The sequence below is a fragment of the Nelumbo nucifera genome, chromosome 1, assembly GCF_055504915.1.
Source record: "Nelumbo nucifera cultivar China Antique chromosome 1, China Antique-T2T, whole genome shotgun sequence".
Lineage (NCBI taxonomy): Eukaryota > Viridiplantae > Streptophyta > Magnoliopsida > Proteales > Nelumbonaceae > Nelumbo > Nelumbo nucifera.
In genome coordinates, this window is record NC_142649.1 from 138643376 (window position 1) to 138787554 (window position 144179).

Here is a 144179-nt window from a genome sequence, read left to right on the forward strand (position 1 = left end):
ACCAACACGTATATTTCATCACCTTTACAGATGATTTTTCATGATATGGTTACGTGTACCTAATGAGACATAAGTCTGAATCCTTTGAAAAGTTCAAAGAGTTCAGACAGGAAGTCGAGAAACAGTTAGGGAGAGAAATTAAGGTCCTTCGATCAGATCGAGGTGGCGAGTATCTCTCTGACGAATTCAGGGACTACTTAAGGGACAATGGGATAGTGTCACAACTAGCTCCTCCTACTACACCTCAACTCAACGGTGTTTCAGAGAGGAGGAATAGGACCTTGTTGGACATGGTCCGGTCGCTTCTCGTATGCTCACAATTACCCACATCCTTTTGGGGATATGCATCAGAGACTGCTATCTACGTGCTGAATCGGGTTCCAACCAAATCAGTTCCGAAAACTCCATATGAACTTTGGACCGGAAGGAAGCCAAGTGTAAGACACTTGAAGATTTGGGGTTCTCCTGCACACGTTAAAAGTACAAGTGCGGACAAGTTGGAATCTAAAACCAGCCGTTGCCTGTTTATAGGCTACCCAAAGGATTCGGTGGGTTATCTATTCTATGACCCAAGTGAGCAGAAAGTGTTCTGCAGTCGAAATGCCCAATTCTTAGAATCCGATTACATCCTGGACACCCATCGTCAGGAAATAGTTCTTGATGAGGAGAGCTCAGGAGCAGTGGGAGATGTCCCACAAGTTCTAGGTAATAACCAACCTAGAAGGTCCACCCGGGTATCCAGACCACTAGTCCGATATGGTTATGACCAGGATAGTTACCTGGTGGAAGCCTTGACTAGTGAAGAGGATCCCGTGACTTACGCGGAAGCTATGTTAGACATAGACTCCCAGAAGTGGGTGGAGGCCATGAGAGCTGAAATGGACTCAATGGAGACTAATGGGGTCTGGACTCTAGTGGATCCGGCCTCCGGGGTAAAAGCAATTGGTTGCAAATGGATCTACAAGAGGAAGAAGGGCCCCAATGGCAGGATTGAGACCTACAAAGCTCATTTGGTGGCAAAAGGGTATACTCAGAAAGAAGGCATCGACTATGAGGAAACCTTTTCGCCCGTAGCCATGCTTAAATCCATTAGGATCCTGCTAGCTGTAGCAGCGTACCATGACTACGAGATTTGGCAAATGGATGTCAAAACCGCGTTCCTGAATGGGGATCTTAGTGAAGATATCCACATGCAGCAGCCGCAAGGCTTCATTGCTGCTGGTCAGGAACACATGGTATGTAAACTCAATAGATCCATATATGGACTTAAGCAGGCTTCTAGGAGTTGGAACATCCGTTTTGATTGTGCAGTCAAAATGTTTGACTTTGAGCAGAATCCGGATGAGCCCTGTGTTTACAGGAAATCCAGTGGGGATAAGATCACCTTTTTGGTGTTGTACGTGGACGATATCCTAGTCATTGGGAATGATGTAGGAATGTTGACTTCGGTCAAGGTATGGCTATCACAGCAGTTCTCCATGAAAGATCTTGGAGAAGCTTCATACATTCTGGGTCTTCGACTCTATAGAGATAGATCGAAGCGGATAATTGGATTATCCCAGGCTGCTTATATTGACAAAATTGTCAAAAGATACAGCATGGAGAACTCCAATAAAGGAAACGTTCCTTTCAGGCACGAAGTCACTCTCTCTAAGAAGATGTCTCCCAAGACTTCTGAGGAGATTGAGAGCATGAGAGACGTTCCCTATGCCTCAGCCGTAGGGAGCATCATGTATGCCATGCTGTGCACTTGCCCAGACATTGCTTAGACGGTGAGTGTGGTAAGCAGATTCAACCAAACCAAGGACAGGAGCATTGGACTGCTATGAAGAACATACTCAAATACCTTCGAAGGACAAAAGAGTTTTGTCTGGTATTCGATGGTAGTTCACTGCAAGTTCTAGGGTATACCGATGCCGATTTCCAGTCGGATCCAGATGATAGAAAGTCTACATCTGGGTATGTTTTCATGATAGGATCGTGTACTGTTTGCTGGAAAAGCAGCAAACAGGGGTCCACTGCAGACTCCACAACCGAGGCCAAGTACATTGCCACAAGTGAAGCTGCCAAGGAAGCCGTGTGGATGAAGAAGTTCATACACGAATTGGGAGCGATTCCATCCAGCACATCACCCATCCCGTTGTTGTGTGACAACAATAGAGCGATCGCCCAGGCTAAAGAGCCTCGGGCTCACTCGAAGTCAAAGCAAATCGAGAGAAAGTACCATGTACTGCGGGAGATCGTTGGTTGAGGGGATGTCCTAATTCAGAAGGTAGCATGAGCGGATAATGCGGTAGACCCATTGACTAAGCCACTGACACATAAGGTATTTGAGAAACACGTGGAAAGTATGGGACTCCGGCTTATACCAGATTGGACCTAAGTGCAAGTGGGAGCTGTTAGACAGTTTTGTATGCCCTTAGCTTCAATCCGATTTGATGTACTTTTGTTATTTAGTGGAAATAAATAAAGTGCATGTTTGATTCATGTTATTTGGTTTAATTCTGTGCAAAACCCTAAAACTGGACTTTTATAGAGATTCGTGCTAGTTTTAAATGTTCACAACCGTTGGATAAGTCTGGGAGATTAATCCTGCCAAGGCTGATACTGGTGTGCCACCAAGTGTTGGGATGGCCTATCTCAACCACCAGGGTAAGACCCGAGGCACATGTAGTATGGGATTACTTGAATCCTTGAACTGGACCAGATTTCCAGTGTTGCCCTGGACCTTGGAGACAGATGGGCAAAACTGGAAAGTTACACCTGACCCCTAGACTCGATTATGACACTTCACTAGGTGTCGGATTAGGCTGTCTTTGATATGCCAAACAGTGAGATCCTTAGATGGGGATCAAAACCTGGGTATGTTGGGGCAGTTTGAGAATTCATCTGAGTGGGTGATCATAGTGATAGAATCAGCCACTTTGTCGGACAAAGGGTAACGATCGGGAATGCACTCTCTCTGATGGAAACCAAACTGCCGGCAGTTGATTTCAATCGTTGGAATTTTGTTTTGCAAAATTAATATATATATATATATATATATATATATATACGGTTTCAAATTGTTTGCAAATGGTTTTAATTCCCGGGATCCATATGAGAGGAGAGTGCGGCACTGTTCCTTGTAGCCGAGGGAGAGGTCCTCTCTTGTCGGGCAGTGCTTGGTCATGAAGGGCTGAAAGGTTAAGTGTAAGACCATTTAGGATAATACCTGATGGGCTAATGTTGCACCTGCCCACAGTCCCTAGGTTTTTATAAGATGGCTTGGCCCAGGGACCACTTAATGTAAGTGTTGGGCCCATAGGGTCCATGTGATGGACTCAATGGGTTCATTGAGTTTTTCAGTGAATTCGGCTGGGCCTTGTATTAAAGGCTGGGCTGAACCCATTTGGCTGGTGTGTAGATCAATGCTTGGGTCCCACGCCATACAAAGAAGCCCAACTGGGCAGTAGATTGGAAAGTATTTAGACACTGAACACTTAATGGGCCGAAAGCCCATTTCGAGGTGGGCTGATATGATCACCCATCCATGGGGCGAATCTGAGATTAATGTTAGTAAAAGGATTGGGCCTTTAGCCTTATCTACTCTTGGAGACCAAATTCAAATTAGATTTGAATCTGGTAACCTCCTGATAAGATCAGGAGTAAGCTAACTTTATCTGCAGATAGGATTATGATAATCCCCTATCCAAATACTGATTTGGATTGGGATAACTCCACATTAGGAGGTTTCTTAATCAAGAAGAAAGGAGGAGAAACCCTAAGAGAGAGAAATCATCAGATTTCGAACCACCTTTTTGAAGAGATATAGGATATCTCCTGCGATTTGAGATAGGATCTCATTCATACTCCAAAAAAGGAAGAAGAAATAGTTCAGCCCTTTTTCGCTCTTGGAGTTCTCCTCCTGCCGCCGCCATCTACCCTTCCAAGATTTGATCTTTGCAAAAAAATAAAGTCAAGAAATCTGTTCTTGACATTAGTCTTGCAACAAAGACTAAAAGGATTCAGTGTTTAGTGTTTCCAGAGGATTCTTGTGAAGGATCCAGTGTGTAGGACACACCCTGCTGGTTCTGTTCCATCCACAGCTATGTCATCTTTAGTATGAACGGTTCTTGGTGCATTCTTTGGGCATGAACACCAACTTTGGGAGATACTGCTTCTCCGGATCAGGTATATTCCTCCCATTTGTCTTTTGGTACAGATCTGGTTTGATTATGGTTCAAGTAAGATCTTCGAATATTGTATTCTAAAGTTAGGGAATGTGATTCCTAGTTGGGAGAAGGTAGGAAAAGTTTTGAGATTCGCCCACCCATTCCGCAACCTTTGTGGCATCCATTAGATGGATCCTACCATTCTTTCAGCTGCTGCATGTAGATATCTTCACCAAGATCTCCATTCAGGAACGCGGTTTTGACATCCATCTGCAAAATCTCATAGTCATGGTACGCTGCTACAGCTAGCAGGATCTTAATGGATTTAAGCATGGCCATGGGCGAAAAGGTTTCCTCATAATCGATGCCTTCTTTCTGAGTGTACCCTTTCGCCACCAATCGAGCTTTGTAGGTCTCAATCCTGCCATCGGGGCCCTTCTTCCTCTTCTAGTTCCATTTGCAAGCAGTTGCTTTTACCCTGGAGGGTGGATCTACCAGAGTCCAGACTCCATTGGTCTCCGTCGAGTCCATCTCAGCTATCATGGCCTCCACCCACTTCTGGGAATCTATGTCTAACATAGCTTCCGCATAAGTTACAGGATCCTCCTCACTAGTCAAGGCTTCCACCAGGTAACTATCCTGGTCATAACCATATCGGACTAGTGGTCTGGATACCCGAGTAGATCTTCTAGGTTGGTCACTACCTGGAACTTGTAGGACATCTCCCACTGCTCCTGATCTCTCCTCATCAAGAACTATTTCCTGACGATGGGTGTCCAGGATGTATTCGATTTCTAAGAATTGGGCGTTTCGACTGTAGAACACTTTCTGCTCACTTGGGTCATAGAATAGATAACCCACTGAATCTTTTGAGTAGCCTATAAATAGGCAACGACTGGTTTTGGACTCCAACTTGTTCGCACTTGTTCTTTTAACATGTGCAGGACAACCCCAAATCTTCAAATGTCTTACACTTTGCTTCCTTCCGGTCCATAGTTCATATGGAGCTTTCGGAACCGATTTGGTTGGAACCCGATTCAGCACGTAGATAGTAGTTTCTAATGCATATCCCCAAAAGGATGTGGGTAATTCTAAGCGTACGAGAAGTGACCGGACCATGTCCAACAAGGTCCTATTCCTCCTCTCTGAAACACCATTGAGTTGATGTGTAGCAGGAGGAGCTAGTTGTGACACTATCCCACTGACCTTTAAGTAGTCCCTGAATTCGTCAGAGAGATACTCGCCACCTCGATCCGATCGAAGGGCCTTAATTTCTCTCCCTAACTATTTCTCGACTTCCTGTCTGAACTCTTTGAACTTTTCAAAGAATTCAGACTTGTGTCTCATTAGGTACACGTAACCATATCGTGAAAAATCATCTGTAAAGGTGATGAAATACACGTGTTGATTCCATGTCCTAACACTCAGGGGACCACATACATCAGTATGTATTAGGTCAAGTGTGCCTGCAGATCTTTTAGGCTTACCGTCAAATGGCCGCTTAGTCATCGTACCTTAAAGGCAAGGCTCACAAGTGGAAAGATTTTCTACGGTTAGAAAATCCAAAGAAGCATCCTTAAACAGCCTTGTGATTCGGTCAACACCGATATGGCCAAGTCGGTAATGCCAGAAGCACGTGGGATTTACTGTATCACGATTCCTTTTCTTGGGATTTTCGACCGACATAGTTTCAATTAAGTTAGTTTCCAGAGAAGGATGTAGAACATAGAGACCGTTCTCCAGTTCCCCACATGCGATGAATTTGTTATTCCGTTTAACAGTAATCATATTACTAAAATAAATAGTATATCCATCAGCACACAGTTTAGAAATAGAAATTAAATTTCTTCTCAAGTTCTGTACATAAAGACAATCTTTAAGTACAAGCACTCCTTCTCTAAATACTAATTCTACGGTTTCTATTGCCGCAGCTGCAACACTTGCAGTCGTTCCCAAGAATAGTGTCACTTCGCCTTCACTCAATCTTCTACTAACTTTGAACCCCTATAGTGAGCTACACGCATGAGTTGAAGCCTCAGAGTCAACACACCCGGACACAGAAGTAACTAACATATTAGTTTCTATGACACAAGTTTCAATGTTACCTTTCTTAGATTCCAAGTAGGCAGGACAGTTCCTCTTCCAATGGTCGGTTTGCTTGCAGAAGTGACAAACATCAGATGCCTTGTTCTTCTTCTGCTTCTTGGGCTTGGCAGCTTTCTTCTGGGGCTTCTTTGCCTTTCTCTTTTTCTTGCCCGATTTGTTAGCTTCAGCAAGCATATCCACAGGCTCATCCTTTTTGAGTAGATCCTCGGCCCTCTATAACATATTGCTGAGTTCTTGGACGCTGACATTCAGCTTGTTCATGTTGTAGTTCATTGTGAACGCATTGAAGGAAGAGGGCAAAGAATTGAGGATGGCATCCACTTGCGTACCAAGATCTAGACCGGATCCAAGAGCTTCGAGTTCATTAATGTAGCCCATCATCCGAAGACAATGGTCATGAACTTTCTGCCCTTTGGACATCTGCGCGGTCATGAACAGTTTCAGGACCTTCGGTCGAGTAGAACGGTTCTACTCTTCATACATTGTCTTTAGACTGTCCAATATGTTCTTGGCTAGTTCAATCTGATTGAACTGCCTCTGTATTGAGTTGTCTAGTGAGGCAATGACAAAGCAACGGGCTAGGGAGTTCTTATCCTCCCAATCTTGGTAGTCCCTCCTACGGGCGTCAAAAGCCCTATCACCCAAACGCTCCGGGGAAGGATTTTTCACCACCTTATCTAACTTTTCCAAAGTTAGGACCAGCATAAGATTTCTGTACCAGTAGGCATAGTTTGGGCCCTTAAGCTTGTTATCGTCTAGAAGCTTTGCAAATTGACAGTTGCCATTTTCTGATAAAACAGCAAAGACGTTATTCCAGAACCTTAGTTTGATTCATGTTTCCTATATAGATATGGTTTTTAATCTATGTTCCATTCCCTTTGTTCATCTCTGAGATTTCCCTCGAATCTCAGTGACGGAAACGACGAAATGTCTCTGGAAATGTGGGAAATCACATAGGGTGTGTGAAGCCAACTGTTTCAGCTGCATAACCCCACCACCTTTCTGTGATGGATCATTTCCACTCATCCTATGAGTTTCCCTTTGGCCTCTGTTAGACAAGATTCAAAGCCATTTTCAGGTAAACCTTTCTGTCTAGTGAGTGCACACCCATCATATTCAGGTTACGCCAAGGTACCGTGAGAGAGTTTCCATTTTCTGGTGAAGCCCCTCCCACATCGGTCTATGACGCCCCTATCATCTTGTGAAACACTCTAACAGATCCAACAGCAAATGGATAGCCTAATTTTATGGTGCGTTTCCTCATTACTGAAAGACCCATCATTGTGCTAATGACGGAAGGCCTTTAGAGATTCCATCATATGGATCTCCTTATCACATTCACTCATTATTGCTGGAGGGAACAAAATTACGCCCTAGTTCTAATTTAGGTCAAACCAGAGTGGCTCCCACTGACTTTTATAAAGTCAGATTTCTGGTGGGCCTTAATCGGCAAGGGTTTCTGTGCGCATCCCTTTTCAGGGTTGTGGGGCCCACCAAGTAAAGAGGGGTCATCCAATGACCTCAAGGGACACCATGGCAATGATGTGCATTCAGCCATGGTGTGCGCAAGAGCCACTAACGAGTCATCATGGGCAAAGTGCTTATGGCCCATGGTCGCAGCACATCAAACTTCCAAACATCACATGTAAAGGAAGAATTGATCCAATCAATTAACTACTGTAAAGCCCATTGAATAGCCCATTTAAAAACATAGCATTAACATTTAATGTCTACTAGGTGTATGGAATGAATCGCAGATAGCAATTCGGCCCATACAGCTTTTCTCACAAGAGTGGGCTTTTGCAGTTTTAACCTTTTAAAATTGGGCTTTACAAGTGGGCCGAATTAATCCCTGTAATTGAACATCAGATTTGGAACTTCAAGAGGGAGAAAAATGGACTGAAAACAGTCCTTTTTGAACCCCAGATTCGGTCCAAACAGTTTTGGTCCAATCTAGTCCGAAACTATCCGAAACTGATTTTCAATCAAGAGTTAATTCATGAAAGATCTGAAATTAATAATTTCGATTTTAAACAATCACAAATCAAATATGGACTGTTCGCACCACCGGAAAAACAGAGGTTAATCACTAGGGTTGCAGTTTCACAAACTACAAATCGCAAAAAGTGATTTCTCCATTTGCAAATCTCCAGCGTCGCCTTCTTCGGACACACATGTTAATCACTTTGCGGTACACCATAGAGATGCCTCATACGTTAAAGGACAGCTCGGGCATGTAGCTCTAAAAGCTCGAGTGATGAGATCGCTTTAGCAAAAATAAAGGGAGCACACCATACTTAGAAGAGAAAGGAAGGAATTTCATTACCATTTCAAAAATAAAATGAGCAAAACAGCTTGAGAAAGTTTAGTAGAAAGTAAAAAGGGCACAACCGCCCAACAAGATCTTTTCAAGACCGGGTTTATGGCACCCGGGAGCCACCATAAATCAGAGCAGAAAACCAACGCCGCCAGCCTTAGGGGTCCACCTCGTCCTCATCCTCCGGGGAGTCAGGCTCTTCCTCCTCCGCCTAGTCCGCCGTCTCGGGAGACAGACCCTTCATGGTGATGCCATCAAGGTTGAGCCCGAAAAATTTCTTTCGGACCAACCAGCGGCAGTGCTTGAATCCGGAGCGGTACAAGCTTGAGCCATACTCCACCTAGAGGTCATGATACTCCTGGGAGTCCTTGAAGTCCCAAACCGCTCTCTCCCGCTCTGCCTCCACCATGTTGTCGAAGTTCCGAGTTCGGTCCAGAAGAGTAGACTCCAAGTCCTAAACCTATTGGCGAAGGAGCTCCCTCTCCGCTGCCACCCTCGACAACTCCTCCCTGTAGCACGTGCTCTCTTCAGAAAGCCTGGCAATCTGCGCCTCCTGGTCTCAGACGAGCAGCTCCTACGACTCGCTCCCCTTGCGAGTGTGAAGGAGCTCGCCCCGAGTCCGGTCGAGCTCGCCCTAGAGCTTCTGAACGATGACCTTCTGGTTGTGAGTGTCACCGGAATGGACGTGCATCTAGAGGACCATAGCGTGGATGGCCATGTTCACTTGCCAAGAAGAGACTGGAGTCAAAAGACAGCAAAAGGAAGCGAAAGACGAGAAGAAGAGAAGGACCACTTACCACCATACAGTAAGAGGCGGCGAGCGCGGCAAGATCTCTAGGCTCCATCGCCCCCCACTTAGCGACCTCCTCATTGTAGATCGCCCTTCAGCTCCTCTGTCAAGCCACAACGAAATCATTCACACCCTCCCAGTTCCCCACTGGGAACCGCGGGTAGGGAAACGACTAATAAGGACCAGGAGGTACCACCCCTTGCTGCGGGAGCTCGCCCTCCTCAAGGCTGGCCCCGCCAGCACCTCCTTCAGATGGAGGCGACAGAACTTCAGGCGGCAGAGAGGTGAAGTCTGGCTCAACAGACCTGAACTCGGTACCCCTAGAGGTGGAGGTCCGGTCGGGGCGTGACCTCTTCACTTTGCGCTTCTAGTTGCTCAAGAGGAGGCGGCGTGAATCAACACCAGACATGGCTGCCAAAAAAGAAACTGCAAGATATCAGTTCGGTAAAGAACAGAGTACATGTATATACACAATATTACTACAAGGTACTACGCGACCTAAAAAGACAACCTACCCGGACTCAGGCCGGCCTGCACGAGCTTCTCCTCGGTCAGGTAGTCCGAACAGAGGAAATCTACTGATGCCCAGGACAGCATTGTTTTCCAAGTTTCGGGGTCCTAGATGGCGCCCCTCCAAGAAGTTGGGAAGGGCCACCCCTCGGGGTTATGGACCACAAAATAATCTCGCTTCCAGGCGGGAATCTTATTTGGTAGCTCATACAAGAGCTTATAGCCGTGGCAGGGAGAGAGGTAGTAAAAGCGCCTCTCTGGCGGAACCCCGAGAGTGGCATTTTTTATATAGAGAATAGAGGCAAAAATGTCAAGGATCAAGGGAAGACAGTACTCATAACACAAAGATATAGTCTCAATCATGTTTCGAATAGCGTTGGAATGAAGCCGATCGATGGTGACGTTAAAATGGTTTAGCACCTCCACTATTAAGGGGTGTAGAGGAAGACGCAGGCCAGCCTCGAGCTGTTCCTGGAAGATAACTATATCGTTGGGACCATGCTTCCAAGGAAAGTTGGCAGTGGGGAGCCTGTACACCAGGTCCCCAGGGAGGTGAAAATAGCGGATTAGAGACCTGAGTCTCTCCGCCATCATGGAGGAAGGGCCGAAAGTGTTAGGCTCCCTCCCTTGGGAAGTAGATGCTACATCACTAGAGGTCTCCCAAGCCTTCGAGACCTCCTCCCAATCTCCCCCCGAGCTCGAGGGAGCATCATCGTCTTGGTTACCGCCCCGGTGGTAGGTATGGTATGGGTACCCAGACATGATTGACGGTGATTGGGACTCACCGGAAAAGACGAAACGAAGTAAACTGAGGAACTCGGGTAGACTAGATGGATGCGCGACTTCAAAATCCGGAGGCAGCAAGATGGCATGAAAGGAAATGAGGCCCAGAGGGTCCTCCTATTTATAGCCACTGTGCCCCCAAATCAACGGCCCAGATCGAGCCAGATTTGACGATTCGCAGTCAAGCTGACCGTACGCCTTCTGAAACCGAAATGTTACTGGTTGCATGTATCCCATGATTGAGGTAATGACAGCTCCACGACATTCGGAGTTAAGAGCCGCTTCAGCACGTTTTCGATATTCAAAAAGTTAGAAAATCCCTTGATTCCCGCGTAGACATTTAATATGGGCAGTCAATCAAGTTTGAATTTTGGTCAAATCAATCTGTCACACTTCATGAACTCCTTGCGCTAAGGAAATGCTCTTAGCTCGAGGAGTGGGGGGCAATTGATGGAGGATGATTTGACTCGACCTGCTAAGATGATGACATGTGGACCTGACTCGGCGCGAGCAACAACTCAGCAGCATGGCTTGACCGCGACCAAGTAACGAGTCTGTAGAACAGCTTGCTATGTCATAGCTCTCTATAGGGGGAGCTCACTACAACGTGAGCTTCAAGTCCCCCGAGCTACTAAGAAGGGAATACTCCAAGATTATTTCAGCTCGCGAGCTAAGGAAACCAGCTCGCTCCAGCACTTGGGCAGAAAAACTGCCCCGAAGACCAACCTTGATAAGGGTCACCCCGAAGTACTCCTAAGAGCTTACTACAACGTAGCTCGCGGCTAAGCAATGCTACGCCCTTAGGAAACTTCTATCTGACGACCGTACCCATCAGACTGCGCCACGTCTCTCGACTGACGGCGCAGTCCCTGCCCGTTTGATAGTCTGCTCCACGTCTCTCGGTAGATGGTGGCGTGCCTGTCCCTTCGAAGACGTGTCACTCTGCCAAGCGGGTAGTACATTGTAACGATCACCTGCGCAGCCCTGGCAGGTAACGGCTGCGACAGGAGCCCAGTGGCGGTTATGCTTGATTTGACAAGAACGCCCCTATAAAAGCTCTTTAAGCGGAGAGAAGGACTCTCTCTCGAATTAGATTTGAACTTGCTCACGAGCTAATCTCGAGATATAGTGATCTAGCGCGATCTACACTCTTAGCCTTTTATACTCTCTCTTCTTTCTCCCCAGCATTCTAACTTAAGCTTTGGAGTATTCCCGTCGAACAAATCCCCGGGAATCCTTCTTCTTCATCTTCTCAGGTGCCGCTCGATACCAACAAGGAGCCAATTAGCAGCCAGCTAAGAGTGCCCAGATCGTGCCGCATCACCTATAATTACTCTAAAATATAGTCATCTTTTAACACAGGCCCTTACATTACAAGGGGGCTCTTCTAATAAATAAGTAAATGTATGAAAAATGAGAGAAAGATGTCAATGCAAGAATTGAAGTGAGGGGATACTTGCCCCCCCCCCCCCCCCCCCCCCCCCCCCCCCCCCCTCTTTCCTTTATTTAATATTGATATAGATGGTAAGTGATAACATGAAGGGAATTACTACATTTCGATTTCTAAATAATTGAACTCCTTTTACATTTTCATGGGAAAAATGATGACATCTAATCAAGTACAATCTTTTATTAAAAGAAATATGATTGCATTGAAGCCTTTTACATCAACTTCATATCCCACCTTGGACTGAATACTTCTTCAAGCAATTCTAGCCATTCATATTTTCAAACTTTTGATTAAGATAAGGATACCTACAAGTGTTTGTAGTGTAGACATGGCAGTCCCTTTTCGGCTACAACACAACTCGATAAACAAAGGAATAGATGAAGGCCCATAGATGGGTTCCTTGACATTGATCATTTTTTTGTCTTAAAATTTCCTTTTATCTCTTAAATCATTTCATCTGTCTTTGTAGAATTATAAAACAAGTGAAACAGATCCTCATTCACTATTTCATGTAAGCATTCTTTATATCCTTTGACTAAAGAAAACGAAAAGGATTATTTGGTAAAATATAGGGACCTGCCCTTATTTTTCAAGAGTACAATATTTAGCCCCCATATTATTTTAATTTATATTTTCATATAATTATCAGACTACCCATGTGGCTTATTTGGAGAGCCTTATTATTAGACAAGCCTAAGCATACTCAGATTACATGCTATACAAAATTGAATTTGATTGGGATGGGATCAACCTCTAAATTGTATGAAGAAACTCGAGATTAATATACCATCAAAATAAACGTTGAAGGAGCTATAGGGAGGGAGCTTTGAATGGTGTTGACATCATCCTCCATGATCATCATGGCTATCATCTCTTCCCCAAAGTTGTCCTAATACCTACATGAGCATTCTAGAATGTTTTTGTTTTCATTTGCTTTTGAAATTGCCACATTACTTGGATAAGTTACACCACACAAGAATGCTTGAATCAAACTTGGGAAATTTTTTCCTAGAAAGCACTTGCCCGAATAAACTCACTTACCCAAATAAGTTAAAACAAGTGGGGGCCTAAGAGAGATAATTTTGACCATGATCTTTTTAACCATGTATCTAGACCATTAATATGACATCCCCAAAATCAAATGATTTTTAAAATCCAAATAGTATGTAAATGTTTTAGCTAATTAATATAGATCATGGAAGTGAAATAGCTAGTTGATAAGCTATCAAGTATCTCTTGCCTTCAAGTAGGAGTGCCAATTGGATCGGATTGGGTCCAATTTGATTCAACTCAACATGAGTCCATTTACAAATTAACAGGACCCAATTTAATCTAAATCCATACAAATTAATCCAAATGGGTTCAATTGAAGTGAAAAAAAATTGATCCATTGGCACCCTTATCTTGAGTATCACACCAATAATTTAAAAAAAAAAAAAAAATCTAGTTCCAGTTTATATAAAGTAATGTACCAAATAAAACTCAAGACTTAAACGATAAAAATGACATCCTAAGATTAATTGATTGGTCTTAGCCATCCAAATGATGTATCGATATTTCATCTAATGTAGTATGTTCAACTGGTGCACAAAATCTTTTTTCTTTTTTTTTTTATTTGTAAGAAGACATTCCATTAACACAACTGATATAGTGCAATCCGGCTGCTCCCTGCAGGAGATGATCTGGCTACCAGCAACAACGGGCTCGATGAACCTACAAGAGATGAACAAGAGAACTCGGGGTTGTTTACCCAGCGGGGTCGCTCTGATGCTTATGTTAGCACTTGGTTGCGAGCTGAAAATGATATTAGATTGTGAGAGAGCTAGAGAGCAGAGATTACGCCTCCTCTTCACCCCTAGGGGGTGAAGCCTTTATATACTGGAGTCCTTGCGGGTTTGGTGGAGTAATTCCGTAATTCTCGCTGCGATAGGATCCGTTTCCGTATTAGTTGGGGATAACGCTACCAACCGGTAAGGCTGACCATTTCTGCCTGAATCGGAGAGTGGGGAGATGATATTTATCCATTACAAGGTATGATCCCGTAAGACGCAGAGTATGGTGATGAGATCTCCAGGGTTGCCATGCGGTGGTCGGTCAGCATTGCCTGAGCTTGTGCTCTTTAGATCCGACCTGATATGAATGCCGAAGTGCCTTGGGACAGAAGTGGTCCTGATGTGACCTTGCGCCGAGGTATACTCGTCCCGAGGTGGTCTAGTTATCCGAGCCCAATCCGTTGCGGACTTGGCGTGTCAGGCTGAGTTGTTGTCCTGCTAGTTAGGTCGTTAGTTCGGCATAAGGGCTGGTCGCCAGGTCGGCGTCAGTGCTAGGTCGCCAGGTCGGCGCCTGTACCAGGTCACCAGTTCGGGACACCATCAACTTGGCAAGTTGTTGCCTGAGTAGTTCCGGGTGTCACCTAGTGTTCTGAGATGCCATGTGTCACAATATCATTGGAGGGCCAAATCCGCCCTCATCATTTTCCCCCCACTCCCAAGCTGAAAGTAACTCGGCGAAGGGAGTAGATTTCTCCTTTTGGCCCAGAATGAATAATTCAATGAGCTCGTAAGCGTCAACTCAATTCCTTAGGCTCTGGGAGCGACTCGTAATCCACTCTCCTTACCCTTGATTTTGCCCATGCCGAAGAGGTGACTGGGTCTTATGTGGTGAGGAGGTCTTTGCTAGTCGGTATTTTGGCCCTAAGGCTCTAGGAGCGACTCGCAGTTCACTCTCCTTGATCTTGCCCATGCCGAAGAGGCGACTGGGTCTTATGTGGTACTGAGGTCTTCGCCAGTTCGATACTTTAGTGCTATGTCTGCACTGCATCAGCCTCGTGACGCCGGTCACCCACTCCTACAAGAAGCAACTAGGAGCCCGACCTATGGGGGCAGCACTACTAAATTTAGGTTGTCAGCTCGCACAGGAGCCTTGGAAGGCTCGACCAGCAAGGGCGTCCATGCAGTCTGTTGGCCACCAACTCCTATATATGCCACGAAGAGCTCATCTTTGTAGAGGGGACCTCACGAAGAGGACTGATGAGGCTTTATCCGAATTGAAAAAAAATTGGTAGAGCTACTTAATCTGTTAGCTATCAACTTCCTACATAGTCTTTGAGTTCATAAAAAATGGAAACTATAAAACGAGAGCTTTAGTTTCTAAAAGTGAGGACTTAGCCTTCTGGAAGAAGAGGATTTAGCCTTTTAGAGGATGAGAACTTAGCTTTTTGTAGCGTTTCCCACAGACGGCACCAAATGATGTAGCGCAATCCAACTGCTCCCTATAGGAGATGATCTGGCTACCAGCAATGACGGGCTCGATGAACCTGCAAGAGATGAACAAGAGAACCCGGCGGAGTCGCTCCGATGCTTAAGTTAGCACTTGGTTGCGAGCTAAAAATGATATTAGATTGTGAGAGAGCTAGAGAGCAGAGATTACGCCTACTCTTCACCCCTAGGGGGTGAAGCCTTTATATACTGGAGTCCTTGCGGGTTCGGTGGAGTAGTTCCAGAATTCTCGCTGCGACAGGATCCGTTTCCATGTTAGTTGGGGATAACGCTACCAACCGATAAGGCCGACCATTTCCGCTTGAATCAGGGAGGGGGGAGATGATATTTATCCATTACAAGGTATGATCCCGTAAGACATGGAGTATGGTGACGAGATCTCCGGGGTTGCCAGGCGGTGGTCGGTCAGCATTGCCTGAGCTCATGCTCATTAGATCTGACCTGATATGAATGCTGAAATGCCTTAGGACCGATGTGGTCTGGATGTGACCTTGCCCCGAGGTATACTCGTCCTGAGGTAGACTTGTCCCGACGAGGTCTTGTCCCGAGATGGTCTGGTTATCCGAGCTCGATCCGTTGCGGACTTGGTGTGTCAGGCTGAGCTGTTGTCCTGCTAGTTGGGTCGTTAGTTCAGCATAAAGGCTGGTCGCCAAGTCGCTAGGTCAGCGCCTGTACCAGGTCACCAGTTTGGGACACCATCAACTTGGCAAGTGTTAGACAGTTTTGTATGCCCTTAGCTTCAATCAGAATGATGTACTTTATGAGTTTATTGTAAATGAATAAAAGTGCATATTTGATTCATGTTCCCTTGGTATGTTTCTGTGTAATACCCTTAAACTGGACACTTAATGAGACTCGTGTTAGTTTAGAATGTTCACAGCCAATGGGTCGGTCTGGGGAGACCTATCCTGATAAGGCTGACACTGTGGTGCCACCAAGTCGGTTGGGGTGGACTGTCTCAGCTGCCAGGGTGAGACCCTAGGCACATACAGTGTAGGATTAATTGAATCTATGAACTGGACCAGATTTCCAGTATTGCCCGGGACCTTGGAGATAGATGGGCAAAACTGGAAAGTTACACCCGACCCCTTGACTCGATTATGATACTGCACTAGGTGTCGGATTGGGCTGTCTTTGATGTACCAATCAGTGAGATCCTTAGCGGGGGTCAAAACCTGGGTATGTTGGGACAGTCTGAGAATTCATCTGAGTGGGTGATCATAGTGACAGGATTAGCCCCTTTGTCAGACAAAGGTAATGATCGGGGATGCACTCTCACTGATGGAAACCAAGACTCTCGGTAGCCGATTTCAATCATTGAGATTTGTTTTGCAAAGTATATTTTATATGAGATATAAAAGTATATATATTATGGTTTCTAAAATGTTTGCAAGAAGGTTTTAATTCCCAAGATCCATATAGGTAGAGAGTGCAACACTGTTCCTTGCAGCCGAGGGAGAGGTCCTCTCTTGTCGGGCAGTGTATGATCATTATGGGCTGAGAGGTTATGTGTAAGACCATTGAGAGTAATACCTGATGAGCTAATCTTGCATTTGCCCACAGTTCCTGGGTGTTACAAGGTGGCTTAGCCCAAGGACCATTTAGGGTAAGTGTTGGGCCCATAGAGCCCATTTGATGGGTTTCAGGGGGTGCACTGTCCATAACAGTGTATTCGGCCAGGCCTTGTAACAAAGGCTGGGCCGAACCCATGTGGCTGATGTGTAGATCAATGCTTAGGTCCCACGCCATACAAGGAAGCCCAATTGGGCAGCAGTTAGGAAGGTTAAGTGAGCACATAAGCTTAATGGGTCTAAAGCCCATTTCGAACTGGGCTATTTAATTAGTTAATTATGGGGTGAATTCTGAGATGGATTAGCAGATAGGATAGGGTCTTGACCCTATCCACTCAGAGAGTCCAGATCTGAATGTGATTCAGATCTAGAAACCTCCTAATGAGATTAGGAGAAAGCTAATCTAATCTGCGGATAAGATAAGGGTTTATCCTTATCACCTAAAGAGAGGGCTGATCCAAATATGATTTGGATAAACAGCTCCTAATTGGATTAGGAACTGATCTTTTAGGTTAACAAAAGAAGGAGGGGGCGGCAGCCTTTAGAAGAATCAGATAATCAGATCCTCTTTAGAGCAAAAAATCACAGAAGAAAGATTTCTGCAATCCCTGCAAAGATCTTTCTTGCCGCCTCTTTCCTGTAGCCGTCAGACATCCAGTTCGATCTCCAGTTGTGGGAGAAGTCAAGATTCGATCTTGACATCAGTTCTTTGAGAAAGAATTGATAGGAAGCTGTGCTCACGTGCCATTATGCTGTTTCTTGCGAAGGACAGAATTCTTGGAGAAGAATACTACTGATTCTACTCCATCCTACACTGCGCCATCTTCAGTGGGAGCAGTCTTTGGATCCTTCCTTGGGCATGAACACATTCATTGGAAGATATTATTTCTCCGTATCAGGTATAATCCTCTCCTACTCTTTTTGGGTAGAGTAGCGAGCTGTTCTATAGACTCATTTCTTGGTCGCGGTCAAGCTAGGCTGCTGAGTTGTTCTCGTGCTGAGTCAGGTCCACGTGTCATCATCTCAGTAGGTCGGGTCAAATCATCCTTCATCAATTGCCCCCCACTCCTCGGGCTAAGAGTGTTTCCTTAGCGTGAGGAGTTCATGGAGTGTGACGGATTGATTTGACCAAAATTCAAACTTGATTGACTGCTCATATTAAATGCCTGCGCGGGAATCAGGGGATTTTCTAACTTTTTGAATACCGAAAACGTGCTGAAGCGGCTCTTAACTTTGGATGTCGTGCAGCCATCATTATCCCAATCATGGGATACGTGCAACCAGTCACATTTCGATTTCAGAAGGCCTGTGGTCAGCTTGACTGCGAACCGTCATATCTGCTTTGATCTGGGCCGTTGATTCGGGGGCACAGTGACTATAAATAGGAGGACCCTCTGGGCCTCATTTCCTTTCATGCCATCTTGCTTCCTTCAGATTCTGAGGTCGTGCATTCATTTAGTCTACCCGAGTTCCTCAGTTTACTTCATTTCATCTTTTCCAGTGAGTCCCAATCACTGTCAACCATGTCTGGGTAACCATTCCACACCTACCACCGGGGTGATAACCAGGACGATGATGCTCCCTCGAGCTCTTGGGGAGCTTGGGAGCAGGTCCCGGAGGCTCGGGAGACCTTCGGTGATGTAGCATCTACTTCCCGGGGGAGGGAGCCTGACACTTTCGGCCCTTCTTCCATGACGGTGGAGAGAGTCAGGTCTCTAATCTGTTATTTTCACCTCCCTGGGGACCTGGTCTACAGCCTCCCCACTGCCAACTTCCCTTGGGAGCATGGTCCCAACGATATAGTTATCTTCCAGGAACAGCTCGAGGCTGGCCTGCGTCTTCCTCTGCACCCTTTAATAGTGGAGGTGCTAAACCATTTTAACATCACCATCGATCAGCTTCATTCCAACGCTATTCGAAACATGATTGGGACTATATCTTTGTGTTATGAGTATTGTCTTCCCATGAACCTTGACATTTTTGCCTCTATTCTTTGTATAAAAAATGCCACTCTCGGGGTTCCGCCAGAGAGGCGCTTTTACTACCTCTCTCCCTGTCGCGGCTATAAGCTCTTGTATGAGCTACCGAATAAGATTCCCACCTGGAAGCGGGATTATTTTGTGGTCCATAACCCCAAGGGGTGGCCCTTCCCCACTTCTTGGAGGGGCACCATCCAGGACCCCGGGGCCGAGCTGGACCCCGAAACTCGGAGAACGATGCTGTCCTGGGCATCGGTAGGCTTCCTCTGTTCGGACTACTTGACTGAAGAGAAGCTCATGCAGGCCGACCTGAGTCCGGGTAGGTTGTCTTTTTAGGTAGCATAGTGTCTTGTAGTAATATTGTGTATATACATGTACTTTGTTCTTTACCGAACTGATATCTTGTGGTTTCTTTTTTGGCAGCCATCATGTCTGGTGTGGATTCGCGTCGCCTTCTTTCGAGCAACTAGAAGCGCAAAGTGAAGAGGTCGCACCCCAACCGGACTCCCACCTCTGGGGGTACCGAGTTCGGGTCTACTGAGCCAGACTTCACCTCTCCGCTGCCTGAAGTTCCGCCGCCTCCATCTGAAGGAGGTGCTGGTGGGGTCAATCTCGAGGAGGGCGAGCTCCCGCAGCAAGGGGTGGTCCCTCCAGGTCCTTCTCAGCCATTTCTCTACCCGCGGTTCCAAGTGGGGAACTGGGAGGGTATGAATGACTTCGTTGTGGCTCGTCGGTGGAGCCGAAGGGCGATCTGCAATGAAGAGGTCGCTAAGTGGGGGGCGATGGAGCCTAGGGATCTTGTCACGCTCGCCGCCTCTCACTGTATGGTGGTAAGCTGTCCTTCTCTTCTTTTCATCTTTCGCTTCCTTTTGTTGTCTTTTGACTCTAGTCTCTTGTTGACAGGTGAACACTACCATCCACGCCAAGGCCCTCCAGACGCACGTCCACTCCGGCGACGTTCGTAACCAGAAAGTCATCATTCAGAAGCTCCAGGGCGAGCTTGACTGAACTCGAGGCGAGCTCCTTCACACTCGCAAGGGGAGCGAGTCGCAGTTGCTGCTCGTCCGATACCAGGAGGCGCAAATTGCCAGGCTTTCTGAAGAGAGTGCGCGCTACAAGGAGGAGTCGTCAAGGGTGGGAGCGGAGAGGGAGCTCCTTCGCCTATAGGTTCGGGACTTGGAGTCCACTCTTCTGGACCAAACTCGGAACTTCGACAACATGGTGGAGGCCGAGCGGGAGAGAGCGGTCTGGGACTTCAAGGACTCCTAGGAGTATCACAACCTCTAGGTGGAGTATGGCTCAAGCTCGTACCGCACCGGATTCAAGCTTTGCCGCTGGTTGGTCCAAAAGAAATTTTCCGGGCTCAACCTTGACGGCATCACTATAAAGGGATTGTCTCCCGAGACGGCGGACCAGGCGGAGGAGGAAGAATCTGACTCCCCGGAGGAAGAGGACGAGGTGGTGGAGGTGGACCCCTAAGGCTGGCGGCGTCGATTTTCTACTCTAATTTCCGGTGGCTCCCGGGTGCCATAAACCCGGTCTTGAAAAGATCATGTTGGGTGGTTGTGCCCTTTTTACCTTCTACTGAACTTGCTCGAGCTGTTCTGCTCGGTGTGTTTCTTCTTTTTTTTTTTTTGAAATGGTAATGAAACTCCTTTCTTTTTCTTCTAAGCATGGTGTGCTCCCTTTATTTTTGCTAAAGCGATTTCATCACTTGAGCTACATGCCCGAGCTGTCATTTAATGTTTGAGGCATCTCTATGGTGTACCGCGAAGTGATTACCATGTGTGCCCGAACTATGCATTTGTTAGTTATTCCTTAGTTCAACCAACGTACTGAGACGAGCTATGCTTCGTGGGTTTAGACCCGAGCTGCTTATGCCTCTGATACTTCATACTTTGCCTTCACCGCTGAAGTGGTTGTCTTTCTTGATATCGAGGTCTCAGTTAGCTCGGTATTTTGGCACTTAGGTTGAGGGGGTGACTTGTAGTCTACCCTTGAAGTTTGCCCATGCCATGTAGGCGACTGGGTCTTGTTGCGCCGAGGTCATATTAACTCGGCATTTTAGCCCTTAGGCTCTGGGAGTGACTCATGGTCTACTCAGTAGTTATAGGTAATATTGCCTTAAGTTGACAATATTCCATGCCCGAGGTACTTGTTTACCTTCAAGGGTTTCGAGCTCGTATGTTCCTTCCCCGAGAACTCGTTTCACTCGGTAAGGTTCTTCCCAATTCGGTCTGAGCTTACCAATGCCGGGCTCAGGTACCATAGCTTTTCGAAGGACCAGGTCGCCAACACGGAGATTCTGCTTCTTGACCCTGGCGTTATAGTACCGAGCTACTCTTTGTTGATAAGTTGTGGTCCTGATATATGCAAGGTCCCTTACTTCATCGAGTAGGTCGAGGTTGGTACGTAGCTCGTCTTCATTTGCCTTGTCGTCATATGCTTCCAGTCGTAGTGAGGGAACCTCAATCTCAGCTGGAATGACTGCTTTGGTGCCATAGGTGAGGTTGAAGGGGGTTTCTCCTGTGGCGGTCTTCTCTGTGGTTTGGTAAGCCCATAGAACGCTGGGTAGCTCGTCTGCCCACAGTCCTTTAGCTCGGTCTAGGCGCACTTTGAGTCCACGAAGAATAGCTCTGTTCGTAACCTCTGCTTGACCGTTTGCTTGAGGATGTGCGACCGAAGTGAAGTTCTGTTGGATTCCCATGTCTTGGCACCAGTTCTGAAATTTAATGTCCTCGAACTGCTTACCATTATCAGAAATCAATACCCGAGGTAACCCGAAGTGGCACACTATGTTCTTCCAAAAGAAGTTCAGAACGTTTCAGGCTGTGATTGTTACAAGGGGTTTGGCTTTTACCCACTTGGTGAAATAATCCACTGCGACCAGTAGGAACTTCCTCTAGACTGTTTCTAGTGGAAACGGTCCAAGTATATCGATGCCCCACTGCGCAAAAGGCCACGGGCTAGTGAGATACTCGAGATCGGCAGCGGGCTGATGGTGAATGTTGGCATGCCTCTGGCACTTGTCACACTTTCTGATGAGCTCAATGGCATCTGCGTTCATTGTCGGCCAGTAGTATCCCTGTCATAGTGGTTTTTGGGCGAGGGCCCTACCCCCCAAGTGTCCGCCGCATAGACCATCATGAGTGTCGCGTAGTACGAGCTCGACTTCGATAGGTCGCAAGTAACGCAGGTAGGGGAGCATGTAGGATCTTCGGTATAGCCGTTCGTCTATTATGACATATTTGGCAACCGAACGCTCTACCCTTCTAGCGGTGTTGCGATCTATAGGGAGGGTCCCATGTAGCAGGAAGCTCGCAAGCAAGTCAATCTAGCTCGACTCTGCTTGAACAACAAGGGCGACCTCCTCTGCCCCCCCCCCTCCCCGAGAATGCTAGGCCGAGGCAAATTCTCTATGTACACGGTTCTCATGGTATTATCATTGGTAAAGGCTAACCGGGACAGGGCGTCGGCCCCAGCGTTCTCTGACCTTGGGATTTGCCTGATGAAGTATGACTGGAAGTTGAGCAGGGCCTCCTGCACTTTGGCTAAGTATGCAATCATATTTGGTTCGCGAGCTTCGTACTCTCCTATGACCTGATTGACCACGAGCTGGGAGTCGCTGCAGATGATGATGTGCTTGGCTTTCATTTCTTTGGCTAGAGCTAGCCTGGCTATCAACGCTTCGTACTCCGCTTCATTGTTGGATGTCGTGAACTCGAAGCACAGTGCGTACTCCAACTTTGTGCCACTTAGGTCGTGCAGGACTATTCCGGCTTTGCTGCCCTGCTGGTTTGAGGAGCCATCTACGTGAAGGATCCAGGGCTCCTCATCCCAGTTCACACTTGGCCTAACTAGGAGAGATGCCGCACTGGCTGCAACCTCATGGTGCTCAGACTCAACTGGCCTGGAAGCTTTGAGCTCGCCCGAACTGGGGGCCTCGTGCTCAACCAGCCTGGGGACTTTGGAGCTGAAAGTGCATTCTGCAATGAAATTTGCTAAGGCTTGGGCTTTAATAGCAGTCAGCGGCTTATATTGGAGATCGTACTTGCTGAGCTCAACAGACCACTTCGTCAGTCGACCGGAGACCTCGGGCTTGAGTAAGACTTGCCTCAGAGGTTTGTCGGTGATGATGATAACAATGTGAGCTTGGAAGTACGGGTGGAGATTTCGAGCTGCGATAACCAGTGCGTAGGCCAGTTTTTCTATCTCTAGGTATCTTGTCTCTTCTCCCTACAGCACTTTGCTAACATAGTAGAGAGGTTGTTGGACCCGATCTACTTTTTTTATTAGTACCGAGCTGACCACTTCGTCACTTGCTGAGAGGTACAGCTCTAAAACATCACCCTCTTCGGGCCGGGTTAAGACCGGTATACTAGCGAGGTACATTTTGAGCTCGTCAAACGCGAGCTGACAATCTTGGGTCTATTCGAACCCTTTGCTTTTAATTGCCTTAAATAAAGGCAGGCAACGATCTGCCGACTTGGACATGAAGCGGCTCAAGGCGGCTATTCGGCCATTCAACCTCTGAACCTCCTTCATTTTCCGGGGTGGTTGCATGACTAAGATGGCCTTTATTTTGCCCAGATTGGCCTCAATACCGCACCAGTTCACAATGTACCCCAAGAATTTACCCGAGGTGACTCCAAAGGCACACTTATTCAGGTTCAACTTCATATTGAATTTGCGCAGAATTTCAAAAACTAAGTTCAAGTCTTGTATTAAGTTGCAAGAAAGCTGGGTTTTGACAACCATGTCGTCTACATAACATTCCACCTTTTGGCCAATCAATGGCTCAAACAGTTTATTTACAAGTCTTTGGAAGGTTGCCCCGGCATTTTTTAATCTGAAGGGCATGACCTTGTAACAGTACAGGCCGAGCTCAGTTATGAAGGCAGTTTTCTCTTCATCGGCTGGGTCCATCCTGATCTGATTGTAGCCCGAGTAGGCGTCTTGAAAGCTCAGCAACTCATGCCCCGAGGTCGCGTCCACTAGGCAGTCAATTCTAGGGAGTGGGAAGCTGTCCTTTGGGCAAGCTCGGTTCAAGTTGGTGTAGTCGACGCACATGCGCCATTTACCGTTAGCCTTTTTCACCAGAACAGGGTTGGCCACCGAGCTCGGGTAATGAACTTCCTTGATAAAATTGGCTACAAGGAGCTTCCCGACCTCCTCATCGACTACCCTCCACCACTCTGGGGCTAAGTTGCGATTCTTCTATCAAACGAGCCTAACTACAAGATCAATATTAGCTTATGAGTTATGATACTGGGGTCTATGCCGGGCATTTCGGCCACGGACCAAGAAAAAACATCTAAATTCTTAAGTAGAAAGTGTACCAGTTCGGACCGCTAAGGCTCCTCGATGAAAGCACCAATCTGAAGTGTTCGGGCAGGGTCCTCTGCCAAGGTTGGGATAGAGATGGTCTCTTCCGTAGGCACAACTCGCTCCTCACTCTGCTCCGTAGGTCGCTCCAGCTCGAGGTTGTTGGCCACCTTGGCTTTTCCCTTGAGGGCGGCGACATAGCATTTGCGAGACTCAAGCTGGTCACCTCGCGCTACCCCGATGCCAAAGTCTGTGGGTAACTTCATGGCCAAGTAGTAGGTGGACACCACAGTCCGTAAAGCATGGGTAATCAGCCGACCTACTATGGCATTGTATGGGGAGAGGGTTGCGACCACCAAGAAGTCGTGGTTGAGCCTCACAATGCTAGGCCAGGTGCCAACTTCCACAGGTATTGTCACCCTTCCTAGGGGCCGAACTTCCTCTCCGTTGAAGCCCAACAGGGGAGTGTTCGTGGGCTTTAAGTCGCTCTCCTAAAGCTGAAGTTTGTCGAAGGCCACTTTGAAGAGGATGTCTGCCGAGCTACCTGAATCGACGAGGACTCTCTTGACTTCGAAGTCATTGATCTTCACCTTTATGACGAGCGCATCGTCATGGGGTAGTGGACCCCACGTGCATCGTCCTCTATGAAGAAGATGGGGTCTTCTGTCCTTGGTCGCTTCGGGGATTCTGCCCCTCCTTGTCGGTCTCGCGAGCTGACGTGCGAGCTCCTACTGAGGTGCAGCCCGCCACGATTGAGCCTCCGACTATAACATGGATGATCCCCCAAACTGGTCTCTCCTCGGGGGGCTGCTTCTGCGGTTGCTCTACTTGCATGCTGGACTCGGGAGCGCCTCTACTTTGCTCCCCTTGTCGACCTGCTTTATTATTATTATTATTATCATTTTGCACAAAATTTCGTAAATATCCACGACGGATGAGCTCTTCTATCTCATCACGGAGGTTTTTACAACTTTCGGTACAATGACCGTGATCTTTATGAAAACTACAATACAAATTTTTATTTCGGGTGCTAGGGTCGGCCTTCAGCCGAGGTGGCCACTTCACATATGAAGCGTCCTTGATCGCCATGAGGATCTCAGCTCGTTTTGTGTTGAGGGGCATGTAGTCCCTTTCTGCTGCTGGAGCTCGGGAGGGCTGAACTGGCCTCGCCCCCCGAGTTATGTCCTTCTTCTTCCTGCCGTCGCCCTGAGACGGGGGTTCTGGCTCCTCTTTCTTTTTTCTGGGGCCTGCTCACCCTTCTGGTTCATCTCCACCTCAGTCCCAATAAACCAATCCGCGAGCTTAAGGAACTCGGTTACGGTTTTGGGTTGGTTGACAACTACGTGCCACTTGAACTCCTTATGAGTGATACCACGCTTGGCTATTGAGAGGCGAACTACGGGATCCAGGTCGGGTATCTGCAAACAAGTGTCATTGAGCTGCTTGATGTAGCTCTGGATGGACTCCCCTTCCTTTTGCACTATGCCGAGGAGTCTCTCTTGAGTTTGCAGGCACCTCTTGCTGGTGACGAAGTGGGAGGTGAAAACCTGCATGAACTGCGCCCAACTTCTTATCCAGTTGGGCACGAGGTTTTGGTACCAGGTGCAGGCCACTCCTTTGAAGGTAGTGGAAAAGGCCACGCACATGCAGGACTCGCTGGCTTGTGCCAGGTGCATCTGGGACTGGAAGGCGTCCACATGGTCATTTGGATCGAAAGACCCATCATACTTGTCTAGAGGAGGGAGCTTGAAATCCTTTGCCATGGGGATAGCAAGGAGTTCTGGAGATAGCGGGGAAAAAACCGAGAGGAGGGGGGTAGCTTTCACTTCTGCTGAGCATACCTCCTATTTTCCTTTGAGCTCGGGAGAGGCTCTAGAAGTAGTTCGGCAAGCTCGTCGGCGTCTTCGCTGCTGCTTTGCTGGCTCAGCGTTGGTGCTCGATGCTTCGGTGTTGCCGAGCTCGATAGGCTCGGACCACTGGTGACGACTCTGGACCGAAGGGCCCTATCTGTGGCCCAGTGCCAGGACCTCGAACGAGTTGTCCGCTAACGGGAGCTCGAACTACAAAGGCTGTGGTGACACGGGCTTCGATGGGTGAGAGGCCCCTGACCTGCCCATAGGCTACGAGGCGGGTGCTGAGGGGGTAGCCGGCCTCTCCTTCTTGCTACAGGAAGAGGCGTGGCACTTTGCTGGATCCTGGACCTGGGAAGCTTCTCCCTGACGAGGCCGCTCACTCCGGCAGGTTGGCTTGGCCTGCTTCGTGGCCGGGTGCCGAGGGGGAAGCGACAGTTGGGCCTGAGGCAGAGAGGGAAACTGCTGTTGGTACTGGTACTGGGAAACCTGGTGCAGCACTTGTTGTTGGTAGAGTTGAAATTGTTGGAACTGTTGCATTTGAGCCTGCATGGCCCGCATGCATTGCACCAAGTCTTCCAGTTGGTTCGGGTTGGCCGTCGGGGGCACAACCGAGGGTTCAGCAAAGGATGCACCTACTATAGAAGGGAGCGGAGCAACGACGGGTGCCACTGTAAGAGGCACATTCAAACTGGGGACTCCGTCCACAAAGAGGGGGATGGTAAACAGTCCGATGCAGACAGTAGGAAGCTGGGGTTGCTCCCCAGAAGCATTCTAGCTATTGCCACGTCCGGCATTGCTGGAAGAAGCCATGAAGAATGCTATGTTTTTGGAAGAAGGTGTTGTAAAAGTTTGGAGGAAGGCTTTTAAAAGCGTTTCCCACAGACGACGCCAAATGATGCTGGACGATCTGAGCACTCCTAGCTGGCTGCTGACTGGCTCCTTGTTGGCAACGAACGACACCTGAGAAGATGAAGAAGGATTCCCGGGGATTTGCCCAGCGGGAATACTCCGAAGCTTAAGTTAGAACGCTAGGGAGGAAGAAGAGAGAGTATAAAAGGCTAAGAGTGTAGATCGCACTGGATCACTATGTCTCAAGATTAGCTCGTGAGCAAGTAAGAGTGCAAGTTCAGATCTAATTCGAGAGAGTGTTTGTCTCTCTGCTTAAAGGGCTTTTATAGGGGCGTTCTTGTCAAATCAGGCATAACCGCCACTGGGCTCTTGTCATAGCCGTTACCTGCCAGGGCTGTGCAGGTGATTGTTACAATGTACTACCCGCATGGCTGAGTGACACGTCTTCGAAGGGACAGGCACGCCACCATCTGTCAAGAGACGTGGGGCAGACTGTCAATCGGGCAGGGACTGCGCCGTCAGTCGTGAGACGTGGCGCAGTCTGACGAGTATGGTCTTGTCAGATGGAAGCTTCCTGAGAGCGTCGCATCACAGTCGCAAGTTACTTCATAGCAAGCTATCCTTGTTGCGAGCTACTTTGTAGCAAGCTCTTAGGGGTACTTCGAGGTGACCCTCATCAAGGTTGGTTTTTGGGGCAGTTCTTCTGCCCAAGTGCTGGAGCGAGCTAGTTTCCCTAGCTCGGGAGCTGAAATAATCTTGGAGTATTCCCTTCTCAGTAGCTCGGGGGACCTGGTTGTAACAAGCTCCCCCTATAGAGAGCTATGACGTAGCGAGCTGTTCTACAGACTCGTTTCTTGGTCACGGTCAAGCCAGGCTGCTGAGCTATTGCTCGTGCTGAGTCAGGTCCACGTGTCATCATCTCAGTAGGTCAGGTCAAATTATCCTTCATCAGTAACAGAGTCCAAAACTTCTTTGATCTCAACAGAACAACAAAGAGGAACAACAACAAACCACCAGAGATTTTTCTTCAAACCAAATTTAGCTACCATATGGGCAACCTTGTTAGCTTCCTTACGACACCATAGCATAGGCCCCAATTGTTCTTCGCATGCTTACGCACTGACGTGTTCAAGCTGTTGCTTATTGTCCTATAGTTTTCTTCGCAGTTTTAGGATATAGAATAGATTTGGGGGGTGCTCATTTTCTTGATAATCAATGATCCATTTAGTCATTAAACTCAAATCAACATAGTTGATTTGATGACTGCCCCTTCTTTGACTACATTCTCAATCTGTTGGATTAGGTCCAATTTTGATTCTTCAATTATCGCTCCTATTGGGTAAAGTACTCAAAATATCTTCCATGATATCCGGAGTACTGCCCCTATTTTGGGCTATCTCCAATAGTAGCCTCGGCAGCCCAAAGTCACGCCAAGGCGGCTTGGGATTGGCCCCCAGCGGGAAGTGGGTGAGTGGTATGAGCCGCCCTGGCTGGAGCCGGTTCCTGTGCCGCCAGGGGTAACCATTACTACATCCCAACATCTTCTAGACTGATCCATAAGATCAACAACTTTAAGATTTAGATAAGAGGCTAGACTCAGACCATGAGGTTTGAAATCTTCAACTCTAGGAATCCAAGGATCATTCTTCACACTAATTCTAGTTCCCTTATTTACTTTCCAAAGGATTCCTTTACTAAGAACCCTTTTTCTCTCCATTACACTCCTTCAACCCCAAGAATCTCTACCATTTGGATTTGCTTTTAGAAAGTGATGATGGAAACCAAGACTGCTGGCAGCCGATTTCAACCGTTGAGATTTGTTTTGCAAAGTATATTTTATATGAGATATAAAAGTATATATATTATGGTTTCTAAAATGTTTTCAAGAATGTTTTAATTCCCGGGATCCATATAAGTGGAGAGTGCAACACTGTTCCTTGCAGCCGAGGGAAAGGTCCTCTCTTGTCGGGCAATGTGTGATCATTATGGGCTGAGAGGTTAAGTGTAAGACCATTGAGGATAATACCTAATGGGCTAATCTTGCATCTGCCCACAGTCCCTGGGTGTTACAAGGTGGCTTGGCCCAGGGACCACTTAGGGTAAGTGTTGGGCCCATAGAGCCCATTCGATGGGTTTCAGGGGGTGCACTGTCCATAACAGTGTATTCGGCTAGGCCTTGTAATAAAGGCTGGGCTGAACCCATGTGGCTGATGTGTAGATCAATGATTGGGTCCCACGCCATACAAGGAAGCCCAACTGGGCAGCAGTTGGGAAGGTTAAGTGAGTACATAAGCTTAATGGGCCTAAAGCCCATTTCGAACTGGGCTATTTATTTAGTTAATAATGGGGCGAATTCTGAGATGGATTAGCAGATAGGATAGGGTCTTGACCCTATCCACTCAGAGAGTCCAGATCTGAATGTGATTCAGATCTAGAAACCTCCTAATGAGATTAGGAGAAAACTAATCTAATCTACAGATAAGATAAGGGTTTATCCTTATCACCTGAAGAGAAGGCTGATCCAAATATGATTTGGATAAGCAGCTCCTAATGAGATTAGGAGCTGATCTTTTTAGGTTAACAAAAGAAGAAGGGGGCGGCAGCCTTTAGGAGACACACATCAGATTTTCTTTAGTGCTGAAATCAAGAAGAGAGAATTCTGCACCCTGCGAATACTCTCTTGCCACCTCCCTGTTCTTGCCGCCCTGTTTGCTAGTTCGATCTCCAGTTGTGGGAGAAGTCAAGATTGGATCTTGACATCAGTTCTTTGAGAAATGATTGAAAGGAAGCTATGCTCACGAACCATCCTGTTGATTCTTGCGAAGGACAGAGTTCTTGGACAAGAACACTATTGATTCTGCTCCATCCTGCACTGCGCCATCTTCAGTGGGAGCAGTTTTCGGATCCTTCCTTGGGCGTGAACACCTTCGTTGGGAGATACTTTTCTCCGGATCATGTACAATCCTCTCCTACTCCTTTTGGTTCAGATCTGGTTCAGTTTAAGGTTCAAGAATGATCCTTGAAAATATGATTTTCTAAATAGGGAATGTGATTCCCAGTTGAAGGGAGAGAAAAATTTTTGAAATTCGCCCCTTATTCCGCAATTTTTGGGCGTCCATGGGATGGATCTCTCATCCCTTCAGCAAATACATACAAAATACAAGGTTTTGCACTCTATACATTTGCATTTGTACTCCTTCCAATCTGAGTCCGATTGTGCTCCAAGCAAGTTTTGCCAACAAAGCAAGATTAAAAGCATGAGGGTCTCTGAATCCTAGCACTCTATACACTTTCTTTGTCCCCCACCAAAAGGATTTTTGTGACTGACATGGAACCACAAATTTTTTTAGGGGATTAGGAAACAAGACATAGAATAAGCTAGAATGGTTTTGATTACTGATTTTAGGAGGACTTCTTTGCCTACTTGATATAATAGAGATCCTCTTTCTCTCTCAGCTAAATACTCAAAATTTTGAGTTTTCTTCCTAATCCAAATAATGTATCAATTCAACAAAAAATCTAGGCTATTTGATTGATTAGTAGTTAATTTCACATCCAAGTGATATACCATGGATTTCAACTAATTAATTTAATGGATTGATGTAATACATTATATCAAATCAATGATTTAGCCCGTTAAAGAAGTGTCAAATCTTTTCTAGAAGAAGAGACCTGACATCAAATTTCACTACCATCAGGGTTGGAGGTTTAAGGGGATGAGCTATCCCATGAAGTAGAGAAAAAGAAAATAGTAGATAAAGGAAATAGGTGTCAAATCAATGGGATCTTATGCCAAATGATGAAGTATAGCTTCATGTGATAGACTTTACAAATTCTTTCAATTCATTGAACAAACCAAACATCACCACTACTTTCAAATTTTCTATGTGGAATATCATTTTCACCATTTGGTAGTATGCTTCATCTTTTCCTTTAAATTTTAGCCATCAAAATATTCTCCTGAGACCAATTAATTACTATTAGCCATCTAGATGATCTATTAATTAATATTAGATAGGAACTCCAAATCATTTGTTTATTTTGCTAACCCTTCCTATCTTATTAATCTCTTATCTTGTTGTAAGTGGGGTGTGATTGTGTATCTTTGATGTTTCTTTAATGGTTCTTTTAAAAATAATCAACCACCACCACCACCATATTTCTTATTGCTATTGTTTCCCATGCTAATTCTACACACGCCTCCCACTATGGGGTGGATTTGCTACAAGAAAGATGTATATAATGGGATGTATCAAAGATTCTAAAAATGTTATTTACCTGGGTGATCAAACTGTTTAACCCAAAAATTGGCCCAATTACTTGACCAGTCTAAATGACTAATTGTCAAACCACTCAACTTGGACAACGATTCGTGGTTGATATAAAACAAAAATAACAAATATTTTAAAAAGACATTTATGTCCTAAGTTACCTATTCAACATTCCAACCTAAGGTTTCATTTTTTTCTTTTGTGTTTCCCTCTTTTTCTCTTACAGTTTGCAACACTTCTCTAACTTCTTTTTCTTTCCAATCTTCATTTACTCTGTCTTTGAGATGGAAAGAATATAACCTTGGACGACAGTGAACAAAACTGGTGACTAGTGGCAATTTGTTGCAAAAGCATCAACATTCTTGCATAGTGAATGAAACCGACAAGGCAGCAACCAAAGTCACAAAAAGAAAAAAAAAATCAGGTATTTCTCACTATTTTTTTCGTGCCTTTTTTTTCTGCCATTTGAAACTGCGAATGTTTTGTTTTGTTTTGGGTAAAATATAAAAACCTCCCTTGTAGTTTTGAAAAATCCGGAAGTTACCTCCCTTCCATCATTGTCCCAGCTAGAAAATGTTGGCCCAATGCATTAATTTTTTAAAATACCCAGTTTACCCTTATGTCTATCAATTTAGATGGAGATTACTAAAATACTGCAAAAATCTTTTAATTTTGAACTAAAAAAAATTCCCTAGGTCAAATTAAAGAGTAAAATAATTCAATTTTGAAAACTCGTTATGATTGAGTGAAGTCTAAAAGGGAAAATCTGGCATTTTGATTATATTAAAAGATTTCCTAATAAATATTAAGCATAATTTTGTAACTTCAATGTCTTTATTATGGAGACAATAATATTTTTTTTCTTGATAATGAATTGAGACAATGATGAAAGGGAGGTAACTGTAGAATTTTTCAAAACTACAAGGGAGGTTTTTGTTAAAATAAAACTTTAGGGGAGGTCTTTATATTTTACCGTTTTATGTTAAGAAACTTCTGGGAATAAAAGTGCCTCTTGCATCCCACCACAAATTTATTCGATTTAATATATTCTTTTGCCAAGGCTACCAATTAAAATTAAAACCTCCCTTTATATAAGTTAAGAATCAAGCCTACACATGACCCAGGCCAATACCCAAATTGATGTCATAACTCAAATTTGTCAATCCAAACCTAATCAAATTTCTATTTAATCTATGCATTGCACTAGCTATACAAATAAGTAGTGTATTCACTATTCACTTTTGATTACGTTATATAGCCTTTTGTACATGTTTTATTTTGTTGCCAAGCTAGAATGCTCTACTATTGCTCATATAATACTTATTTAATCTTCCCCTTTATAACTAACTCTACCCCATTATTATTATCATCACCTTCTCCACAATAATCAAAGTACTTAGTTCTACCTACCTCCACTTATATTGTCTATATTCTTTTTTCTCTAGATTAGATAACTATTATTGTTTTTACATCATTTTCATTAATTCATTTGTCTTACTACCTCTTTTAATTATACCCATCAAAATAAGCTCTTGCGATCGATCAATCAATCTCAACCATCAAAATGATATATTCAGATTTCAACCACAAAAGGTTCAAAATATCTGATACACCCAATACATGCACTTTGTATGTATATGCGCTTTGGGTGACTGACACACTTTTTTGGGTCTATAACTATGGTGCCTGATGCTGCACAATCTGGGCACTCCTAGCAGGCTAAAAGTTGGTTCCTAGTTGTGATGGACGGCACCTGAGAAGAAGAAGAAGGTGAAGGGTTTTCGGGGAGCTCTCCCGGAGGGAACACTTCGATGGCTAAGTTAGAACTCTGGGGAAAACTCAAAGAAGATGCAAAGAGTTAAGAGTGCTGAAAGTGCTAGCTTCAATACCTTTGCCTCATGAGGGTTGGGGTTCTTTTATACCAGATCTCGGCCATATCTGGCATAACCGCCACTACCCCAGCCATTATTGCCAGGGCAGGTGTGGCAGGTGCAGGTTGCTACCACAGGCTGTTGTTGCCAGGTACGGACTCGACAGGCGCGCCATGCTTTTCAGAGATGGCAAACAGAACACCGCCTAGCAAGCAGAACGCCGCCTGGTAAGGGATCCGAGCCCTACCACCAGATCCAGTAGGTACGGATGTCAGGCAGGCACAGATGTCAGGCAGATCTCCCTGCAGCCTGCTGAGCTATTGTACGCCGAGGTGCCCGCACTGGAGGCGGGCCTTTACCAAGTTTGAATAGGAGTCTCGATGGTGCTGCCCCGAGGTATTTCTCCCTCGGGACACTTAGCCAAAAATCGGGGTGCTCCCTTCTTAGGAAGGGAGAGCTTGGGGCCCCTTAGAAGGAGCTTGGGTCTCAAGGGGAGCTCGGGCCCTTTGAGGAGTTCAGGATCTCCCACACTTGGTGGGAATCAAGGTCGGTCGGGCACTAGTCCCCGGCGAGTCGCTTAACCCGCCGAGTGACCAATGTTGGACTCGACGGGTCCCACTCGTCGAGTTACGGTTGTGCTGTTAGGCTGAGTTGTTCGTCGAGCCAGGTCATGCACACGTGTCCCTGTGCTACGAGGTCGGGCCAAATCACCCTCCATCAATTGCCCCCCACTACCCGTGCTGGGGGTGCTGACCCAACGTGGGGAGTTCACGATGAGCCGGGTGGATTTGGCTCGGGACTTATGCCACCCTGTCAGGTAACCCGTTGGCCAGGCCGGTCTAGTGCTCGGTTCAATCGGAAGGAAAAAACTCGGGTCGCGTACAACTCACGCGCGGATGTTACGCAATCTGGACTTTGCGAATGCCAAAAAATGCGCTAAACTAATTTCACCTCGAGAGCCTCGCAGCCGGTTTTTTCGAGAACCGTTAGATTGCTTTGATCTTGATCATTGGCGCCCGGGCCTAGCGGCTATAAATAGTGGGGGACCCTGGTTTTTCTTCTGCCACTAAGTATCCTTCATCTAGCTTGAACTCACGTCTGGAGTCTTCAACTCGGGTCTTCTAACACGTCCAATTCTAGTTCTGTTGCGTTTTTCCTTGGTGAGTCCCCGAGCCTCCCTTTCTCTCTTTTCAGTTCATTTCATTCAATGTCTAGCGGGGGTAGTCTCTTAGACGAGCCCGAGGTGGGTACCTCGGGTCAGGGTGACCCCACTGTTGCCCAGTCTTCCCACGAGGCACGGGTGACCTCGGGCAGGCTGGCATCCACCTCCCGTCGAGGTCGGGTGCCAGATCAGTTCGGTCCATCCACTATAATGCTGGATAGACTTCAGCACCTCATCTAGCACTTCAACCTACCTCAGGAATACACATATAGTCTTCCAACTAGCAACTTCCCTTGGGAGCATGGTCTGGATGAGATCGTGGTCTTTAGGGAGCAACTCGTCAACGGGCTTTGTTTCCCTCTTCACCCCCTTATCCTCGAGGTGTTGAGACGCTTTAACGTCATGCTGGACCAGCTCCACCCAAACTCTATCCGAAACGTGGTTGGGACTATCTCCCTTTGTTTCGAATACAACCTTCCCCTAGATATAGATATCTTTTGCTCCATTTTGTCAATAAAGAAGAGCGCCTCGGGCATTCTCCCCGATCACAAGTGGACTTACTATCTATCCCCTCACCTGAGCTTCAAATTCTTACATAAACTCCCAAGCAAGGTCCTGACCTAGAAGCAGGACTACTTTGTAGTCCGGAGCAGCACGGGGTGGCCCTTCCTTACTAGCTGGAGGGTGGCTACCCAAGACCCCGGCATTATTCTCAATCGAAAGATGAGGGAAACACTCCACTCATGGGCTCAGGTTGGGTTCGATCACAAAGAGTACATTGCTGAAGAGAAGCTCATTCAGGCCGGTTTGAGCCTAGGTAGGTCTATTTTTACCTTGGCGTCTCGCTTAATCAGCTAAGTGTTTTCAAGTTTACTGACATCGAGCTCTATTGTAGGTCCAATGGAGGAAGAGAGGATTACCGGTCAGAGGCTCCTTCGCCAAATGAAGAAGAGGAAGAAGTGAGCCGCCAATAAGGCGCGCATAGAGCCCCCAAGTACCCCCACCCCGGAACCTGACCTCCCACAAGGTTCTTCTTCGGGGCCCAAGCTCCCACAGGCTCCCGTCTCGAAGCCCGAGCTCCCACAGGCCCCATCTCAAAACCTGAGCTCCCTAATTCCCCTCCAGTGATAGATTTGGAGGGGGACTTGCCATCTCAAGAGCCTAAGGTGGCGGCAGAGCCGGTCACTGAGCCAGTTGGGGCTGCTGCCGAGGCTTTCGAAGAATCGACTCATCGTGCTGCTGAGACGACGGTGTCCAGCTCGGGGAGCCAGGAGGAGGAGGAGAGCATCCTGATCCCCCAGTGTAGCCTTGAAAAAAGTAAAGGGGCTGTCTACCCTGCAGAGGTTACAGACTGGGCCAATCTCACCCCTGGTCAGCTCGGGGCCCGTGCTGCAACCCACACTATGGTGGTGAGTTCATACTCTAAGAATCATCATTTTCCCATTCTTTCATTCTTCTCTTTGGTATTGACCGACCTCCTTTTGTTAGGTGAACACTGTCGTGCACTCATTGACCTTTCAGTCTAACAGACATTTGCAACGGGCTTTGGCTGCTGAGGAGTCATCTCACGCAGCTCATACTGATCTGAGGGTAGATTGGTGTAAGATCCATCAGTTGAAAGCTGACGTTGTAGCTCAGAAGAGCTTCATTGAAGCTCTGCTGTCAAAGAAAGAGAAGCTAGCCCATGAGAGGGACAGGCTGAAGGCTGAGGTGAACGGGCTCAGAGCAGGCCAGGAGGCCTTAAAGCTCGAGGTGGAGAGCCTCAAGGCGGGTCAGAAGGATTCGCAGCTCGAGGTGCAGGAGCTTAAGGAAGCCAAGGGGGCCCTAGAAAATGAGGTAGAGTACCTCAAAGCTGATATTAAGGAGAAGACCGAGATCTTCGATCAAGCTCTCGGAGAGACGAAGGTCCAGGCCGTCATCGACTACGTCAAATCATCTAGGTTTGACGATGTGATGTCGCAGGTCTACCGTAGGGGTTTTAAGCTCAGCAGGTGGTTGATAAGGCATACATACCCTGACCTCGACACAAGTGCCATCACCACTTGGAGGATCACAGACGACATGGCCCGCCAGGCCATGGACGACCCAGACTTCAAAGAGGAGGGCGGTGATGAGGAGGCTGGTGCTACCGACCTGGCTGACACCCCTGAAGAGGTTCTGAGCGAAGTCAACAAGCTTTCAAAGTAGTTGTGTGATCCTTGTACCCTGGGCCTACGAGCTCAATTTTACTTTCTCCTTTTCTTGATCCTTTGTACTGAGGTTTTTGTAATGGAAGCACATATTATGTAATGAAAGTACATATTCTATTAAGTGTTTGTGTGATTCTCTTCTGCCGAAGTGTTTGTCTTACCCCGAGCTGTCGAGCTAGCGAGTTTAGTTCTTGAGGTGGGTGTCCCTTTACCACTATCATCCCGAACCATTTCCCTGTACTTGGTAGGAGTGACCGTAAGATTTTACTACATACGTCGAGGGGGACATAGTAGGGCGTGTGCCCGACCTGTCTACTTGGCTACTTAGGTTGGTGTTTACCCCTATCAGCGTATATCAAGGTAAGCTAAGCATTAGGGAGTTCGTACCCGAGATGCCTTTGTCCTTGGCATACTAAGCCTATGCTGGCAAGATGGTTAAGTCATGCATAGCGCCGAGGTCTTAAGTTAGCTCGACGTGTTGGCCTTTAGGCTCTAGGAGCGACTCATTGTCTACTCAATTCGATGATTTATGGGTAATATTGTCATAGTAAGGCACAGTAAGGCAAGGAAAGGCATAGTAAGGCATATGCCCGAACTGTCTTCTGGTTGTATGCCGAGGTGAGCTAAGCGTTGCAGAATCTGCCGGTCTGCTTGCGCCCTCGATACGTCATGTACTGTGGTGGCCCCTTAAAATTTTTTCGCGTCATAAAGGTGGCTAGGTTATTATGCCGGAGTCTGTTAGTTCGACATTTTGACCCTTGAGCCCTAAGAGACTCGTGGCCTGCTCTCGGAGTTTTATTGTGTTGAGGTCTTTGTTAGCTCGACATTTTGGCCCTTAAGCCCTGAGAGTGACTCGTGGTCTACTCAGTTATTTATAGGTAATACAACCTTAGGTTGACAATATTCCATGCCCGAGGTACTTGTTCCCCTTCCAGGGTTTCGAGCTCGTGCGTTCATTCCCTGAGTACTCACTTTACTCGGTAGGGTCCTTCCCAGTTCGGACTAAGCTTGCCAACACCAAGCTCAGGCACCATAACCTTACGGAGAACCAGGTCGCCAACGCGGAGAGTCCGCTTTTTGACCCTAGCGTTATAGTACCGAGCTACCCTTTGCTGGTAGGTCACGGTCCTGATGTATGCGAGGTCCCATACTTCTTCAAACAAGTCGAGGTTGGTTCGTAGCCCGTCTTCATTCGCCCTGTCATCATGCGCTTCTACTCTCAGCAAGGGAACTTCGATCTCAGCTAGAATGACTACTTCGATGCCGTAGGTGAGGTTAAAGGGGGTTTCTCCTGTGGCAGTCTTTTCTATGGTACGATAGGCCCATAATATACTGGGCAGCTCGTTTGTCCATATTCCCTTAGCTCGGTCTAGTCGTGCCTTTAGTCCGTGGAGAATAGCTCTGTTCATGACTTCCGTCTGACCATTTGCTTGAGGGTGCGCCACCGATGTGGAGTTCTGCTGAATCCCCATGTCTCGGCACCAGTTTTGGAATCTAATGTCTTGGAACTGCTTACCATTGTCTGAGATCAGTACCCGAGATAATCCGAAATGACACACTATGTTCTTCCAAAAGAAGTTCTACACATTCCGAGCTGTGATTGTTGTGAGGGGTTCAGCTTCGACCCACTTTGTGAAATAGTCAACTGCCACCACTAGGAACCTCCTTTGTCCTGTAGCCGGTGGGAATGGTCCGAGTAAGTCAATCCCCCATTGTGCAAATGGCCACGGGCTAGTGAGGTACTTTAGGTCGGCGGCAGGTCGGTGGTGGATGTTGGCGTGCTTCTGACACTTGTCGCATTTTTTGACGAGCTCGGTCGCATATGCCGTCTGACACTAGACGCTGACATTCAGCTTATTCAGGTTGTAGTTCATTGTGAACGCATTGAAGGAAGAGGGCAAAGAATTTAGGATGGCATCCACTTGCGTGCCAAGATCTAGCCTGAATCCAAGGGCTTCGAGTTCGTTAATGTAGCCCATCATCCGAAGACAATGGTCATGAACTTTCTGCCCTTTGGACATCAGCGCGGTCATGAACAGTTTCAGGACCTTCTGTCGAGTAGGATGGTTATGCTCTTCATACATTATCTTTAGACTGTCCAATATGTCCTTGGCAAGTTCGATCTGATCGAACTGCCTCTGTATTGAGTTGTCCAATGAGGCAATGACAAAGCAGCGGACTAGGGAGTTCTTATCCTCCCAATCTTGGTAATCCCTCCTACGGGCCTCAGAAGCCCTATCACCCAGACGCTCCGGAGCAGGATTTTTCACTACCTTATCTAACTTTTCGGAAGTTAGGACCAGCATAAGATTTTTGTACCAGTCGGCATAGTTTGGGCCCTTAAGCTTGTTATCGTCTAGAAGCTTTGCGAATTGACCGTTTGCCATTTTCTGATAAAACAGCAAAATCGTTAGTCCACAACCTTAGTTTGATTCATGTTACCTACATAGATATGGTTTTTAATCTATGTTCCATTCCCATTTGTTCATCTCTGAGATTTCCCTCCTTTTGCAGTGACGGAGATGACGAAATGTCTCTGGAAATGTGGAAAATCACATGGGGTGCGTGAAGCCAACTGTTTCAGCTGCATAACCCCACCACCATTCTGTGACGGATCATATCCACTCATCGAATGAGTTTCCCTTTGGCCTCTATTAGACAAGGTTCAGAGCCGTTTTTAGGTAAACCTTTCTGTCCAGTGAGTGCTCACCCATCATATTCAGGTTACGCCAAGGTACCATGAGAGAGTTCCCATTTTCTGGTGAAGCCCCTCCCACATCAGTCTATGACGCCCCTATCATCTTATGAAACACTCTAACAGATCCAACAGCAAATGGATAGCCCAATTTTATGGTGCGTTTTCTCATTACTGAAGGACCCATCATTGTGCTAATGACGGAAGGCCTTTAGAGAGTCCATCATATGGATCTCCCTATCACATGCACTCATATTTGCTGGAGGGAACTAAATTACGCCCTAGTTCTAATTTTAGGTCAAACCAAAGTGGCTCCCACTAACTTTCATAAAGTCATATTTCTAGTGGGCCTTAATCGGCTAGGGGTTCCGTACGTATCCCTTTTCAAGGTTGTGGGGCCCACCAAGTAAGGAGGGGTCATCCAATGACCTTAAGGGACACCATGGCAATGATGTGCATTCAGCCATGGTGCGCACAAGAGCCACTAACGAGTCTTCATGGGCTAAGTGCTTATGGCCCATGGTCGCAACACATTAAACTTCCAAACATCACATGTAAAGGAAGAATTGATCCAATCAATTAACTGCTGTAAATCCCATTAAACAGCCCATTTGAAATCCATAACATTAATAATTAATGTCTACTAGGTGTATGGGCTGAATCGCAGTTAGCAGTTCGGCCCATACAGCTTTTCTCACAAGAGTGGGCTTTTGCAGTTTTAACCTTTTAAAACTGGGCTTTACAGGTGGGCCGAATTAACCCTTGTAATTGAACATCAGATTTGAAATAGCAAGTGTGAGAATAATGGACTGAAAAATAGTCGCCTTCGAACCCTAGATTTGGTCCAATCTGGTCCGAAATGGTCCGAAACCGATTTTCAATTCAAGAATTAATTCATGAAAGATCTGAAATTAATAATTTTGATTTTAAGCAATCACAAATCAACTATGGACTATTCGCACCACCTGCAAAACAGAGGTTAATCACTAGGGTTGCAGTTTCACAAACTGCAAATCGCAGAAAGCGATTTCTCCATCTGCACATCTCCAGCGCCGCCTTCTTCTTCCTTCATCTTCAATCAAGAAAAAATAAAAAACGGAAATCCTATTTCTATTAATTTATTACATTTCGATCAAATCCTATACAATCAGTCTAGAAAAATAAAAAAAAAAATATTTACAGACCGAATTGAATAAAATAAATGAATAAAAGGGAAAAAAGGGTGCGCAGACCATCTGCGCCCAATCTGCACTGCGATCTCCAGGTTCGAACAGTCCATTAAATCAAAATAAATGAAGTTCTAAATAAATTTTGGATTTAACAAAAATTAATTTCAGATCAATCGCCCTTAACAAGAAACAGTTTCTTGAAATAAAGAAAACAATCTATGCAAATCTTGGCAGAACATCTTCTGTCCATCTGCGCAAGTTTAGATCTGATTTTCTTTTGGTTCAAGATTCGAACCTGTGGCTCTGATACCACTGAAAGAATGGTAGGATCCATCTAATGGATGCCATAAAGGTTGCGAAATGGGTGGGCGAATTTCAAAAATTTTCCTACCTTCTCCCAATTGGGAATCGCATTCCCTAAATTTAGAATACAATATTCAAGGATTCTATTTGAACCATAATCGAACCAGATCTGAACCAAAAAGAAAAAGGGAGGATTATACCTGATCCGGAGAAACAGTATCTCCCAAAGTTGGTGTTTACGCCCAAAGAAGACACCAAGAACCGATCCTGCTGAAGATGACACAGCTGTGGGTGGAACGGAGCCAGCAGGGTGCGTCCTACACATTGGATCCTTCGCAAGAACCCTCTAGAAACTCTGAACAGCAAATCTTTTTCAATCTTTCTTGCAAGACTGATGTCAAGAACGGATTTCTTGACTTCCTATTGCTGTAAAGATCAAATCTTGCAAGAGGGAATGGCGGCGACTGCTTCTCTTCTCTCTGGAGTCTGTATGAGATCTAATCTCAATTTGCAGGGAGTTTTCTTGCCTGCTCACGCCCTAGGTTCAAAATCTGATATATTTCTCTTAGGGTTTCTCCTCTTTCTTCTTGATTAAGAAACCTCCTAATTATGAGTTATCCAATCCAAATCAGTATTTGGATAGGGGATTATCTTAATCCTATCTGCAGATTAAGTTAGCTTACTCTTGATCTTATCAGGAGGTTACCAGATTCAAATCTAATTTGAATTTGGTCTCTTGGAGTGGATAAGGTTAAAGGCCTAATCCTTTTACTAGCATTAATCTCAGATTCGCCCCATAGATGGGTGATCATATCAGCCCAGCTCGAAATGGGCTTTTGGCCCATTAAGTGTTCAGTGTTTAACTAGTCTCCAATCTGCTGCCCAGTTGGGCTTCTTTGTATGGCGTGGGACCCAAGCATTGATCTACACACCAGCCACATGGGTTCGGCCCAGTCGAATTCACTGAAAAGCTCAGTGAACCCCTGAGCCCATCACATGGACCCTATGGGCCCAACACTTACATTAAGTGGTCCCTAGGCCAAGCCATCTTATAAAAACCCAGGAACTGTGGGCAGGTGAAAGATTAGCCCCTCAGGTACTATCCTAAATGGTCTTACACTTAACCTCTCAGCCCTTAATGATCAAGCACTGCCCGACAAGAGAGGACCTCTCCCTCGGCTGCAAGGAACAGTGCCGCACTCTCCACTCACATGGCTCCAAGGAATTAAAACCATTTGCAAACATTTTGAAACCGTACAAATATATATATATATATATATATATATATATATATATATATATATATATTAATTTTGCAAAACAAAATTCCAACAATTGAAATCAACTGCCGGCAGTTTGGTTTCCATCAGAGAGAGTGCATTCCCGATCATTACCTTTGTCCGACAAAGGGGTTGATCCTGTCACTATGATCACCCACTCAGATGAATTCTCAGACTGTCCCAACATACCCAGGTTTTGATCCCCACCAAGGATCTCACTGATTGACATATCAAAGACAATCAGATCTGACACCTAGTGAAGTATCATAATCGAGTCTAGGGGTCAGGTGTAACTTTCCAGTTTTGCCCATCTGTCTCCAAGGTCCAGGGCAATACTGGAAATATGGTCCGGTTCAAGGATTCGAGTAATCCCATACTACATGTGCCTTGGGTCTTACCCTGGTGGCCGAGACAGGCCATCCCAACACTTGGTGGCACACCAGTATCAGCCTTGGCAGGATAAATCTCCCCAGACTTATTCAATGGCTGTGAACATTTAAAACTAACACGAGTCTCTATAAGTGTCCAGTTTTAGGGTCTTACACAAAATTAAACCAAACAACATGAATCAAACATACACTTTATTTATTTACACTAAATGTCAAAAGTACATCAAATCGGATTGAAGCTAAGGGCATACAAGACTATCTAACACGTTGGACCCGATCTACTTCTCTTATTAGTACCGAGCTGACCACCTCGTCACTTGCCGAGAGGTATAGCTCTAGAACATCACCCACTTCGGGTCGGGTTAAGACTAGAATGTTGGCGAGGGGTCTCTTGAGCTTGTCGAACGCGAGCTGGCACTCTTTGGTCCATTCAAAGCCTTTGCCTTTTATGGCCTTAAAGAAAGGCAGGCAGCGATCTGTTGACTTGGACAGAAAGCGACTCAAGGCGGCTAACTGACCGTTTAGCTTCTGAACCTCCTTTAACTTCCGGGGTGGTCTCATTTGTAGGATGGCCTTGATTTTGTCCGGGTTGGCCTCAATGCCTCGCCGGTTAACGATGTATCCTAGGAATTTACCCGAGGTGACACCGAAGACACACTTGTCTGGATTTAACTTCATATTAAATTTACGCAGAATTTTAAAAACTGAATGTAAATCTTGTATTAAATCGTGTGAAAACTGGATCTTGACGACCATGTCGCCTACATAACACTCTACTTTTTTTTCAATTATTGGCTCAAACAGTTTGTTTACAAGTCTTTGAAAAGTGGCCCCATCGTTTTTCAACCCGAAGGGCATGACCTTGTAACAGTACAGGCTGAACTCGGTTATGAAAGCAGTTTTCTCTTCATCAGCTGGGTCCATCCTGATCTGATTATAGCTCGAATAGGCGTCCAGAAAGCTCAGCAACTCGTTCCCCGAGGTCGCGTCCACCAGACAGTCGATTCTAGGAAGTGGGAAGTAGTCCTTTGGGCAAGTTCGGTTCAGGTCGGTGTAGTCGACGCACATGCACCATTTACCGTTGGCCTTTTTCACCAGAACGGGGTTGGCCACCCAGCTCGGGTAATGAACCTCCCTGATAAAATTGGCTGCAAGGAGCTTCTCGACCTCCTCGTCGACTACTCTCCATCGCTCTGGGGCTAAGTTACGTTTTTTCTGTCTAACGGGCCTAACTACAGGATCAGTGTTGAGTCTATGAGTTATAATGCTAGGGTCTATGCCGGGCATTTCTGTCGCTGACCATGCAAAAACATCTAAACTTTCGAGTAAGAAACTTACCAGTTGAGACTGCATGGGGCTCCTCAATAGAAGTGCCGATCTAAAGTACCTGAGTTGGATCCTCTGCCAAAGCCGGGACAAGAATGGTCTGTTCGGTAGGTGTGGCTCACTCCGCGAACTGCTCCACATGTCGTTCTAGCTCAAGGCCTCTGCTACCTTGGCCTTTTCTTTGAGGGCGGCTACGTAGCACTTGCGGGACTCGAGTTGATCACCTCGCATCACTCCAACTCCGAAGTCTGTAGGGAACTTCATCGCCAAATGGTAGGTGGAGACTACTGCTCATAGGGCGTGGGTGATGGGCCGACCTACTATTGTGTTGTACGGGGAGGGGGTCGCGACCACTAGGAACTCGTGGTTGAGCCTTACCATGTTGGGCCAGGTGCCGACCTCCACAGGTACAGTGGCTCTCCCTAAAGGCCTGACCTCCTCACCGCTGAATCCCACGAGTGAAGTGTTTGCAGGCTTCAGGTCGCTTTCTTCTAGCTGAAGCTGATCGAAGGCTGCCTTGAAGAGGATATCTGCCGAGCTGCCCGAATCGACTAGGACGCGCCTGACTTCGAAGTCATTGATCTTGATCTTTATGACGAGTGTGTCATCATGGGGGTAATGGACCCCTCGTGCATTGTCCTCAGTGAAGAAGATCAGTTCCTACATCCTTGGCCACTTTGGGGGGTTAAGCTCTTCCCTGGCGGCCTCGCGGGCTGATGACCGAGCTGCTGCCGAAGTGCAGCCCGCGACAATTGATCCCCCGACAATGACTTGGATGGTCCCCCGAACTGGTCTCTTGTCGGGAGGTTGCCTCTATGGCTGTTCTTCTTGTTTGCTGGACTCGAGAGCTTCTTTACCCTGCTCCCTGTGCCTACTTGTATTATTATTATTATTATTATTATGTTGTACAAAATTTCTTAGATACCCGCGACGGATAAGTTCTTCTATCTCGTCGCGAAGGTTCTTACAGTTTTCGATACTATGACCGTGATCTCTATGGAAACTACAATATAAGTTTTTATTTCTATCATTGGGATCGACCTTAAGCCGAGGTGGCCACTTCACGTATGGGGCGCCCTTGATTGCCATGAGGATCTCGGCCCGCCTTGTGTTGAGGGGCGTATAATCCCTTTCTGTTGCCAGAGCTCGAAAAGGCTGGATTGGCTTTGCCCCCCGAGCTAGGTCCTTCTTCTTCTTGCTGTCACTTGGAGTTGGGGGCTCCGATTCCCTTTTTCTTTTTTCAAGGGCCTACTCGCCCTTCTGGTTGATCTCCTCCTCTGTCCCTATGAACCGATCTGTCAGTTTGAGGAACTCGGTCATGGTCTTGGGTTGGTTGACCACCACGTGCCATCTGAACTCCTTGTGGGTAATGCCTCGCTTGGCCGCAGTGAGCCGAACTACAGGGTCTAGGTCGGGTATCTACAGGCAAGCATCATTAAACTACTTAATGTAGTTCCGAATGGACTCTCCTTCTCTTTGGACTATGCCGAGGAGGCTTTCTTGGGTCCTCGGGCACCTCTTATTGGTGACGAAGTGGGAGGTGAAGACCTGCACGAACTGCACCCAACTCCTTATTGAGCCCCGCGCGAGGTTTCAATACCAGGTGCGGGCTACTCCCTTGAAAGTAGTGGAGAAGGCCACGCACATGCAAGACTCACTCGCCCTGGCCAAATGCATCTGGGACTGGAAGGCATCGACGTGGTCATTGGGGTCAAAGGACCCATCGTACTTGTCCAGTGGGGGGAGCTTAAAGTCCCTTGGCTTGGGGACAGCAAGGAGCTCCCGGGACAGAGGGGAGGGAACTGAAAGAAGTGGTGTAGCTTTTACCTCTTCCAAACTTATTTCTACTTTGCCTCTGAGCTCGGGGCAGGCTGTGGGTGGTGGCAGTTCGGCGAGCTCGGTGATGTCTCAGCTACGTCTTGGCTGGCTTAGCGTTGGTGCTGCTGGCCTCGGTGTTACTGAGCTTGATGGGCCTAGAGAGAGGCAGGAACGACTATCGTTAGCTGCGAACAGAGGGACCTTGTTCCAGGTCGTCGGCTAGCACTTGGAACCTGTTCTCCACAAGCAGAGGTTCGAACTATGAATGCTGAGGTGACGCCGGCCTGACCGGCTAGGAGGCCCCCATCCTGACTTTAGGCCGCGAGGCGGGGGTAGGGAGCCTTTCCTTCCTTCCATGAGACGATGCTGAGGTCTCTCCTCAACGGGAAGGGAGTTCACTATGGTGGTGAGGCTTGGTCGGCTGCGCAGCCAGATGTCGGGGAGGGAATGAAGGAAATTGTTGCTGATACTGATACTGGGACACTTGGTGCAACACTTGTTGCTGGTGGAACTGAAGTTGCTGGAACTATTGCATTTGGGCCTGCATGGCTCGCATGCATTGCATCAGCTCTTCAAACTGACCTTGGCTGGCCACTGAAGGGAGGATGGTGGGTTTAGCAAAGGTTGTTCCAATGGTAGAGGGTAATGGAACGGTCATGGGAGCCACCGTCAGGGGCACATTTAGACTAGGTACCCTGTCCACGGAGAGGGGGACGGTGAACTACCCAATGCAGACGGTGGGTAGCTGGAGTTGTTCCTCTGGGGTGTTCCGGCGTCCGGAGTTGCTGGAGGAAGCCATGGTGATGGTGAGTTCTTTGAGGGAAGTTTCACAGAAGTTAGAGGAAGGCCTTTTGAAGCGTTCTCACAGATAGCGCCAAATGATGCTGCACAATCTGGGCACTCCTAGCTGACTGAGAGTTAGCTCCTATCTGTGATAGATGGCACCTGAGAGGAAGAAGAAGGTGAAGGGTTCCCGGGGAGCTCTCCCGGAGGGAACACTCCGATGGCTAAGTTAGAACTCTAGGGAAAACTCAAAGAAGATGCAGAGAGTTAAGAGTGCTGAAAGTGCTAGCTTCAATACCTTTGCCTCGTGAGGGTTGGGGTTCTTTTATACTGGAGCTCGGCCATATCTGGCATAACCGCCACCGCCCTAGCCATTACTGCCAGGGCAGGTGTGGCAGGTGCAGGTTGCTGTTGCCAGGTACGGACTCGACAGGCGCACCATGCTTTTCAAAGACTGCAAATAGAACACCACCTAGCAAGCAAAACGCCGCCTGGCAAGGGATCCGAGCCCTGCCACCGGATCCGGTAGGTACGGATGTCAGGCAGGCACGAATGTCAGGTAGATCTCCCTGCAGCCTGCCGAGCTATTGTACGCCGAGGTGCCCGCACTGGAGGCGGGCCTTAAGCAAGTTCGAACAGGAGTCTCGACGATGCTGCCCTGAGGTATTTCTCCCTCGGGACACTTAGCCAAAAACCGGGGTGCTCCCTTCTTAGGAAGGGAGAGCTCGGGGCCCCTTAGGAGGAGCTCGGGTCTCAAGGGGAGCTCGGGCCCTGAGAGGAGTTCGGGATCTCCCACACTTGGTGGGAGTCAAGGTCGGCCGAGAGCTAGTCCTCGGCGAGTCGCTTAACTCGCTGAGTGACCAATGTTGGACTCGGCGGGTCCCTCTCGTCGAGTTACGGTTGTGCTGTTAGGCTGAGCTGTTCGTCGAGCCAAGTCACGCACACATGTCCCTGTGCTACGAGGTCAGGCCAAATCACCCTCTATCAGTGCCATTTGGCAAGTCTTTTTATAAAGATCTTCTAGCATTCTATATGGCCAAAAGATATATTGAGTTTTTGGGGTACTGTCTTTAAAGACAAAGACCATTTGGTATGCAACTCAATCTATTGGGCTTTTAAAAATGCGTTTCAAAGCTATATACCAGAAAGCTCCACTTGAATCTCCTGATTTTTGGTCTTCCGAGCTTGATGAAGCACAGAAGATCATGTGGAAAGACTTGTCAAATGCCACCTATAATTGTTCTATTTAAAGTTTAAAAACATCAAATTTTAACTCCTAGTATTAAAAATTTCAGCGAACCCTGAAATGATATGATACCTATTGATACTTTGACTCTTGGCCACAAATCAATCATCATTCACTTAATGTCTTTTCCTACCTTCATTTTCCCTTGCATTATGACCACCCTCCTATCCTCGGCATTAGTTATTATCCACAAATCACCACCCCCAATTTATACTCGATTCCCACTTTTTTGTTGCCACGAAGAAGCAAAACATCAAGGGAGATTTTAGCAATGCATCAAAAAAATATGGGAAATTGTCTAAAACTCACTATGAGATTTCAGCATTTCTCATAAATTCACCACAACTTTTCAAAGTATCTAAACTCACCATGTCACTAACTTGATATTAAATAGACTAACAGGTGTTAATATATTATCATTTTAACCTTTATAGAAAAATATAAAATATATACAAAATAAATTAGTGGGTGTTAATATATTACCGTTTTAATATTTAGACATGAAAAAAGGAAAAAGTTCAAAAAATATTTTTCAATATAAAATACATAAAAACATATAAATTACATAAAATATAAAAAATTATCAAAATTGAAAACAAAATAAAAAATTATTTCAAATTATAGAAACAATAGAAATTGAAAAACAAAATCAAAAAAATAAAAATTGTAGAAAAAACATAAAAAATTATAGAAAAACACAAAAAATGTAAATAAATAACAAAAGTACAGGAAAATTTATAGATTGTAGAAAATAGAAAAATGTAACAAAACAGAAATTATAACAAAACACTAAAAATACAAAAAAATGAAAAACTTAAAAAGCAAAAAAGACCATTTTTCATTTAACCTACCCTTCAAGGGTAATTTGATCATGAAAATTGTTATTTATGCTATATAGACACCTCTGCTAAGAAGAAGGGTTTTAAAAAATAAAAGCTTATGATATGAAAGTTTTATTGTATTTAAGAGAAATGTTAAAAATTTATGGTGACTTTTTAGTCTTTTAAGACAGTTTCCCAAAAAAATATTTATAGGCAGGGTGAAAAGATGTCGCTGTCACGTGTGACACGTCCAAAATATACAGGGCACCCGACAATCTATCCAATCCAAAGCTTAGGAAAAGCGCAAAAAGCACAAAAAGCACAAAAAAGCGAAAACCGTCAAAAAAAAGTGAGGGGGAGAGAGAAAGCTGTGGGCGGATTGCGACTTTTTTGAAATTTGGTTTTTTAACGTTTAAACTCCGAAAATGGAAAATAAAAAATTGACTGTGAGTTGAGCACATCTCATTTTGGGCACACCCTTATCCATTCCATTGGTTTTTTGTCAGTGTAACCGTACAAGTTTTTAATAGACGAAACTATCCCAATTAATTGATGTTTCTGAGAGGAGAATGTGTGCTGATTATCCAAGGTTGGAATGTGCCCATATCAGTACCAAACAGAAAAACCCGAAGCTCACCCAAAAAAAAAAAAAAAAAAAAAAACCCAGAAAAACCCAAAATTAACTTCTCTCTCGTCCTCCTCGTTTCACCGCGCGCTCCAACTCTCTCGTCCAAGACAACCTCAACCTGTGCTTTCTGTCTCTCCCTTTCTTTCTCTATCCGATTCGCTCAACGGAAACTATCAGGTTTTTTCTTTTTCCCTTCCACATTTTTACTTTATGTTCTTTCTCCTCTTTTTTCTTCCTTGGATTTTCACCATTCATATCTGCTGCCTTGTTTTTAATTCTTTTCGGAGCTTCGTATCAAAGGACAAAAATCGTTAGATTTCTTAAAGAAAGGAAGGATTTTTGCAGAAGTTCTTAAATTCTTGTTAGCTTCACTTATCCTTGTTGTAGTTGATCATTCTGGTCTCTACATACGCTGAATTCTTATTTCGATTTCTTTTTCTTTTCGTTCTTGAAGTGGAAATTAGGTATGTTCAATTCTATTCTTGAAGAATTTTAGAAATTTCTTTTGCTTTTTTTTTGACTATTGGCAATTTGGTCTTCTCTATTGTTCTTAATTTTCTTTTCTTTTAATATTTCTAGTGAACTTACAGCTCTTTAGGCTTCTGGTTGGAATTAGGTCATAAAGTATGCATGTGGTCGTTGATGATAGATTCTTTCGTCTCGCCATATAGAAAATCGTTTTTCTGGAGGTTAATAATGAATGCAAACTTTCTAATCTTGTTGTGCACTCGGCACAAGGCTTTCACTCTAAAGTTGCTCTCAGACCTGATCAGACTGCTATTCGGTGCAAGGAAAACAAAAAATTCTTGTCTGTAGTCTGAATTATCAGAAATCCTGAAACATCTATCTTACAACAGATTATTATTTTAAAAGATGTCACAGACAATTTTGATACCTACTTAATGGCGAGACTTTAGTCTTCGGTAAGGTGAATTCATTATCATATGCCTGAATAGTACTTGGTTTGGGAGAAATCACGTAAAGTTCACATGTTATAAAAACCATCACAGATCTTGTATTCCTAGAAATAATTTATTGTTTTGAAAAGTTTAACTGTCGACTTCCTAGGATCCTGGACAGTAGGAAAGTATCACATCCAGGATATTGTAGCAGAGTCTTCACCGCAATTAGTATGTAGTCCTAACCAAACCTTGGTCTGTACAGTCGTTATCAACATCCTAGATTTCAAGAGGGAAAGAATTCATCTCCTTCAGACAGCTAGGGAATTAGGGTAGGAATTCATCCCGTTTAGCACATGGTTATAGAATTATGCTATTCCTGCAAACAATTCCTGATACCTTTTCATGTTACTTGTGTTGCGTAAGTAGTAACTCTTGGAGTTACGTTTTTGTCCATACTGCAATGGTGGACGAACATAGTATTTTGGTTTGCCATTTTTTAAGGTAGCTATGGCCTTTAATTTTGTTTTCTCCAATGCATTTTTATTTCAGGAGAATTATTGGGACATTGGTTACTACCCCATCACATGCACACTGTAAGGCATTGCATCTTCTTCACCTTTCTAAACTTGAATTTTTTCCAAGAGCATATGAGATGGATGTCCTAGATCCGGTCTTCCCAGGGGCATTGTTAGAACAGATTGACCAGCATCAAAATTTGGTAAACAATGTTTTTGGACCTAAGTGTTCTTCAAAATGTGCTTCAATTTCTGATATATCTGTGTCCAAGCTTCTCGAAAAGCCAGTGCATAAAGTTTCACCAGGTTTCAAGGATAAGAAGAGTTTAAAACAAAGTGGTTCCTGCCAGGAGGCTCCTGATGATATTCATGGCCTTTCTAGGCCTTTCGGTTTGCATGCTTCTGGTGTAAGTACAGCCAGCTCACTTGCTGATTCTGCAAACATTGATAAGCCTGTTACAAAGATTACCAAGAAGAAGAACAAGAAGAAACGGAAGTCATACAAAAAATTATTGGCAGATGTTGTTGTTGAGACTGAACCAAGTGAATGCGGTCATGATATTGCCGTAGCACCTTACCACTCATCCAAGGAGGAGATGGAGGATGTCAAAGGTTACAAAATACAAACAAGCAATTATACAGAGCTTGATTGGGAGAAAAGCAAAAATATGTCTCTCTCTTCTGCAGTTACTGCATCCAGCTGTGCCTCTGAACATGGAGATACATTTTTGAAGGATGCTAGTGATTGTGACAGCAAGCTACTTTCTGAATGTTCCTCTAGTGGATCCTCTGATTTTCCAGGAAATAATATGTTTTCTGATGTTTGGAATAGTGACTGTGTTATTGATATCTGTGAACGGGTTTCAAATGGGATCCTGCAATCAGCAGAAGATCTAAACACAATGGAGAATAAATCCATTTCAGAGTGTAATAGTTCTTCTGTAGCTAATCTTAAGAAGATTAATTCTTTTGAATGCCTTTCTCAATTTGAATCCTCTGAAACTAGACAACAGTTTAATTTCAGCAATGTTCATGCAGGTACACTAAATAAGGAATGCAAACATGATAAGATGACATCTCATAGTGATATCATAAACAAACGTGGTCATCACCCTAATCTCCAGACTGGGAAGGAGAATAGCCAGCTAATATGGCAGAAGATCCACAAGAATAATAGGAATGCATGCACCCATGGGATAAAGAGATCAAATCATGTGTATGTGCAGAAAGATGTTAGACTGCCAGAAGAGATTTTGCTTCTGAAGCATAATCCATGTCCAAGTGATGAATTGCTACAGCCTTCTGTATATTCTTCAGCTGGACATAATGGTGATACTCATAGAGTCAAGAATTTCGCTCAAAATGCACAAGGAATGTATGGTGGAACGCATGGTAATGTTCTTGTTGGATCTTCTCAATGTGTTGCAAAGCAGAGAATTCAAGGTGATCTGAGTCAACATGTCTCATTGTCATGGCAGGCAGATACATTGGGAAACAAGGAGTCTGCTAGGTTGAAAGAAAAGATGAACCAGTCCTTTAAAAATGAGAATGCCAACAACAGCAAGAAGGGACCAAGGGGTCATAAAGAAAGTAGGCTTAGAAGTAAGACTGTTTTTTGCCGGAAGGAGGCACTAGAAGTTCAAGGGAAGTTGCATCATTATAATAAGAGTGCTGCTTCAAAGAGAAGTATCCACAATAACCAGTGTTATGGAATCAACAAGTTAGCCTCTATGCATCCATATCCTGCTTCTGCTTATGTAGAGGTAAATGTGCCTTGCACAATGATATCTGGTGCATCAGAGCGAGCTCTGCTGGATGGGGTCCACCCATGTGCCAGTGTGAGGATTCCAGGTATGGGAAATGTTTTTGTTGGAACTGATCCTGCTTCCTCAAATAGAGAAGAAGCTAACTCTGCATGTGTAGAAAATGAGCTTTCTTGTGAAGATGGTATCAAACATGACATTATTTCTCGAGTGAGTTTACAGAAGTGGATTCCTGTTGGTAGAAAGGATTCCGGGACACTAAATATTGGGCCTTTTAGTGCTTCTGAGGATCTTAAGGTGACACAAAGTGTATGCCAGGAGAATGCAAATATACATCCAGAAGAGTATAACATTTCTCCATATGAGCCTGTTTCTCCACTTGGTCCTAGCAAAACATGTTTAGCATCCAGTCATGAAACAACAAAATTGATGGCAACTGAAGATGAAACACCACCAATTGAAAACCTATCTAAGAATATGAATGAAAAGCACGGAGAGGAAGGTTCTAAGGATTGTGTTACACCTAATACTAAACCAAAGGACAGCACTCCATTATACATTTCAGAGATGGCAGTAGAAGCACTTAATGATGCATACAGATTACAAATGGCATCTGAAAATTTTGAGTTTGCAACAGGGAGTCCCCTTGCTGAGTTTGAGAGACTTCTCTACTCTGCTACACCCGTTATAGCTTCTTCATTTGCGCCACAACATTGTGATGTTTGCTCGATGAACCAGCTCTCTGGAAGCTCTCTCTGCAAACATCAGATACCAAATATTCCACTAGGTGCTGTTTGGAGTTGGTATGAGAAGCCAGGAAATTATGGACTGGAAGTAAAGGCGGAAGATTCCCAAAAGCAAAAGGGATCGGATAGTGATACAGTCTTATTTCATGCTCATTTTGTTCCTTTTCTCTCAGCCATTCAATTATTTGGCCACCTGAATCTCTCCACAAGTAGTAGGGGTTGCAGTACAGCACACCTCACCTCTGATATCTCATGCAGTGGGCAAGCTCAAAGTAATCCATCCCTTTCCAAGATGGATACAGATTTACCTTGTCAAGAAGCAGTTAATCCTTATTCTTTTTGTTTAGAGGAAACAATAATTTCCAAACTTCTAAACCCATTAGACGATTCCGAAGATTCATACTTTTCTCAGTCTGGTGGAAGTGACACTTCAGGCTCTTCTGAACCTGCCGACACCAATAATATAGAACTGATATTTGAGTTTTTTGAGTATGAGCAGCCACAACAGCGAAAATCCCTATATGATAAGTAATTACCCTTTACTTTCTGTCACTTTCTTTTCTATTTCTGAGTTACACATCTTAGTTCTTTATCCTGAAGGAAGCTGACAGGTTGCTTAATACTGATTCAGTTAATTAGTATTGAGTGGTGTGGTACTGGAGACTGTTTATTCTTCCTATGTAATAAAGTGGTTGTCCAATATGGGAAGTCATCTGTTTGCAGACGTTTTATAATAACATAGAAGTATATAACTGACCTGGACACTTCTGACAAGAGAGAGCATGATTTATAATCATAATAGTCTATTATTATTGGCTTCCTAGTTATATTTGCTGAAGATGATCTCCTTTCTTCAGTTGTATCTCTTAAACCATTACCTGAATGGTGTGTACTGTGAGCAGTTTGCACTCTTAAGACTTCTTTGTCCTTCCAGTCTGTGTATCTATTTTTTTTTTAAGGAAAGGTAAAGTATAGTATGTTGTATTGATATCAAAAGTCTTGTCCTCTGTACAATGAGAAGCTGTACATGACATCCAATTAGGGACCCCCAAAAATATCCATCCTCAAAAAAGTAGAAGAAAAAGTATCATTTCTAAATACATTATGGACAGACAGCCCTTTAAAAACCCTATTGCTGCATTAATCACCACTGCTTCTGAAGCTGACTTTTGCTAAATGATCTTAAAGTAAAGAAATATGTTTTAGTTTGTCAGAGAAATGTTACCGCATCTTAATGAGGTTTGGCTATCTTTATCTTTTCTCATCTTGGGTTTTCTACTTATTGGAGGGAGGGATTCTCCATTTTCACTAAAGAGTAAGGGGGAAGACATTAAAAAGTCATATATTAAGAGAAGAGTTTTTCTTATATTGCACTTTTATCCAGGCGATGGGGAAAAGTATCTCTTTCAGAAAAGAGTTTCTTATATTGTAATTTGGGTTACTTCCTGAGGAGGCATCACTGACAAAACATATTCCAAGGGGTGGTAAAAGGTTTAGAGCTTGATTGTCTTTGTTCAATATTTCAACCATTTGCACTTGATTTAATTTAGGAGAGAATAACTAATAGACAAAAATTGAATTGGCCAGGGAGAGACAGGCAGAGAAGCTTGTAGTTAGAGCCTTAGAGGTGCACAGTTTTCTGTCTGAAGGACTTGATAAGGAGTCCTAGGGGCCATTACCCAATGTTTGTGCTGGTTATCTGGGGTTTGGGAGGGGTGGACGGGATATGGACCTAACCTTCAGCATTTTCTTGCACAAAGCAGCCAAACTTAAATTCTATGATGCATTTCGTGCTTGTCAGCCTGAGATTTTTCTGCTACACCAAGCAATGGCTCCTTTTGGTGAGGAGTCCTGCTACACCAAATAGAGGTTTTCTACTTGTGAGACTGTAGAACTAAAGTAATATGAAAGCTATATTTTGCTGAAAGAGGGAAAAATGGTATGGTGGTGGCATAGCTCTCTGAGATAAATGTTAGATCCTTTATCAAAATGCTTGACAGTTCTGTTTACTTAAATATTGTCTAGTATTATCCATCTTGAACTCTTCTTAGGCAGCGATGACAGAGTAAGATTGAAGATTCATGGCACCAATACCAAAGATTAGTTTCTTTATTCATTTTTGGTGGGGAGTTCAGTAGGCACTTAATTAGAAGCTGAGATCAGGTTTTAAACCCAGGCTAGTAGGGGTGAGCAAAAAATACCAAAAAACCAAACTGAAAAATTGGTTAACCGAACCGGTCGGTTTGGTGTTTTTAAAAACTGAAGGTACCGGTTCGGTTTCGGTTAACCAATATAGAAAACCGGCGGTTAACCGAACCGACCATTATATATATATTTCTATATATTTTATATATATTATAAATTAATAAATATGCATTATATATAAAAAATATATATATATATATATTTATAATATATAATATTATTTATTATTTAAAAGATAATATTATATATTTATAATTTTTATTATGTATTTTTATAATATATTGTAAAAATTAAAAAACCGAAAAACTGACAAACCGATGTTACCGATTTTCCAAAAACCGGTAGTACCGGTTCGGTTCCAAAATATGCCCCATGGTTCGGTTAACCAAAACGTGAGCACCCCTACAGGCTAGTAGTACACAAGTTTACCAAAGAAGCTAGATGGCTATTTAGGATAGGCTTCGACAATGATGATAATGATGCCAATATTTCAGTCTTCCATTGTTTCTGTAGAAATTGCGTATTGTGAACTCTAAGCATTTGATAATCTGTACTGCAGAATAATGGAACTAATCAAAGCTGGTACTTCCAATAATAAAGTGTTTGGTGATCCATCCAAACTAGAATGCATGAACCTGCAAGATTTACATCCTGCATCATGGTAAGAGAGTGGTACATTGTTGTTAGGCATGTGACATATTTGGAATACATTCCATTATATCGACAAAACCTGGATTTCTTGATTTTCAGGTATTCTGTTGCTTGGTATCCAATATACCGAATACCAGCAGGGAACTTCCGTGCATCGTTCCTCACTTACCACTCCCTAGGGCATCTGGTTCAAAGATGCAGCTCAAAAGATTCTCTTGATGATAAGACGTTTTGTGTTGCCTCTCCTGTTCTGGGATTGCAGAGCTACAATGCACAGGTAACTATCGGAAGTGTCAACATCCATGCTGAAATCATTAAATTATCATCCTTTGGACTTTGAAATTTTAAATGATCAGGTAAAACCCAACCTATGTACTTAAATTGTAGTTGTCTACGTCAGCTTATTCTAAAAAGGGCAGCCCAGTGCATGAGGCTCCCGCCGATGCAGGGTCTACATCAGCTTATTCTCTCATATTGTTTGTCAACCCCTTGGGATTTTGTGGTTTTTTGTAATTAAAAAAATCAAACATAGCACTATTTAAACTCACTCGCAACCAATTCAGTTTCATTTTTATTAGGAAACTGAATCACTCCCCTATAGAACATGGGGCATCTTTAAGCACCAGCCCATGTATTACACATGTCTCTCCTAGCTAACAGTATAAAGGAGAATGATGGACATGAATTGATTTCAACTTCTGTTCTTTTTCTAAATTGTGATCATGTGATGTAGTAGGTGAAAAGAATTGCTTTAGATATTAATGAAACTTAAAAAGATAACATGGAATCATGAATAACTATAAGAGCATGTATACATATGCTTTAACATTTCAAAAATCTATTGAAATGTCAACCAAGAACATAGTCCCCATAATAAACCAATAGAAGTGGCAAATACTTGATTTATTCTGCTTATTACACCTTGTGGTAAATGTCATTGGCATATAGTGTACATGAAAGGCTAGGCCTATGGAGAGACGGGATCTCCTGTAAGCAAAAACTCTGCAATCACTCCGAAAGCAGGGGCATCCAGTTGTATATTTGGAATATCTTCCCATGAATTTAACGTACATGTATGGGAGATATTCTCAATGTGCAGCTGGATGCCGTGTGCATAGAGTTTTTGCTTTCAGGATATCCTGGCTTGCTTTCAGGAGATATTCTCAATGGAAAATACTTGCTTTCAGGATATCCTAGCAAGGTTCAAAATTTCGATACGTATTGTATTGAGGGCTTCCCTATACGCCCCTATAAGGGGTGTTTCGGGGTTTAACTTGGTTCAGGGGATAGACAGGTCTTAAACTGACTCCTTTGAACCATGTTAAGAAAAACTAAAAAAAATGAGAAATCAGCTTCGATTGCTTTACACACGTCTCTCCTAGGAGAGACATGTATTACACATGCCTCTCCTAGCTAACAGTATAAAGGAGAATGATGGACATGAATTGATTTCAACTTCTGTTCTTTTTCTAAATTGTGATCATGTGATGTAGTAGTAGGTGAAAAGAATTGCTTTAGATATTAATGGAATTTTAAAAGATAAGGTGAAAAGAATTGCTTTAGATATAATGGAACTTAAAAAGATTAGGTGAAAATAATTGCTTTAGATATTAATGAAACTTAAAAAGATGACATGGAATCATGAATAACTATAAGAGCATGTATACATATGCTTTAACATTTCAAAAATCTATTGGAATGTCAACCAAGAACATAGACCCCATAATAAACCAATAGAAGTGGCAAATACTTGATTTGTTCTGCTTATTGCACCTTGTGGTAAATGTCATTGGCATATAGTGTACATGAAAGGCTAGGCTTATGGAGAGACGGGATCTCCTGTAAGCAAAAACTCTGCAATCACTCCGAAAGCATGGGCATCCGGTTGTACGTTTGGAATATCTTCCCATGAATTTAACGTACATGTATGGGAGATATTCTCAATGTGCAGTTGGATGCCGTGTGCATAGAGTTTTTGCTTTCAGGATATCCTGGCTTGCTTTCAGGAGATATTCTCAATGGCAAATACTTGCTTTCAGGATATCCTAGCAAGGTTCGAAATTTCAATACGTATCGTATTGAGGGCTTCCCTATACGCCCCTATAAGGGGTGTTTTGGGGTTTAACCCGGTTCAGGGGATAGACAGGTCTTAAACTGACTCCTTTGAACCAAGTTAAAAAAAACTAAAAAAAAGGAGAAATCAGCTTCGATATAGGCCGATACGCCCCTATCGGCGTATTGGCTGTATCGATATTTTGAACCTTGGCAGCTAGTTATCCGCATGAAAATGAAAGCACTATTTTGCTAAAAGCACGAAGTATAAAAAGCTGACTTCGTGCTTTTAGGGTTTTTCATACTTTTAAAAGTATGAAAGAAAAAAGTATAAAGTATAATTACAAACACTATATTGTGTTTTTCGTACTTTTGTACTTTCAAAAGTATGAAAATACTTTATAAAAGTCTATCCAAACAAGGTCGAATTTACAATTGTGAGGAGTTTTGTGAATCCTACATGAAGTTCGATGCATGATAGTCATACTATGCACTGGGATATTTTTTGAGGAAAAAAATTACTTTCATTGCAAAAAGAAGAGGGACAAGTTTAAATATTAAAAAATATTATTTTATTGATAAAAACATTAAAAAATTAATATTTAAATAAATAAAAAACAGTGGAGAAGGAGCATTGCCGGGCTTGTGCTAGAATTAAAATTAAAAAATATTAAAAAAATAAAATTACAAAGTTATTATTTTAAAATATAAAAATTAAAAAGAAAGAAAAGTATGTAGAAGAGATGTATTGTATCAAAATAGTGTGGAAATGTTGTGGATCGGCCACATCCATGAGATATATGTGGCCAAGATTTTGGATTGTGGACGTGGACAGTCCACGATATAGTGTGGACTGGTCCCGTCCACGACCAACTGAACGGGGAGTTCATCCCATGGCATGGACCGAAATGGTCCATCCATGAGATGAACACGTTACCGAATGACACCTTCATCTCTGAATTGCACTTTTAGATGGATCCCTAGAGAGCTGGGGTGGGATTCATTGTATAGTGATAATCTATGCCTTTATAAATGTTAGAGGGGTTCTTTTTGGCTTTTTGGGACGAGTTGGTTTTGATTGTATACATCTTCTCATGTACTATTGTTTACTATCGTTTTTATTATAAATGTTATAATTTTTTTTTTGGTTTTAATTGTATAAATGCTATATATATATATTTATATTTTAATTATTTTACTATTGTTTCTAGTAAAATTAATATTATTAGTTAATATTAATTTATCAATGCTTTTTTCAATATATTTATCATATAAAATGCAAAAATTAGACATTTATGATCGACTGTGTAGGTCATTCATAAAATGTATATGAGATACATTGAATCAAAAAGTATGGTGTGGACTGGTCCACACCACGCCTACAGAACGACACTGTGGGTGTGGACTGGTCCAGTCCGCATAGTTTGTCCACAATTCAGAACAGCTGTGGGTTGTGGTGTGGTGTGGTGTGGTGTGGACCAATCCACACCTTGTGGACTTGTACTGGGGTAGATGTAAGGTTTTAGGGTTTGATCTTTGAATGGTGCTTGCAAATGAAAGGCTGGACTTATACCAGGATAGCAAAGATAAATAGGGTTGTAAGCAATGTAGCTGAATATGAGGATTGTTAGTTAGGGTTTAGTTGGGTGGGTTTGTGGGCATGGGTAAGAAACTAAGGTACAAACTGTTGGCATGGGTGGTGGCTTAGGCATTTAATTGTTGTATACCAAGTCCAAGGTACAAACTTAAGAGCTTGTCCTAATAAACCTGAGTTGGTAGACTAAGAAACTAAGTCAGAAAAAAATACATACCTAATGCCTTACCACTTACATGGAAGTCTATGTGCAAAGGTTCATTAATATGTAGTTTGTACAATTTCAAAGAGGATGCAGTTTCCCTACCAACTTGAGAATTATATCTTCTAAATAGAAGTTATTATCATAAAATTCAACAAAGACTATCCTATTCTTATTACCCGAGTCCTTGTCTTCTGTGGCCTACCCTTGCTCTTTTAGAGCCTTCTACTTGGACCAAGTTACTCCTCACTAGCATAGTTGTTGGGTGTTTATGGACATGTACAAAACTATCTCAACCAACTTTCCCTAATTGTATCACCTATTGAGGCTACTCCTAAGCCAGTCATAATGCACTTGTTTCTAGTTCTATCTTTCCTAGTCTTGCCATTCATCCGTGTTAGTATCCTCATCTCTGCCATGCTATTACAACAGCCATGGGGAAGAAAAAGGACATGATGCTATTCATTCCTTTTAATAAAGTGAGTGGGGGTATTTATAGAATATGGGATGACAGCCATTAAAGCTATTGCTCTTGTCCCCAATCTCTAACTAATGTTGTAAATGGAATTATTGTAGTTTCCCTGGACAACAATGGGATGCTATCCTAAAGCATGAAATAGAATTAGAAGTATTTTCTTTAGAAATTCTGTACCTGTGTGCTACAAATAAGATAGCTAGTTTGCTCCTACGATCTAATCATTTCTAAATCATTTATCACTGGTTTATTTTATAGTTGTGCAATAGAATTTATAACCACACAAATCATAGGTATTAGTGAAATAGGTTGTCTTCTGGTGTTTGGGTATGTTATTTTTTAGAAGGTTATAAGCAGTGCTTCTCCAAATAAGCTAGGACAAAGAATTGTAGGAACTATACGAGATTTCCTCACTTGTCCACTTACAAAGAGGAAAGGATACTTGTGTTAGGGACATTATTAATGTTGAGAAGACATTTTGGCACCTCTGCCATGCATCTGTACTGTATCAGGTGTTACATGCCTCTTCCAAATGTGTTCTAAGAAGTAGATATTTTAAGAACCAACCTCGTTAGATTTTCGCTTGAACCTGATTTATAATTTTTTCTCCCCTTATCCCCTTTGTACACTTTCTTTATTATTATAATAAATCAGTTACTGTTATTCATAAAAAAAAATTATTTCTTCCATTTGTTTGTCATAAACATTAAGACTATACAAAAGAATATGATGAGTCAACCTGCCAGTCATCCTATTGGGGGCAATTTCATGATGAGCTCTCCTGGCCCTAATTTCCTAGGTGCATGTTGCACAAGGACTTCCCAACAGAGTAACCATGCTTGCACTCTGTAAATTTTTTTTGACCAAAACCAAAACTTTATTCATAGATAATATCTTGCATCTCATTGATAAAAAAAAAAAAAGATAATATCTTGCATCTTCTTACATGCTTCCACTCCGTAAATATTATATATACCCAGAGCCAACCATCAAATGGCCAATGAACTGGCTACATCTGCATGCTTTGGTCAAAAGGACATTGATGTATCCTGTATCCTGCAGTATGCTGTATCATTCTAAAGTTGGTTTCATGTTCTTTTTTTAATTTAATTAATACCATAACTTACTTTCACTAAAGGTTGGGGTGTGTTTTAAAAGCGCAAGGTGCAAAAAAAGTGCAAGGGGCAATTTGCGCCTGAGGCGCAAGGCGAGGCATGTGCCTTTTCAAAGCAAGGTGCAAAAATACAAAAAAATATTAAAAATGAAAAAAACATTAAGCATAACATTAATAAAAAATATAAACTTAAATTTTAAAGTAAATGTTTTAAGAAACCTATTAACTAAAATTAAAATACATAAACATAACATATAAAGCGTATTCAAATTAAAATTTAAAAATAAAATCAAACATATAAAACATTTTCAAGCATGTAAAACGCCCAGTCTCTCTCTCTCTCTTTTTCAATTGCATTACTTAAAATAGTTAATATGATGTAAAACATTAGCTTTACATCTGAGCTGAAGCGCAAGGTGCATAAGACGCTCACCTTTTGAAAGTGCTACACTTGGGGCCTAGGTGGGGTCCATACCTTAAAATGCACTCGCCTGAGTGCCTAGGCACACCTTTTAAATCACTGAGGTTGGGTACCTCTAAATAAGTTTGCTGCCTTTTCTCTTGTTTTGGTATCTTCAACCAAAGGATTTTGTTGGAAGCTGGCCTCCACAAAATGTTGGTCCATGTTCTGTAGGCTACAAAGCTTTTGTGATCTTTCTTTGTTTTTGCATCTAGGCGCAGGTAAAATACTAACACACCTCACTTTTCATTTTACCTGCAGGGGGAGTGCTGGTTCTACCCCAAAAAGCATGTTGAATCTTCTTTCAAAGAATTTATGCCTTTCAACGGTTCTGAAATCCTCAAAGAACGACTGAGAACCCTAGAGAAAACTGCATTCCTATTTGCTAGAGGTTGTGTCTTTAAGGATAATGTTGAAGTTACCAACCGGCAGCCAGATTATGAGTTCTTTCTATCTCGGAAACGGTAATATCTCTATCCCAAGTGAAAGTACTCGATCTCTCTTCACAGCTTCCAGATATATGGAAGATATTCCCAAATTTGGCCCCTTACACTGTAAATATGTACAGAGCAAAACCCATGAAACAGGAAGTAGTTTGTAGGAATAGGCAAAACCCAGTTCAGTTCTCTAATTCGTGTCCGTGGGACTGCTAACACCATCAGGAAGCAGTTGATTTATAGATCGTAGCAAATGTAATCTGATAATATACTCATCAAGCGTAGATACATTTTTCTCATTACAACTTAATTGTAACATCTCTGTAAGTTGTTTGTGTGTATACTGTAGTTTCCAACTTAGTATAATTCACTGTTCTGGCCACGTGAAGCTCCCACGGACATGTATTTGAACGGTATGATTAGTGTGGAGGATGCTGACTGATCGTTATAGAATATATAGGTTATCATGGTTTTTGAACCACTGTTGACCTGGACGGTCAGACCGTTTGGCTCGGGAACTGTTCAGGTAATCAGTTCCATTTTACCCCAAATCTGGTCTCTGGCTAAAAATCGTTAAATCAGTTAAACGATCCATTAATTCGGGTGATTGAACCGTCGATCTGTTCAATGGTTTTGATTGTTTTTATTTTTAATTATTTTTTAATTTTTTGTTAGAATGGGCCATCTGTTCGAACCGGATGATCGAACTGAAAACTGATGGCCAAAAAAGTTGTTTCCGGGTTGTTTTTTAAAACCATGTGTATATTATAGTTTATCACTATTCATTAATGGTTAATGCCATTCAATATCTCACAATGTATTATTGTCAGTGCTTTTGCTCTTCCCGATCATAGAATATAAACAATCGTTGGCTTAATTCAATTCTATTGGTATAATACCATCAACTTTCATCAGGAATTCCAATTTATTGGCTGGCCAAGATTAGTTTGATAAATGTTATGAGGACCCAGCCCGAACCACTAATCCTGCGGAGTAGCAGATAGGACTTGGTCTCGCGAAGCTGCCTAGTGTCAAGTTTAAATGAATGCATCTCGATCGAGTTTACAAGAAATTCGTAGACCCGGACCGTAACCTGGTCAGATTCGGATCCCATATAGCCAATAGTGAAATAAAATTTCAGAATATCTCTCGTTAAAAAGGTTCAGTGAATTGGTTGCAGGGTGGGGACGGAAATACCAAGGTTTTCCACTCACTAGCAAAGGGAAGGATAGTTAGAAACAGAATTTTGTAGTAAAGGGAAGGATAGTTGGAAACAGAATTTTGTGTCTTACAAGTGCCAATGGGGATTGGTTGGATTTTGAGGAGGTATCGACAGAATTAGAAGGCTACTTCAAAATCATTTTTCAAATCTCTCACCCAAGAATCCACGATGATTTGCTAAGCTGTGTACATCAAAATTCGATGATATGGACAGAGAACAGTTAGAAAAAGAGATAACTGAGGAAGAGATAAAGGAAGCCTTTTTTCAAATGGCCCCAAGAAGGGCACCAGGGCCAGATGCATACCCAAATTTGTTTTATCAAAGGTATTGGAGAGAAGTTGGTATCAAGGTTCAAAATAATGATACGCCCGATACGCCAGTATGGGCGTATCGGGCGAATCGATACTGTTTGTTTTAGTTTTTTTTTTTTTTTTTTTTTTGAAACCGGTTCAGGGGGGCCAGTTTAGGTCTCCTTCACCCCCTGAATCAGTCAGACCCCCGATACACCCACTATAGGGGTGTATCGAAGGGGTCCTAGAACGATACGTATCGGCCGATACGGGCCGATACTTTGAACCTTGGTTGGTACTGATGTGGTTAGGGGCAGCCAAGCACATTTTTTTGCTATTGGTAAAATGCTCAAAGAATTTAATGAAACCCACATTGCTTTAATCCCTAAAATAAAGAACTTAGGAAGAAACTCCCAATATAAATCAATTAGTTTTGAAGTTGGTTAGTGAGAAATAGAGTGTTTTCATATTCAAGATAATTTTTGTAGCTCATGAAATCATTGATTTTATGAGGAAATCTAAAGGTAAAGTTCCATGGATTATGGATGGCCCTCAAGTTAGATATGAGCAAGGCTTATGATAGGGTAGAATGGGCTTTTCTAGAGAGGGTTCTTTTGAAGCTAGGGGCTGGTGCTAAGTGGGTTAATTGGGTTTTATAGTGTGTAATCACAGTTTCTTATAGAGTGTTGATAAATAGATGTCCAAGTAACAAATTCCACCTGAAAAGGGGTTTAAGGCAAGGAGACCCACATCCCCTTACCTGTTTTTGTTTTGTTCAGAAGTCTTGTCTGCTAAATTTATAGATTTGGTGACTCAAAATCAGATAACTGGCATTTCAATCAGTAGGAACTGTCCAACTGTCTTCCATTTATTTTTTGTAGATGACTTATATTTTCAGACCTTAGGGAGGGGCAGACTCTTCTGGATACTCTCAAGCTTTATGAAGAAGCTTCTGATCAACAGGTAAATTTCTCAAAATCTGAGTTTTTTTTTTTTTCCTAAGATCCAACGAATTCTGGCCAGATATCTTAAAATGAAAAAAAAGTGGCTACTCGCTCTATATATTTGGGGCTGCCTACAAGTATTGATAGATGCAAAAAAACCTTATTTAATTTCCTAATTGAAAGAGTAGGAAAAATGTTGTCTAAGTGGCATGAATATTTACTCTCTCTAGTAGGAAAAGAAATTCTGTTAAAAGGCAGTGGTTTGTGCTATTCCAAATTATACCATGTCCTATTTTTTGCTTTCTAAGGATGTTTGTAATAAATTGAGGAGGATACAAACCAAGTTTTGGTGGGGGAGCACAAAAGATGCCAGAAAGACTCATTGGGTGAGTTGGGAAGCTCTTACTAAAAACAAATTGGCAGGGGGTTTGGGATTTCGAGATCTTTACAAATTTAACTTATCCTTACTAGTAAAGCAGGCTTGGAGGATTTTCATATATGAGGAAAACCTTTGGGTCAAATTAATTAAGGCCAACCGTAGGAGAAAAGATTTCTTAACTTCAAATCTCCATAATCAAGGATCTTGGGAGTGGTAAAGCTTCCTAACTGCAAGAGAAGTACTCCAAAGAGGTTATTGTTGGGCTGTAAATTCTGGGACCAAAGTCAAAATTTAGGAGGATCCTTGGCTCCAACAGATTCAGTCTTTTAGAATAATGGGTCCTAGGCCAAATAATCCAGCACTCAAATGGGTGAAGAATCTCATGATTGAAGGGGATAGACGGTGAAATATCAGTTTAATTGAAGAGAACTTTGGGGTTCCTATAGCGAGAAACATTTTAAGTATAAACTTAACTTTGGGAACCTGGGAAACAAACTTAGATGGACCCTTCACCCAAGTGGACGTTATACTATTAAATCAGGATATTTTGCAATAAATGGCAATAGCATTAATAATGATGCAACCATGTTGGGTCTGAGAAAATCTCAATCGTCTGATATTTGGAAAGCAAAAATAGACCCAAAAGTTAAAAATTTAATGTGGAAATGTTTAAATGCTATTGTAGTCAAAGAAAACCTTTATAAAATAAAGCTTACCACAGATGATATTTGCTCAATTTGTCATCGGGAGATTGAATCGCTAATGCATTGTTTTTTTTGAGTGTGATTATCCACAAGTAGTGTGGTTTGGCTGTCATCTCAGTGCTAAGGTTATTAGAGGAACCCACGTTTCTTCTTTCAAGCAATGGATTTCAACATGGCTAGACTTCAGTGTGCAAGAGAAAGATAAAAAGGATCAGTTGATTGTTTTTTCGTTTATAATTCTATGGAATATTTGGAAATGTAAAAACCTAAAAATTTCTGAAAATATTGATCCGAATCCAAGATCTACTCTTGTTGTGACTTACAGGATGTGGAAGGAGAGAATGAAGATTTTCCAAGCAGAATTGCAAAGCTCTTCTCAACCGTCTCAAAATCCTAGAATGCCATTTGCATCTTTTTGGGTAGCTCTAGAGCCAGGTCAGCTAAAAGTAAGCGTGGATCTAAATTTTTTGAGCCCTAGTTGCTCGGGGTACGGTATTGTGTTGAGAGACTCTACAGGAAATGTAGTAGCTACATCTTTTGGTAAAACTAAAGCTTCCTCTCCCATCCAATCAGAAGCTATGGCTTTGCTCACTGGTATGAAGATTCTGAAAGATTTTGACAAAGTACATATAAAGGTGGAATTGGATTGTCTTCCTCTACTTCAAGCACTGAACTCTAAGAACTTTGACTTGGCCTTAGATGCTTTGTTTTTTAGCAAGGATATTGATGTTGTTGCTGCTAGTCTTTCTATTTTTTTAGTATTTGTAAACAGACTTTATAACAGGATTGCCCAGCTAAACAAGGTCTAAAAGAGTCTGGATTGTTTGCCAATATACCACCCAAGTGGATCTAAGAATTGGCCAACCAAGACTTGAATAAACCTTAGGTTGATCTGTATCGTTTGATTTATTATATTTTACCGCCTTGCTGTTTTAAACAAAAAAACAATCTATATATCTTATATATAACCTAAAAGCAAGAGGGTGTATGGATGACCCCTATCAGTTCACGAAATGGAATATTTTCCTCACGAATTAGGTAATGGCATGAGTGAGTGTGCAAAATGATGTGCAAAGGAACGCCTCTGGCATATGCTCGGGCTCCCACGCGTGTGACGTCTTTCAAAGCTGACGCCATTGAATAATTACTGGTCTTGATTGCACTGCAGTGGATATCTTCGAGGGTTGGGATGTTGTCGCTAGGGCATTGATTGTTGAGGATGGTGGTGGTTTCCGGCATCAGTCTACTTATTGTTTTTTGTTTATTTTCTTTTCCCTCCTTTTTATGTGTTCTTGCTTTTTGTTTATTGCTTGTGCTATATTCCTGGTTTTTCGTTGTTTTCCGTATGCCTTGGAGGGTTCGGCGATGGCGGGCAGTGGCTCTAGTGGCGGTTTCTTCTTTGCTGTTTTGGGTGTTGGCTATAGTTGAGCAGAGGTTATTGGAGGTCTGGCGGTTTGCGTGTTTGATGACGGTTGGTCTCTGACCTTCTTTGGGAGTTGGGTGTTGGTGCGGTGGCACGTCTCTGGCCTTCTTTGGAGTTTGGTGGCGGGGGACAATGACTCTAGTGGCGGTATTTTCTTCGTTCGTTTCAATGGGGTACATCTCATTGAAACGAATTAATAACTTTTATCTAAAAATAGTTAAAAATCTAAAAATAATGCATTCACGGATTATACTTGATTTGGTTCAATCTAATTGTGGATGTCATGTTATTTTTAAAGGGTGCAATTTAGGGGTTAGATCAAGTACCAAAGCCTAACCTGAAGTCTTAAATATCGTGTTAGGACTTAGATTAATGTAATTATGACTACAACCTAATTTTATATATTTATTAGTATGTAAGTATTTTAAATATTTAAAAAAATTATAACATTTAATCATTAATAAAATAAAATAAATAAAATAGAATACTAAAGAAAAAGATAATTAATTTATTAAATAATTTATTATTTTTCTTAAAAATTATTAATATAATTAATCTAAATTACTAAATTATTTTTATAACAAATTACTAAAATAAAAATTAATTATTTTAAAAACACTGCATTGGTTTCTATTATTTCACTTTTCCTTGAGAAATCCCAGGTCCCCACTAGTAATTACATAAGACCAACGGCGTATCATACGAATCCGGATATCCTGCACATCCCATTCCACACATCTTCCTGTGCCATGTCAGCGTTACACGAGTTAAAATATTTATATGTGCAAGCAACTTAACGGATGTGGTAGAGACTTCTATTTTTTAATTTTTCCCTATTTTCAAATTTTAAAATATATCAAAAGAGAAAAAAGGGCACAACTGATATAAACATTTGTGGAAGATAAACACATCTTCCTCAAAGGTTTTCCATCGAATGCAAGCTTGAATTAGTAGTTTGCTAATAATTCAGTTACAAAAATCCACCATTGGTGAAAATTCATTCATTCGGGCGGGAAAAAATTGAAGGAAATATTTTTGATTTTTTCTTTCACAGAATGAGATCGAACAGGAAAGAAAAAGTAAGAAATCCAAAAATGGGAGGGATCTATAAAGAAGTTTCAAGATCAAAATCTCCAAAGGTTAAACCAGATAAGGCTTTGTTTGAAAAATACAGATGAAACAAATACCTTTGTTTGAAAAATGAATACCCTTTGTTTTCTTGACTCCTACCAACAACTCTTCCAAGATGAAGAGAGACGATAAACCAGATAAGCTTGAGATGCCATTAAGGCAATGGAGTGGAGTTAAATTTGCAGGAGAACGTGAGAGATACTCATGAAGCGATAAATGGGTTGGGTTTCTCAAGGAATTTTTCACAATTGGTACTCGCTCTGTTTTCTAGGCATGTTTCTCCACCTAAGATCAGAATAATTGAGATTTGAGAGGAAGGAAATGAAGCCTGGGCGTGAACGTTATCAATCGTTCGTTAAGTTGCTTGCACATACAAATCTTTCACTCATGTGACGCTGACATGGCAGAACCCAAGAGGTTGTGCAGGAAGATGTGTAGAATGAAATGTGCAGGAACAAATCTTTCATTTGTTCATGTTTTAGAATTATCTATGATGTGCCTCTTTATCACTGTTTAACCTTTTCCCTTTTTTTTCAATGCTTCATGATACAGTTTCTGGGTAGATTTTGCTATATGTTAATTATACTTCTGATATTCACTGTTCTAGGATATGATGTATCAATTTCTATTTATATTTACATGCCTTAAATTCTAGTACAGTAGCTAATTCATCTATTGATGTGATGATATACAAGCACCTTATCAAAAACATTTCATCTTCTTTAAGAAATTCCTCCCATATTGTTTAATGTAATAACTTATGCTATCAATCAACTGCCTTGGATCCGGATTGATGCTAGAAAACAAGAACAGAAAATACAGAATTTATTGGGAGTCAATAAACCCAACCAAACTCTTAAAGGTCCTTTCCCTAAAAATAGAAGTGAGCTGTTTACTCTGTTTCCTGGTTCTAAGAGCAGAGCGCTTTTTCAAATGTTCTGTTTGCTTTCTATGATTTCCTTGAGACGGTTCTTTTTGTGAGCGAATGCATACGTAATCGTATTTGGCAGGCTTCTTTTATTCTTTTTCTGTTACGTTTGTCTATTTATTTGTTTTCTTTTGTGCTTTTTCAAATGTTCTGCATACTAAATATTATTGCTTTGGATGGGGGTGGATCCATCATCCATGTTCAATTCAATTATTAATGGATGGAATTTAGATCATCCATCCTTAACTAGATCAGATTATTCAAATTTCAAAATCTAATTTGGATGTATAGATAGATAGATAGATACCTTTTGCAGCCCTACTAGTTTAGAGTCCATAAAATCCCAAGCAACCAAGCCCCAGATACCCTGCATGAGGCCCTTCATCCTAATTACAGATCTCAACTGCTTAATCTTTGGGATGAAAAACAATATTCAAATACATCAATGACAGTGACAACTAAGAAGCATATATCTTCCTTACAAAGCATGCAAGCAGGAGGTGTGAATGAAGACACACTTTATAATTTATGTAAAACTGCAGAATATGGTTTTATTAGCTGATGAATGGTAGAAGATTTTGACATCAATCCCCAAATCCCAACTTGATAAACTTCATGGTTGGGAACTTGTTGATGAAGTGCTCTTCGACTGTGTCTGTGAGGCAGACTTGGACATGCTACTCCGTGCCTGTTGACTGTGGTTGGAAGAAGACTCAGAGAAGAAAATGATGTGGTCACCATTCTCCACAAGAACCTGGAGAGATCTTGGGACTGGAGGTGGGTTTACCTCCAAAACCCCTTCAAATATCTGAACTACTTGGCCCATTGATGGCCTGTGAATTTCGTCATCTTGGATGCACCAACAAGCAACTCTACAAGCTCTAGTTAGTTCTTCCACATTGGCATTACCCTCTAGCCTGTAGTCCAATATACCAAGCACATCCTCACCTTTGTTTATTTGGCTTGCGGCCCAAGTTGGGAAGAATGAAACCTTCCCATCTTCCGATTGCTCAGAGTTTCTCCTTCCTGATATAATTTCAAAAAGCATCATGCCATAGCTATACACATCAGCTTTAGCTGTGATAGCCATACCCGAAATCCATTCTGGTGCAAGGTATCCTCTGGTACCTCTCATGGTTGTCAGAACCCGGCTGAAATCCCGCCCCACAAGCTTTGCCAAACCAAAATCTGCTACTTTTGCACAGAATTCGGCATCCAAAAGTATGTTCTCCGGTTTGATATCACAGTGTATGATGCAATCTCTGCACTTCTCATGAAGATAAGCCAATCCCCTGGCAATCCCAAGTGCAATCTGATATCTCGTCTTCCAGTCTATAATATTAGAATACTTATTTCCATGAAATAAATGAAAATCTAAAGAGCCCTTTGGCATGTAATCATACACAAGCAATCTTTTAGTTCCTTCAGAGCAGAAGCCCCGAAGGCGAACGAGATTAACATGCTGAATGGTCCCGATTGTACTAACCTCTGTCCGGAATTGTTTCTCTCCTTGTCTGAGGCCTTCAAGCTTCTTCACCGCTATGACAGTTGAATCAGTCAAAGTTCCTTTAAAAACAGAACCGAAAGCTCCTCCCCCCAATTTTTCTGAGAAGTTCTTGGTAGCAATCTGTAAGTCTCTGTAACCAAAAGGAATCAAAGAACCCTCAACTGCATCTGACAACCTAAGTGATCCCCCACTCTTCCTTGTCCATATTAGCACCAAAATAAAGCCAAAGAGGATTACAGACCCTGCAATGGCACCTATGATAGCGCCAGCAGGTGTTCCCTTCTTGCTACCAGAACTTGGAGTTGGAATATCAGATGCGGCAAGTTTGAGATAGAGATTAACTCCACTGTCATCACCTTCTGAGATTTCTTGCAGACTCAACAAGTCTCCCTCCAAAATGGAACACTGACCATTGGCATAGGCATATGCGTTGCAAGAACAGTTGTTCAAGCAAGCTGATCTACAGGCATCGGGACTCCCAGTTGCCAAATTTGAGGTGCCTGTGGGCAATTTCATATTGGGCATGATTAAGAACCCATCATTATTGTTACAGTTCAATGGGGTTCTCCTCCGGCAACCATCAGACCAGTCGCTGAGGTTCCAATCTCTTACAGAGCTTGGTTCATAACCAGGCAAGCATTCACAGAAGGGCATGGCTCGGTCGTTGCAGGTACTAAAAGTCCCACATAAGTTATAGACCTCACACTGCGTTCTAGGTTGACTCCAAAACAAGTTCCACTCGTTGGAGCCTTCGAGCCACGACAATTGCTTAACTTGCCCCGAAATATCCATGACAAATCTAGAAATAATAGAACTATTATAGACAGTATAGGTGAAGTAGCTCTCGTTCTCATTGTTGATGTAGCTGAAATTGTAGATATAATTCAATCTCATTTCAGGAACTAAGCTGAAAATTTGCCCATTCCAGGTCCCACTGGTCCAGTATCTTACAGACCCGTTCCACAGTATGAAGTATTGACTGGTTCCGGCTGGATCTAGCTCGAGAGAAAAAATACCCGGAGCAGGATCTTCCTTACTTCTCCATGAAGTAAGGCGCTGGGTTGTGTTGGTTTGTTTATTCCTTGCAAGCTTTCCACCAGGCAACCAAGTGTGAGTTGGGTGATCAAAGCTCTCCCACATGTAAACAGAGGAATTCGGACCATCCCTCAAAACAAGATTTCCATTGTCAAGAAGCACTGCCTCGATAGAATTCGAGGTTGTAGAGGTCAAATTTGTCGTCCAAACCTGGATGTTAGACTGGTCGAGCAGGACCAGATTACCATCCTCTAAGAGTTTAAGCTGTGAAGAATAAATGTCAGAGACGGGATTTTCTCTGTTTGCTACCCAAACTATCGTCTTGACCGAGATTTTTTTGTACCAGACGCCTATATAGTAGTTCTGAGTCGAATTACCTGGTTTGAAGAAGCCCAGTTCAAAGTTGCCTTGGGAAGAGACTATGGTCTGATTCCCGGAAAGAGACTCGCCTAAAGAAATGGTGTCAGCTCCATAGGAGAGATGGATCTCGAAAGAGAAGCAAAGAAGGAAAAGAGATAGCAAGAACCACAGGTTGTTTAGGGGAACCATGACTGCACGTACTCCTCTCTTAATTTCTTGTTTTCCTTTCAGGAGGTGAGATGAGAAGGGTAGGGAGTCTCCTATACCACAAGAGCATCTGGCTTATCTGTGCAGCACATATCCAGGAGGAAGCCCAGATATTTATAGGACTGATTCTGAAGAGGGGGAAGCGATGATGGCGAGAAAATAGAAGAAGAAGAAGAAGAGTCTCGTGTCCAAGGTCCAACTTTTGAAGTCTTGCGAGAAAACCAACCGCTAGATTTTTTGTCTTTTGTACCTTTAACCTGGTTGCTATGACTATAATACCCTCTTGGTATTGTTGTTCGGGTTGTGAATCGCAAACTTGGAAGAGTTCCATCGTCTGTCCCGACCAATCTAATTGGAACACGTCGCCTTTACCACCCCAATTTGAATTGACGGAAGAAAACCCTCTAACCGCGAGATGGACGCCAAAAATTATAAAAAACAATTAGGTGAAGTCAAATATCCTCTTCACTGCGAATTGCTCTCTTCCCTCCCTCCTATTCTCTTCCCCTCCCTCCCCTCCCTCCTTACTGCGAGCTGCTCTCTTTCCACTGCCATCTTTCCGTTGAAACCCTGCAACTTGAGTCGCATGTCATAGTTAAAGAAGACCCTGCAACCAAGCTCCACCGCCGCTGCCATCTTGCCGTTGAAACCCTGCAACTGAACTGCATGCCGTAGTTAAAGACGACTCTACAAACTGAGCTACACTGCCGCTGCCATCTTGCCGTCCAACAACCCTCAACCACTTCAGGTTTAATTTACACGCCCTATATTATTAGTTAGTTAGTTTTCCCTTTGTTTTTTATTTTTGGATTGAATGGAAGTATTGTGTTCATGGTCGCATACTATAGCAATCTATCGATTAGTATTGTAGTTATTAGTGAGTGCTTTTGGATTAGGAATTTCCATCTATTAAGTATATATATTAGTTATTTTGTTTTCCACACTCTATGGTGATTATCTTTATTCATAATGTGCTCTTGAATTGGCATGGCTGTCTACTGAACCGCTTGATCAGTGAGAAACTAAACCTGAAAAGTCGTATCAATACAAACTTAGAATCCCATCATGTGTTTCTAATGTATACTATTCTGTTAAGAAAATCAAAACAAAATGTTCATCATCTTTGTTCTTGGTTAAATCTGAATTGGATATTTACAAAAATGAGAACTACTGAACCTTAATTGTGCAGGCTTTCTTCCACAAGATGGAGCTCTTCCAAATTATTCATCACAGAATGACCGGAGTTTCATATGAATCTTTGGTGTGGTGTGGTGCAGTTCAACAAGATAGTTTATTTAACCATTTATTTTGGTTTGGTGTATATGGGGTGGACTTAGTTTTGTCTTCATCCTCTAGAGGTTTTATTCATACAGTTTATTTAGGTCTTATTTTGATTTGATTATATTGAAACAAGAAAATTGGATAATCAACAAAATCATTCAGTTCAAAACTTGGTTTTGACTTTCATTTGCCCATCATGAAACATGTTGCTTGCAGCACCCAGAGGAATGGACAATGAACATGTTGCTTGCAACACCCGAAGGAATGGACAATGAACATGATCTATTGCCTTGGATAATTGGATTGGTCAATTGCCTTGAGTATTTGAATACAGTAATTTTAGATCAGTTAGAAGCCTGATATGTTGGAAATTTGACGGATAGAAATTTTGGATCATTCAATCGTTCAATCAGCTTTTGGAGTATCCAATCGTTCAATCTTACTCAAGTAGTAGTAATTCAGCAACCCATTATATAGTAACAGTAGCAGGGAAAAAAAAATGGAGGAGTGAGGTAACTCCATCTTGTACGTTAAGGTCATATTTGGACAACCAAAGATCAAGGACTCTGAGCTTCTACGATGTTGCAATTGTTCAAAGTGAGAATAACCTCATACAAGGTAATTGTTCAAAGTGAGGATAACCTCATAAAAGGGAGTTGTTCAAAGTGAAGATAGCGCTCATGGTTTTTTGCTCAAAATGATGTGCTTCATCATCATCATCATGACCAAGATGCACCAGATAAATTAGAGCTGATGAAATTTGCAAAAGTTTTGAAGGAATCCAACAGTCCCAGTCATGAAAATAAAGTCTGAAAAAAGAGTGAAATAAGAAGAGAACACAGCCCGAACCAATCACAAATCTTTGTAACTGAATTATATAATGATGCAAGAAAAGAATGATTTCTCCAAATTCAAGTAACTGAACCATTAGTAGTTTTCAAAATAATGGTTAAGTTAATTGAATTTTTAAGATTTTGAAATAAACACTACAGCTCATGGCCTCATGTTCCAAATCTTGTAAAAAAAGTGGCTGCTTTTGTAGGCATTAACAATGGAGATTTAGTTAGGTAGTTTAAAAATTGAATCAATTGAGTTTCAAATCACAGATATACCAGTTCAAATTTCAACTTTAATATATTAGAAATAATGGAGTCCCCAAATCAGATTAACTGAAACATTCCATAATTAATCGAAATATGTCCACTTTGTAAGTCAAAATATAAAACTTAGTATAAAATATACCCAACTCTCTACCAACAAAAGAGCAACATAATAATTAAAACTAATAAAACAACTAATGCCACTAAATGCATGGTTAGAACGTTTCTAATATTGACCAATTCCAACTGTATCTCATATTTAAAAAGTGACTGCTCCATTATTATTTCATTTAATAAATCCCTTCGGAGCAAATCTACTGTTGGACCGTCATCTTGTAGTATTCATGAATTCTCAGCTTTTGGTACTTCTTTAAGATGTTGATCACACCATTTGAATAAGAAACAACCAGGATCTTCCTGCAAATACAAGTGACAATATAATTGTTAAACAATGTTAATAATATCTAATTATAATTTTGAATCTATATAGATTAAGGTGTAACTTACACATCTATAAAAAAGCCTGCCTGGATTCCTTGGGGTATTAGACTTAATATGGCACAATTCTTTGATGTATTTCACATTTCAATGGTGGCACACTATCAGGTCTATTTGTTGACGCACGAGAAACCATTTTACAGACATTTTAATCCTTTTTTACTTCAAAACTAACTAGATCTTTTAAAACAACCATACAAGTTTGACAGACATTTTTAAGAACAAATTGAGGGCACGCTGTGTAGTTGGTTAGATTCTGTCTCATCAAGTCTAGCCTATGGGATGTCTTAAATAGCAACTTACATATCAATTATCATAAGGTGTAACAAATGGCCCCTTCGGTGCTATTGCCAAATACTACCTAAGTGGCCAGAGTGAGGCTTGAAAGTCAGAGGTGAACTATAACAGTGTGAATCTAGTGCTGCAGACCGTCTCTGAATCTAGTGCCAAGCTTCTGAATGGCATGATGGAAGCGACGATGGAAATTGAACCTAAAGTGGTTCTTGTTGGGTTCTTGTTATTATGATTGATTCCTTTTCTTTGCAGAATCTATGAGTTGTGCATGTGTGGTACTGCTTCTTTGTTCTTAGGAATGAAACAATTGCCACAGTTTCCACATTTACAACAATGGTTTGGCCTTACAATTGCTGGTGCTATAGAGCTTGGGCATATAGTAGAATCCCCTGTTATAAGGACTGCCACATCAATTGTTCCTCTTGGATGGAGTGCTGTTCCTGGTGAAAAGAATGACCATATAGTAGAATCCCCTGATATAACTGGTTATGGATTACATTTGTGCACTCTGGTGCAGGTTCAAGTGAATGGTAACTGGTATTGCTTTTTCGTTATCACATGTTTTGTTTCCTTGTCATCACTTTTATGGCTCTAGAATTGTTTATGATCTTTTATCAGTAACAGAAATTTATTAATTATAAAATCTTTTACAAAGCATGCCCAAAAGGAAAAGAGAAAATGAAAGAAAAGAAAATAAAAATGAAAGAGGGGGTAGGAAACCTACCCAAGAAACAAAAAGGAAAAACAGGAAAAAAAGGAAAAAATGGCAAATTCCTCCTTAGACGTTCACAACCCAACAAGAACCAGCTACAGCTTAGAAAACCTTCCACTCAATCCAAAAAAAAAAAAAGGAAAAAATAACTAACTAATAATAGAGGGCGTGTAAATTGAACCTGAAGTGGTTGATGGTTGCAGGGTTGTGTTTCACTATGGGAACATGCTCAGTTGCAGCTCAACGGAAAGATTGGCAGCGGCGATGGAGCTCAGATTGCAGGGTCGTCTTTAACTACGGCATGCGGCTCGGTTGCAGGGTTTCAACGGCAAGATGGCAGTGGCGGTGGAGCTTGGTTGCAGGGTCGTCTTTAACTATGGCATGCGACTCAGTTGCAGGGTTTCAACGGCAAGATGGCAGCGGCGGTGGGGATCGGGTCACAGGGTCGTCGTCTTTTTCTTTGAAACCCAGCTCAGTTGACAAGTTTCAACGGGAAGACAGTAGATGGTTGCAGGGTTTTTACGGCAAGATGGCAGTGGAAAGAGAGCAGCTCGCACTAGGGAGGAGAAGAGAATAGGAGGGAGGGAAAGGGAGAAACTCGCAGTGGAGAGGATATTTGGCTTTACCCAATTGTTTTTCATAACTTTTGGCGTCTATCTCGCCGTTAGAGGATTTTCTTCCGTCAATTCAAATTGGGGTGGTAAAGGCGACGTGTCCCAATTAGATTGGTCAGGACAGAAAAATTTTCTGTCCTAGGTGACAGACGATGCGAAATCAACTTGGAAGGATTTTGACATTTTGTAGGGTGCCGCTGCATGCATTGTAGTTGTAGAATGATCTATGAAATCTGAGGCACATATTTGATTTTTAGAATCTGCTTATCCGTGAATCATTGACTGAAATCTCTTGAATGGGCGTTTTTGTAATTTTGTCATTTACTATACTGGTAGAGCAAATGTTCGGTTTTAAAGAAAAGGTACGGATTTCTTACCTTTCTCTTCTTTCCCTTACATCTTTCTTTGGAACCAAATACAGCCTTAAACAATTTTAATTTAATTCTGGGTCTTCTGTCCTCATAAAATATTAAATCAAATTAGTCCACGAAAATCCAACGTCAGGGTAAGTTGCTTAAACCTTTTCTCAGTAAAATTCAAATTATATAATTAATATAATTATATTTAATATTTATAAATATAAATTTTAATAATTATATTTTTTATAGTTTTTTTTGTACCTATGAGATTTATTGGATATAATATAAAATTAATTAAAGAACTTAATGAAGATATTAAGAGTAGAGAGAATTAATGGAGTGATAGACAATAACCATATTAGCGCTCATACGGTGCGTGAGGTACAGGTGGAATGGAAAACGGTTTGGGCAATTCCACATCTGCCATGGTATCCTACAAACGAGTTCAACAAATCCTTCCCTCATCTATGTTTTTCTTTCTTATTTTCAATAGAATAAAACATAGCCAAATTTCGTGGTTCGACTGTCTCGTGCAATTAGAATTTACCTAGCGGACTTTATTAAAAGTTTTGGGCATGGGTCAAGTTGAACGTAGACCCATCCCAAACCACTTGACCAAAAGTTGAAAATTTCTGTCTAGAAAACCAAATAAAACAAAACAAAAACAATTGACTTCTCCTATATAACGCTTTAAACTTAGAATACAACTACCACCCATCAATAAATATTTGTGACATCTTAAATCAAGATTTTAATCAATCACGTTAAATATATTATATGATCTAATTAGTTTTCATTGATTTTGCCTCACTGTACATGCACCATAGATTTTGCCTTAAACTTGACATACAAATTAGGTTATAATGGTTGGGTGTAACATGACCCATCATGCTTTAGATTATTGTTCATACATCAGACCTCAGGCTGTGTAGTGTTCTTCACCTTTTATGGGTTCAAAAGGCAAAATAAATAAATAAATATTTTCTAATTTAGTATTACTAGTAAGCGTGTCCGTGCGATGCACATAGGAGATTGCCATGATAATGATTCAAGTAATGTTTGAAACACTGGATGCAAAATAATAAAAATAAGAATATAGTAAGTAAAGCATTCATATTCATCATAATTCGTATAACAAGCTCCATAAAATAATTACCACAAAACAATGGAACATAAATAAATGATTTATGAATCACTCCGGTGCAACTTAGGCATTTACGATTCATGACATATGAGAAACATATAACCAAATAATTTTAATGGAAAAATAGCGCTGAGGTAAAGGATAGCCAAGAAAGCATCTCAGAGTAAGAATGTTGAACTCTGATATGCATTCATGTAGCTAATCATTATCATGCCCCTCCCTGCAAAATGCGTGCATATATGAGTCAATTCATTCTTACTATTCTAAGGATATGAATGGATATGATGTCCAATGTCATTAATAAAATAGGCTACATGGTTGTTTGACACATTCAGAACTAGACCAGCAAATGAACAGCTTTATAAGATCAGAGATTTTGGTGTTCCTATGTAGTGTCAAAGTAGGTTGTTATTGGATGTATAAAGAATCAAGGTTGAGGGAGACTCTTATGTGGTCATAGGGCAGATGCTCAGATCTTCTGATGGTTCATGGCGGTTCAGGAACTGGATAAGGGAGGATAGATCCTAGACCACACAGATGAAGAACTCATTCAGTTGGGTTTCTCAATCGACCAGTTCTCCTGTGGATAGCCTAGCTATAGGGGAGAAGGTCGAACCCTAACCTGTTCTGATACAAATGATCTGGATGATATTCCTAGCAAACAAAGGATTCCGAAAACAATGACAACAAAACACAATAGACTTGACAATAAAAACCACAATTATTAATGAGTTTAAATGATGCTACAGACCGGGAAACAAAAAGGAAAGCATAGTAAAACGATGGATAATCAGATTAAATAGCAATGACAAAAGAAGGTCGATGTAAAACCCTAAACTGTTCTTGTCGAGGTGGAAAAAAATCCACTTGTATCGGCCGGCGAAGGCCACGTCGATTTCCTCGTTAAGCGCCGACTGAGAGAGCTAGGGAGGCAAGTGCCGCAGCACTACTTTGGTTCGATCGAACGGATCCTACCGTTAGACATATAAGAGAGACACAACCCGTATCAATGAGAGGGAGAGAGATGAAGAGGAAAATATAACCCAAAAATAATAATAAAGGGAGAAAAGGAAAATGGTGAATGTGAGAGATAGAATAGAGATTGAGTTTGTATATACGACTGTGCCTTTTTTTGCGTATTCAGAGGATCAATAAAAACACTCTACACCACTGAGCCAGCCTTTTTATCACTGCCTTTTTTTGTTGTCATCTTCTAAAACATTCACTAAACTAAACCTTGCCGATCATCTTGGAAAACCCTCAAATATCTATTTGTTGACCCCAATCTCTGTATTTACCCTATTCGTATCAACTACCTTCTTCTCTCTTCCTCCTTCTGGGGTCTTCACTCCAAAAGTTACAGAACCACTTTCCCTCCTTACCCCCTTCCCCTTCTTTGCAGATTGCTTTGAACAGTCAATGCCCACCTTAGATTTTCCTACAACCTTCGTGAAACCCATTGGTCCAGGAGATTTTGTTTCTGTTTTATCAAAATTTCCTTTTTGGTTAACATCCAAATCAACCGCTTTACTTGGAAGATCAGTTAAAATAGACTGCACCAATGGGTGAGAACAGTTTCTCTTTGAATAAGAACGTGGAAGGTGTTTGTGGGAGATAAAACCGTGAAGTTGTACCATTGGTTTTTTTATTTCAATGTGAGTAAATTATATATATGCCCTCTATATGCATAGACATGTAAGGGTAGAACCTGTCCAATGAAAATTAAAGAAATGAGGCTATTCACACTTATAGAAGTAGTATAGATTATTTTAGTGTTTCTTTTCCATAATGCATTTCCTATAATACCTCAAATTTGTAATTATGCATTCATATCTCCAATCATATACCCCGCCCTATAATTAAAAGGCCAATCTTCACTTTTTCCCAACTTATAAATTTTTATTTATTTAGTGCTCTTATTTTTCAAACCCTTTCTATTGTGATAGATTTCCTCATCTGTTTAACGCTACAAACAGAAAAAAAAAAAAAAAAAAGATAATTATGAGGTGGAAGAATCTGAAAATTTCACCTTAAAGGCCTAATACCATGGGAGAAAGAGGAAGGTTGAAGTGGCAGGTTCTACTTGTCGAGTGAGGGGAGGATGGAATATTGTTGTACTGTGCCTTGGCTGCATATGTTCTTTGCTAACTTGATTAATGATAATTGTATAATAGGCATTGTCATTTCTTTAGGCTGTATATTTGTTTCTTTGTAAAATTTTTTAGGCTGAAATATTTCAACTATTATTTTTATTATCTCTTTTATAATGAAAGCCTAGTTTTTTGCTACTAATTTGTTTTCATGTAAATGACAAGGTAAACAAAGTTTTAGGTAGAAACAACAATTTGTAAATCAGGTACTATCACCTAAACATATTTTTTTGTATTATTATTAGGATTATGTACCTTTCCCATGAATATACATATACACAAATTGGTTAAAAGGCCATTACCAAATGTTGGTCTCATCTATCAGGGGTCTTTGAAGGGGGTGGAGTGGATATAGACATAATTGTTGGCAATTTTTGTTCCACATTGTGGCTGCTCTCAGAATACATCTACAAATTGGTCAATATTGATAGTCCACTTTCTGGTTAATCCTACAATCAATTAGTAAATTCCCTGCACTTAACTCACAAGTTGAAACAAAGAGTGGTTAAAATATTTTCGAAAGGTATGTTGTGAAAGTTGTGAAATGACCTTTAATGATTTATGCCATCAACAATTTGCAATATATATTGGTGTATGCATGCAGTCAATGTTCATTACTCCAAAATAGGTTTTTTCTTTTTTTTTTTCTCAAGTTGCTGAAAATTCAAAGAAGCAAAAAAAGCCAAAATCTGCTGGAGTTGCATCCATGTTGCTGTTTATTTGGGAATATGGAAGGAGAGAAATATGACATTGTTGAAAAAAAATCTAGGAGGATTGAAAGAATCATGGCTAATATAGTTAAAATGGTTATGGATTCGGTGCTGATTCTACCTGATTTAGCTCAGGCAAGCAGAAGAGAGTTTGGAGACAGGTTCTAGGACACTATCATAAATTCAAATGTTGTCCTTGAGTTTATAATCAAGATGCATGAAGGTGTTGCCTTGACACCTAAGTTCAGTTGTATCATTCCTTTAATAAAATTATGTTTTTTTTGACAAGTAAAAGTTATTTTCATTAAATGAAAATAAAGTACAATCTGGATAGGTGTTAAAGGTAATACCTAACAACATCAACAAATACAAAAACAACATATTTTCAATTATCCATATCATAATTTTGAAATCCCATTACTTCCCATAAGCTTTCTCCCAAGTCTACTCTATTGACCTGAGAAAACTCAGGCAATATCAAAACCCAATTTGCAACAGATTCACCAACAGTCACCACCACTTTGTCCAGCTTCCATTTCTTAACTTCACTAAAGTGTTGTATTCCTTTCCTTCCATGCATTCCAGAAAATGGAAAATGGAAGACAGTTTCAGATTATTCTAGCTATCTTTTTTCCTCTGAGTCTCACCTAACGTTCCAGGATAATATCCTCATTTCTGTCACAATTTTCACTACCCTAGCTTGACCATTTATGTTAAAGTTTGTCTATGTATCCAACACCTCTTCTATTGCATCTCATCCAAGATATTGCCAACTGTGGATCTCCTTGACCCCTTCAACCTCTATATACTTCAATCGAAACTGCTTTACTTAATTTCAATTCATGAAGTACAGATAGGATTTCAGCTTTTAGAGGATCCTTGTGCCCAATTACTCCTGAATACATTGCCATAACCATACCATTTTCATTTCTGAAAACTCACCCTATTCCTAAGGATCCCATATTACCCAATGACCATCCATCAAAGTTCAGCTTTATTTAGTTATGTGGTTAAAGTTTTCAATCCACCAAAACTATGTCTCTTCTGTTTTTGAAAATGATACAGCTTTAGAACAATGCCCACACATAATGTGTTGAGAGAACACAACATTAAAGAAAGAAGAACAACAACCAAAGATAATATTTATACTTTATATAAAATAACATGAACAACCTTCTATATGGAAATCTATTATAAACAGTCCCTGAACATAAACAACCCTGTTAATGAAACTTAAAACATGACAATAAAACAAGCACTATTAATTACTATCTTTCACTTTAACATCATCCATAAACTAAACACAAGATAAACTAAATTCCCCCTACAACATATTCTTCATCTTCTTCTGGTTCTTCATCATTAGTGCATTCGTTTTTCACAACTCCGGTCTCATTAAGCCTATTTCTTAGTTTTAGTAGCTCTGATTTCAAGTCGTCAATGTACATTTCCAATTTTGAGAATTTATGCATATAGTACTATAAGTCTTCATAATTCACATCATCTATTTTCATGTTGAAGTATTCTACTATTTTTTTGATCACCTTCCTATATGCATCTTGTTTTGTCTCTATTTTAGAAATAGATCCCTTTCCATAGAATTTCCAATTGTTGGCTCTGATTGTTATAAGAATGGAGGCCTTGAAATCCTTTCTAACTTCTTCAACCAAGAATATGGGAGTTGACATGCGTAATTTAGAGCACAACTCATTAGGTACATTCTTGAAGGAAATACTCGTTAAGTGTTGTCATCTGTGTGTTAAATGAAATATCAAAAGTAAGCTGAAACGTTAATTGTAATTTCATTATGGTAGAGAGGAAACAAACAATATATAACTACAAACAATAGAGAGGAAACAAAATGGTATACTTCAAGATCATGCTGAAATAAAAATAATAAAAAATTAATGAAAAGCATGAAAAAAACAAAATAATTAGATCAAAAGCAATAAAATTTGACAAGAACAGTTTTGATTTCAAGCAAATGGGTGACAATAAAATTTCTACATCCAATGGCTTGAAGTTGTGAATTCAGACATTTGTTTTAAACCAACATTTAAATTGAATTAAATCACATAACTTCAATTTTCAATGGGTTGAAGTTGTGAATTCAAACATCGGTTTGAAACCAACATTTTTCAATGAATCAAATCACATTGAAGCATTTGTACGGGTGATTAGATGAACCCACACCAAAATTGAAAATAGAGGATTACCTACGATTGCTCTCATCTTTGAATAATCAGTCCTCTGGATGTTCTCCTCCTTGAATATTCATTGCTCCAGTTGCTTTCTTGGACTTGTATGTAGCTGAAGGGAATATGAACTTCCATTTATAGATTTTCAAATGTAACTAAAAGATGTTCTTCCATAATTATGACCCAAGAAATAAACTAACCAAATTGAAATGTGGATGATATTGTTGGACTTTGTGGGAGAGAAGATGCTCTTTGTGAGATAGAAACCTTCAAGTTTGTGGAAGAGAGGGCATTATTTCTCTTCCGGTGAAATCGGTATCTGATTGTACCCCGAGTACCCATCTAAGAAACAATTGAACTCATGACCGGCTAGCCTCTCTATCATTTGACCAATGAAAGGTAGAGGGAAATGATCCTTGTGTGTGGCTTCATTTAGTTTTCTGTAATCAATGCACACTCGCCACCCGGTAACCGTCCTAGTCGGTATGATTTCATTCATCGCATTCGGTACCACAGTCATGCCTCCTTTCTTCGGCACTACTTAGACGGGGCTCACGCATGAGCTGTCGGAGATCGGATAGATAATACCTGCGTCTAACAGCTTGATGACTTCCGTCTTCACCATATCCTTCATGTTCGGGTTCAGGCGTCTTTGGGGCTGAACAGTGGGCTTGCTTCCCTCCTCCATCAGAATTTTGTGAGTGCATATGGACGGGTTGATACCCTTGATATCTGCTATCTTCCAAGCTAGAGCTGTCTTGTGTTACCGTAGCACCCGTAACAGTTTTTTCTTCTGCAAAGGGGTCAAGGCTGATGATATGATCACCGGTAGGGCTGATGGTGCTTCTAAGAAGGCATACTTCAGATGCGGTGGGAGTTATTTCAGCTCAAGGGTGGGTGGCTCTTCGATTGAAGACTTGCTTTTTGGCAACGAGGGTCTGTCCAAGCTCTCCAACTTGATGAACCCCTTTCCTTGAAACTAAGGATTTGCATTCATGTATGCTAACATGCCTTGAATTTCTTCATCTTCTCCCATTATGGCTTCTCCTTCTTGTATGCATAGCTCAAGGGAATCGGCCGACCTATTGACCTGAAAACACCCACCAACCACATAGTCAATTACATCTATCATATAACATGAATCATCACTAGAAGGTGCATGTTTCAAACCCCAAGGCAATGAACAACCTCTTTCAAGCGCATGTTCATCATATGCATGAATGATGATTCTTATATCTCTATCAAGAATCTAATCATTCATGCATGCATTAAGATCAAGCATTCAAGGGCATCAATTCAGCTGAATGAACATCAATCCAACTGAATGATCACCAACTGAATTGTGCAAGATATCTCTAACCTTGCATTCAATTCAATTCTTTATTAGCATATCTGAAATTCTAGAGTATTTCTCAAGCACTCTAGAATTTCCAAGAGTCTAGAACAGATCAGCCAATACTGAATGAAGAATGTCTGAATTCTCTCTCAAGCAATTCAGACATTACAAATTACAGATCTGGATTTGTAAGATAGCAGTTCGGCCAATCAGTTCTACAATAAAATTTCTAATCAAGAAACATAAAAGTTGGATCTGATCTATTCGAATGATTTAAGAAAACTAATTATAGAATTGAATTTACAACAATCAAACTTCCATTACAGCAAGAAAGAAAGATAGATGGGGAAATTACATAATCTCTAGCTGAATTTGAACACAAAGTATGCAGAAATCAAGGAAGAGTGTGACCTAGATCTCCCAAAAGCTTCTCCTCCCTTCGAATTCACCTTCTTCTCTTCTTGGAATGCTTGGATCTCCTCAGCTTCTTCTTTCTTGCGCCTAGCTATCTCTCATCACCTCTCTTAGAATTTCGAGCTCAAGGGATCAAGGAGGTTTGAACTCAGGCAATTGAACACCATTCCCCTCCAAGAGACCTCCTTAAATAGGCTTCCAAGGGTTCTAGAAGTTGCCACCTCTAGCCTCTCTTGAACCTTCTGGAATTTGCTGCCCTTTTCTCCTCTTGAACTCTCTAGAAGTTGCCGCCCCTAGCTCTTCTTAGGCTGCACTTTGGGCTGCACCTTGGCTGAAACTTGGGTTGTTTTTGGGCTGCAATTTAGGCTGCTCTTGAGCTGAAATGGGCCTCCTCCTTGCTGGGTCGAATTGGCTTTTTTGGTAGGCTTTCTCTTTGGGTTCTCCCAAAGAGTGTAGCATGGGCTGAATGGCCCTCTCTTGACTTCTCAGTTGGGTTCTTGTTCTAGCTGGGCTGGATTTCCTTCAAATCAGTTCCTTTTTCCTTTGTTTTATGCTCTTTTTCTCCTAAACTGGTTTCCCTTGCAGATTTCCTAAAATTAGGCTGAATTGGGGAAAACTTGACACAAATCAGCACAAAATCTAAGCATAAACATTAGATTTTTATGTATAAATTGTGCACGTATCAAATACCCCCACACTTAAGCTTTTGCTTGTCCTCAAGCAAAGACATAAGCCATAAACTGATCATCCCCCCTCTATTCTCACCATTTTACCGGATGAATTTTTAGGAGGAAAACGCATTGAGTGGTCAGAAAACTTGTGTAGGTAGTCTGCTCCATTCCTATGAACTACCATTCTCATCACATACATAAGATCTAAAGAAAGGTAGAATACAAGGTTCTTCAAGTTCCAGCTTTCACTCCCGTTCAATATGTAGATCAGCTCCTTGACCGCCAAAATTAACTGTCACTTTGAACTAGGTCTCAATTCTGTAACTGCACCTCATTGAGTGTTCAACTGCATATTGTCCTTTTAAACCTCAGCCATCACCGAATTCTTTTCTTTTCTTTCCCACATTTTTTTTTAGTGTGAGTGCATTTTATGCTCCATCTCACACTGGTCACATGCTTGAGGTAGATAACAATACTCATATTCCAAGTTGCTAGTTTTACTATTCAGCTCGAAATAGCGAAGTCAATTGGACTTTTTTTTTCGTTGTTGAACCTCATGCATTAGCAGTTCAGATGTGAACTAGCTTGACTGACCATTAATAATGCAATCAAGTTTCTCATACACATGAAGGTAGTTAGGGCTGGTCATGATGAAATTCATATTCAGCCCCCTTATCCTCATGCTTGTGCTAAGTTGGATCATTCACAAGAATAAAGACTGACACATACATTGATCTCCCTCAACTCTTTGTATTTTAAATTCTCCTAATAAACAACAATGAACTTAGGGGATTTCAGTCTAATTGGTCATGTCATTGCCTGCATGTAGGTGTTGGGATGGTTGAGGTGCATGGCTCCAGCCTCACACCCCCACACTTAAGATGAACATTGTCCTCAATGTTCCTAATGTGAGAGAGTACCAATAAATCTAGCATTGAAGGGAATTACATGAAGAGCAATATCAAGTAGTAGGAGGGGTTTAGAGGACTTCCCTGAAGATCATTCTTAAATTCTACAATAGTTCTTTTGGTAGGAAGCCTCTAGCTACTAAAAATCACAGAAAACTAGAAAGAGAGATCAACAACTTATTCAATTAGCATCCTACATAAATACTAAACTCAACTAAAATGAATAAGAAAAGCAGAAAACTAAAACAAGAGAGTTAATGACTAAAAATCTAAGTTGGTCTGAAAACATCCACCAACCGCATCATCAATGACACCTTCCGAGCTAAGGCTGTCATGTGTTCTCGAGACACCCTCAACAGTTTTTCTCTTTGCAATTGGCTCAAATCTGCTAATAAGATTACCGGTAATGTTGATGGTGCCTCTAAGAAGGCATACTGTGTATGTGGGGGGGTTGCTTCCGCTCAAGGGAGGGTGGCTCTTGGGTTGAAGGCTTGCTTGTTGGTATTGGCGGGGTATCCAAGCCCTCCAACATGAGACACTCTTTCCCTTGAAATTGTGGATTGGCATTCAGGTATGCTACCATGCCTTGCATCTCTTCATTCTCTTCCCATGCAGCTCCTCCTTCTTGTATACCAAGCTTAAGGGTGTTGGCCAACATGCTAACTTTGTTCTCATCCCTTGCCTTTTTTCTCTACCTCTGGTAGCTCCTCATCACCTCTTAGATTCACTTTAGTATTACCTGGTAGAGTGCCCGGTATGCTTGCCGAAATCAATTGTGCCAACTGCCCGGCTTGCTTCTCCAAGTTCTTTATTGCTACTTCGTTATTCTGAAATATGGTTTCAGCACTAGCTATGAACTTGACCATCAGCTCCTCTAGGTTAGATTTTTGTTCCGGCTGATAGAAGTTTTGGGGGAAGGGCTTCGGCACATGCTGATTTGGCCATGACTGATTCGGGTATTCTCCCCATCTGGGGTTAATGGCACAAGGGTACTGACTGTATTGCTGCCTTGGAAAGTGGCCAACAAAGTTTACCTATTCTGGAGGCTGCATAAACTGATTGCCAACTTGGCATTTAGTGCTGATGTGGCCTCCCCCACACCATTCACAACTCACGGACTGAACATGCATTGCTGCTATCTGTATCTCATCTATTTTCTTGCTGATTGCATTTAGTTGTGCAGATAGGGTTGTGTATGTGTCAACATTGTGAAGACCTTGCTGCCTTCTAACTTGTGCCCTTTCGGAATGCCATTGATAGTTGGTTATTGCCATCTCCTCTATCAAAATAGTAAAGAAACTACTGTACACTAATCAAGGAATGTAAGCTATCAAACAATCAACAATCCTAAGAAAGAGGAACTATTAAACACTAAGAGAGCAGAAATCTACAAAGCAAAGAAAGTTGAATGCTACCTAACAAGAAAAACTTCAAGAAAAAGAACAATCAACCGGTTGAAAACTAATATAGACATATCTGAAATCTGATATACAAGACTGAAATCAAGAAGACTGCACACTACCAAATTGATATACAAGATTGAAACTTAGAATAGCAGCCTAAGATTTCTGATTTCAGCAATGAAGAGTAATTTACACAGATCTGAACTATAAGAATTTTATAAAGTATACTGAACTACAAATCAGCTATACTACCAAGGCCAAAACAACAACCAAAGTCTAAAAAGAAAAGCAACCTATAAAGTTCTATAAAATCAGCAATCTATCAACTCAGGCCTGAAGTCAGAAAGGCATAAAACAATGTATACAGGTCTGAACTACTGAAACTGCACTACTGAAAGTCAATATACAGAACTGAAATCAGTAGCTACTGAGAGTAGAACAACAATTTACAAATTCTCTCTCAATATACAGATCTGAAATTAGTTATCTACTGCAATTTACAATTTTTTTCTCATTATACAGATCTGAAATCAGTAGCTACTAATACTAGAACAGTTGTGACTGTGTACAGGTCTGAGCTCCATATTGAAAGGCTACTGTATACAGATCTGACTCCACTATTTTTATGAGTTATGCATCACCAAACACTAGCTAAAGTGGACATACTAAAAACTGAGCAAATCAGCAAGATAAACCACTGATATCAGCAATGAAGCATACTGTATACAGATCTGTATAGAACTGAAATCAATCATCAGTAAAAAGATATTCAGTGTGCTCAAATCTGATATTTGATTTCAGCAGTAAGTGTTAGTGTATACAGATCTGAACCTTGCTACTTTGACTAGTATAGCCACTAAGCAGATTAGTAATACAGATCTGAACTACACAACAGATACAGATCTGAAACCTACTTTAGATCAGAGATTTAGCAGGTCTTATTAAATCAGAAATTAAAGTTATAGCAGCAAGTTATGACAGTAGGAATGGAACCTATAACTAGAAATCAGACATAAAAAACTTATAGATCTGAATACTACTACACAAGAAAGAAAAAAAATTAGATTACCTACTGCAGAACTAAAATCATTCAGTAATAAGAACAGACTATCTAAATCAGTAATGCAGATCTGAACTATAATGTATAGAACTAAAACTCAACTACACTACTGTACTAGAGTAGCTATAATTTTTTTTTCTGTGTGAGTTCAGATCTGATTTCAGAAATAACAGCTAAGGTAATCAGATCTGAACTGCACTTTTTTTTTTCTTTTGAGATAAATAGAACCTGAAATCAACTAAACTACCTAAACTAAAACAAAAACCAAAGATGAAGCAATTCAGCCATAGGAAAAAAGACCAGCTTCATCAGCAATGAAAGCTACTACATTCAAATCTGAATTCTAAAATGCAGAGTTAGAAATCAGCAATGTATGCAGAGCTAAAAATCAGATTAACAGTGGCCAATAGTTCCTAATATTGCTGCAATAAGTCCCCAGCAATGGCACCAAAAACTTGGTGCATCTTGGTGACACTAGCAAGTGCACTAGCCGCTCAAGTAATAGAGTAATGAGTAGAGTATCGTTCCCACGAGGACCTATATAGCAATTACTAGTAATAAATCAATCTACTGTTATCTGATCAGTCGAAATGTAAAACTAATGAAAATCTGAAATTCTAACTACAAAGCTATTTCTAACACATTGCACCAAACACCTTGTATGCAAGTGAGGAGACAAGCTAAAGATGCATAGAAAAATAAATTCAGCAACTAGTTTTCTAGGCAATTCAAGTAGAATAGGATTCAACCTTGGTTTGGTGAAATCCCAAAGCAATGAATAGCCTCTCTCGAGCGCATGTTCAATCTATGCATGAGTGATGGTCCTTATATCTCTATCAAAGATCTAATCACCATGCATGCATTCAGATCTAGCAATTCTAGGGCTTCATTTCAGCTGAATGATCATCAACTCAGCTGAATGAACACCAATCGAATTGTGCAAGTTATCTCTAACTTGCACTGAATTCGGCTCTTGATTGGCAGATCTGAAATCTTAGTCTTTCTCAAGCACTCTAGGAATTCCAAGAAAGATGAACAATTTGACCAGACTGAATTAAAGCTACCTGAATTCTTTTTCAAGTAATTAAGGTATTACAAGTTCATGATCTAAAATCACAGATCTGATTTTATATAATAGCAGTTCGGATCTCACTATTTCATGATCTGAATTTAGAGATCTGAGATTGCAAAATAGCAATTCAAACCTTGTAAATTCATGATCTGAAATTTTAGATCTGAGATTTCAGAATAGCAGTTCGGCCAACAGTCCACAATTGAATTTCCAAACAAGAAACTTCAAGATTGAATCTACTTTACTCGAATGAACTTAGAAAATAAATTACATAATTGAATTTACATAATACATGCTTTGATTACAGCAAGAGAGGAAAATTTGATGGAGAAATTACATAAATCTTAGCTGAATTCGATTACCAATTTGTGTAGAAATCAAGTGAGGATGAAACCTTGATCTCTAATTGCTTTCTCCCCCTTCGAATTCAGCTTCTTCTTCTCTTGAAGCTGCTTGTTTCTCCTCTCTTCTCCTTCTCTTGTGCCAATCTCTCTCTTCTACTCTCTTAGAATTCGAACTCAAGAACTCAATGAGAGTTTTAGATCAAGTGTTGGACCCCCTTCTCCCTTCTTAGAGACCTCCTTAAATAGCTCTCCAAGAACTCTCTAGAGGTTGCCGCCCCTAGCCTCTCTTGAACCTTCTAGAGTTTGCTGCCCCTAACTTCTCTTGAACATTCTAGAAGTAGTTGCCCCTAGCCTCTTCTTGAATTATCTAGAAGTTGTTGCCCCTATCTTCTTTGGGCTGCACTTTGGGCTGCTTAGGAGCTTCAAAAGGGTTGCACATGGGCCTCCTCCTTGGTGGGCCGAATAGGCTCCTTGGAAGGCTGTGGCTAGGCTCTCTCTTTGGGCTCTCCCCAAGAGTGCAGCATGGGCTTCATGGGCCGAATAGCCCTCTCTTGACTTCTCAGTTGGGTTCTTGTTCTAGTTGGGCTGGATTTCCTTCAAATCAGTTCCTTTTTCCTTTGTTTTATGATCTTTTTCTCCTAAGCTGGTTTCCCTTGTAGATTTCCTGAAATTAGGCTGAATTGGGGAAAACTTGATACAAATCAGCACAAAAACTAAGCATAAACATTAGATTTTTATGTATAAATTGTGCACGAATCAGTGCATGTTTCATAGCATCAGACATTTTAAAAATTACTTCCTCATCTTGAATCCTAAGGCTGAGTTGCCCTTGTTGGACATCAATCATTGACTTTCCCGTAGCTAGGAAGGGTCGTCCTAGCATAAGTGGGACATCAACGTCCTCTTGCATGTCTAACACTATGAAATCCATGGGAAAAATTAATTTGTCAACCTTAACCAACACATCTTCTATGATTCCCCTAGGATGCTTGATGGACCTATCAACTAATTGCAATGCAACTCTAGTGGGTTGGGGTTCACCCAACCCTAGTTTCTTAAAAACCGAATAGGGTATCGGATTTATACTAGCTCCCAAATCACACAATGCCTTATTAATCTTTAAACTGCCTATAGTGCAAGGAATAGTAAAACTCCCTGGATCTTTTAGTTTCTGAGGCAGCTTGTTGAGCATTCTTCATTCAATGCAATTGTAGCCACATCTCCCAGTTTCCTTTTGTTCGCCAAGATTTCCTTAAGGAACTTTGCATAATGCGGCATTTGGGCTAAGGCATCTGCAAAAGGAATGTTAATATGTAAACTCTTGAAAATTTCAAGAAATTTACCAAATTCCTTTTCCATTTTGTGTCACTTAAGCCTATTGGGAAATGACACTTGTGGCTTTTGGCTTGTCTCTTTCCTTTAATCCGACTGCTCTTCCTCCTTCTTTTCGGTCTTTAAGGTTGCGCCCATCTTTCCTTCTTCCTTTGTTTTCTTCTCCACCTCTTATAGCTCCTTACCACTCCTCAAGGTAATGGCTTGCACTTGTTCCCTTGGATTCGCTTCTGTATTGCTGGGCAAAGTACCTTGGACACTAGAGTATAGCATTTGTGTCAATTGCCCCACTTGAGTCTCTAAATTCTTGATCGATGCCTCTTGATTCAGAAATCTCATTTCCGCACTTGATATGAACTTAGTCATCAGCTCCTCTAGATTAGATTTCTTTTCTGGCTGAGCGAAGTTTTGAGGGAGGGGTTTCACCGCAGTTTGATTTGACCAAGACAGGTTGGGGTGATTCCTCCATCTGGGGTTAAAGGCACGAGGATAGTGATTGCCTTACTGCCTTTGCAAATTCCCTATGAAATCTACTTGCTCAGGGGACTGCATGAACTGATTTTCAACTTGGCATTCGATGTTGATATGACCTCCCCCACACCATTCACAGGCTACGGCTTGAACATGCATGGCTGCCAACTGCATTTCATCGATCTTCTTGTTGAGGGCGCTGATTTGTGCAGATAGTGTTGTATAGGTGTCTACATTGTGAAGTCCGAGTTGTCTCCTAACTTGGGCTCTTTAGGAATGCCACTGATAGTTATTTGCAGCCATTTCCTTAATAAGTGCATGGGCGACTTTAGGGGTCTTGTTGTTAATGGATCCCTCAGCTACAACATCCATAATGGTTTTGTTTGCTTCAGTCAATCCGTTGTAGAACGTCTGAACTTGGAGCCATATGGGAAGTTCATGATGAGGGACCTTCCTTAGTAATTCCTTATAACGCTCCCATGACTCATACAATGATTCCCCATCTTGTTGAGAGAAAGTGGTGATATCATTCCTCATCTTTGCAGTCTTGGACGGAGGGAAATACTTGGATAGGAAGCGGCTGGCAATTTCATCCCAAGTTGCGATCGATCCAGCTGGTAGAGAGTTCAGCCAAGTCTTAGCCTTGTCCTTCAGTGAAAATGGAAATAATCTGAGCCTCACAGCATCATCACTAACTCCGTTGTGCTTGAATGTGTCACATATCTCCAAGAAATTGGCGATGTGAGTGTTTGGATCTTCATTAGCCAAGCCACAGAACTGAACTGTGTTCTGGATCATCTGAATGATTGTTGGTTTGATCTCAAAGTTGTTAGCAGCTATTGCTGGTCTCACAATGCTCGAGGCTGCCCCGGTGAGGATCGGTTTGGCATAGTCCATCATAGTCCTTTGCTCGGCCATCTTTATACTTTCAGCTTTCTCTTGCTTAGAAGCTCTAAGGCAGCGACAGAGAGTTCGTTCAATCTTTGGATCGTAGGTGATGCTCTCCTTTTCACTTCTGCGTGTCATAAATTGAACAAGTCAAAGTCATAAAGATACTAATACACACATATCATGAACATATTGTACAAAATCAGATTAACAACAATAGATGATTCCTAATATTGTTATGATAATCCCCCGGCAACGGCGCAAAAAACTTGATGCATTTAGATTACACCAGCAAGTGCACTAGCCGATCAAGTAATATACTGATGAGTAGAGTATCGTTCCCACAGGGATTAATCCAACATCTACTAGTACTGAATCAACTTTTTGTTATCTAACAATCCGAAAGGTTAAACAAGGAAAAACCTAGCTCCTAATTAGCAAACTATCCTAAGTATTCTCGGATCAAACCGCCTTAAGTAATGAGAGGGAGTGCTTCACAAAAATACTAGCAGAACCGGTTCAACGATTATACCATTAAGCTATCCAACCGAAGTTGAATTCAGTCATGGTTTGGCTAATTTCTAATTGTATGAACAACCTCTTTCGAGCACAGCCCACTCTATCTATGAGCAACAACTCTTATATTTCTATCAAGAATTTAATCGCCATAGATGCATTAAGGACAAAGAATTTGAAGGAAATCATTTCTTGCTGAATGAATGCCAAATGAATCATGCATATTATCTCTAAGATACATTCAATCCGTTTTCTTGATCAGTTGATCTGATTACCTAAACCCTTTTTCAAGCAATTTAAGTAATCCAAGAAATAAGAACAGTTCGGCCAAAACTACTCTTATAATCGAAAACCCTAATCAAGAAATCCCAAGACTGAATCACTATCAATTAGATCTGCTTAAAAGATCAATTACAAATCTGAATTAACACCCATCATGGTTTGCATAATAAAGAGAAATAAAGATTCAACAAATAAAAACCCCAATTGAATCTAGGTTACCATATTCGCAAAATCAAAGAAGAAGACAACTTAGGAATTCTACATCAATCTTCGATCTCTTCTTCAATTCGCATTCAACAGCCTTGTGATCCTTCTCCTAGCACTTTCCTCTTTGTTCTTGTGTCAAGGGGTCAAACCCTAATTTCCTCTCTTTCTTTTTCTTTTATACTCTTCTTTGCAGTTTTTGGTTTAGAGTCCTACTCCTCTTCGAAATCTGCTAAAGCCAACCGCCTTTTGGAGCCTCCTACAGGGCTGCGGTTGGGCCTCTCTCCTTGGTGGGCCGACATCCTCCCCTTGGTGGGTCGAAGTTCTCCCCTTTGCCATATCACCATGTATTATGTTTTCTTAACTCTAAATTGTCCCAAATTCCCAATTTTCTGAAATTCAGCTAAATTAGGGTAAAAACCATTAAGAATCATCATCAAAACCATGTATAAAGCAATAAAAATAATGTATAGCATGCTTACACATCACACCCTGCATGGTTCGGCCATCCATATGATGGATATCTCATCCCTTCAAGTTGGATACTCCGAGAGCTATATTCTGTTTTCACTTGTTCTATTTATAGTTAATTTTCTTGTAACTTTAAGGCATATCAATGTTTTCTACTTTTCTTGTCTTAAGAGTATTGTGCTTGCTCCTTGATGGAAGGGATAGAAATGCTAACAAGTAGGGAGATAAACAGGCTTTTGGCCGTAGAAAGAGAGAAAAGAAAAATGGGGAATATGGTGAGAGAAGCATGACACAAAGCATTAGTTTTTCTTTTTTAATACTTGATACTTTTGCAACAGTGAATTGGACGTCGATGGCAGTGAGTCATCGTGAGAAGTAGCTCTTTGTCTAATGATATTCACACAAGTAATTAAAGCTTAAACCAACATAAAGGGAAAAATTGGCTTTTTGGGAATATTTAACCTACACTTAAAGTCACCTACGGTGATGTTTTGATGGAATCCTAATCGAGGGGAGATTTTTGTCTGATGACGTCCAATAATAGGCCTTAGGTTTTAGCATAAATATTAGGGGAGGTTTTAGTCTTTTACCCCAAGGATTAAGGTATCGATGCGATACTCCTGATACGAGGCGTATCGTATCCGTATCCATGATCATGGATACAAGATACGTTACGATTGGATACATATCCTACGAGTCATGTGTATCGGTCTGATACACACCAATGTGAAGGCAGATCCCTGTCTAGTTTGACAAAATTGTAGATTGAGTACTTTTGAATTGTTTTTCATCTTTAATACAAGTTAAAAAATAGTATTATGAAAACTGAAATAAATAATTTAAGATTTAATTTTTCTAAAAAATATAAAAACTAAAATTTATAAAAATAATATATTTCATCTGCCTTAGATGATTTATATATTTTATTTTACACATAATTATATGTTAAAAATGAAAACATAGTTATTATATAAAAATACTAAATAAATAAATTTTCCCAACAAAATTAATAGAAACAGAAAATAATAATTATAAAAACTAAAACGACTAATTTATGATTTAATTTTCCCAAAAGATTTAATAAAAATTGAAAATTAAATATAATTTATTTTATCTACCTTAAATGATTTATTTGTTTTATTTTACAATTATGTGTAAAATAAAAAAACATTATATATTAAAATGAAAACATATTTATTATTTAAAAAATAGTTGTTATTTAAATAAAATATTAAATTAATAAATATTCCTAAAAATTAATAAAAATTGAAAATTATAATTATAAAATTGAAAGAATGGTAATTATTGTACAATGTTTGAATGTTCTAGAGTTTCGGTATTGTTTATTGTAATATTTCTCTTCATATAACCCATTGAAGTATGCATTTCTCATGTCTTTATATCTTATTCATAGATAATTCAGCTTTTAATTTAGTATCATTAATGTATTTATGTGATATGTATGCATTTCACTAGTGTATCCAAGTGTTTCTATATTTTTCATTCATATCCATGCGTTTTCAAAGTGTATCCGTATCAAACTTATTGATTTTTATAATATTTATTAATTTTCAAATTGTCTTTAAATTTATTAATATATAATAACTTCATAAATTACTCTTAGCAATTTACTAATACTTTTTTATTAAGTATATTATTAAAGAATAAAATATTTTTTTCTGATACACCTCACATGTTTTAGGTGAGATGCATGGAATGAAAGCACTAGGTGTGGACTGAAATGCACCACACCTTGCAAAACACCTATTGGGGTGGTGTGGTTTAATCCACACTTCTATCAATGGTGGAGAACAACTCCCTATTGAGGTGTAGTGTGCTTTCATCCATTCCACACCTATGGTGTGGATGAAAACACACCACACAATTTCTCATCTACACTACAGGACACACCACATTGCTCAAAAATAGAAATATAAGAACTCTTTCTTAGAAGGAGAACTCTTATATTTGAATTGGCTCATGTGTTGGCACATGTTGACTCATGTTTTGGCACATCTCAACCCATGAATATTTATGTGTTAAAAAGTATATTTTATATAAAATTGTAAATGTTTGATATAAAATAAAATATGTTTGCATATATAAAACATATAAAATATATAAAGTTAAGTATATAAAATTTATTATATATAATGCATTATATAATATATTATAATATAAAAATATTATGTATTTAAAAATATATTATATTATATTGTGGGTTAGGCTGGGCTAAGAGTGATCACCTTTACTATTAGGTGAGGTCCCCAAATAGGTTTTTATTCTTTAACAAAACCCCTCACATACCTTGTGTTCAAATTTAATTAACTATAATGGGAAAACAAAGATTAAACACCACTTTATTAAATAGACTCTAATACCACCTCAAGGAATTATTCAAATTATGAATAGGTTTTTATTCTCTAACGGTTAGGTGTTAGGTCCATGTCCAATTCATATAGATTGTGAATAACGGGGACCAATATTGGGTTATGGCCCTACCTTACTCTCGTAAATGTGCATTGCCAAGCCAAATGGCCATGATTAGTGTTTGGTGACCGGTGAATCTCTAAGGAAGCAGGACAAGAAGAAGAAGAAGACATGATAGTTACTCTAGGTTCTTTCGACATCATATGCATCTATTATAGAATTTGAGAATTTCTTCCCATATGTTTTGAAGAATTGTCATTGGTTAGTACATACCTCGCTAAGGCGTAAGTGTAGGAGATCCAGATAGACGGACAAAACCGATGAACAATGCGCTTTATGCTGCTTTTTAATGTTGAACTTGTTATGCACTTATGATAGGTGTTTCATTGCAAATAGATTGGTTTTGCATCTATTTTCAGTGTATGCCACATCTTGGATTCCAGTTCGAGTCTGATATATGTAGCTTTGTTATTTGTCATTTGATTTAGATAATTGTGTATCCAATTGAGTTCTCTACCATGATGCCTATTATTGATAAAGGCAAATTTCTTAAATTATCTCTAAGGTTTTGGAAATTGATTAACTATATTTTTACTGTTTTATTATTGTCATAGTATCCTTGTTATTTCTGACAATTGTTATCATCATTAAATTATAACGAAAAAAATTAAATGTCAAATTTGCTTTTTATTATTTCTCTTGTTCAGGCTTGTGAGTAGAGAGACAAAGAGGGGAATAAGAGGGTGGAGAGGGTCTGGATGTAGTAGGCACATTAGGTAAGCACAATGAGTAAATACGTAATAGTTGTGTGACCCATGATCCGGTAAATGCTCCTTTCATCCAAACGTTTTTGTTCCGTTACACAGAAATTATTTTGACAAAGATAATAAAATAATAAATAATTTCTATCTAACCAAACAAAAATGTTTGGATGAAAGACGCATTAACTGCCACATGTGTCACACAGCTATTACATGCTCACTCATTGTACTTACCTAACGTGCCTACTACATCCGGACCGGGTGGAGAAGGCGGAGGTGAACACAAGCAGCCCCGAAACCCTCAAGTACATAGAGAAGAAGCTCCGAGAAGGGTGTGCAGCGCTTGGATCACGCCCTGTGGACGGAAATTGTGCTTCATCATACCACTCCCAAGTCTGGCCATGGCAGCAAGTTTACCTGGGAGGGTCCCGGTGATATTGTAGACACCGAGCTCTCGCCTTTACTGTCGGAGATGGACAAGGGAGATCCCACGTATGTCGACGAGGTTTGGTGAGGAGCTTGATGTTGATGGTCTGGTTGCGGGAGAGGTGGAGGTTGCTAAGGTTGCTGGAGATAGGGTGGGGTTGGCCAAGGTTGAGGTTGAGCATGCTCTTCTATCTTAAATTTGTCACCTTTCTTTCCGTTCTGTAATTTTCGTGACCAAGTCTTCTCTTCTTGTTTTGGTTGTACTTTTTACGTCAAGGATTTAAGGATCTCCCTGAATATATGTATGGAGTAAGAAAACAAAGAAAGGAATTAGATTGGTTGAAGGAAAAGAGAGTTTTGTGTTTTAAATCAAAGGACCGCTTGGTCATGCAATGTTCATCTCCTTGTTAGACAGTTTTTGCATGCCCTTAACTTCAATCATAATGATGTACATTATGAGTTTATTGTAAATGAATAAAGTACGTATTTGATTCATGTTCCTTTAGTGTGTTTCTGTGCAATACCCTTAAATTGGACACATAATGAGACTCGTGTTAGTCTAGAATGTTCACAACTAGTGGGTCGGTCTGGGGAGACCTATCCTGATAAGGCTGACACTGATGTGCCACCAAGTCGGTTGGGGTGGCCTGTCTCAACTGCCAGGGTGAGACCCAAGGCACATGCAGTGTAGGATTAATTGAATCTTTGAACTGGACCAGATTTCCAGTATTGCCCTGGACCTTGGAGATTAATGGGAAAAACTGGAAAGTTACACCCGACCCCTAGACTCGATTATGATATTGCACTGGGTGTCGGATTGGGCTGTCTTTGATGTACCAATCAATGAGATCCTTAGCGGGGGTCAAAACCTGGGTATGTTGGGACAGTCTGAGAATTCATCTGAGTGGGTGATCATAGTGACATGATCAGCCCCTTTGTCGGACAAAGGTAATGATCGGGGATGCACTCTCACTAATGGAAACCAAGACTGCCGGCAGCCGATTTCAATCGTTGAGATTTGTTTTGCAAAATATTTTATATGAGATATAAAAGTATATATATATATATATATATATATATATATATATTATGGTTTCTAAAATGTTTGCAAAGGTTTTAATTCCCGGGATCCATATAAGCAAAGAGTGCAACACTATTCCTTGCAGCCGAGGGAGAGGTCCTCTCTTGTCGGGCAGTGTTAGATCATTATGGGCTGAGAGGTTAAGTGTAAGACCATTGAGGATAATACCTGATGGGCTAATCTTGCATCTGCCCACAGTCCCTGGGTGTTACAAGGTGGTTTGGCCCAAAGACCACTTAGGGTAAGTGTTGGGCCCATAGAGCCCATGTGATGGATTTCAGGGGGTGCACTGTCCATAACAGTGTATTCGGCTAGGCCTTGTAACAAAGGCTGGGCTGAACCCATGTGGCTGATGTGTAGATCAATGTTTGGGTCTCACGCCATCCAAGGAAGCCCAACTGGGCAGCAGTTAGGAAGGCTAATTGAGCACATAACCTTAATGGGCCTAAAGCCCATTTCGAACTGGGCTATTTTAATGAGTTAAATATTGGGCAAATTCTGAGATGGATAAGCAGATAGGATAGGGTCTTAACCCTATCCACTCAAGGAGTCCAGATCTGAATGTGGAAACATCCTAATGAGATTAGGAGAAGGTTGATCTAATCTGTAGATAAGATAAGGGTTTATCCTTATCACCTAAAGGGATGTCTGATCCAAATATGATTTGGATCAGCAACTCCTAATGGGATTAGGAGCTGATCCTTTAAGGTTACAAAATAAGGAGGGGGCGGCAGCCTTTAGAAGAAAGATAATCACATCCTCTTGAGTGCTGAAATCACTGAAAAAAGAATTAAGCAACCTTGCGGAATTCTTTTTTGCCGCCTCCTTGCTGTTGCCGCCTACCCTGCCAGTTCGATCTCCAGTTCAGTGGAAGAAATCAAGATTCGATCTTGACATCAGTTCCTTGTGAAGGGACTTTTAGGAAGCTGTGCTCACGTGCCATCCTGCTATTTCTTGCGAAAGACTAGGTTCTTGGAGAAAACACTGTTGATTCTGCTCCACCCTGCACTGCGCCATTTTCATTGGGAGCAGTCTTTGGATCCTTCCTTGGGCGTGAACACCTTCGTTGGGAGATATTATTTCTCCGTATCAGGTATAATCCTCTCCTACTGCTTTTGTTCAGATCTGGTTCAGTTTATAGTTCAAGATTGATCCTTGAAAATATGATTTTCTAAATAGGGAATGCGATTCCCAGATGAAGGGAGAGAAATTTTTTTTTGAAATTCGCCCACCTTATTATGCAAGATTTGGGCATCCATACGATGGATCTCTCATCCCTTCAGTGGTATCAGAGCCATGGTTCAAATCTTGAACCAATTTATTTCAGATCTGAACCTATGCAAATGGGCAGAAGGCGTTCTACCCGATTTGCGTAGATAAAGGGTTTTGGGAAATCGTTCCCAAAATTATGGGTGAATAATCTGAAATTAATTTATATAAATTTGATTATTGTTTAGAATTGTTCTTTATGATTTTCTTGATTTATGGGTTGTTCGTACAAAAGGAGATCAAAATCTTGATTTGCGCAGGGAATCGGCGATTTTGTAGTTTCTCGATTATTTTATTACATTTGGTATGTAAAATAATTTTTTTTATTTTTTAGACTGAATGTATAGGTATTCGATCTGATGTAATTTTTAATAGAAATTAGGATTTCTATTTATTTTATTTTGGATTGAAGATGGTGGCGCAGAGAAGGAGATTTCGCAGATGGCAGAATCGCAATCTGCGATTTGCAGTTTATGAAACTGTAAACTGTGATCTAACCTCTGTTTTGTAGGATGGATTGTGCGAACAGCCCTGTTTGACTGATTCTTGATTTTCTTTTATCAGTATTTAATTTCAGATTATTTTCTTGAATTAAAGATTTAATTAAAGATCAAACCCTAGACCCATTCGAACCAAGATTGGTTAAAATTGTTTGGACCGAATCTAGGGTTCGATCATGGGTGAATGTCAGCCTTGATTTTTCCAAAAATGGGCCTGAGGATTGATAATTAATTGAATGCTTAATTCGGCCCAACCTGTAAAGGCCTAGTTTTAAATAGTTAAAACTGCCAAAATCCCTCTTCGCAGATAAAGCTATGTGGGTCGAACCAATCAACCCTAATTCGGCCCATATACCTAGATAATATTAATGGTTAATATTATGGATTTAAAATGGGCTTCAAATGAGCTTTACAGATATTTAATTAATTGGATCAATTTATCCTTGCATGTGATGTATGGATGTGTGATGTCCTACGTACATGGGCCATATGTGCTTGGCCAATGCTCAATCGACAGTGGCTCTTGCGCACACCATGGCTGAGTGCACATCATTGCCATGGTGTCCCTTTTGGTCATTGGATGACCTCCCTCAGTGGTGGGCCCCACACCTCATGGAGAGGTTACATGCGAAACCCTAGCCGATTTGGGCCCACCGAAATCTGGCTTTATGAAAGTCAGTGGGAGCCACTTTGGTTTGACCTAGATCAAACTATGGCGTAATTATTGTTCCCTCCAGCTAATATGAATGCATGTGATAAGGAGATTCATATGATGAACACTCTAAAGGCCTTCCATCATTAGCATGAAGATGGGTCCTTCAGTGAGGAAACACACCAGAAAATGGGCTATCCATTTGCTGTTGGGCTTGTCTAAGTGTTTCATAAGATGATAGGGGCGTCATAGACCGATGTGGGAAGGGTTTCACCAGAAAATGGGAACTCTCTCACGGTACCTTGGCGTTCACGAATATGATGGGTAAGCACTCACTGGAAAGAAATGTTTACCTGAAAATGGCTCTGAACCTTGTCTGATAGAGGCCAAAGGAAAAACTCATATGATGAGTGGATATGATCCTTCACAGAAAGGTGGTGGGGTTATGTAGCTGAAACAGTTGGCTCCATGCACCCTATGTGATTTCCCACATTTCCAGAGACAACTCGCGGTCTCCGTCACTAAGATAGGAGGGAAATCTCAAAGATGAATAAATGGGATTGGAACGTAGATTAAAATCCATATCTATGTAATGAACATGAATCAAATTAGGTTGTGGACTGATGTTTGCTCTTTTATTAGAAAATGACAAACGGCCAATTTGCAAAGCTTCTTGATGACAAAAAGCTGAAGGGCGCAAACTATGCCGACTGGTACAGGAACCTTATGTCGGTCCTAACTTCAGAAAAGTTGGACAAAGTGGCTAAAAATCTTGCCCCGGAGCGTTCGGGTGATAGGGCTTCTGAGGCCCGAAGGAGAGACTATCAGGATTCGGAGGAGAAAAACTCCCCTGCCCACTGCTATATCATTGCCTCATTGGACAACCCAATACAGAGGCAGTTCGATCAGGTCGAACTTGCCAAGGACATATTGGACAGTCTTAGGACAATGTACGAAGAGCATAATCATTCTACTCGGCAGAAGGTCTTAAAACAGTTCATGACCGCGCAGATGTCCAAGGGCCAACAAGTTCACCACCATTGTCTTCGGATGATGAGTTACATCAACGAACTAGAGGCTCTTGGATCCGGGCTGGACCTTGCGACCCAGATAAACATTATCCTTAATTCTTTGCCTCTTTCCTTTAATCCGTTCATCATGAACTACAACATGGAGAAGCTGAATGTCAACGTACAAGAGCTCAGCAATTTGTTGCAAGGAGCGGAAGAACTGATTAAAAAGGATGAGCATGTAGCTATGCTTGTTGAAGCTAGCAAAACAGGCAAGAGAAAGAGGAAGACAAAGAAGCCTCAAAAGAAAGCCACTAAGGGTAAGAAGTAGAAGAAAGACAAAGCATCGGATGCCTATCACTTCTGCAAGAAGACCGGCCACTGGAAAAGGAACTGTCCTGCCTACCTGGAATCCAAGAAAGGTAATTTCGAATCTTGTGTTATAGAAACCAATCTATTGGTAACTTCTGCGTCCTGGTGTATTGACTCCGGGGCTACAACTCATGCGTGTAACTCACTGTAGGGGTTCAAGGTAAGCAGAAGGCTGAGTGATGGAGAAGTTACGCTCTACTTGGGGACTTCTGCAAGTGTTGCAGCCGCGGCCATAGGAACCGTGGAATTAATTTTTAGAGAAAGAACTATTGTACTGAAAGATTGTCTTTATGTACAAAATTTAAGAAGAAATTTGATTTCTGTCTCAAAACTGTGTGCAGATGGTTATTCTGTCTTCTTTAGTAATACGATTACTATTAAAAGAAATAACAGATTCATCACATACGGGGAACTGGAGAACGGTCTCTATGTTCTACATCCTTCTCTAAAAACTAACATAACCGAAACTACATCGGCTGAGATCCCCAAGAAAAGAGTCTGTGATACAGTTAATCCCATGTGCCTGTGGCATTACCGACTTGGCCACATCCGTGTTGACCGAATCACAAGGTTGGTAAAGGATGGTCCTTTGGATTTTCTAACTGTAGAAGATCTTTCCACTTGTGAGCCTTGCCTGCAAGGTAAGATGACGAAACGGCCATTTAACAGTAAGCCTGAAAGATGTACAGGCACACTTGACCTTAAACATAGTGATGTATGTGGTCCCCTGAGTGTTAGGACACGGAATCAACACGTGTATTTCATCACCTTTACAGATGATCTCTCACGATATGGTTACGTGTACCTAATGAGACATAAGCCTGAATCCTTTGAAAAGTTCAAGGAGTTCAGACAAGAGGTCAAGAAACAGTTAGGGAGAGAAATTAAAGTCCTTTGATCAGATCGAGGTGGCGAGTATCTCTCTGACAAATTCAGGGACTACTTGAAGGACAATGGGATAGTATCACAATTGGCTTCTCCTGCTACACCACAACTTAACGGTGTTTCAGAGAGGAGGAATAGGACCTTATTGGATATGGTCTGGTCGCTTCTCGTACACTCAGAGTTACTCACATCCTTTTGGGGTTACGCATTAGAGACTGCGATTTATGTGCTGAATCAGGTTCCAACCAAATCAGTTCTGAATACTCCATATGAACTTTGGACTGGAAAGAAACCAAGTGTCAAACACTTGAAGATTTGGGGTTGTCCAGCACACGTTAAAAGAACGAGTGCAGACAAGTTGGAATCCAAGACCAGTCGTTGCCTATTTGTAGTCTACCCAAAAGGCTCTGTGGGTTACCTATTCTATGACCTAAGTGAGTAGAAGGTGTTCTGCAGTCGAAATGCACAATTTTTGGAAACCGATTACATCTTGGACACCCATTGTCAGGAAGTAGTTCTTGATGAGGAGAGCTCAGGAGCAGTGGGAGATGTCCCACAAGTTCCAGGTAGCGACCAACCTAGAAGATCCACTCGGGTATCCAGGCCACCAATCCGTTATGGTTATGACCAGGATAGTTACTTGGTGGAAACCTTGACTAGTGGGTGGAGGCCATAAGAGTTGAGATGGACTCAATGGAAACCAATGGAGTCTGGACTCTAGTAGTTCCGCCCTCTGGGGTAAAAGCAATTGGTTGCAACTGGATTTACAAGAGGAAGAAGGGCCCCGATGGTAGGGTTAAGACCTTCAAAGTTCGTCTGGTGGCGAAAGGGTACACTCAGAAAGAGGGCATCAATTATGAGGAAACTTTTTCGCCTGTGGCCATGCTTAAATCTATTAGGATCCTACTATCTGTAACAGCATACCATGATTATGAGATTTGGCAAATGGATGTCAAAACTGCATTCCTGAATGGAGATCTTACTGAAGATATTTATATGCAGCAGCCGCAAGGCTTCATTGTTGCTGGTCAGGAACACATGGTATGTAAACTTAACAGATCCATTTATGGACTTAAGCAAGCTTCTAGAAGTTGGAACATCTGTTTTGACTCTGCTGTCAAATCGTTTGACTTCAAGCAGAATCCAGATGATCCCTGTGTTTACAGGAAATCTAGTGGGGATAAGGTTACCTTCCTGGTTTTGTATGTAGATGACATTCTACTCATTGGGAATGATGTAGGAATGTTAACTATGGTGAAAGTATGGCTTTCATAACAATTCTCTATGAAAGATCTTGGAGAAACCTCTTATATACTAGGTCTTCGACTAGATCGAAGTGGATAATAGGATTATCCCAATCTGCTTACATTGACAAAATAGTCAAAAGATACAGCATGGAGAACTCCAAAAAAGGAAATGTTCCTTTCAAGCACAGAGTCACTCTCTCCAAGAAGATGTCTCCCAAGACCTCTGAGGAGATTGAGGGCATGAAGGACGTTCCCTATGCCTCTGTCGTAGGAAGTATCATGTATGCCATGCTGTGCACTCATCCTAACATTGCGCAGGCAGTGAGTGTGGTAAGCAGATTCCAAGCCAACCCAAGGCAGGAGCACTGGACTACTGTGAAAAACATACTTAAGTACCTACGAAAGACAAAAGAGTTTTTTCTGGTATTCGATGGTAGCTCACTACAGATCCAGGGGTATACTGATGTCGATTTCCAATCGGATCTAGATGATAGAAAGTCTACATCTAGATATGTTTTCACGATAGGATCATGTGCTATTTGCTGGAAAAGCAGCAAACAGGGGTCGACTACAGACTCCACGACTGAAGTCGAGTACATTGCCGCAAGTGAGGCTACCAAAGAAGCCGTGTGGAAGAAGAAGTTCGTTCACTTGTTGGGAGCAGTTCCATCCAGCACATCACCCATCCCATTGTTGTGTGACAACAATGGAGCCATTGCTCAGGCTAAGGAGCCACGAGCCCACTCGAAGTCAAAGCAAAGAAGTACCACATACTACGGGAGATTGTTGGTAGAGGGGACGTTCTGATTCAGAAAGTAGCGTCAGCGGAAAATGTAGCAAACCTATTGACGAAGCCACTATCACAAAAAGTGTTTGAGAAACACATGGAAAGAATGGGACTCCGGCTTGTACCAGATTGGAGCTAAGTGCAAGTGGGAGTTGTTAGACAGTTTTTGTATGCCCTTAGTTTCAATCAGAATGATGTACATTATGAGTTTATTGTAAATGAATAAAGTACATATTTGATTCTTGTTCCTTTGGTGTGTTTCTGTGCAATACCCTTAAACTGGACACATAATGAGACTCGTGTTAGTTTAGAATGTTCACAACCAGTGGGTCGGTCTAGGGAGACCTATCCTGATAAGGTTGACACTGATGTGCCACCAAGTCGGTTGGGGTGGCCTGTCTCAACCGCCAGGGTGAGACCCAAGGCACATGCAGTGTAGGATTAATTGAATCTTTGAACCGGACCAGATTTCCAGTATTACCCTGGACCTTGGAGATTAATGGGCAAAACTGGAAAGTTACACCCGACCCCTAGACTCGATTATGATACTACATTGGGTGTCGGATTGGGCTGGGCTGTCTTTGATGTACTAATCAGTGAGATCCTTAGCGGGGGTCAAAACCTGGGTATGTTGGGACAGTCTGAGAATTCATCTGAGTGGGTGATCATAGTGACAGGATCAGCCCCTTTGTCGGACAAAGGTAATGATCGGGGTTGCACTCTCACTGATGGAAACCAAGACTGCCGGCAGCCGATTTCAATCATTGAGATTTGTTTTGCAAAATATTTTATATGAGATATAAAAGTATATATATATATTATGGTTTCTAAAATGTTTGCAAAGGTTTTAATTCCCGGGATCCATATAAGCAGAGAGTGCAATACTATTCCTTGCAGCCGAGGGAGAGGTCCTCTCTTGTCGGGCAGTGTTTGATCATTATTGGCTAAGAGGTTAAGTGTAAGACTATTGAGGATGATGGGCTAATCTTGCATCTGCCCACAGTCCCTGGGTGTTACAAGGTGGTTTGGCCCAAGGACCACTTAGGGTAAGTGTTGGGCCCATAGAGCCCATGTGATGGATTTCAGGGGGTAAGTGTTTGTCCATAACAGTGTATTCGGCCAGGCCTTGTAACAAAGGCTGAGCTGAACCCATGTGACTGATGTGTGGATCAATGTTTGGGTCTCACGCCATCTAAGGAAGCCCAACTGGGCAGCAGTTAGGAAGGCTAATTGAGCACCCTTCTGTTCTACGCTGTAGAGTTGGGTTTTCTGATCTATGCTACAGAGTTCGTCCCACTCATTAGGTCGAATTCACTTCCCCCTTGTCGGAGCTTGGTAGCAAACTAATGATAGGATAGTTGGGTTTCAGGGTTGCTGATTTTTGTTTGTTTTATTTTTTTTTCTGTGAAATTTGACAGTTGGGTTCTTTGGATTGTCATTTATTTTTCATTTCATTACTGGTTTGTTCTAGTTGTGAGCTTAATGGAATAGTTGGGTTTTCCGGGTTGCTGATTTTTGTTTTATTTTTTTTATTTTTATTTTTCTGTGAAATTTATAGTTGGGTTCTCTGGGTTGTCATTTATTTTTCATAGGAACCCTGTTGAGTCTCTTGCTAGCCAAATCACTGTAGCTCTCTGCTCCTTTTCTAGACTACCCATCGAGTATGACCTCTCCTATTAATCGGAGGTTTCAAAATTCATGAACTCAACTGAAATTTTGAATTACAGTTTTCTGCTTTCGCTGCGATTGCCGTAACATCCCGATGGACATGAAATAGAGAAAATGAAAGGATCGGCACCAGAACAAGCGGCCCCGCTACTATGCGTTGGGTTGACGGTGTATACCTCATTGAGCCGTTTTGGATTCAAGATAAGTTGTTTCTGTCGGTGTTGTTATTGTCGGAAAAGAAAAGAAACAGGGGAAGTGAAGAGAAGAGAAATGGAGAATAGTATTAGGTTTTAAAAATATTTATACGTCATATGATGTCATATGTGTACCATTTTGGTAGAACGTTAATAAACATTAACAACAGAGGAATTAGTCAATTAATTAAACCTTAAAAATACTTTAAAAAATTTATTTAATTGATAATCAATCAATGGTATCATAAAAAGTGGTAATCACTCAATTGTTATCTATTTTTTGATATTTGAGGGTAACTTTGGTACAAAAAAAATGCATGCCTTTAGAATCACTTTATACCAACAATCATGGAAAATGAGAGGTGGCTTTATGCATTTATGCAGAGAGAATATGACATTGATTTTATTTTTCCAGATTTACCGTACCTTAGAAACTATGAATCAATTCCAAATTCGTGGCGTATCAAATAATAAATTGAAGTGAATCGAACATCTAACATATTCACTACTCATATCTATATGGGTCATCTCCAATAGGATTAATGAATTCAATAAAATATATTCATTCATTGTACAACTATAAAGAGACATTACTAATCTACCATCTAGCATTAGTTCAGTACCACTGAAGCAAATTTAAGAAATCAATTAGACTCAAATCTTCATATATTGGATTTCGTCACTTGCCAAAATATGGGATCAAATTCAGATAAAATAAAAGGGAAAATTCCTCAATAGTAGCCTGAATTTTGGGGTTGTGTCAAGTCAGCCCAGTACTCTAAATTTTCAAATTGTGTCTAATAGGTTTCTACCAGTAGTTGACCACTAGTCAACATCGTCACGTGATGATGCACATTAAATAATTTTAAAATGACAAAATTGTCTTTTATAATATTTTCTAACCATTTTATCTATTTCATCTGAGTATTAAAAGAAGGAAAGGGGAAGAAGGGTTATGAAACCAAACACCAACCAACTGTATGTTGAAGCTCCTACTCCCTTGTTCAACTTCCCCTGTTCAACAATCAACGTTAATCGGACAATCACCTGTCCGGTTTCATAATCTTTCTTCCCCTTTCCTTCTTTTAACACTTAGACAAAATGGGTAAAATGGTCAGAAAAAAATATCATAAAGGATAATTTTGTCATTTTGAAATTATTTAATGCACACCTGATGTCACGTGATGGTGTTGACTGACAATCAATTAACGGTAGGGACCTATTAGACACAATTTGAGAGTTTAGTGTACTGCAAATACATGTTTTGAAGTTCGGGGACTGACTTGGCACAACCCCTAAACTTTAGGGTACTGTTCAGAAATTTTCCCTAAATAAAACTTAGTATAGCAATGGAAGAAAAGTTTTGAACCCCACTTTAACTTCATCAGGTTGAGTTAGGGTTAAGGATTTGCCTGGCCCATATCTAACTTCATATTTGTGCATATTAATATTATATAAGGGTTTGACTATGATGTCAGAAAGACATGATACCGAAAATACTTATCATCAATTGACCACCATCATAAAAGTCATAACAAACAAGGTGGGTTTTATCAAAATTCACAGGGAGTTTTGATTGGTCAAATCCCTTTCAGCATCATGTCTTTCTAGCATTATAGATTTTCCATTATATAAACATGGATTTATCTATGTACATATGCATATATGTATGAATGTATGTCTACAATTTCTAGTTTAAAGGAAATTTAAACATTAAAGCATGATAGCCCTGCCCATTTATATATAGAAATGCTAAAACGAAATTGACCTTTAACTCTTAAGCCTAGGAAGAAGCAGAGAAATTGGGCTAACTTGAACCCAACTCAATCTTTAACTTGAATGGGTTGGGAGGACTACAACAACTCAGGTCGGATTAGGGTTGACCTCAACCTAACTAAACCGGCTGGTCTTGAAACCTTACTCCTCATTATCCCTTCTATGAAATAAGGCCCCATTTGGTTCACGGGAATAGGGGTTTGGAATTGGAATCGGAATGGGCTATTTTGATTCCAACTGCTTGGTTGGGTGGAATCAGAATCCCATTCCCATTCCTGCTGGAATGGCATTCTCCCATTTGAGGGAATGGCCATTCCCTGCCCCTCCCTTGGGAATGAAATCCTATTCCTGCTAATTCTAATTTCCATTCTCATTCATGTCTGAACCAAACATACTATGGGAATGGATCATTCTGATTCCAATTCTAAAGGATTTTAATTCCGATTCTGATTCCGACTACAAACCAAATGGACTTAAGAACTTTCAGTCAACTTTCATTGTTTCTATCATTTTCCTTCAAACCAAGCATAGCCTGAAAGATGTCATTAATAAATAGCCTGGTCTTGCATTGTATTCTCCCATTCTTGATCAAATTGTATTCTCCCATTTGAGGGAATGGGCCATTCTGGCCTCCCTCCTTAATTGGGAAAATGAATCTCGTACCAGTTGGCCAGAGAGAGAAGTGACTTAATTAAATTAAAACCCCAAGACCCTATTTCTCTTTGCCTGATACCAACCGTCCTTGGGAGATGTGTATATCTTACACAATCCAATTCTAATTTCTATCAAACCAAATGGATGGGGGAATGCTGGAATATGCGATTCTTATTCAATTTTAGGGGGTTTCAATTCCAATTCTGATTTTGACAGCAAACCAAATAGACCCTAGATTTGGTTGATAATAGTCTCTCAATTGCTAAATAGTCGAGCTGGTGGCTTGGCAAAAGATGTTTCGTTCCTTGGAAAAATTGTAGTTCAGGTGAAAATTTGTAGTTTATTTCAAAATTATGGTTGAACCATATACAATCACTAGCCCAATTTTTGAAATAATGATTTAAAGTTCAATATTATAGTAGCTTTACTTCACTTGTGAGTTATGACTTAAATGAAAGCAAACCATCTTTGAATGAATAGGTCCCAAAAATGAGTTGAGCATATAGTTTGAGGACTCATAATTTCATAATTTTAATAAGCAAAGCTCAAGCTTTTAGAATTCTAACTTTGTTAGATCACATCTAAATATTAAATCCAAATGTGGTATGAGGCAATTATTAATGTGAAGACTATTATGTTTGTCCTATAGATGAATTGGCTATGGAGTAAAACTAATGGAGTAAATGTTGTTTACTAGTACATTGTTTTAATTGATAAAACTAATGGAGTAAATGTACCAACCAAAGGCTGGCTCATTGGTGTGTTAGTTGATTTGTTCTGATTGGTGCGAAATCAAATCTTGCAATCAGCACTTTGGAGAAAAAGGGGTCAAGGGGAAGTTATTATTACTGAATACCAAAAAAAAAATAATGGATTAAGTATCAACTGATTGGTTATCACTTTTATGATACGGGCTGATTGGTTGCAAGCTTTTCTAGTATCATAGTCATACCTAGTTTTGAAATATGGTCATTTGCTTGGACACCCCCTATAATTTCATGTATTATTAAAGCTATCCTATAGTTTGTGTATTACTAAAACATCCCCTATTGTTTGCAATCATTGTACTTTTTATGATTTTTCTTAGACAAGAGTATAAAATGACATTTTTGACCTTAACATTCATTTGATCAAATTAATTAAAAGAGAATAAAAAAATAAAATCTCAACTTTGTCTTATGGTCTTGTTTCTAGAAGGTTGATATGCGAGCTGCTAGGAATATTTTCAAAATAAAAAATATGGGCCTATGCCATTTCACATTTTCCACTCATTTTAAGAGGTCACATGACCATTCACAAATAGAAATACAAATGGTTCTTGATTTTTTTAGTAAGAAAATGGTTCTTGACGAAATGGTCATTAAAAAAAGCGGATTGAAATTAACTTTAGGGGTGTTCTACTAATATACAAATTGTATGGAAGGTTTTAGTAAATATTTGAAACTATAGGGAGTATTTAAGTAAATGATCCTTTAAAATAAGTAGGACTAAAACATAATATATGCAATGAAATTTGATATAACGGGATTTCAAATCAAGGTACACTTAATATTGGAGACCAAGATATAATTCAAAGTGACATTTTTTTGATACCTTGGTTAGATAATTCCTAGCAAGGGAGATATTGAAGAAGTTGCCACCATGTAATTAGAGAAGAATAGGCAAAATAGAAGGATGCATTTGGAGTCTTACATGATAGGCGGATATTGCTTAGATTTAGAGGGAAATTCTATAAAATAGTTGTAAAGCCACTTATTTTGCATGGAGTACTGTCTTGAATAACTAAGAAACAACATGTCCAAAAAGTGAATGCGACAAAAATGCATATGCTGAGATGGATGAGTAGAAAACTGGACAGGATGGATTAAGAATGAAATGGTTTGAAGGAACCAAGAGTAGCTCTAAAAAGTTATAAAATGAGAGAAAGTATACTTTTAGTCACGTGCAAAGAAAAGCTTTGGCAACACCCAAAAGCTTTGGGATAGGGTAGATGGGATAGGGTAGAGCAAAATGGTCATGGATCCAAGTAGTAAGAAATGATTTAAGTGCTAATAATTTTACAATAGATATGGCATTAAACAAAATGGAATGATGAAATAGGATTCATGTAGTTGACCCCATATAATTGGGATAAGGCTTGGATGATGATGATGATGATTTTATGCTTTGTATTTGCTCTCTTTTTTTTTTTTAATTTGAAAGTCTATCCTCAAAATAAATGTTGCATTAAATTCTATTTTGGCATTATTTAATAGTATCATTGAGAAGGCCCGTGCACCTAGAATTAAAACAAGATCAGAAAAATGCCAGAGTGCATTTAGAATATTTTTATTTATGTGATAGGCTAATACCACTTTGATTGAAAGGAAAACTCTAAAAAACATTTATAAGGTTATCTATGTTAAGATAGATGAGTGCAACAACTAGAAAGAATAAGGTAAAAAATGAAGTCATTGAAGGAACTTAGGAATAGCTCCAATAGGTATTGAAATTAGAAAAAGTAAACTAAGTTGGTTTGGTTATGTGCAAGGAAGACCTTTGACAACAACCTTAAGAAGTGATCCGTTGGAAGTTAAAGAAGCTAGAAGGAATAGGGGTAGACCAAAAAGAAGGTGGGTTGAAATTATTAGGAAATGATTTAAATGTTAATAATTTAACAATGGGTATGACAATAAACAAAATGGAATGATAAAATACAATTTGTGTAACCCACCCCATATAATTAGAATAAGGCTAGGCTTGGATGATGATTCCAATTACATGGGTGAGAGGTTCGTTTTCAATTTGTTAATTAGGTTGCATTATTCAACCCAATTAATTATAAATGCAAGTTAGGATTTAAAGTAACTTGATAGAAAACCCCAGTATATTGCAGGTTATAAGTAATGGGCTATATATTCTATAATTAGCACAAGAAAACATTTTTTTCCTTAAGGCTGTGTTTGGTTGCAATGCATTTTATTTGCACTAGTACAAATGCATGGGAGTGCAAATGAAAAAAATGCAAATTCTTATTTAATTTGATTTTGAGTTTTACTTTACTTTACTTCATGTCTTCTTTACTTCATTGTTAGCACCCGATTTTTGCTCGGTCCCTTTTTTGATCCATCTACTACATTCCAGATGTCCAATCGGACCACGCCCATCACTTTAAAACATGCCAAAACCCTAAGAAACCAAATTTTGGCCCAAATGCCCATAAATTCAATATTAAATCTACATGATTCCCTCTCGATGGTCTTGATTATGCCACATCACCATACTTGATCCCTGATCAAACTCCACCACATGAACGAAATCCTTAAACAATCAATCGCACAAAATTTCAAACCTAAATTCTTGGATTTAGCCAATCATCCATCAGAGTTTTCTTTTCGATGCATATAACACTATGATGCTCCTCGGACCTAAAACCAATGATCTGCACATACCTAACATAATCAAACCCTTTCAGCAGCCTGATAAGCCCAATCCATACCTACCCACCAAATTTTATCCTAAAATTCCCCCGTTTGACCATCCCGTCAAGCCTAGATCCTATTTCAGCAAATCTCATTAATTAAAGTTTACCATCCATTACCTCAAGTTCATATGACCAATTAGACCTTACCACTGTGTTCAAAAACCCAAAAAACCCTAGCACATCAAATTTTACAACCAAACTCCTCCGTTTGACCGTTAAAAAAGTAAGATTCCATTTTGGGTCCTTTCGTTGAGTGGAAGACCATAAGTTAAGACCACGATCTGAACTAAATCAATCAATCTATACCTCTTATCAAAGATTCATTACTTCCATCAGGTTTGAGATGATAAAAATGCTTACCCATCAAATTTCATCCCAAAATTCTCCCGTTTGACCCTTCATTAAACAAAGATTTTATTTCAGCAAGTCTATTGATCCAAACTTGTTAGCCATAGATCTCAATCATCTCGACTCTATTTATCCGATCAGACCTCACCATTGAATTTAGAGACCCAAAAAACTAGCACGCCAAATTTCATGACCAGATTAATCTATTTGACCGTTAAACTAGAACGATACCATTTCATCGTACCAAATTAAATTTCCACTTCATTTGTCCCAACCTCAAGCCTCGAAAGGGTGATGGCTGATGTTAGACCCATTCTTGACTCATTAGAACACTTGGACCAATGAAACAGGGCCTAATAAACCCAAAAAGCTCCAAAACACTAAGATATCCCTACTTAAAACCAAGAAAAGACAAAATATCATTTAAAAGTTCATTAAATTTACATTTTCTGCCACTAACAACCCCAAATATGAGATTGCCATGACAAGCACGCCCCAAGCTTCCATTGGATGCACAAAACCCATGAAAACCACCCCCAAATCATAGAAAATGTTTCACCAAACAGGAAAATTTGATTGGGCATCTATTTCTTTGAAAAATCTTTGCCTATTTGTGTGAGAAACCTCTATTGAATCCCAAGTATTGTAGCTGAACAAATTCAGACTTTACCCCCTCCCATTCTCTACAAATATTGATCTAATTCGAGCTCACAAGGGAGAATAGGGGAAGAAACCTAAGGGAGGCCCCAAGAGAGATAGGGAGGGACAAAGAGAAAGGAAAGCTTTCTCTTAGCCCATACTGCCTCTTGTTCACCCGAAATTCGGAGGTACTCTGAACCTCAAATTCTGAACTCGCCTTCTCCATTTTCAAGTAGAAATTATTGCAACCAGAAGCACTCCCTAACTCAAGAACCCATTTAAACTTCATTATGTCTCATTCCTAATTGTTGGAAAACTATTAACAAGGTACATATGGAAGGTAAGTCTTTTTTTAGTTTTTCTGAGTTGCTTGAAGTTCTGAGACCTTGGAGAAGCATTGTTCTCGACTTCTTCTAGACTAAGTATAGAGGTAGAGAGACGATGATCTTAGGGAAATTAGTACCTAAGACCCGATAACATCACCTCAAAATCGGTGTCAGGAGAAGCTGGGAGAACGCTTATTCAAGTTTTATAAATTCTGGCAACTTTGTTTATTGGTTTTTCAAAAGAAATTGAGCTTGAACAACTCCTGTATAGGGCTACTACAACAACTTGGAGAGAGGGGTGCCTAATACCTTTCCTCTTCCAATCCTCAGGACCCGAAAATCTCTCAATTGTGTGTCTTTTCCATGGAGAATAGTGTCATTATCAAATACTTAAATCAAAATTTGAAAATTTGAAAATAAAGGCCCATTTCCTCTAAAAATGGGTGCCGATTCCATCCTTTAGAGCCGGCCATGAACTTCCCAGAGCCCACAATCATTTATATTGCAATCAAACAAAATAAGCTAAAATTTGAAACAGAAATATATCAAAATTTACATTCAATTCATTTGCACTTCCATGATTTTGCATCAGTGCGAATTTATTTGCGTTGCAACCAAACACAATATAAAATTCACAAGCAGATTGAAACTTATATATTAAAATGTATAGAATGCTAAGAAAATTAATTGAGGATATATTCCTTGGTAGAGTATAGTGGTGAGAGAGGATTTATGTAGCCCACAAAAGGTAGTATTTCATAACCTGAATATGTATATTTTGATACATATTATTTCACATTAAATATTTCATTGAATTTTTTTCATGATTTTGTCACACTTTTTTTTTAGATTATTTTCGCATGTAATATCTAAAGTTTTTTATAAAAAAAATACTATTAGATGGAAAAATCTATGATGCCAGAAAAATATGATATTAGAAAAGCTTTGACCAATTAAATTTTTCCATAAATTTTGTTAAAAACCCACATCATTAGTTACCATTTTTATAATGCTAGTTGATTGGTTATAAGTGTTTTTGGTGACATTTCTAACGGACATCATAGTTGAACCCTAAGTTACGAGAAAATTTTGTCCACTGAAAAAGAATGAAAATAAATCAACACTTAGATTGGAATCTTTTGCCTTGAGGGAGAAAAGAAGAGAGGGTATCTTGCCCTTTAGGCACAACGGCAAATAAATGGTACATGGTCCCACCGGTTCATGTATACTGTTGTAATGTAGGGATGCATATATATGCATGATTCAAATACGACCTGATTATAATTGGATCGAATGTGGATCCATGGTTCAAATACGACCTGAATATAATTGGATCGAATATGGATCCACCCTTTTCCATTCCAATTGATGTCACTCAGTTGGATTTAAATATATGTTCATAAATACTTAAAAGTTACATTGTATGTATCCGTCAAGCTGTTTTAAATGTTCTATCATTTTTGTTAAATTATCGTAATTTTAAGTTTCATCCAAATTATTTTCAATTCATTTTGCTTAAAAAATCAATATTAAAAGTCAATTTTAACTCATTTTATTAATAATATATAGTATTTAATTATTTTTAATTTAATTTACAATCCGCTTGTAATCCAAATTCGATCAGAATCGGAGTCTATATCCGATTGGACCCGATCCGGTTGCAGCCCTAGCGTAACGGTGGAGCCAGACCTTATCACTAGGAGAGACATGCTGAGTTGGAAAAGTGGGGCCCATATCATTTTTGAGGGTATGCAAATTATAGGCTTATAGCCCAGATTCAAGATATAAAGGCGACAGGTTAGAGAAGATTATACCATTGCATTTAGATATTTCTTACAGAGAGATGATGAACAGATTGTACCAAGTTTGCTTCAGAATCCAGATACACATTATCAATCACCTCACCAGTATATCGATCGATCGAATGGTAGTGTAGTGCAGTGCCTATGGGCTATGGTCTATGGATTTTTACTAACATAACCCGGGTTCTATTGCGTCACGTGATTTACGTCTGCTGACGGAAAGGGAGCGAAGAAAAAAAGCCATCTTCTCTAGGTCTCTTCAAAGTTCAAATCAATAATGCATAAAGGAAAAGAGAAAAAAAGTGAGGGTACTTAAGTCATTTTTTACGGCGAAAAAAATATTCTGAAGCATCTTTACCCTGGCGAGGCCACGGTGGCATTTAATTCTAGCGAGACGACTGAAAATTCCGCAAATAACCCTTTCCGCCGCTTCTCTTTCTTTCCCACGCCCCCAAAACAAACCCAGAAACCCTCCCCCCCCCGGCTCTCTCTCTCTCTACTCTCTGGTCACTAGTCTCTGTCTCTCACTTCCCCAGTTAGATACTGACCAAAAATCAGCAGCAGGAAGAAGGCAAAAGAGAAATAAAGAAAAGGAAAAAAAGGATAGAGACGAAAGAAAAGAAGGAAAGGAAATAACGTAAGTCTAGAGAGAAAAATCCCGGTTCTGGAATTATCAGACAGTGTGAAAAAAGAATAGTTTGGTTCTTTTCTTCTCCGGCATGCTTCCACAACAAACCCAGCCGGAATCCGACCGTCCGGCAACGACCATCCAGCCTTCCTCTCCACGCTTCCCATTCTCTGCCTCGGGAACACCCACATCAGGCGCCCACCGTAAGATCGCGATCGCCGTCGATCTCAGCGACGAGAGTGCCTTCGCCGTAAAATGGGCCGTCCAGAACTACCTCCGCCCAGGTGATGCCGTGATTCTACTCCATGTTCGGCCCACTAGCGTCCTTTACGGTGCTGACTGGGGCTCCATTGACCTCTCCGTCGAAACCGACGAGGAGTCACAGCAGAAGCTCGAAGATGACTTTGATGCCTTCACTACCACCAAGGCTACCGATCTGGCTCAGCCCCTAGTCGAAGCCCAGATCCCTTTTAAGATCCATATCGTGAAGGACCACGACATGAAGGAGCGGCTTTGCCTGGAGGTTGAAAGGTTAGGGTTGAGTGCGGTGATTATGGGCAGCCGAGGGTTCGGTGCCTCCAAACGCACCAGCAAGGGACGCCTCGGCAGCGTTAGCGACTACTGCGTGCATCACTGCGTCTGTCCCGTGGTTGTTGTTCGGTATCCTGATGAGAAAGATGGAGCTTCTGCTGCAGCTGATGCCGCTGACTCTGAGGCCGCAGCCAAGGCGGCTGCGGTGGATAAGGAGGCCGAGCTTCATCCTGTCCCAGAGGAGGAGCAGGAGTATCACGATGCCTCCGACGAACATAAAGGTTAGGTCTTTTTCTTCTTTTGATGGATAACTGGGGGCTTCGGATTTCTGTTTTGTGGTTAATTGAACCAAAATAACAAGGCATCTTTCTTTCATTAGGGCTTGCGGTAGGTGCTTCTATCTGATGGCTAGCAAGCTTCTCTTTGATAGAAATTGGGGTTTACGGGTTTCTAGATTTTATTGATAAGAGATATTTTCATTTTGGGAATTTTCCGTTTGGGATTTATGTAGTTCCACAAACAGATTGACTGTTTTTCTGTGGGTACTCTGATGCCAGACGTGTAGTGCACATGTAACTGCCATGGGTTTTGTCTTACATTATAGGTTTCTTGTGCATAACATTCCTTCCGGTGGCTGTTCATTGTTTTCCTCTATGTTTCGTGTCTTGTATCATTCATTTTGATTGATGCTATACCCTCTTTTGTAATTTAGCCCAAATGGATTGAATGGTTACAAGCTTTTTTTAGTAAGTATATTTAGTTAATAAGGATTTGCCTGGTATGTAGTAATTTGTGATAGTGCTTCTTGTATTAGTTTGTAGATGAAGTATTTTCTGTTAGAGTCTTGTTAATTATTATTGGGGTATCCAATCATGTGCAATAATGCCATTCGTTGTTTTAATACCTAAACCATTTCGTTATTTAAATTTACTTTGGTGGCAGTGTTGTAAAAAATTATTTGTATGGTTATTTTACAGAAGGAACTTTCCTGCATACTATTTGATTTTGAATGGTTACAAGCTTTTTATAGTATGTATATTTAGTTAATAAGGATTTGCCTGGTATGTAGTAATTTGTGATAGTGTTTCTTGTATTAGTTTGTAGATGAAGTATTTTCTGTTAAAGTCTTGTTAATTATTATTGGGGTATCCAATCATGTGCAGTAATGCCATTCGTTGTTTTAATACCTAAACCATTTCGTTATTTAAATTTACTTTAGTGGCAGTGTTGTAAAAAATTATTTGTATGGTTATTTTACAGAAGGAACTTTCCTGCATATTTTTTTTTTCTGATGCTTTTGTGATTTGTAATTAAGGACAAAGTATCTTCATTTCCATTGAGAATTTCATGTGAACTCTTTGCAATACTTGTTTAAGTGAAATACAGATTTTCTTCTTTACAATGGTTTGTTGGTGCAGATTCTTTATTACAATGAAAAAAAGGTTTTTCTCTACTAATGTATATGTGAACACATTTACATATAATTATATGTTTTCCTCGTTGATTTTCCTGCCTTCTGGTTTGATGATTATAGATATGCTTTTAATGGTATTGGTAGTTTTCATTTAAAAACAATTCTGCCGGATCCATATTCCTATGTTTGTGTTCATTTAATACTGGTTTTATAGTTGTTGGAAGGATTCCTTGGGACTTGGGGGAATATTTTCTGAATTTGTTTTTTCCTTTTTGTTTGTTTTGTTGTATCAATTGATATTAATTCCAAAGGTGAATTCTATGTCTTCTTAGATTTCTGGAGACAATGCCATGGTGGAAAAAGTGGTCATAGGTTTAGGGGGTAAAATTGGGACTTGGGAGTGAGAATTTAGTTTATGTTCATAGAAATTTCTTTCTTAAATAGAAATAATGTGTCGAAGAGTTTCAAACAGGAACCTATGGTTGTTCAACTCTGAGCTGCCATGGAAAATAATAAATTGAGTTTGTATTTAAAATTTTGGATAGTAATAAGAAACATCACCAAGACCTATTCTAGCAACGAAGCTGATTAATGGCCCACAACCATCCATCCAATGATCCAAATATCATTGCCATGGCTCCTAGAGAAAAACTGCTTCATTCTTATTAGCAGTAAAAGCATTTACTCTGTTACCCAAATACAGCAAGGGTGTATTTCGAATCCTTGAACAAGCTTACTGATATAGAATTTACATTAAAAGTTGAGTTATCCTACATGATACAACACCCTTGTACAAGTATTTGGGTATTAAAAAACATTTAATGTGGAAAATATTTGCAGAAACAATGAAATATATTGATGCATTATAGTTATGTATATCAATTTCCATCAACTGTGATGTTTGCATCTTCAATTTGTGCAGCTTTGTAGCTTGGTTTCCATTTTTGTCGGGTATAATGTCTTTCCAAATGAGAGTACCTTGGCATGTATGTTTTTATCAGCTATCTGATAATGTGCATTTTCAAGTTTGGATTGAAAAACACACACACACACAAAAAGTAAAGAAAAGAAAAGAAAAGAAAAGAAAAGAAAAAAAGAAACTGAGCCTTCACTTCCTGATTCTTAGGGGATGTTTAATTCTTCTGAGTGATAATTCATAGGTTTCAACATGCTAGGATAGTTCTTTGCATGAGAACATTGGCAGTTGACATTACACGTTTGTAAAGTCTTGAAATATGATGAAAGTTACCCTACATTGAAGATCTGTGAATGTGTGGCATCAAGTTGTGAAGTTCTTAGTTAATATTATTATCTCTTACAGTGATATAATTATTCATGTTAACATTTTTGTGCTTCTACTTGTTTTGTATTAGATGCTTAAGAAGTTCTTGGGTCATGGTGTGATCCTCCAGAATCCAGGTAAAATTGCTATACTTGGCAATTTTTTGTTGGGAAACTTCCATCCTATTCTAATTCTTTTGCCATTTTCTAAGTGGTTCACACATTCAAGTATGGCATCATGTATGTACACTCCAAAATGAAAGAAAACAAAAGCTATACTATAATGCAGAAACAAACCAAAATCCTTGTGCACTGTATTTTGATGGCAACATGCCAACATCTATGCAGAAGTTGTGTAGTTTTGATCAGGTATTGTATGGCTAGTCCTTGATATGATGATGATGATGATGATGATGTATAGCCATATTTTATATTTCATAACCCTCCTGAATGATCATGTCGACCATGAGTATGTTGGATGCATTTGCTTAAATGTTCTGTCAAAACATTGCTGTTTGGGCTAATGGTGATACTGATTAGTGGCTTAATTTTTTTGCTGCAGAGAAGTGAAGACCCTTTGAGTAATTGGGGGGAAGGAAGCTGAGATGTTTGAAAATTGACGAGATGTTCTTACTGTAGTGGATTCATGCCATGTAAATTGGACGTTGGTAGTGTTTTTGTTGTATCACTGTCTCTACTTCCTTGTCAAACCTCTCAAATATATGAACTGTTGGATGATTGGTGATGGTATTTGTATGGTTGATGAGTTCCTTTGGATTCTTGTAGGTCTTTTAAACTCTTGAGGAAAAAGGTTTTACTTGTGTTGTGAAACACCAGTATCAGTGTTTGAAAAATCCCTTGGTTGTGTTGCTTATTTCGTGCTTATTATAACTCTTCTGGCTGGTTAGGTAGACTAAAGCCTCAAAGTTAACAGTAAAACGATCTTTAACTGTGATATGCCAATCGACAGCATGGATTACTGAACTACGTAATAATCAACGGGCCATTTGCACAATGTCCATTTGGTGCGGAGGTCCTTTTGATTTCCTGAGGCTGCCCGGCTTCCATGTGGCCCATGGCCCACGAATATTGAGCAATGTTACCAAGAGCACTTGCATAAGAGGAGCTGACAACCATTATTTAGAGCTGCTTGAGGTTAGGACCTGGTGTTAGGTATATACATGGTTGTGGGCTGTGGTTATTAGGGATTAAATTAACGACTTTTCTTGGATTTATACTGGATCCTTCTAATGATTTTAATCTTGATGCTGTTGCTATGTACCATCAATCAGCTCTAAAATGCCATTACCCAATGCTGGTCCTAGCTACCCGGGTCCTCTTAATACAAACCATGGTTTTAAAAAATGACTCAGAAATGAAACCGTTTTGGCTATCGGGTTTTGGGTTAATGGTTCGACCTCTTGGTTCTAATGGACAGTTCATTCTGACAAAAAATAAAAGAATAATTTAAAACAAAAAAATGGCTAAAACTGTTGAGTGGATTGACGGTTTGACCGCTTGAATTAATGAATTGTTGACTGATTCAACAGTTTTTGGGTAGGAATTGGATTTGGGGTAAAACAGAACTGATTGCTTGGATGGTTCTGGGCCGAATGATTCGATCATCCAGGTGAACGGCGATTTAAAAATCATGATAAAAACAACTTAAAGATGCACCATTGAATCATCACTAACCGCCCCAGCATTGACTTCGCCACTCTTTGCAAGATTGCTCTTATAACTAAATTGTTGTTACCTTGGGATTTGAATAGTTGGGATGTAATACATACTTAATACACACCTAATGTCATCTTAGGTTCACCTTTTAAGATGGGCTTTTGGATCAGCCACAGTCCATAGGATTCTTTCATCCACAGGATTCTTTCGGTGTGACAAAAGCTGGGTTTTAGCTTTCTAATTGAGCTCTCTATATACAGAAATCCTACGCACAACCTAAAAAAATTGAACCCGTTTAGGTACCTGGAGTAGATCCAAGGGGTGATAAAATGAATAGCAGTGAATTAGGATTATGATTTGGTCATGGGCAGGGAAGACCATAATACCATTCACGATACATAGAACTATAGAAGTAAAAAGAAGTTGTTGCTGCCAAGGATGGGCCAAGGGCAACAATGTAATTTTGCTTCTAAGATGAGTGCTGACTGAGTCCGAGAACTTCAAGGTTCGGCCTGTAAGCAAAGGAATTCATCAGAGGCTCGGAGTGTATCCCAGGGGCGAAGACTCCAATGGTCAAATTAGCAAGGGCGTAGTAAAGGGTCGGATGAGGCCTAAGTAAAGTAGCTCAGATGAGGTCACAAGAGAGCTTAGAGCAATAAATGCCAAGATAGCTTACATAGGGAGTGACGCCACTTGTTTATATTCGAACATGCTTGGAGTTTGTTATGAGTGGACAGCCAAGATGTGATCCGACCTATGCCATGTGTCCTCATCCGGGGCTTGCCATGCGTGCTGATAACTCTGCATTTTGATGCCTTAAGGGCATCAATTTGAAGGGATGGGACATCCATCACATGGACGCCCAAGTCTTGCGGAACGGACTAGGCGAATTTCAAAAATTTCTCCCATCTTTGCAGAGAATCGAATTCCCTATTTTAGAAAAACATATTTTTCAAGGATCAATCTTGAACCATGAACCAAACCAGATCTGAACCAAAAGGATTAGGAGGGAGGATGTACCTGATACGGAGAATTAGTATCTCCCAATGGAGGTGTTCACGCCCAAGGAATGATCCAAAGACTGCTCCCACTGAAGATGGCGCAGTGCAGGATGGGGCAGAATCAGCAATATTCTTCAAAAGAACTTGACCCTTCGCAAGAATCAACTGGATGGCTTGTGAGTACAGTTCCAATCAATCTTTTCCCAAAAGATTGGTATCAAGATCCGATCTTGATTTCTCCCAAGAACTGGAGATCGAACTGAAGGTAATGGCGGCGGCAGGAAGGAGGCGGCAAGAGAGATTTTGCAGAGATTGCAGAAATCTCTCTTCTGTGATTTCAGCTCTGAAGACAAGGGTCTTTTGGTTGCATGTCTAAAGGCTGCCGCCCCCTCCTCCTTTTATAGATTTAAAGGGATCAGCTCCTAATCCTATTAGGAGCTGCTGATCCAAATTATATTTGGATTAGAAGTCCTTTAAGTGATAAGGGAGAACCCTTATCTTATCTGCAAATCAGATCAGCTATCTCCTAATCTAATTAGGAGGCTTCCAGATCTAAATCTTATTTAGATCTTAGACTCTCTAAGTGGATAGGGTCTAGGCCCAATCCTATCAGCTGATCCATCTCAGAATTTGCCCCCTTTAATTGACTGATCAAATCATCACAGTTCGAAATGGGCTTAAGGCCCATTTAAGGTTATGTACTCACTTAGCCTTCCAAACTGCTGCCCAGTTGGGCTTCCTTGTATGGCGTGGGACCCAAACATTGATCTACACATCAGCCACATGGGTTCAGCCTAGCCTTTGTTACAAGGCCTGGCCGAATACACTGTTATGGATAATGCACCCCCTGAAACCCATCTTATGGGCTTTATGGGCCCAACACTTACCCTAAGTGGTCTCTGGGCCAAGCCACCTTGTAACACCCAGGGACTGTGGGCAGATGCAAGATTAGCCCATCAGGTATTATCCTCAATGGTCTTACACTTAACCTCTCAGCCCATAATGATCAAACACTGCCCGACAAGGGAGGACCTCTCCTTTGACTGCAAGGAACAGTGTTGCACTCTCTGCTTACATGGATCCCGGGAATTAAAACCTTTTGCAAATCATTTCGAAACCATAACATATATATATATATATATATCTTCATATAAATATATTTTGCAAAACAAAATCTCAACAATTGAAATCGGCTGCCGGCAGTCTTGGTTTCCATCAGAGAGAGTGCATCCCCGATCATTACCTTTGTCCGACAAAGGGGCTGATCCTGTCACTATGATCACCCACTCAGATGAATTCTCGGACTGTCCCAACATACCCAAGTTTTGACCCCCGCTAAGGATCTCACTGATTGGTACATCAAAGATAGCCCAATCCGACACCTAGTGTAGTATCATAATCGAGTCTAGGGGTCAGGTGTACCTTTCCAGTTTTGCCCATCTATCTCCAAGGTCCAGGGCAATACTGGAAATCTGGTCCGGTTCAAAGGTTCTATTAATCCTACACTGCATGTGCTTCTGGTCTCACCCTGGTAGCTGAGACAAGCCACCCCAACAGTTGGCAGCACACCAGTGTCAGCCTTGGCAGGATAAATCTCCCTAGACTTACCCAATGGCTGTGAACATTCTAAACTAACACAAGTCTCATTAAGTGTCCAGTTTAAGGGTATTACACAGAAACACACCACAGGAACATGAATCAAATGTGTAATTTATTCATTTACAATAAATTCATAATGTACATATTTCTGATTGAAGCTAAGGGCATACAACTGTCTAACAGCTCCCACTTGCACTTAGGTCCAATCTGGTATAAGCCGGAGTCCCATACTTTCCACGTGTTTCTCGAACACTTTCTGTGTCAGTGGCTTAGTCAATGGGTCTGCTACATTCTTCGCTGATGCTACCTTCTGAATCAAGATGTCCCCTCTACCAACAATCTCCCGGAGTACGTGGTACTTCCTCCCGATGTGCTTTGACTTCGAGTGGGCTTGTGGCTCCTTAGCCTGAGCAATCGCTCCATTGTTGTCACACAACAATGGGATGGGTGATGTGCTGGACGGAACTACTCCCAATTCGTGAACGAACTTCTTCATCCATACGGCTTCCTTGGTAGCTTCACTTGCAATAATGTATTTGGCCTCGGTTGTGGAATCTGCTGTGGACCCCTGTTTGCTGCTTTTCCAACAAACAACACACGATCCTATCGTGAAAACATATCCAGATGTAGACTTTCTATCATCCGGATCCGACTGGAAATCCGCATCTATATACCCTTGGATCTGTAGTGAACTACCATCAAATACCAGACAAAACTCTTTTGTCCTTCGAAGGTACATAAGTATGCATTTCACAGCAGTCCAGTGCTCCTGCCCTGGGTTGGCCTGGAATCTGCTTACTACACTCATGACCTGGGCGATGTCAGGACGAGTGCACAACATGGCATACATGATGCTCCCTACGGCTGAGGCATAGGGAACGCCTTTCATGCTCTCGATCTCCTCAGAGGTCTTTGGAGACATCTTCTTGGAGAGATTGACTCCATGCCTGAAAGGAACATTTCCTTTCTTGGAGTTTTCCATGCTGTATCTCTTGACTATTTTGTCAATATAAGCAGATTGGGATAATCCTATTATCCACTTTGATCTATCTCTATAGAGTCAAAGACCTAGTATATAGGAGGCTTCTCCAAGGTCTTTCATGGAGAATTGCTGTGATAGGCATACTTTTATCGTAGTTAACATTCCTACATCATTCCCAATGAGTAGAATGTCATCTACATACAGAACCAGAAACGTAACCTTGTCACCACTGTTCTTCCTGTAAACACAGGGTTCATCCGGATTCTGCTCAAAATCAAACTTTTTTACCGTAGAGTCAAATCGGATGTTCCAATTTCTAGAAGCTTGCTTGAGTCCATATATGGATCTTTTCAACTTACAGACCATGTGTTCCTGACCCGTAGCTACAAAACCTTGCGGTTGCTGCATATAGATATCTTCAGTAAGATCTCCATTCAGGAACACAGTTTTGACATCCATCTGCCAAATCTCATAGTCATAGTAAGCTGCTACAGCTAGCAGGATCCGAATGGATTTAAGTATGGCCACGGGCGAAAAGGTTTCCTCATAATCGATGCCTTCTTTCTGAGTGTATCCTTTCGCCACTAGACGAGCTTTGTAGGTCTCAACCCTGCCATCGGGGCCCTTCTTCCTCTTGTAGATCCATTTGCAACCAATTGCTTTTACATCGAAGGGTGGATCCACTAGAGTCCAGACTCCATTGGTCTCCATTGAGTCTATCTCAGCTCTCATGGCATCTACCCATTTAAGGGAGTCTATGTCCAACATAGCTTCCGTATAAGTCACGGGATCCTCTTCACTAGTCAAGGTTTCGACCAGGTAACTATCATGATCGTAACCAAAATGGACCAGTGGCCTGGACACCCTAGTAGATCTTCTAGGTTGGTCACTACCTGGAACTTGTGGGACACCTCCCACTGCATCTGAGCTCTCCTCATCAAGAACAATTTTCTGACGAAGATTTTCCAGGATGTAGTCATTTTCCAAGAACTGTGCATAACGACTGCAGAACTCCTTCTGCTCACTTGGATCATAGAATAGGTAGCCCACTGAGCCTTTTGGGTAGCCTATGAATAGGCAACGGCTGGTCTTGGATTCCAATTTGTCCGGATTCATTCTTTTAACGTGAGCCGGACAACCCCAAATCTTCAAGTGTCGTACACTTGGTTTCTTTCCGGTCCAAAGTTCATAGGGAGTCTTAGGAACCGATTTGGTTGGAACCCGATTCAACACGTATATCGCAGTCTCTAATGCATATCCCCAAAAAGATGTGGGTAACTCTGAATGGATGAGAAGTGACCGGACCATATCTAATATGGTCCTATTCCTCATCTCTGAAACACCGTTAAGTTGTGGTGTAGCAGGAGGAGCTAACTATGATACTATCCCGTTTACCTTTAAGTAGTCCCTGAATTCGTTAGAGAGATATTCGCCGCCTCGATCTGATCGAAGAGACTTAATTTCTCTCCCTAACTGTTTCTCGACCTCTTGTCTGAACTCTTTGAGCTTTTCAAAGGATTCAGACTTATGTCTCATTAGGTACATGCAACTATACCGAGAATAGTCATCAGTGAATGTAATGAAATACACGTGTTGGTTACGGGTCCTAACACTCAGGGTACCACATACATCAGTATGTATAAGGTCAAGCGTGCCTGTACATCTTTCAGGCTTACCGTTAAATGGCCTCTTTGTCATCTTACCCTGAAGGCAAGGCTCACAAGTGGGAAGATCTTCTACAGTTAGAAAATCCAAAGGACCATGCCATAGGCACGTGGGATTAACTGTATCACGTGCTCTTTTCTTGGGGATTTCAGCCGACGTAGTTTCGGCTATGTTAGTTTCTAGAGAAGGATGTAGAACATAGAGACCGTTCTCCAGTTCCCCATATGCGATGAATTTATTGTTTCTTTTAATAGTAATCGTATTACTGAAAAAGACAGAATATCCATCCGCACACAGTTTTGAGATAGAAATCAAATTTCTTCTTAGATTTTGCACAAAAAGATAATCTTTAAGTACGATATTTCATTCTCTAAATTTTAATTCTACGGTGCCTATTGCCGTAGCTGCAACGCTTGCAGAAGTCCCCAAGTCGAGCATCACTTCTCCATCATCCAGCCTTCTGCTTACCTTGAACCCCTGCAGTGAGTTACACGCATGAGTTAAAGCCCCGGAGTCAATACACTAGGATGCAGAAGCCACTAATAAGTTGGTTTCTATGACATAAGATTCGAAATTACCTTTCTTGGATTCTAGGTACTGAGGACAGTTCCACTTCCGGTGGCCGGTTTGTTTGCAGAAGTGACATGCATCTGCTGTCCTGTCCTTCTTCTGCTTCTTGGGCTTGGTAGTCTTCTTCTGAGGCTTCTTTGCCTTCCTCTTTTTCTTGCCCATTTTGTTAGCTTCAACAAGCATCACCACAGGCTCATCCTTCTTAAGTAAGTCCTCGACTCTTTGCAACATATTGCTGAGCTCTTGGACGCTGACATTCAACTTGTTCATATTGTAGTTTAATATGAACCCATTGAAGGAAGAGGGCAAGGAGTTCAGAATGGCATCCACTTGAGTGCCAAGATCTAGCTCGGATCCAAGGGCTTCCAGCTCGTTAATGTGTCCCATCATCCGAAGACAATGGTCGTGAACTTTCTGCCCCTTGGACATCTGAGCGGTCATGAACATTTTCAAGACCTTCTGTCGAGTAGAACAGTTATGCTCTTCGTACATTGTTTTTAGGCTGTCCAATATGTCATTAACAAGTTCGATTTGATCGAACTGCCTCTGTATTGAGTTGTCCAAAGAAGCAATGACATAGCAGCGGGCTAGGGAGTTTTATCCTCCCAATCTTGGAATTCTCTCCTACGGGCTTCAGAAGTCCTATCCCACGGACGCTCCGGCGCAGGAGACTTGACTACCTTGTCCAATTTTTCAGATGTTAAAACCAGCATTAGGTTATGGTACTAGTCGGCATAGTTTGGGCCCTTAAGCTTGTTGTCGTCAAGAAGCTTTGCAAATTGTCCGTTTGCCATTTTCTGATACGACAACAAATATCAGTCCACAACCTTATTTGATTCATGTTCATATCACAGACATGGATTTTAATCTATGTTCCATTCCCATTTGTTCATCTCTGAGTTTTCCCTCCTTCTCAGGGACGGAGACAACGACTTGTCTCTAGAAATGTGGGAAAGCACATAGGGTGCATGGAGCCAACTGTTTCAGCTGCAAAACCCCACCACCTTTCTATGAAGGATCATATCCACTCATCATATGAGTTTTCCCTTTGGCCTCTATCAGACAAGGTTCAGAGCCATTTTCAGGTAAACCTTTTTGTCCAGTGAGTGCTCACCCATCATATTCGTGAACGCCAAGGTACCGTGAGAGAGTTCCCATTTTCTGGTGAAGCCCCTCCCACATCGGTCTATGACGCTGCTATCATCTTATGAAACACTTGGACAAGCCCAACAGCAAATGGATAGCGCATTTTCTAGTGCGTTTCCTCATTACTGAAGGACCCATCCTCATGCTAATGATGGAAGGCCTTTAGAGAGTTCATCATATGAATCTCCCTATCATGTGCACTCATATTTATAGGAGGGAACAAGAATTACGCCCTAGTTTATTTTAGGTCAAACCAAAGTGGCTCCCACTAACTTTCATAAAGCCAGATTTTGGTGGGCCTAAATTGGCTAGGGTTCCGCACGTGACCTCTTCAGGAGGTGTGGGGCCCACCATTGAGGAAGGTCATCCAATGACCAGGAGGGACACCATGGCAATGATGTGCATTCAGCCATGGTGTGCGTAAGAGGCACTATCGAATCTGCATGGGCCAAGCACTTATGGCCCATCAACGTAGCACATCACACATCCATACATCACATGCAGGGAGGAATTGATCCAATCAATTAATTATCTGTAAAAACCCATTTGAAGCCCATTTTAATCCATAATATTTACAATTAATATCATCTAGGTATATGGACTGAATTAGGGTTACCCAGTTCGGCCCATATAGCTTTATCCTTTGACGTGGGCTTTTGGCAGTTTTAACAATTTAAAACTGGGCCTTACAGGTTGGGCCGAATTAAATATCCAATTAATTATCAATCCTTAGGCCCATTAGACAAAAATTAGGGCTGATATTCAGCCTTGATCGAACCCTAGATTCGGTCCAAACAATTTGAACCAATCTTGGTTTGAATGGGTCTAGGGTTTGATCTTTAATTAAATCTTTAATTCAAGAAAATAATCTGAAATTAAAGAACTGATGAAACAAAACAAGAATCAGTCAATCTAGGGCTGTTCATACAATCCATCCTGCAAAACAGAGGTTAGATCATAGAATGCAGTTTCACAAACTGCAAATCGCAGGTAGCGAATGTCCCATCTACGAAATCTCCTTCCCTACGCCGCCATCTTCGATCCAAAATAAATAAAAAAAGAAAACCTAAGTTCTATTATAATTACATCAGATCGAATACCTAATACATTGAGTCTAAAAAATAAAAAAAATTATTTACAGACCAAATGTAATAAATAAATCAAGAAACTACAAATCTTGCAGGTTCCCTGCGCAAACCAAGAATTCGATCTCCTCTTGTACGAACAACCCATAAATCAAGAAAATCATAAAGAACTATTCTACATAATAATCAAATTTACATAAAATTTAATTTTAGATTATTCGCTCATAATTTTGGGAGCAAATTCCCCAAAACACTTATCTGCGCAAATTGGGTAGAACACCTTTTGCTCATTTGCGCAGGTTCAGATCTGAATTAAATTGGGTCAAGATTTGAACCTGGCTCTGATACCACTGAAGGGATGGGATATCCATCACATGGACGCCCAAGTCTTGCGGAATGGATTGGGCGAATTTCAAAAATTTCTCCCATCTTTGCAGGGAATCAAATTCCCTATTTTAGAAAAACATATTTTTCAAGGATCAATCTTGAACCATGAACCAAACCAGATCTGAACAAAAAGGATTAGGAGGGAGGATGTACCTGATACGGAGAATTAGTATCTCCCAATGGAGGTGTTCACGCCCAAGGAAGGATCCAAAGACTGCTCCCACTGAAGATGGCGCAGTGCAGGATGGAGCAGAATCAGCAATGTTCTTCAAAAGAACTTGACCCTTCGCAAGAATCAACTGGATGGCTTGTGAGTACAGTTCCAATTAATCTTTTCCCAAAAGATTGGTATCAAGATCCGATCTTGATTTCTCCTAAGAACTGGAGATCGAATTGAAGGTAATGGCGGCGGCAGGAAGGAGGCGGCAAGAGAGATTTTGCAGAGATTGCAGAAATCTCTCTTCTGTGATTTCAGCTCTGAAGACAAGAGTCTTTTGGTTGCATGTCTAAAGGCTGCCGCCCCCTCCTCCTTTTATAGATTTAAAGGGATCAACTCCTAATCCTATTAGGAGCTGCTGATCCAAATTATATTTGGATTAGAAGTCCCTTTAAGTGATAAGGGAGAACCCTTATCTTATCTGCAAATCAGATCAGCTATCTCCTAATCTAATTAGGAGGCTTCCAGATCTAAATCTTATTTAGATCTTGGACTCTCTAAGTGGATAGGGTTCAGCCGTTGTAGAGACTCATGTTAGTTTTAAATGTTCACAGCCGTTGGATAAGTCTGGGGAGATTTATCCTGCCAAGGCTGATACTGGTGTGCCACCAAGTGTTGGGATGGCCTGTCTCAGCCATCAGGGTAAGACACGAGGCACATATAGCATGGGATTACTTGAATCCTTGAACCGGACTAGATTTCCAGTCTTGCCCTGGACCTTGGAGATAGATGGGCAAAACTGGAAAGTTACACCTGACCCCTAGACTCGATTATGACACTTCACTAGGTGCTGGATCAGGCTGCCCTTGATATGCCAATCAGTGAGATCCTTAGTGGGGATCAAAACCTGGGTATGTTGGGGCAGTTTGAGAATTCATCTGAGTGGGTGGTCGTAGTGATAGAATCAGCCACTTTGTCGGACAAAGGGTAATGATCGGGAATGCACTCTCTCTGATGGAAACCAAACTGCCGGCAGTTGATTTCAATCGTTGGAATTTTGTTTTTGCAAAATTAATATATTTACATATATATGTACGGTTTCAAAATGTTTGCAAATGGTTTTAATTCCCGGGATCCATGTGAGAGGAGAGTGCGGCACTGTTCCTTGCAGCCGAGGGAGAGGTCCTCTCTTGTCGGGCAGTGCTTGATCATTAAGGGCTGAGAGGTTAAGTGTAAGACCATTTAGGATAATACCTGATGGGCTAATCTTGCACCTGCCCACAGTCCCTGGGTTTTTATAAGATGGCTTGGCCCAGGGGCCACTTAATGTAAGTGTTGGGCCCATAGGGTCCATACGATGGACTCAAGGGGTTCATTGATTTTTTTTCAGTGAATTCGGCTGGGCCTTGTATTAAAGGCTGGGCCGAACCCATGTGGCTGGTGTGTAGATCAATGCTTGGGTCCCATGCCATACAAAAAAGCCCAACTGGGCAGCAGATTGGAAACTAATTAAACACTGAATACTTAATGGGCCAAAAGCCCATTTCGAGGTGGGCTGATATGATCACCCATCAATGGGGCGAATTTGAGATTGAAGTTGGCAAAAAGGATTGGGCTCTTAGCCTTATCCACTCTTAGAGACCAAATTCAAATCAGATTTGAATCTGGTAACCTCCTGATAAGATCAGGAGTAAGCTAACTCTATCTGGGAAAGGGATTAAGATTATCCCCTATCCAAATACTGATTTGGATTGGGATAACTCCTAATTAGGAGATTTCTTAATCAAGAAGAAAGGGAGGAGATTTCGAATGAACCAAGAGGGAGAGAAATCAGATTTCGATCCAAGGGGTTTTGGTAAGCAAGAAGGGTTCCTGCGATTTGAGATTAGATCTCATACTCTCCAGAAAAGAAAACAGTTCAGCCTTTTCGTTTCTGGAAATCTCCTCCTGCCGCCGCCATCTGCATTATTACAAGATTTGATCTTTGCAGAAAAGAAAGTCAAGAAACCAGTTCTTGACATCAGTCTTGCAAGAAAGACTGAAAGAATTCATTGTTTAGTACATCCAGGGGATTCTTGCGAAGGATCCAGTGTGTAGGACGCACCCTGCTGGTTCTGTTCCATCCACAGCTGTGTCATCTTCAGCAAGGACAGATCTTGGAGCATTCTTTGGGCGTGAACACCAACTTTGGGAGATACTGCTTCTTCGGATCAGGTATAATCCTCCCATTTATCTTTTGGTACAGATCTGGTTTGGTTAGGGTTCAAGTAGATCCTTGAATATTGTATTCTAAATTCAGGGAATATGATTCCCAGTTGGGAGAAGGTAGGAAATTTTTGAAATTCGCCCCACCCATTCCGCAACCTTTATGGCGTCCATCAGATGGATCCTACCATTCTCTCAGTGGTATCAGAGCCACAGGTTCGAATCTTGAACCAAAAGAAAATCAGATCTGACCCTGCGCAGATGGATAGAAGGTGTTCTTTCAAGATTTGCGCAGATTGTTTTCTTTTTTTTTTTCTCAAGAAACTGTTTCTTGTTAAGGGCGATTGATCTGAAATTAATTTTATTAAATCCAAAATTTATTTGGAATTGTTCTTTATTTATTTTGATTTAATGGACTGTTCAAACCTGGAGATCGCAGTGCAGTTTTAGCGCAGATGGTCTGCGCACCCTTTTTCTTTTCTGTTTATTTATTTCATTCAATTCGGTCTGTAAATAATTTTTTTTTATTTTTAGACTGAATGTATAGGATTTGATCAAGAATGTAATTAATAGAAATAGGATTTCTGTTATTTTTCTTGATTAAAGAAGATGGAAGGAGATGGCGGCGCTGGAGATTTGCAGATGGAGAAATCGTTTTCTGCGATTTGCAGTTTATGAAACTGCAACCCTTGTGATTAACCTCTGTTTTGCAGGTGGTGCGAACAGTCCATAATTGTTTTGTGTTTGCTAGAAATCAAAACTATTAATTTCAGATCATTCAATAATTAATTCTTGAATTGAAAATCAGTTTTGGACCATTTCGGACTAGATTGGACCAAAACTGTTTGGACCAAATCTGGGTTTCGAAAGGGGCTGTTCTCAGTCCAATTGTCTCACACTTTTGTTCCAAATCTGATGTTCAATTACAGAGATTAATTCGGCCCACCTGTAAAGCCCAGTTTTAAAGAGTTAAAACTGCAAAAGCCCATTATTGTGAGATAAGCTGTATGGGCCGAACTGCTATCTGCGATTCAGCCCATACACCTAGTGGACATTAATCGTTAATGACTTGGTTTTTAAATGGGCCATTGAATGGGCTTTACAGCAATTAATTGATTGGATCAATTCCTCTTTTACATGTGATGTTTGGATGTTTGATGTGCTGCGACCATGGGCCATAACTACTTGGCCCGTGATGACTCGTTAGTGGCTCTTGCGCACACCATGGCTGAATGCACATCATTGCCATGGTGTCCCTGAAGGTCATTGGATGACCCCCTCTTTGCCTGGTGGGCCCCACAACCCTGAAAAGGGATGCGTATGGAACCCCTAGCCGATTAAGGCCCACCAGAAATCTGACTTTATGAAAGTCAGTGGGAGCCACTTTGGTTTGACCTAAATTAGAACTAGGCCGTAATTTTGTTCCCTCCAGCAAATATGAATGCAAGTGATAGGGAGATCCATATGATGGACTCTCTAAAGGCCTTCCGTCATTAGCACAATGATGGGTCCATCAGTAATGAGGAAACGCACCATAAAATTGGGCTATCCATTTGCTGTTGGATCTGTTAGAGTGTTTCATAAGATGATAGGGGCGTCATAGACCGATGTGGGAGGGGCTTCACCAGAAAATGGGAACTCTCTCACGGTACCTTGGCGTAACCTGAATATGATGGGTGTGCACTCACTGGACAGAAGGGTTTACCTAAAAACGGCTCTGAACCTTGTCTGACAGAGGCCAAAGGGAAACTCATTTGATGAGTGGATATGATCCGTCACAGAAAGGTGGTGGGGTTATGTAGCTGAAACAGTTGGCTTCACGCACCCCATGTGATTTCCCACATTTCCAGAAACATTTTGTCGTCTCCGTCACTGAGATAGGAGGGAAATCTCAGAGATGAACAAATGGGAATGGAACATAGATTAAAAGCCATATCTATGTAGGTAAACATGAATCAAACTAAGGTTGTGGACTAATGATTTTGCTGTTTTATCAGAAAATGGCAAACGGTCAATTTGCAAAGCTTCTAGACGATAACAAGCTTAAGGGCCCAAACTATGCCGACTGGTACAGAAATCTTATGCTGGTCCTAACTTCTGAAAAGTTAGACAAGGTAGTGAAAAATCCTGCCCCGGAACGTCCGGGTGATAGGGCTTCTGAGGCCCGTAGGAGGGACTACCAAGATTGGGAGGATAAGAACTCCCTAGCCCGCTGCTTTGTCATTGCCTCATTAGACAACTCAATACAGAGGCAGTTCGATCAGATCGAACTTGCCAAGGACATATTGGACAGTCTAAGGACAATGTATGAGGAGCAGAACCGTTCTACTCGACAGAAGGTCCTGAAATTGTTCATGACCGCGCAGATGACCAAAGGGCAGAAAGTTCATGACCATTGTCTTCGGATGATGGGATACATCAACGAACTTGAAGCTCTTGGATCCGGGCTAGATCTTGGCACGCAAGTGGATGCCATCCTAAATTCTTTGCCCTCTTCCTTCAATGCGTTCACTATGAACTACAATATGAATAAGCTGAATGTCAGCGTCCAGGAACTCAGCAATATGTTGCAGAGGGCCGAGGATTTACTCAAGAAGGATGAGCCTGTGGTTATGCTTGCTGAAGCTAACAAATCGGGCAAAAGAAAGAGAAAGGCAAAGAAGCCCCAGAAGAAGACTACCAAACCCAAGAAGCAGAAGAAGAACAAGGCATCTGATGTCTGTCACTTCTGCAAGCAGACCGGCCACTGGAAGAGGAACTGTCCTACCTACCTGGAATCTAAGAAAGGTAATATCGAAACTTGTGTCATAGAAACTAATATGTTAGTTACTTCTGTGTCCTGGTGTGTTGACTCCAGGGCTTCAACTCATGCGTGTAACTCACTGCAGGGGTTCAAAGTTAGCAGAAGGTTGAGTGAAGGTGAAGTGACACTGTTCTTGGGAACAACTGCAAGTGTTGCAGCTGCGGCAATAGGAACCGTAGAATTAGTTTTTAAAGAAGGAGTCCTTGTACTTAAAGATTGTCTTTATGTACAGAACTTGAGAAGGAATTTAATTTCTGTTTCAAAATTGTGTGCTGATGGATATACTGTTTACTTTAGTAATATGATTACTGTTAAACGGAATAATAAATTCATCGCATGCGGGGAACTGGAGAACGGTCTCTATGTTCTGCATCCTTCTTTGGAAACTAACTTAACCGAAACTACGTCGGTCGAAAATCCCAAGAAAAGGACTCGTGATACAGTAAATCCCACGTGCCTCAGGCATTACCGACTTGGCCACATCGGTGTCGACCGAATCACAAGACTGGTAAAGGATGGTCCTTTGGATTTTCTAACCGTAGAAAATCTTCCCACTTGTGAACCTTGCCTCCAAGGTAAGATGACAAAGCGGCCATTTGACGGTAAGCCTGAAAGATGTGCAGGCACACTTGACCTAATACATACTGATGTATGTGGTCCCCTGAGTGTTAGGACACGGAATCAACACGTGTACTTCATCACCTTTACAGATGATTTTTCACGATATGGTTACGTGTACCTAATGAGACATAAGTCTGAATCATTTGAAAGGTTCAAAGAGTTCAGACAGGAAGTCGAGAAACAGTTAGGGAGAGAAATTAAGGCCCTTCGATCAGATCGAGGTGGCGAGTATCTCTCTGACGAATTCAGGGACTACTTAAAGGCCAATGGGATAGTGTCACAACTAGCTCCTCCTGCTACACCTCAACTCAACGGTGTTTCAGAGAGGAGAAATAGGACCTTGTTGGACATGGTCCGGTCACTTCTCGTATGCTTAGAATTACCCACATCCTTTTGGGGATACGCATTAGAGACTGCTATCTACGTGCTGAATAGGGTTCCAACCAAATCAGTTCCGAAAACTCCATATGAGCTTTGGACCGGAAGGAAGCCAAGTGTGAGACACTTGAAGATTTGGGGTTGTCTTGCACACGTTAAAAGAACAAGTGCGGACAAGTTGGAATCTAAAACCAGCCGTTGCCTGTTTATAGGCTACCCAAAGGATTCGGTGGGTTATCTATTCTATGACCCAAGTGAGCAGAAAGTGTTCTGCAGTCGAAACGCCCGATTCTTAGAATCCGATTACATCCTGGACACCCATCGTCAGGAAATAGTTCTTGATGAGGAGAGCTCAGGAGCAGTGGGAGATGTCCCACAAGTTCCAGGTAATGACCAACCTAGAAGGTCCACCCGGGTATCCAGACCACCAGTCCGATATGGTTATGACCAGGATAGTTACCTGGTGGAAGCCTTGACTAGTGAAGAGGATCCCGTGACTTACGCGGAAGCTATGTTAGACATAGACTCCCAGAAGTGGGTGGAGGCGATGAGAGCCGAGATGGACTCAATGGAGACCAATGGAGTCTGGACTCTAGTGGATCCGCCCTCCGGGGTAAAAGCAATTGGTTGCAAATGGATCTACAAGAGGAAGAAGGGCCCTGATGGCAGGATTGAGACCTTTAAAGCTCGTTTGGTGGCGAAAGGGTATACTCAGAAAGAAGGCATCGACTATGAGGAAACCTTTTCACCGATGGCCATGCTTAAATCCATTAGGATCCTGCTAGCTGTAGCAGCGTACCATGATTACGACATTTGGCAAATGGATGTCAAAACAGCGTTCCTGAATGGAGATCTTAGTGAAGATATCTACATGCAGCAGCCGCAAGGCTTCATTGCTGCTGGTCAGGAGCACATGGTATGTAAACTTAATAGATCCATATATGGACTTAAGCAGGCTTCTAGGAGTTGGAACATCCGTTTTGATTCTGTAGTCAAAACGTTTGACTTTGAGCAGAATCCGGATGAGCCCTGTGTTTACAGGAAATCCAGTGGGGATAAGATCACCTTTTTAGTCTTGTATGTGGACGATATCCTACTCATTGGGAATGATGTAGGAATGTTGACTTCGGTCAAGGTATGGCTATCACAGCAGTTCTCCATGAAAGATCTTGGAGAAGCTTCATACATACTGGGTCTTCGACTCTATAGAGATAGATCGAAGCGGATAATTGGATTATCCCAGGCTGCTTACATTGACAAAATTGTCAAAAGATACAGCATGGAAAACTCCAAGAAAGGAAACGTTCCTTTCAGGCACGGAGTCACTCTCTCCAAGAAGATGTCTCCCAAGACTTCTGAGGAGATTGAGAGCATGAGAGACGTTCCCTATGCCTCAGCTGTGGGGAGCATCATGTATGCCATGTTGTGCACTCGCCCGGACATAGCTCAGGCGGTGAGTGTGGTAAGCAGATTCCAGGCAAACCCAGGACAGGAGCATTGGACTGCTGTGAAGAACATACTCAAATACCTTCGAAGGACGAAAGAGTTTTGTCTGGTATTCGATGGTAGTTCACTGCAAGTTCTAGGGTATACCGATGCCGATTTCCAGTCGGATCCAGATGATAGAAAGTCTACATCTGGGTATGTTTTCACGATAGGATCGTGTGCTGTTTGCTGGAAAAGCAGCAAACAGGGGTCCACTGCAGACTCCACAGCCGAGGCCGAGTACATTGCCGCAAGTGAAGCTGCCAAGGAAGCCGTGTGGATGAAGAAATTCATACATGAATTGGGAGCGATTCCATCCAGCACATCACCCATCCCGTTGTTGTGTGACAACAATGGAGCGATCGCCCAGGCTAAAGAGCCTCGGGCCCACTCGAAGTCAAAGCACATCGAGAGGAAGTACCATGTACTGCGGGAGATCGTTGGTAGAGGGGACGTCCTAATTCAAAAGGTAGCATCAGCGGATAATGTGGCAGACCCATTGACTAAGCCACTGACACAGAAGGTGTTTGAGAAACACGTGGAAAGTATGGGACTCCGGCTTGTACCAGATTGGACCTAAGTGCAAGTGGGAGCTGTTAGACAGTTTTGTATGCCCTTAGCTTCAATCATTTTGATGTACTTTTGTTATTTAGTGGAAATAAATAAAGTGCATGTTTGATTCATGTTGTTTGGTTTAATTCTGTGTAAAACCCTAAAACTGGACATTTGTAGAGACTCATGTTAGTTTTAAATGTTCACAGCCGTTGGATAAGTCTGGGGAGATTTATCCTGCCAAGGATGATACTGGTGTGCCACCAAGTGTTGGGATGGCCTGTCTCAGCCATCAGGGTAAGACCCGAGGCACATACAGCATGGGATTACTTGAATCCTTGAACCGGACCAGATTTCCAGTCTTGCCCTAGACCTTGGAGATAGATGGGCAAAACTGGAAAGTTACACCTGACCCCTAGACTCGATTATGACACTTCACTAGGTGCTGGATCAGGCTGCCCTTGATATGCCAATCAGTGAGATCCTTAGTGGGGATCAAAACCTGGGTATGTTGGGGCAGTTTGAGAATTCATCTGAGTGGGTGGTCGTAGTGACAGAATCAGCCACTTTGTCGGACAAAGGGTAATGATCGGGAATGCACTCTCTCTGATGGAAACCAAACTGCCGGCAGTTGATTTCAATCGTTGGAATTTTGTTTTTGCAAAATTAATATATTTACATATATATGTACGGTTTCAAAATGTTTGCAAATGGTTTTAATTCCCGGGATCCATGTGAGAGGAGAGTGCGGCACTGTTCCTTGCAGCCGAGGGAGAGGTCCTCTCTTGTCGGGCAGTGCTTGATCATTAAGGGCTGAGAGGTTAAGTGTAAGACCATTTAGGATAATACCTGATGGGCTAATCTTGCACCTGCCCACAGTCCCTGGGTTTTTATAAGATGGTTTGGCCCAGGGGCCACTTAATGTAAGTGTTGGGCCCATAGGGTCCATACGATGGACTCAAGGGGTTCATTGAGTTTTTCAGTGAATTCGGCTGGGCCTTGTATTAAAGGCTGGGCCGAACCCATGTGGCTGGTGTGTAGATCAATGCTTGGGTCCCACGCCATACAAAGAAGCCCAACTGGGCAGCAGATTGGAAACTAATTAAACACTGAATACTTAATGGGCCAAAAGCCCATTTCGAGGTGGGCTGATATGATCACCCATCAATGGGGCGAATTTGAGATTGAAGTTGGCAAAAAGGATTGGGCTCTTAGCCTTATCCACTCTTAGAGACCAAATTCAAATCAGATTTGAATCTGGTAACCTCCTGATAAGATCAGGAGTAAGCTAACTCTATCTGGGAAAGGGATTAAGATTATCCCCTATCCAAATACTGATTTGGATTGGGATAACTCCTAATTAGGAGATTTCTTAATCAAGAAGAAAGGGAGGAGATTTCGAATGAACCAAGAGGGAGAGAAATCAGATTTCGATCCAAGGGGTTTTGGTAAGCAAGAAGGGTTCCTGCGATTTGAGATTAGATCTCATACTCTCCAGAAAAGAAAACAGTTCAGCCTTTTCGTTTTTGGAAATCTCCTCCTGCCGCCGCCATCTGCATTATTGCAAGATTTGATCTTTGCAAAAAAGAAAGTCAATAAACCAGTTCTTGACATCAGTCTTGCAAGAAAGACTGAAAGAATTCAGTGTTTAGTACATCCAGGGGATTCTTGCGAAGGATCCAGTGTGTAGGACGCACCCTGCTGGTTCTGTTCCATCCACAGCTGTGTCATCTTCAGCAGGGACAGATCTTGGAGCATTCTTTGGGCGTGAACACCAACTTTGGGAGATACTGCTTCTCCGGATCAGGTATAATCCTCCCATTTATCTTTTGGTACAGATCTGGTTTGGTTAGGGTTCAAGTAGATCCTTGAATATTGTATTCTAAATTCAGGGAATATGATTCCCAGTTGGGAGAAGGTAGGAAATTTTTGAAATTCGCCCCACCCATTCCGCAACCTTTATGGCGTCCATCAGATGGATCCTACCATTCTCTCAAAGGGAGGACCTCTCCTTTGACTGCAAGGAACAGTGTTGCATTCTCTGCTTACATGGATCCCGAGAATTAAAACCTTTTGCAAATCATTTCGAAACCATAACATATATATATATATATATATATATATATATATATATATATTTCTTCATATAAATATATTTTGCAAAACAAAATCTCAACAATTGAAATCGGCTGCCGGCAGTCTTGGTTTCCATCAGAGAGAGTGCATCCCCGATCCTTACCTTTGTCCGACAAAGGGGCTGATCCTGTCATTTTGATCACCCACTCAGATGAATTCTCGGACTGTCCCAACATACCCAGGTTTTGACCCCCGCTAAGGATCTCACTGATTGGTACATCAAAGACAGCCCAATCCGACACCTAGTGTAGTATCATAATCGAGTCTAGGGGTCAGGTGTACCTTTCCAGTTTTGCCCATCTATCTCCAAGGTCCAGGGCAATACTGGAAATCTGGTCCGGTTCAAAGGTTCTATTAATCCTACACTGCATGTGCTTCGGGTCTCACCCTGGTAGCTGAGACAAGCCACCTCAACAGTTGGCAGCACACCAGTGTCAGCCTTGGCAGGATAAATCTCCCCAGACTTACCCAATGGCTGTGAACATTCTAAACTAACACAAGTCTCATTAAGTGTCCAGTTTAAGGGTATATTACACAGAAACACACTACAGGAACATGAATCAAATGTGTAATTTATTCATTTACAATAAATTCATAATGTACATATTTCTAATTGAAGCTAAGGGCATACAACTGTCTAACATAATTTAGGGGTATTTTCGGCTTTAGAATAGTCAAGATGTGCTATTTTCCCAATTAAATGCAATGTTGTGGCCTTTAAGGGTCTTTGTGCAAATTCTGGGAAAAACTGTGAAGTTTTCATGGTTGAAATGCAGATTTTGGGAAGCTGGTGTGAAGTCCAGCTGAAAGAGGGGGTGTTTTTGTGAAAAACTAGAAGTAGGAGGGCGCCTCCTAGCTGCTAAACCCAGTTTGGCGCCCCTCCTATTGTATTAGCATGCTCCCACGCCTTAGCAAACCCTAGGGCGCCTTTTTACCCATTCTTTTCACTCTTAACAAACCCTTGCCGCCCCTAACTGCTAAATACTCACATTTCATCCCTTATAATCTCCACCATCCATTCTAAGGCACTCTCTTTTTAGCATTGTAACCCTAGGAGCCACCTAACTTCTAATTTTCACCATTCAGCCTTTAGCCATTAAATCTCAGCCTTACATAATATTGGATGCCTTCTCCTTTTCTTCTCAGCCTTAGGATCACCCTAGAACCATCATAACCCTTCATTCTAAACCCTAGGGCACCCATATTTTTGCTAAAACCCAGCTGCCGCCCCCCCTCTTTCTGTCTAATTCCAATTATATTCACCATTCTCTATAAAAAGGACCCCAGGGGCCCTGGAGAAGGGGTTGGTCAATTCACCCAATTCACAAGGCTAAGGTTTCTTGTGGAGTTCAAGGGTTGTAAAAGGGAAGGATGCCCAGTTCTTGTCAGGAGGGGTTCCTGCAAGCTGTTCAACCATTCTACAACTACTGCCACTAGATTTGGTCAACCATTCTTTTCTTTTCTTTATTTTCTTTTCTGTTATTTTTCTTTCTGCAATCTTTTAGATTTAATTTTTGTTCGTTTCTTTGTTTTGCAGATCTGAATTCGTTCGGTTCAAGACTAAGGTGTCTGGAGGGGTTCGAGGGTTGTAGAAAGGACGAACACTCGGTTCTTGTCAGGAGGGGTTTCTGCAAGCTGTTTGGCCAATCTGCAGTTACTGCCACCGGATCTAGATTCTGGATCATTTTTTTATTTATTTCTTCTATTTCCTTTGTTGATTCCCATACTTTATTAAATTCTGATTTTTATTTATTGTCTTTTTTTAAATTTGAATTATTTAATTTCAGCAATAATAGATTTTATTTTCGTATTTTCTGCCATTCCTAATTGCATTCTCTTGTCCAAATCTAGGTATATATTAATTTTTCACTTGCTTCCCTGTGGATATGACCCGTTCTCACCCATTTACTACATTAGTAGTTGTTTCAGAAATGGTAAAAATTATAAATGTTTAAACTGGTGTTCCAAAGTGTTTAACGATGTGCTTCCGGAGACACCATGCGCCTACATCATTTGCCCTCCACTTTTGAGGCCGTGGTGGAGGTCTGAGCGGGGACCTCGGCTTTGGCCGAAGAGAGTGCGTCGTCATCACTAGGAGGCACTATGTGGCATGTTCTGGTGAGGACCTCAGCTTCGGCTTCGGCTTTGTCGGGGAGAACCTCGACTTCGAAGGGCTTCCCTTACTTGGCTTAGTGGCAACTTCTTTGCTAATTCTACCTCTTGAGAGAGTTGTGGAGGGCTAAAAATGTGGATGCGTCAGCCTCAATTTCTGAGAGCTCGTACCGTGCTTTGTACGAGTACAATGTGCATGTGCCCCCCAGTTGTGTGCGTCACGAATGTGCTGATGAGTCCGTGCATAGGTCAGGTGTCAACCTTGGCCGGTTGCTATAGTATGAGGTACAGGTGACAAGCGGGCATGCTGTGGCCGTGCACGAGACGGGTGTTAATGTCAACGAGTTGTGGCCATACAAGAGACAGGTTTTGGCATTGGGTACCGACCGTATGTGTGGGTCTTAGCGTTGATAGGTTAGGACCATGCCCAAGACGGGCGTCGGGTCGTGACCGTATGCGAAATGGGTGTTGGGTCGACCGAGTTGAGTTGCTTTTGGCTCAAAATTGGTGAAAGAACCGCTTGACTCAGTGAGTGGACCAGCTAACTCGCTCGGCATCATTTTGTCTTCTCGAGGTGATCAACATGTGTCGGGCATCAGTTCAGACTGTTAGGGCAGTTACTCCGTGGCCATTGGATCAGAGATGATCTAATCTGTTCGTTTTCCTTTAAATAGGGTACTTAATCGAGACAATCTTCATCATTGGCCTTCAACAACTTGAATCGTAAGAGACCTCGACCTTTGGCTTTGCTCACCCTTAAACTTTCCAAGACCTCATCCATTAGGTAAAGACTTAAACTGTAGCCATGCATTGCTTTGACTTCGGCCCTGAGTGCTATGATCTCCCCGACTTGTTGGGCGCAAGCTCGCCTCTTACCACC

General features: G+C 41.4%; 3 protein-coding genes, 1 long non-coding RNA gene and 1 other non-coding gene across 9 annotated transcripts; 3 read left to right on the top strand and 2 right to left on the bottom strand.

Annotated features, from left to right (window-relative positions):
• The first annotated feature begins 48908 nt into the window (after window positions 1-48908).
• On the top strand, window positions 48909-62373 carry LOC104590823 (uncharacterized). 4 transcript variants are annotated; one of them, XM_010249579.3, is made up of 6 exons: window positions 48911-49093; window positions 50368-51260; window positions 51372-53370; window positions 55607-55708; window positions 55798-55975; window positions 61857-62373. In XM_010249579.3, exons 2-6 carry the CDS (start codon window positions 50471-50473, stop codon window positions 62061-62063), a joined length of 3276 nt encoding a protein of 1091 aa, XP_010247881.1. In that variant the 5' UTR covers window positions 48911-49093; window positions 50368-50470; the 3' UTR covers window positions 62064-62373. The 4 variants fall into 4 exon arrangements, with proteins under 4 accessions (XP_010247879.1, XP_010247881.1, XP_010247880.1 ...); XM_088894453.1 differs by lacking the exon at window positions 48911-49093 and adding an exon at window positions 49125-49380; XM_010249577.3 differs by having other exon boundaries at window positions 48909-49093; window positions 50368-53370.
• Window positions 62374-69357: 6984 nt separating this feature from the next.
• Window positions 69358-73765, bottom strand: LOC104590822 (G-type lectin S-receptor-like serine/threonine-protein kinase At2g19130). The gene has a single exon (XM_010249576.2). The coding sequence runs from the start codon at window positions 72142-72144 to the stop codon at window positions 69667-69669; it is 2478 nt and encodes an 825-aa protein (XP_010247878.1). The 5' UTR covers window positions 72145-73765; the 3' UTR covers window positions 69358-69666.
• Window positions 73766-74596: 831 nt separating this feature from the next.
• On the bottom strand, window positions 74597-76994 carry LOC104590821 (uncharacterized). Its single transcript, XR_734173.3, has 2 exons — window positions 76229-76994; window positions 74597-74960 (listed from the first exon to the last, which is right to left on the bottom strand). It is a non-coding gene; the product is annotated as an uncharacterized LOC104590821 (long non-coding RNA).
• A 15672-nt stretch (window positions 76995-92666) lies between these two features.
• On the top strand, window positions 92667-92773 carry LOC148803893 (small nucleolar RNA R71). Its single transcript, XR_016081562.1, has one exon. It is a non-coding gene; the product is annotated as a small nucleolar RNA R71 (small nucleolar RNA).
• A 24557-nt stretch (window positions 92774-117330) lies between these two features.
• LOC104590820 (Adenine nucleotide alpha hydrolases-like superfamily protein) lies at window positions 117331-121592 on the top strand. 2 transcript variants are annotated; one of them, XM_010249574.3, is made up of 3 exons: window positions 117331-118324; window positions 120831-120876; window positions 121301-121592. In XM_010249574.3, exons 1-2 carry the CDS (start codon window positions 117604-117606, stop codon window positions 120836-120838), a joined length of 729 nt encoding a protein of 242 aa, XP_010247876.1. In that variant the 5' UTR covers window positions 117331-117603; the 3' UTR covers window positions 120839-120876; window positions 121301-121592. The 2 variants fall into 2 exon arrangements, with proteins under 2 accessions (XP_010247876.1, XP_010247877.1); XM_010249575.3 differs by lacking the exon at window positions 120831-120876.
• The last annotated feature ends 22587 nt before the right edge of the window (window positions 121593-144179 follow it).

Excerpts from the sequence above, each read along its gene's own strand:
- LOC104590822 (XM_010249576.2), bottom strand. The coding sequence starts at position 72,144 with ATGGTTCCCCTAAACAACCTGTGGTTCTTGCTATCTCTTTTCCTTCTT.
- LOC104590820 (XM_010249574.3), top strand. The coding sequence starts at position 117,604 with ATGCTTCCACAACAAACCCAGCCGGAATCCGACCGTCCGGCAACGACC.
- LOC104590823 (XM_010249577.3), top strand. The coding sequence starts at position 50,471 with ATGGATGTCCTAGATCCGGTCTTCCCAGGGGCATTGTTAGAACAGATT. Across the intron at positions 55,709-55,797 it reads GATTTACATCCTGCATCATG|GTATTCTGTTGCTTGGTATC; the intron begins GTAAGAGAGTGG and ends CTTGATTTTCAG. Across the intron at positions 55,976-61,856 it reads TGCAGAGCTACAATGCACAG|GGGGAGTGCTGGTTCTACCC; the intron begins GTAACTATCGGA and ends TTTTACCTGCAG.